Source organism: Rhyacophila brunnea, unplaced genomic scaffold, assembly GCF_057557595.1.
Source record: "Rhyacophila brunnea isolate RB1 unplaced genomic scaffold, BYU_Rbru_1.0 scaffold_16, whole genome shotgun sequence".
Lineage (NCBI taxonomy): Eukaryota > Metazoa > Arthropoda > Insecta > Trichoptera > Rhyacophilidae > Rhyacophila > Rhyacophila brunnea.
The window spans coordinates 17,586,322-17,730,500 of NW_028232816.1; the positions used below are offsets into that span (position 1 = coordinate 17,586,322).

The 144,179-nt window shown below is 31.1% G+C and overlaps 1 protein-coding gene across 1 annotated transcript; it reads right to left on the bottom strand.

Annotated features, from left to right (window-relative positions):
* Positions 1–13,286: 13,286 nt before the first annotated feature.
* On the bottom strand, positions 13,287–102,850 carry LOC147074485 (zwei Ig domain protein zig-8-like). Its single transcript, XM_085943431.1, has 7 exons — positions 102,710–102,850; positions 75,399–75,601; positions 67,148–67,264; positions 50,759–50,852; positions 18,788–18,915; positions 14,611–14,779; positions 13,287–13,479 (listed from the first exon to the last, which is right to left on the bottom strand). Exons 1-7 carry the CDS (start codon positions 102,765–102,767, stop codon positions 13,379–13,381), a joined length of 870 nt encoding a protein of 289 aa, XP_085799557.1. The 5' UTR covers positions 102,768–102,850; the 3' UTR covers positions 13,287–13,378.
* Between the last annotated feature and the right edge of the window lie 41,329 nt (positions 102,851–144,179).

Genomic DNA, 144,179 nt, shown 5'->3' on the forward strand with positions numbered 1-144,179 from the left:
CCACGTAAACCTAAAAATACATGATTAAAACGATTATTATTTTACTAAACATAAATCTATTTATTATATGAATATTCTATTGTTGTTATGTACAACAATTTTCTTATACACAATGGACTTCTTCTTCTTTGTGTTACGTCATCACATGGCTTGCAGTCTATTAAAGTCTTTCCACGTTTTTTTTTATAATCATATATATATTATTTTTAATACTACAACAGACCATGAGGCCTAATGACAGTGGTGTAGTGAAATTAAATGAAATGTAAAAAAAATGAAAGTAGTTTAATTAGTAATATAAGAGAAACAGTTACACACACTTAAGCGTTGAGAAAATCACATAATGTGACCTCATCGACAATCAAACCCGGGTTCCTCGGATGAAAGACAAGCGTTTTATGCATTGGACAACGAAAGTAGCTGTATGTTCGGTACAGGAAATAAATACTTTGCTGGCCTTATCCATTATAATCCATTAGAAGCAATTGGCGCTAATTTAATGTCACTTTTGACCAAGCGATTTTGGAAAGTCGGCGTCAATTTGACACTGGTTGTCTATGGTAAAAATGATTAAGTACTTACATAATTTATTTTTTGATAATTTCAAAACCTTACAAAATTGTGCCTACATATTTTAAAGTATAAATTAAATTGTTTCAATTACAGAAGTCTTAAAAAAATATTTAAATTAAACATAAAATAGCAGTTTTAGTAAACCCTTGTTACATTTATTAGGAAATTTAATCTAACTTACTAACTGGTCATCCATTTTTTCCTCTTTAAACTGTCTTTAATGGGTGAAGAGGTTTACATTCCACATAGACTATATTCACTTCCTTTTCAGACAGTCGTTTTTTGGGATAAAATGGGAAATGAGATAAGAATTTATTAAAAATATTTCATTCATTTGGCATGTGCGTAAATCTCTGATTTATTTCTATTGTTTTGTATCGTCCAATTATAATTTTTGTTTTTATTGTACATTCGGTACAAGATTTAGTATAAGATTTTAATTAATTACAACTCATCTGTCTCGAATTCGCAAGACATTCGAAATTCTCGGAAGGTTAAAAAAAGTTCTTTAAGTCTCTTATTAACAGAGATTTCGCAATATATTATGCAATACTTACTGATTATAAGGAAAAAGAAATATGTTTTTGAAAGTCAATAAAAAAAATAATTTATCTTTTTAATACTACAAATGAATTCGGTGAAATTTACGCGCCAATAGTTGATAGTGAAATTGAAAATTTTTCTCATTAATAAACATTATTTATAATTAAGGTTATGTATTATATTAGCCAGTGAACGGAACAAAAAAATAATGAATACCAACACATTTTTATTCAAATTATAGAAATACATATATTAAAAATAAAATTTCAATTATTTATGCTTCCAATGTGAATAACGCAAGATTCTTGAAATATGTTATGTAATGCGCGAACAATCAATATTTAGTAAAAAAAATGATGTTGCATCGGCAGGAAAAACTTCCGTCCCATGCCAAATTATTGCGTTACATTTTCGCGCGCAACTTCGTCACACGTCAAAAATACATTCTGATCTGTTTTTCCCAAACGCTTCAAAACTTCAAAAATGATGTAAATTTATATATATATATTGAAATTATTTATCATTAATCAGCTGGCAGTATTATTCGATATTCATTATATTCAAATTGCTGTTTGTAATTAGGCAGGAGGATAAAACAGTATAAATATTTCGTTAAATTAATTATTACTTTTTCTTATTCTTCTTTCACCCAATCACATTGAGGCATAGGGCAAGCACAAGTTCACGCCACTTCTCTCGATCCATTGCCAACGCGCGTATATCACTATTGTAGCGCCGCTGCAAGGTGAAGGAGGGCCGGTCTTGGCTATGGAATCCATGACACTGTGCCACAAGGGTACGAAGTGTCACACTCTTCGGCGGTATCCGGAACACATGTCCCAGCCACGTATAGCGTCTCTTCACGATTACCTCAATCACGGAGGGCTGCTGTATCCGCTCACGAACTCAAGTGTTTGTAACTCGGTCGTAACAATGTACCCTTTTGATTTGGCGGAGACATCGATTTGCAAAGCTCAAAAGCCGAAACCTTTGAAGCTTAGTAAGATACCACGTCTCACATCCATTAATTACTTACCTACTTGAACTTTATTTCAGTTCGATCTCATTCTTCCTATTAAAGCCGATATCTAATTTATTCGCCATTTCCAATGATATTATTTGAATATTATTAATATTGAATGTCTAAGTCAAATTCTTGTTAATACCTTTCAAATATAGCTGTCATTAAATCAGTGGAAATAGTCCCTACTTAGATACGAAGAGTTCAGGTTTACGGGTGAGAGTAATGTTATTTTTAAACTGAAATATAATAAATTTTACTGCTTACTTTCAATTTAACTAATCAATATACTTTTTTTTTATTCAACGAATAATTCACAAGATTTAAATTAATAATTAATAAAATTCTAATTATTGAACATACATAATTTCGAAAACACTTCTGAGAAAATTATATTATAACCAATAGAAAAAATCTTCTTGAAAAAAGTAAGAATCGAAGCTGCATCTCTCGGGTATTGCGTCCATGCACATAGACCACTATGCTAAAAGTGTTATAATTAATTATTGCGTCAAATTTTAACTAATGGCTTTTAATACTCTCTGAAGCGTTTTCCAAATTAAGCTACTATAGGCGATCGGCTTTTGTATTTTAAATCGAAGTGGGTTTTTAATTTGTCAGAATTAAGTATGCCACCTTTAGCAGAGTGGTCTATGTGAATGGGAGCGATACCCGAGAGATGATTTCCAATACACGCCCATTTTATTTCGTTTTTTTATTACCAGATTTATTTTTCAATTAAAAAAGAAACTTCACCTTAACCAGTAAGTGATGAATTATTTAACAATATCCTTTGGAGGTCAATTTATTGTGGGCGGCGGTCAATTTCAAATTTTAAAAGTCGGCTGTATTCAGACCGCGAGACACCCACAGAATACAAATCCAAATAAAATGATAATTTAAAAAAAATATTTTCCCAAATTTATGGCGCGCTGTAAGTAGGATGGATAAAAAACTTCTGTCTGTTTATTGCCTTTGAGTAAAATAATATATCGAAAAGTCGAGATACGTCAAAGTTGGGAGCTTGAAGTGCCGAGAAGGTGTTGTGATTTTGCTCACGTACTTTTGAGCACGTGATTCATTTTATCATCCTGAAACTCGCGTTTTAAAGAAAAATAACAACAAAAGTAAACCATCAACTAGCAAGAAGGTAAATAAGCCAATGTATTAGGTAAACAAAGTCATATTACAGTAAATTGCCTCGCTGAAATATTTCCCAGTGACAATATTATTTTTGCTTGCTCTTGCTGTTTTACTATTTTCTTTTGTTACAATATTCGTTCTCGGATAGAAAATGATATATAGCTTCCTCGTTAACACATTAGAATACATTTTAAGATTAATAGTTGTAGACTGTATAGCAATCATACCACTCAGTATTAAATGAGTGACACACTTTAATATGTATATTTTGTTGTCAAAACAAAACAATAGAGCAATAATAATTGTCAGCATTTTCTCAATCATAACTAGATCACTAGGGTCTGTTATGATTGGTTAATTGCGATAATATCTCTTGTACTGCATTTGTACTTTATAATATTGATAATAAGGGGGAGGCTTTTGTAGTCGCATACATAAGGTACTGACATTTCATCTGGGGTATTCGGGCTCATTTCCCGGTGAGGTCACTTTATAGTAGATTTTATGTAATCAAAATTGATATTTTGTTATCGTTGGGGTCCTGAAAGTTAGTCGGTTCATCGGCCTCTACGTCACTAAATTGACCATTGCTATCTTCGTGTAAGTAAATAAACTAATTAAACTTAATTCTGGAACACGATCTTGCGATTAGTTGTTAGACATATTTAGAAAATGTTATTTTGTTAATGGTAAAAGAATACTAAAAATAAAATTTTCTGATATTGTGAATGTTATTGTAACTGTCTGTTTTTTAAAAGATGTGCATTTGCTAGTTAATGGTATAACTACAGCGTTTCTTAACCTTTTTGATCTGCGACCCAATTTGGGGTTATCATTTTGGTTCACGACCCAAGATTAAGTAAATAAAATAGCACGTACTGACAAAAAAATATTTTATTTTAATAATACCTACTAAATAATAATTTATTAATATATCATTAATACATTATATTAATATAATATAATTTATTAATATAGGTAAATAATACTTTGACACCCACGGTAGCCGCGCAGCTTAAGCGTTGGACTATAACGACGTGGGTCCCAGGTTCGAATCCCGGGGCTTGTAAGTACACAAATTGTTTTTCAATTTGTGTGTGTCAGGGTATGGACCTAATAGATTGAGAAAGTGGCTGACATCCATTTCTCGTAAACAACAAAATCTGTTAATACAAACCTCTACTCTGTAGAGGCCCATAAATGATTCTATTAGTTTCGGACATGGTCGAAAAAAAAAATGTTTTGGTAAACAAGATTTTTATCCTACTAATATTGTGAACTTGGCTTTATATAAGCTTTGAGAGCTCATCAAAGTTTGGTGTTATATTAGACAGGCTGCATCTTAGGCGTAAAACCCACTTAACGCAGCAAGTGTGGCTCTCGCGCAAAATTTCACAAGTGGCGCGTAAATCAACGAAAATACAACGTAATCAAATACGCCAGCGCCCACTGGATTTGACGACGCATTATACGCGCCCGCCGCATGAATCATCGTTTTTTTGCGAATCACCGCTTCTTGGCGATACGAATGAAAGAAAATACAATGGAGTCCATTCATTGAACACAGCGAGCAAAATCACGCTCTGGACGGCGTCGTCGATCGTCGGGCGAGAAGTCATTACTTAATAACAGAGATCTCATTGTTTAATTTTATTGCATGTCCTATATTTCGCTGGTTGAATAATGTCGTCGTAAATATTAATTACAAGCCCCGAAATAATATAATATTTTTATTGCTTTGTTATGAGAGACGCTGTAATAATAATTATTTTGTGCTACTTGGGCCGCTTATTACATAGGTGAAGGGTAATGAGCGGCAAGAGACGTGTGATTATGGTTATGAATAAACGCTTCATACGCCGACTTCGCCCGCTCGACGCGTTCTATGGGCACTATCGCTTAGGTCTTCTTGTGGCTGCAGTCTATTTCGAAATTTGGATTTCATACACTAAAAGCAGAAAATCCTGATTCGCATTTATGTATGCTGTTGTAAAGGGCAAAAGAGATTATTAGTTTTGATCACTGCGATCGTGTGAAATGTCAACGTTAAACAGTGTTGCTAGAATAGTGTTATGTTGAGAATATTTAGCAACCCACTTAATATACCAATTGATTTAATTTTGGGTCGCGACCCATATGTTAAGAAATGCTTCCGTTACACATCAAAATGAGTAAACATAATGCCAGTTCTTTTTATTTGTTCTAAGAGGGATTGATTAGTTTTAAGTTAATTAAGTTCGATGTTCAGAGTGATATTCTGGATTTGACTTAGACCAATATAAACAAAATATGTATAGAAATATCTACTAACTGTAGAGATATCAAAACTACGTATACGTTTGTGTTAATATGTAGTTTATAACAATTGGAGAAAGTATTTTTTTCCTGAAATTTATAAAAGTCGTGTAGAAATGTAAAAAGCGTAGTTGTAGCTGACTTTACAACTAATACCCAGATATTATATACAATAATAACTTAATATTAAATATTAAGCCGTACAAATATTAGATGTCAAGCGGATTTCGTTTGGTTTATCGCCACCATTTAGAAACCATTCCGCCCACCCTCGGGTATTGCAAAGTGGATAAGCCCTCACTTCTAGGAGGTCCGCCACGGGACCCTAAAATAGATCTAGGGTTTCAGCTCCGGACGGGTTTCAGTGCCAAACGGGCTTCAGCTCTAAAATGGAAGCCATTACGTTCGCTTGCGGCGTTGGAAATCGCTCCGTCCTAATTAGCGATTATCTACAAAACTCTGGCGACGGTGAGAGCAAACTATCATCGATTTTCCCAAACTTTTCCCCTTCCTGGGCCGTTATCGTGTAACAAAATGTTTATTTTACTTTCAACGTGTGAAAGATTTATATTATATTGTCGCCTATGAATAAACGTAACACAAGCGTGGCGTTTTATATATAAAGTTCTTTACGGCGAGAACTGAGATCGGTCAACATAATATTATATTTCAGATGTCAACTAATTACAAATTATAAAAACTGCCTATTAATCATGTATTAATATTGTTGTGACAACCAATTAAACCAGATTAAGGCCATTTTTTTGCATTTAGAAAATTTTGCAGCATCATACTGTTAACACGAAGATATCTTAGCTTACATTGTTGATCAGTTTGATATTAGGTTTTGATATTAGCCACACTGCTTAATTTAGCTTTCATGTGCTCCTCTTTTGGACACTTTTAATTTTTTTATGTAAATTCAGTCAAACACACTTGAGTAAATGGTGACACCAGTCTTGGGCAACTGCTCCTGAGATATTCTTAGTCATCAAAAAAATATTGATGCTTCCCAGAAAAACCTTGAATCTTGTGATATGCCCGATTAAGACCGAATATGGTGCGGGATGAGTTGTGGTTTGGTGTGGCCATTAACCACAATGTTGTGACAATAAAATAAAAATTAATCAACATAATACAATAATTATTACATACAATTATAATATTATAGAAAATATTTTTATTTATAATATAACTAATACCTACTTCATAATATACGAGTATGTAAATAATTTTAACCAAAAACAGGTAAATATTAAGTCAAAAGTTAATTATGGTTTTTACATCGTTAACAAGACAAAGTATATTTTAACATGAGAGGACAAAATATCATAATGACATAATCGTTTTTTATACAATGTCTATAGGTAAGTAGTTTTTTTTTAAATTTATTTATCATTATTATTAATAACCATGTCCGGCCTTTTTCGTACAAGGTGGCTGTTAGTAATTTTTGAACATCACAAACCCCCAGGTTTTGAGAAAATCACATAAATATATTGTGTTCTTACCGGGAATCGAACCCAGAGCTCCCAGGCGGAAGGCCAGCGCCTTACACGCTGCTCCACGAGAGCTGCTAATTTCTATGGATTACCTAGACTAATCTCACAAAGAAATCCAAAATTATTAATTTTCAACCTTCAGAGAGCACTCCATTCCTTAAATGATAATACACTAAATTAAAAATATAATGTCTGGCAATGCTGTATGAATAGAATTATATTACATGTCACAGAAATATTGTTCTGTAAAAACTTTAATACGACATTGTACGCCGTTCACAATGGCTGCACCATATGCTCAGTATGATAGGTACTAACAAGTTTCATATTGTATTCGATGCGCTTGCAGCATGACGTTTAATAACGAGATATTTGCTTCACTGCTCGTCTGCGTTACGAAATAATTATCCATATTGGCTAGAGACATGAATACGATAATAACTTATTTCTAAGACAGAATATTATATTATAGTGTCACTGCAACCAAGCCTTTAGCAGAAAGAATATATATTAAATTTTTCTTTTGTTTTCTTTGGTTTATTCAAGCCTTCCAAACAATGGTTGTACTCGTATTTGCGATACATGATATCTCTTATTCAGCTCATATTTGAATCCATGAATGGCAGTTGCGGAACACAATGTTAATCGCGAGTTTTCCACGATCTCTATTAGGCGCGAGATCATTAGATTCGTATGAATTTTACCGTCAAAAAGTATACAATAATCGTATCAATTACACTGAAAATAATAATGTTTATAAGAACTTAGATTCCATACAATTAAGTTGTGATTATATTATGCTGCAAGTCGTGTACTATCACGTGACGTCACAGTAAGCAGCCACTACGTGAACAAGTATGAACTTGATGTCGTTTTTCTTGGTGTAAAAAATGTTATCAGACTGATGCTCCCATCCCGTAGATTTATCCTTGTCAAATTTGGGATCACAGAGATTATCAATATAATTTTTTATCGTAAATATTTCACTATAATAATGTCGATATAAATTTTACTGATGGTTTTATAAATGCGTTTAAAAATTATTAAATATAAAAAATATAAGAAATATGACTATATTCTAAAACATAAGAGCGAGAGGTTTAAAAGAATACTATTTTATGTAATAAAAATACTTTATGCAGTCATCAAATGTTTAAAATAAATATAAAGGATAATAAGGCTTCAAAATTATATAAATAGATTATCTACAACGTTTAAGAAATGTCCAGGATCATGCTTTGAAAATAAAACAAAAGCTCTATTTTGACCTAGACCTGAGCATGTCCCCCCTTGCAAATTCATTGATTTTAATACAATAACAGTAAGTATTCTTTTAATTATACAATAATTAATTATTTCTTTTGCGTTTTGTTGTGTTGTGTTTGTGACCAGGGTGATGACTACTCGCTAATCTCAGACTAAGAGTGGGCAGGAGGATACCTGGCAACATGACAAGCTAGCATCGGATGTGAAGAACTCTCTTCTAATTGTAGATCCGCTGTACGAGCTTCCTGGCTTTAGGCACCCACGAAAATGTGTCCGGTGTGGGTATTCTAGGTGTGGTTATATGATGCATACTTGGGGTTTGAATAAGTCTCTACTTCACGAGTGTATAGAGCAGCGTTTCCCAACATTTTTTGGCTCGCGTACCACTTGGTAGTACATCACGCTTAATTGTACCACTTCGTAAAAATGATTGTATTTCGAGAAATTTGTTATTCTATTTGCATTATAAATTTTATAGGGTGACTATATTTCCCAAATCTCAATTTATTTAGGTTTTATTTTTTCTGATAAAAATGATACATTTGAACTTTACATATCACAATGTTTTTTTTTAATAAAAGGCGCCGAAACTCATTTCTTGTCGAAATTCAAAACCAGGGCATTTAAAGAAGTTTTTTTTACCAACTAATTTTTATAAAAAAAAATTACATAGAATTAAATTAAATTATTTGTATAAAAAAATGAAATGCGCCGCAGGCAATTTTTTCCCAAAAATTACCGATATAAATAGAAAATATATGTATATAAAATTAATTATACACGGTAAATGTAAAAATTCAGCGCCATCATAACAGTGACGGCGACATCTCAAGTTACTTATAGCTAACGCGCTAAATTTAAAAGTGCACTCCAAAAATACGATATTAATTGTTGGATTTTCGATCATCGACAACTGTACTGTATATTATTAATTAGCATTATGAATTATAGAAAAAATACAATAGTTTAAATGTTATTTTTATGACTGATTTTTTTAAACTTTTTATGTCCGCCATTACTGATTAGTTTTCACGTACCACCAACTATCCACTCGCGTACCACCGCTGGTACGCGTACCACAGGTTGGGAACCGCTGGTGTAGAGGATGCAGACCACGAATCATATTGTAGAGTTACGTAACATGTACGCCTGACTAATTTTGTGATTTTGTTTTGTGCTGACTTTTTCTTTTGAATACAATATTTTACTTCATTCTTTTTTTACTATCATCATATTATAATTTATTATATGAGTGCATCAACTCAGTCCATTAGTTTGTAGGGCTCGATAGAAGGCACGCATTTTTGTTGATGGAAGTAGGCTGAACTTTTTAGTGGAGTATATATATAGTTTTTAATCACGTCGGGGTCACCATTGTAGGTATAGTGATAGGAAAATGACCAGTAAAGAAAGTGTGAAGGCACTTTTGATATTAGATTTATTTGAGTTGATTAAAATATATCTCCTTATTTCAGCTGTCACATTTCAATATTGGGGCATAGGGCTAGCACAAGTTCGCGCCACTTCCATCGGTCTATCGCCGACTCTTCCACTTCTCGCACCTCTCGCCATGCCAGACCTGCAACTCATAGATTACTTTTGTAGTACCGCTGCAGGGTGAAGGAGGCTCGGCCACGGCAAGGAAACCGTTGAGGCTGTGCCATAAGGGTATGAAGCGTAATCCGGAACACATGTCTCATCCACGTAAAGTGTCTCTTCGTGATTACCTCAATCACTGAAGACTGCTGTGTCCACTCACGAACTCGAGTGTTCGTATCGCGGTTGTAACAATGTACCCCTAAGACTCGGCGGAGACATCGATTCTCTAAGCTCAAAAGCCGAGACTTTTGAAGTTTGGTAAGATGCTACGTCTCACAGCCATACGTGAGCACAAGTAGCACGCACGTGTTGAACAAATGGCAGTTGGTCATCACAAAATACAACCGTGACCTCCATGCGACTCCTAGTTGACTGATATTATAATAATACATACCTAATGTTAACTCGGACCAGTGTGCGTGAGCATGTAATAAGCAATAGCCCTGCAATTGAGCGGAATGCTATATATATTATATTGTATTATAATATAATATATAGGTATATCCCCTGATAAATGAAGATATTTTAAAGCTGATTCCATTTTTCTCCTCAAGTGCATTCTATTAACATATTATGCAGAACCAATCTAGTAGTTCAATTGACTTCCAAGTCTTTATTTTGAACGTGTTTTATCTCCGATGACTATTTTTAAAAGTATTTATAGAAATATTTTTTATAGAAATAAAAGAAAAAAATATGTACTCGAAAGGATGAGTGTGCATAATATATTCTTATAACGCTATCTGATACATCTTACAAGACTGATGTTCACTTAAATTTAAAGTGGTTGAAAAAAGAAATTGTGGAAACTTTTAAGCTCAAAGTTTTCGATTATAATACACAAATTTTATGTAAAAGCGATGCTTCTAATGCAGGAAAATTATTCCTTAATGAATTTCCACCATAATGGTTTTCCACGAGGGATTTTCAAAATGAAAGTTTCACCTCATGTGGTTTTTATTTAGTAAAACTATAAATTGTGGCATCATGAAATACAAGCTTCGGTATCCAGTTTAAAACTGTTTTGTTCACAGAGAAAAAACGTATACAAATCAAAAGATTTTGTCTAAAGAAAATACTTGAAATCGTCATATTATTATAAATATTCAAGTGTACAGAGGGTGTATATAATAATGTGTCAGTCTGGTCCATAAATTTTATCTAACCTAGACGATACAGGGTCGCTTATTTGAAATTACTCTGACTTAGCATCCTCAAACATCCCTTGGTGAAATCCAGCTATGTCAATTTCGGCTACCTACGTCATTTCTATCCTTCAGGGGATGCGATTGAAACTTGTATTTATGGTAGTATGTAATACCAGTATTCATTGTACTTGGCCAATACAGTGTAGTCAATGCATTTGCATTTGCCATAATAATGATCGTTTAGTTCCCATAAAATAAATGTATAGAAACCATTATTTTACATCGACTTTCAAATGCCATTTTTAAAAACCGCACCAAAGATTAATTTCATGACTTTCATCTTATTTACAGAATCTATAAAATCCTAAATAATACGTTAACATTACAAGAGAGTTTTAAACAGTTGTATACATAGTAAACTAATAATAAGTTTGCGGTATCTATGGGTAAACATAGTGTTTATGTGGTATAATTAAAATATTACTTTGTCTTCAGAAAATAAACAAACAATATTATGCTCATTTCAAAAATTCGAAGAAGGGATACGTAAGAATGTTGCATTTTACATTTATTATGAAAATATTTGTTCAAAGAAAAAATGGTAGAAATGATCGATGCAATTCAAAATAATTACAAGATATAGACAAGATAACTTTTTATATACAACGTTTTAGTAATACAACGAAGTAAATAAAAAAAACAAACAAATATAGAATACTGAAACGTCATTTTGACATTTCATTTTGATTTCCATAGCAATGCACGTATATATTAATAATTTAGTTGCTAGGACCACCACCAATAATAGTCTTTTACTTTATACGGATTTTTCTGAAATAACTTTCCATACAAAACAGAATTAACTGAAAATGAATTCAATTCAGCTTAAAAATGGCTAAAAGTATTAAAAGAATGCATTGGCATCGTGTTCTGATATATTCTAAAAGTTTAAAATGGCTAGTTAGTCGGAAAGTTAGTTAAAAATCAATTGCAAGCTTTGTACTGGATAAACAACCATCAGATAACAAGAATCGAGCTAAGAAAAACGTTGTAAAATACAGAAAGCCATTTAAATTGCATGAAAAAACATATTCACAAATTAAAAAAATGGTAAATTTTATTTCGAATGTGGGTTCGACTATTCGAAAATTTAGTTTTTTTAGATTAAATTGGAAAACTAAACATTGCTAATTAATAAATATTTTATAATAATCACTTACATCAGTAACTTTTAATCATTCTGAATGCGGCCAGTTTGTATTGATTAATACAATTAACATGTGAAAGTCAGTCGCCATTTACCAATGTTTTGAAGTCGGGTTCAGTGTATTACTTTATGACGGTCAGGCAATAAAACACAAGAATCAGATTGAAATCGCGCGTCCTCCAATATTACCAATATCGAATGCGCTTATAGTTTACATTATTGCATATTGCGATACAGTAGTAACCATTTAAAATAACAATAAAATCTTTAACACGTGTTTAAGTTTTTCCCAGATATTTTCACAGTCGAGATTTAAACATTGTTACAGCTTGAGCCAAAGGCAATCTCATCCTATTATTTTTGCGTTCCTCGTATTGATATTTGTAGACACTTTTTGCTAGCATCATTTGGTATTTATAACATGCAGAAAAAAACGTTAAATTTAATACTAAAATTACAATTTTTGACGTTTAAAAATTAGATTGTTAATTAAGTTAGTTGTCATTATTGACGAAATTGGAAGAATATCTCAGAGACAAAATATATCACCATGGATAGCACGTGAGCTGGTAGTTCAATTGGTTGAATTCTCGACAGAATATTGCGATTGATTTGGGTTCTATTCGTTTCGAAGTTTTTTTAAGGAATTTTGGAAAAGGCACGTTTGCAAGTATATATTATAATAATATATATTATATTCCTAATGATTTGCTACATTATATTGATTAACTGATGTATTATATTAAGTAGATGTTTTATTTGAGGAATATTATTTAAAATATGAAATATTACAAAATAAATTAAAAACAAAATGACAATTAATAATTAATATTCTTTAATGCAAAACAAATATTGATAAAATATGTACAACTTTTAATAATATCAACTCTCAATAAAATTGCTTATACGAAATAATCCAGATATTAAATCATTACACTTTTAACATATTTTCGTATTTTTTTCTATTTAATGTCTTTAAATTTTCACTGATTTTATCATATATTATATAATTATCATAGTTTCTATATATGATTATTTAAAATTAATTGAATATCATTTAGAACTAATCGTTAAAAAATCACTAGCAGTTCAGTGCTGATAAAATGAGAGTCAAAAGAACAAATAAATAAGGACATTTTATCCTTAATTGTACTCCCAGTTGTATGGCCGCGGGCTGTTCACCTGAAAAAATAAACTTGTAAAAATAAATTATTCGGCTATTTACATAAAAATCACACAACAAAGTAGTAAATTCAATGTTTGTATAAGACTTAACTTTTTGGCATTAGGTTAAAAATATTAACTGAATAAATAAAATTGTAACTGAAAAAAAAAAAATTACAAAAATTTTCCCTTTGAAGTAAAATTTTAATTTATTAATTATCTAAAAATTAAGCTGGTGGATATTAAAAAAACCTTTTGAATTAAACTCTCGTGTCCTTCGTAAAAATATGTGAACTATGACAAATTCATTTCAAAATCATTTGAAGGATTTGTTTTATGAATTTCAGAATCGAAAAATAATTATAGGTAGGTATATAATATTGACGAAGAATAAATAAAAACATATAAAAAAGTATATAGCAAGCGATGGCAGCGTGTGGTAATTACGAGTATTTAAAAAAATCATTGAACCATTTTACCGAAAGAGGCTTGAAACCACACGAAGCCATTACAAACAAACCCAAAGCACTACAATGTATGGTTGTAGCATCAGTCTCGTGCGGCTCCGTTTCGGGATGGAATGAGCACTTAAAACCACTTCTTTCAGACACGTTTATAGCGTCATAGAAGGCGGCCGTGCATACATACCCACGGCTGTACATACATGACGGGTGGTGGTGGGAAAACAAAGTAGTCCAACAAGTCCAAAACCGTCTAAAGAAGATTTTCGACTGTTTTAGATACGTCATGTCTCTTTTTTTACATGTATAGAATTTATATTTTAAATAGATAAGTAGTTTAACTATTAAAAATTAGTTTTAATAATATAACCTTGTTTGCAAATGTCTATAAATAGTAATCATTTTCTAAAAAGATTAGATTAGTGATTTAATAAAATACTGTGGTACAGATAATAATAATATTTTTTCTTCTAAAACATTTTAATTACACGGTAAACAATCTAAAAAAAGTAAAATATCTACTTCTGAAACCGTGGGTAGTACCTACAATGAGAGATTTTTTTATAATAATGTCTGTTTCCGAGGTTTTTTTATATATTATGTAGGTATGTTTTAAAAAAATAAAAATACTTCCTTGAACCTTAATAAAAAATATATATTTAAAAATATAAATAGGTATAAAAGTTACCATTTAGCACGTGCACGATTACAGTGCGCGGGTTCGCGTTGGACGGACTGCACGTGTACTTTCCAGAGTCCGGTCCCTTTGCCCTCTGGATGAGCAGGTAGGACGTCGTGATATCCCCCTTCTCTGTGATGACGCTAACTCCGCCACGTGGGGAGTCGTAGTTTATCTCCTGTGGGATGTGGAAAGCGACGGCGGTGAGTGAATTTGCTGTGATATATTAATACGCCGGTGTGTTTTCCTCGTCATTGTGACAGAATGTATAAATTCAAAATACACAATGAGGTTACTGTTGCAAAAACAGTTATCTCCATATAATGTAATTGTGAGATTTTAACAAAAAAAAAATATTTCCAGGATTACCATTAATAGTATATTATTTGCAAATATAAGTATCTATTATTAATTTTAAAAACACTATTATCGATGGTTTAGTGCACAGATATGTATGTCCAGCTTAGTATGTTTTGATAAAATCGAAGTTTAAAATTTGTGATGCATGAGAAATGGACATATTATTATTGTGTATTTGAATGATACAGTATCTTCTAAAATATCCTATTTGGGCGTACATTATTTTTAGAGCATAAAGATATGATGCAGATGAACATTTTGTGTAGTTAACATTAACTCAATTTCGAGGAAACTGGACTTACAATATCTGTGCACTAAACCATCGATTTTTTTTAATTGAAACTTTTTTATGAACGGTAGTTACTCTAAAATTCTCTGAATTGTGAATTTCGCTGATTTGTGATGAAAACTGTCATGATTTATTTGATAAACAAAATTAAATGTAGAGGCAGTGGGCAAGTTGAAACTTTAGACATTTTAGTTAGCCATCGCGCAAGATGCCGATTGCGCTATTTTTGTCATTGAATTAATGATAATTTTTGTCTATAATGTTAAGTTATCGATATAGAAGAAAACGATAATTGTAGACGCATACCAATAAATTGTCGATTTAGTTTAGTCAAAACTAAAAGTTTCACTTCTATATTCATGAATTTGAGTTGATACCTAAATAATCATTAAAAGTTGTTATCACAGATAATTAACAAACTTTTACAAACATCTAATTTTGATAACAAATGTATTTGATAATTACAAATAGGTAGCTAAGTTGATTAAAATCTGTATAATGTGTTAATAATACGATTGACATCATATTGAACAATAATTAATATGTAAATTTTCCATTCAATTCAAGATGTGTCGACGGTTATAATATATATTATTTTACTTACGTACATAATATAAATTATATTTTCATCGATAATTATGATGATTTTATTTGTGAGATGTTTCTATATTACATAGGTATGTAGAATATTTAGACTCTAAAACATTCACAAGGTAAAGCTCTTGAGATAAATAGAGTAAAGCGCCGGGTTGTTTGTACGCTGAGGGAAAACAACAATAGAATAAATACTTAGTACGCGCTACGTTGGTATATATGTCACAGTGATTGTATTTTGTAGCTGTCTTCATTTTATAAAATAACAACGTGCTAATACAAATACTTTTAAAAATATTTATATGCAAAACATTCCATTTGACTTTTTTTATCCTTGTTTATCATTTATGTATGTGTATGTACGAGGATATAATATTTAAAAGAAGATATTGTATTTTGTATACTGACGTTATTTCAAAGAAGTTTACTTTAATGTTACTAACTGTGAATTATTGATAAACAAAAAATACCATTTAATCAAAGAAAACGTAGGTATAATACCAACACAATAATATATCGTGAGGACGTGTTAGACACTGTAGTATTGTACAGTGGCAAATGGTGTTAGTAGGCTATGGAGATCCGATCAAAATAGTGAATACTAAATATTATCAGCCATATTTATCTGGAACACAAATTGTCAATTAATGATGTTGGTTAATTTTAATATTCAATTAAATGTAGCCTAAACCAAACTTTAATAGAATAAAAAATCTATCGATAAATAATATATAAAATTATGACATGAAATTAATTATATAAGTGGCAAAAGTATTTTATTTATAGATCACTAGACCGTGGTTTTTAAATTCATATTTTGCCTGGTTTTGCAACAAACAAAGTTCGACTAAAATATAACAGACGCCTCCGCGATTGTAGAGGTTTGTTTGATAAACATTTTCTGAACTGATCACGTTGCGAATGAGAAAAAAATAATACGAAGCAAGCGGTATACCATTAAATAAAAAGTGTCAATAATATTTTCTGGAATGCAAAATATTATGAATATAATATTATTAAAATTGCCAGAAAATAAAGAAAAACAGAAATATAATGTTTAATTTATGAAACAAGGGTTTCAATGACCAAAACTTTGGTAATTTGTTATATCTGACTCAGTATAGAGATATATTATTATTGCATTTTCGTTGTCAACCCTCGACATATTAAAATAGCCTGATATACAAATTAATTAAAAAACTGAAGTGATAGTTAATTTAAATGTGTCTGATTTAAATTAACTCAAGCTTTGAATATTACTAACAGTAAGATTTTGAGCATCAGCTGAACTTTTATTGTTTGAAATTATTATTTCCGATGATTTAGTTAAGAGCGTACTTCAATGAAACGGCAAATAATTTTCAACAGTAGGTATGACAAAATTTCTCACTAGTCGCCAATCGGAGACCGACAGTCGAGGAGTCTACGCACATGGATTTGTTTTGTCATGGCGTCGGATGAAAATATTCTTAAATCGTGTAAAGATGACTAAAAAACTTTACGTAAGTACTTAAAAAAGAAAACAAGTCAATGAATATACTATAATTATTAGTAATATAACAATAAACATAGCATTAAATGGACGCATGTTGAATTTTTATGACAAATTATATTCCGTTTGGCACGCGTCATTTTCACAATCCGCGTATCGCCTAGTCACGATCTTTTTAGACCATGCCTCAACTGAAGTATAGCCTAAATGTTTTGGTTTAGAAAATATAATATAAGGTTAAAATCAGTGCTTAAAATATCAATAAACTATAATATATTATAATGCTTGTTAAAACAACACATATAAAAAAATCAGATTGCTAGTTTATGCGTTTATTTTGTGGATATAGCGTTGAAGTTGAGATAATATTGCATCTGTTTAGCATACTCTTAACATTACTTTGAGCAAGCTAAAACATGTATGACTTTTTTATAGGTGGTTCATGGTTGATAGCGACATTAAAAAACGAATTTGTATCAAATCGCTTAGACGTTTACATACACTAAGTTGCGAAAAGCCAAGCTGTTAAGTGCTTGCAGACGAATAAACACTTTATTCCCCTTTTTATGCGGGCATTAACATTTGAAGTTTGCGTAATGAGGCGTGAATGTGATACGACACTACAATAATGACGGGGCCCGCAGTATGTGAACACGGAACACATTGTGTTAAGGGAATTCTAAGCTTCCCTTGTAATAAGTGAACACTGACAATGTCTCTCGACATACGCTCTTCCTAGGAAAATTCCGAAGGAAATCATAAGCGAGAAAATTACACTTCTAGGTAAAGGGAAAATACAATTTGACGCTTATACATAAAAAGAAATTACTTTCTATGCATCACAGTCACAATAATAAGCCCAAATTCAATTTGTAAGTATAACGAGAGTAGGTATCTACTTATTAGTGTTTTCAGTATCGGGATTTCGGGATTAGTATCATCGATTCCAATCCCAGAATTGTGGGATTAGTATTCTCGATTCCAATCCCGGGATTGCAGGATTGGAGAAAATATAATGTAAGTATATAGGTATTGAACGACATCAATTCAAACTCATCTTTTTAAATATGTAGGTAGATTTTTAGGGTTTTAAGAAATATTCAAAAGTATTTTTTTTACTAGCATCATTTTGGTATACAGCGGTGTAAAATTGGCGCTGATAATTATTGTTAATAGGTTAATATTAAAAACAACATACAAGAATTTTCATAGGTTATCATTATTGTATAATATTAGCATTAAGATACAATAGTGTCTAATCGCCATATGAATCTATGAGTTGCAGGTATAATTCGGTTGGGCTTTTGTTTTGTATAAAATATGTATTAATTAAAAAAACTAGATGCGAATTTATGTCAGTTGCAGAAATGGAATCCATAAAATCTAGTTCTGCTCTTAAACTCTATTGGTTCTAGAACGTGATAAAAACTATGTCATAGTCAACTGTTTACCTGGTTATCGTGAGTCCAGAAAATATGTGGGGGCGGTTCAGGAGAGTGGCGCACAATGCATGTCAGATTGAGAGTGCTCCCCGTATTGATGTACAAATCGGGTCCGCCTACTATAGTTGTGATTGGTTCTGAAAAAAAGTAGAAACATAAATTATTTTATTGATTTTCATGCAGTGTAATACATATTTGGGAGCTAGGTACACGCTTTCAGTTTTAAGTATAGAACATAGCTTATCTCACTGTAAATATAAATAACTAACTTATCGTAGAATTAATAACAATTTTTCTTTTAAAATCATTGTATTATTTATAATTCTGCTACGTAAACGCTAATTAAATTATTAATTGATTGCTAAATTAAATATAGGTACCTACTTACCATTAAATGGTGGGAAAAATTTATTTTAATTTGTTGTATGATGCAAATATCTCAAATATAAATTATAAAGAAAAAGTTCACGCGACATAGGAAAGAAAGAAAGATGTTAACTTGCCCGTTCTGAGGGGTCAACCATGTTACACAGGTAAATAGATATTTTATATTGTAGTTATTAGCTATTATTATACTCTATAACCACTACCTATTTTAAAATTATAAATATATTTTTTTAAACTATACATTTCCTAAAATCTGTATTATCATTTTAAACTGCTGTCATACCGTAAAATTAGTATGGTAACCCAATGTGACTACAGGTGAAACGGAATTTATTATTACAGCAAGAGAGAGGTTGTCATCATTTTCGTTCAGATTTTGTTAGGATTGAATACCCATTATAATATTAGATCGACTGTTTATTGTGATTTAATCTGTATCTATATCATGTTTGTATACTTAAAAATCACACATTCAACGCTATTGTGGTTGTCAGTATTATCAGCAACACCATCTTCTTCGATCGATTACAAATCCTTCGTATGTCCTTGTTTTCTCCGAGAACTTTCTCCATTTCTATATATCTTAGATCAATGTTCTCCAAATGTATGCCAATGTCGCTTTTGCATTCTTGTTGACACCGTCTAACCGTCAAACTTTAGGCCTGCCTAACAGTTAACTAGCGATTGCTTACGCCTACTATTCGAGATTCCCCATTGTTGTTAGACCTTGTCTTTTTGTACATGTTCTGCCTATTAATTGTTTTATCAAATTTAATACACGATATCAAATTATACTCTTCTTGAAGGAGGTTGTAGGGCTCTGGTGTGTATCATATATGTCACCGATCATCAAGACACTACCAGTACAGATCTCAGTTTTATATTTAAATTGTCTTTTCTAATACCCTGCCATCATATTATCAGTAAATTAATAATGGTCGTAATTATTATCATAAAGCTGAAAAAAATGGTAATTAAATATCATATATTTTTTAACTTGAGTTATGCTGTATGATTACTTTATTGCCAGTTAAAAAATATTTCCGCTTGGATAATGTTTTTAGAGGATTTCATGGAAGTCTTGAAATTAGTGAATATTTTTATTATGCAAATTGAGTATCAACAAATAAAACCAAAAATTTCTCGAGATGGAAAATCATTGTAGGTATTTCCATACAAATGCGAGAAGCCAAGTTATGATTGAATCGACCAATTTTGTCGACAAGGCTTATATTTTTTTTTTGATTTCATATAATACATTTCATGCACTTCAACTAAAGAAATTAAATTGGTTTGAGACAAAAAAAAATTTGTAATTGCCAATGATCTCCCTGTGCTATTTTTTTTTCTTTATGTTTGTGTAACTCTGTTGGATTTTAGGATGTACAGGTAATCAACCCACAGAACATTAGTTCACTAGTAGGGCTGCCACCTTATGGTCCGTGGACATGCCCTACTTATCTGTAGGGGTTTCCATCCCGTAGCCAGAATGGAGCGGTTTTTCTCAGCAGACACGGCAGCCCTCGGTATGTGTTACAGATAATTCAAGACACATAATATATATATATATATATATATATATAGTAAAACATATAAAGATGCCTATAAAATATCTTTGAGTGAGTAACATTATTTATCTAACTTAAATAGTGCTAGTCAGTTGTGATTTGTGTACCGTAACATACATAATTTAAGCCATAATATCTACATATTATCTGTTTTCAAAGATAAATACATGTTAAATCGTTCATAGGCCTAGTTCTACAAAAGTATTTACACAGAACTTAAGCATTCTACAAACATCTTAAAATATACGTTGAATTCTTGTTAGAGCGTAAGAGTAAGTGAATATTTTCGTCACGGCGCGATCGAATAGGTGATCAGCGGTTTTGTTTGAAATTCCCGAGTGCTTTCAGGTTTGCGAGCGACACAAAAGAAACCAAATGACTCCACAATTCGAAGAAAACTTCCGTTTGCCTTGCGGAAGAAAACGCGTGTACTGTTTTCACCAAGAGACGTGAGTTTTGACTTTTGAAATGTTGTCTGCTTTTCTACAATATTAATAGACATCCGATTATTTTTTGAATTGGTAATCTTGTTTAAATTACATAATAATATCCTACTAGTAAAGCGGTCCCTAGAGTCCAGCGGGTCATAGTCTACTGGTCTTTCCTTCCATTCCAATTCCTGCCATTCTTGGTAGTATTGATATGTGTGTCCTTGATAACTATTTTAGAAATCGGGAGCATTAGATTTTTATTCTCACAAGATGCAGAACTAACCTGCCATTGATAATGCCAATTGGGAGGGCAATAACTCTGTCCAACCAAATCACTTCGGATATTGACATATTCCATCTACGTGAAGATGTGTATAATAGGTGGGCATTGTTTTATAAATTCTAAAAATAGGGTCTGCTTAGCTCATTGTGTACTTCCTTGTTTCTAATTAATATTTTTTGTATTTATACTTACTGATCTATTTATTGTTTATATAATACTGTTTTAAAAATATTTCTTTAATTATTATGTTGTGAACGTTTTAAATTAATAAATTGCGATGTGTAATGATTATGTAAAAATAAATATAACTTGAATTTGAATTCCTGCTGAATGAAATAAATTTAAATACCTATGTGATTTTCTCAAAAACCAGGTGTTTGTGATTGTTTCATTCATATTACAGGTTATACTACTATCATTGAGCCTTGTGGCCTGAAAGAATATAAATATGTATATTTTTAATTGTAAATTAAATAACGTAAATAAACCGGAAAACGAAAATCGAGATGTAAAAAAAAACTATAGAAGCCAGTCCTAATAACAATATCCTAATGGGGCAGAAGTTCGATCATAAGTAACAAATCTGAAATCGATACCCACAATTTGGAATAATACAGATATTTATTTACAAATTGAGTAAAGGCTAAATTAGTAAAACACGTTGGTCGGAATTCAACGAAAGCGGATTTGATTTTCGCTTGAATCAACATATTTTTCTGTTTAGTATATTTTTGCGATTTCAGCTAGATAACTATGCATATTATTCAATGACGAATACTACATTCATAGATATTGTGACATATTCATAAAAAAATGTTTGATTGTAAATGATCAGTAAAGTTGATAATTATTTACAAGAATAATTCTGATAGCAATATTTTGTTTGAGCCGATAAGAAAAAGTTTGGAACATAACGTATCCATGAAAGCTTCTAGAAATTTAAGGAAATCAATATTATCTACAGCAGTAAAATTTTGGAAACCAAAAAGACTGCATATGTCCATGGAGGAATGTTCTTGGATCGACCGGCAAGGGAAAGTTTTGGTGCAACGTCGTCTGATCGGAGGAGAGTTATTAAGAAGTTAAACCATTTTTGTAATACACTGATATAGCATTAAGTTGATTTTAAACGATTCTAAAAACTTCACATATTTGCAAGATGTCGTCAGAATAATATTCACCCGCACTCCAGAAACGGACTCTTTTATATGAGTTAGTTAAAAACAAAAGGTTTCTCTCAATCAATTTTAGGTTAAGATATGCACATTAAAATAATAACATAGTTCTGAAAGACTTTCAGGTAGCTGAATAATAAGTTTTTTTTATATTATATTAAAAAAAATATACTGAACTACTTTGAGCTTTGATTAAATTAAAAATAACCATGTTATTTATTTTAATTGAATATTTCAGAGAGTGACCTTCTTGCTTGCAACCTAGTCATATCTGCTTTACGAATTGGCTAAACATCTTCATTGAACAGCAAGAACGTGTTGAACGGTTGTTGATATATTTTGAATGTTTTTGTTTTAATCTTAAATCTACAGATGTAGTATTTATAAACAAAATTACTTCGAAATAGTTTGCCAGACAATTTCATTTAATTTGTAGAACCAACATAAAGGCACTATTATATTTTTACATCTCAGACAAAAACGTCCTACAACTTGGCCAGTCAGTGCAAAATTTTCAATCTACATATTTTGCTACAAATTATTGTTTAAATATATATTGTTTAGTATGCAGCGATGTCTTGTACATAATTAAAAATTATCATGGCTCATCTTTTAGAGTGAGATCTATTCAAAAAGTGGATGAAAATAAACCAAGGGACATATTCCACGTCAACAGTACGACTACTTGTTAGCCATTGATGACTTTAAAGGTTTCCCATATTGATTCCTTCAGCCGATTGATAACGATTGTGTCGAAACGCTACAGAACTTTCTTTGTCAGTCATTTGTTCCAAAATAGTATGTTTTTGAAGTTTTTTTCTTTAACTTTGTAAGAGGCTTTCACTTCAAACGAATGAAACACATACTTTATCGCATGAAAATATCAAAGAAAAAGTTTAAAGTGTTTTAAAGGAAGTTAAAATTACTTCATAAAAGTATACTTTTGAGGTTTCCATTGTCATTCTATTTGCATTCAATTTATTTAATGGAAATACGTATTTATTTATTAAAAAAAAACAGTATTATGATATAACTGAGATTGGACAATGCTTGACAATATCAAAAAATAAGAAATAATGCAATAATTACATTGTATACAATATGTAGCGAAAATTAATAAATGTAATATACAAAAAAATCACAATAAAACTTTGATATTTAAATACAGAGATAAGTCTTTCAATACCAACATGGATATTCAAATATATAAAAAAAATGATATACCATTAAAATAGGTTAATACCAAAGATGTTGAAAAAACCTTCTTTTATAGAAATATAATCTAAATGTATGAAATTGAAGCAAAGAAAGAACCATTTTTCCACTGATTCATTTAGCTACAAATTACTTTGCGATTACATTTATTTATCAATTTGCAGGGTATATAAAAGGACATTCCGTCACGATGAATAAATAAATAGCAGAAAATCTACACTTAATTATTATTAGTCTAAGTATAAGTCGTTTAGTAGTAGTATAAGTAAGCACAATGAACTTAAAAACTTGCAGACATTTTGAGTTGGGAGGAAAATTGGAATGGCAACTGTACGATGTTGATATTTGTGGAGTTTATCAACTTGATGCTTCATGCGCTTGCTAAGTAATATTATAAATAATTACAAGATAAAAAGAACTTTTAATTTACAACGTTTATAAATTTTCTGTTAAATCATATAAACTTGACTTGACTAGCTTAAACGATCAAAAAAATTGTGTATAGACATGTCATATTGATTTCCATAGAAACGCACGTATATATTAATAACTTAGTTACTAGGACCCCAGACCCCTAGCAACCAATAATGGTGTCGAAATAACTTTTCATACAAAACAGAATTAACTGAAAATGAATTCAATTCTACTTAAAGATGGCTAAAAGTATTAAAAAAATGCATTGGCACCGTGTTCTGATATATTCTAAAAGTTTCAAATATCTAGCTAGTCGGGAAGTTAGTTAAAAATCGATTGCAATATTTGTACCGGACAAAGAGCCACCGGACAAATAAGAATACGAGCTAAAAAAAACATTGTAATAATGTATAAGGCTCTTTCTATTTATAGTTCAAGTTCTTTAGTTAACACCTCTATTATGTATAATATTATATAGAATCTAACGATTGTTCTGGATTGGGTAGTATAAAAATCGTAGAGTTACGAGTGAGTTTATTAACAACTTGCAAATGAGTATTAATTTGATTGTTTTTTTAAAATATTTTTTATACTATAATATGTATCTTTAGAAGGTGTGTTATCCCCTCTAAAATACCTGTACTGAAAAACGTGTTTTTACATTTTATGACATCGTTATTTAAGTGTTTTTAATTTTAGATTAGAGGTAAAATGTGTAATGTTATATTATTTCATTATGAAAATACAATTTTTACAAAAACCTTGTTAATTTTATTTATTGGTCCATAAATTATATACAATATTTAAAACTCTAATTAAAGTATAAATTAATTTTGGCGAATGCATGATAAAAACAAATAACTTAATTCACTATTTCAACGAATTTACGAATAATTCACAAGATTTAAGAATTTAACATTCTTTTTATTGAACTTACATAATTTGAATATAATTATGATGAACAAGTTCAAATAAGTTACAACAAAAAATCATGGAGTGATCCGTGACGTCGATTAGTAATTATTAAGGTAATTTAATAGCTAGCTGATTGCCAATAGTAACGAAATTAAAAAAAAACGCAACAGAGAGTAGTGTAAGAATAATTAGTTAAAATTTATCGCAATTAGATAAGATTCCTATACCATAGTGGTCAGTGCACGTGTTTGCGATTAAAGAGAGACGCTGGTTCAAATCCTGCTGGGTGTCGTATTTTTTCAAAAATATTTTTCTATCGGTTATATATTTCTCATAAATGTTGTCAAACAAATAATATGATTGTTAACGAAGTAAGTATTTGAAAAAAGTCACCCACGTGTGCACCCATTTGTGCTCAAATGAGTAATCAAAAAAGGAAAACCTTGTACTTTAGGAGTTCAAAAATAGTAATGTCATGTGGAATTTGTGACTTACGAGTTACTTGTTTCCTGTTATTACTATTGTCTTGTAAGATGTTCGAATTTCAAAAAGAGTTCTATAAGTTGGCCTAAAATGTAATAAGTCAAGCTCTGAGATTGCTTCTAAGAAAAAAATAGCATGATAAAACAAATCGAATGTTAAATTACAATAGATAAGGCGAATCAATAGTGAAAGGCTGCTATCTAACATAAATTTATTGCCCCACTGATTTGCACAAATCTTTCCTTTCAACGGGTAGAAAATGCCTTAAGGTCGGATAGAGAATGAAAAATGACAACACATACGCACACGTAGTATACACATAGAAAAAACAGAAAGATTTGCATGAAAAAAACCTTAAGAATTAAAAGAAATAATATTGATAAACATAATATAAAATTACTTAGGTAATCGAATAATGACTACGTATCTACCTTAATACAAAACTATAAAATTAGCAAATCAGGAAAGTGTTTCAAAAGATAGTTTTGTTCATTATCATGCTTAAACTATTTTGTACAATTACTTAATAATTATTGTCATATCAAAATAATAATTTGAAAAATTTAGGTCACGTAAAGAAAAACTGACATACTTTACATCCACGCAATATTTAATTCAGCGAAGTTCAGTACGGAAACGATTTTATATCTCGGGTAGGATCTTAATGCAACGCGTTTGGATTCACTAATTGGTGAAGATTTGTTTTTACCTGTTCATTTAATAATTTTAATTGAAATTTCTATATCTAATATCTGTCCCTCAGAGACAGACGGGTGCAACTCCGTTTTTGGGGAAAATGAGTTTTATTTAAGAATCATCATGCTAAAGGCTTTATCTATTAGTGGCAGAGAGATGAAAGTCCTAGTTCAAGATATGCATAGCATAAAGATGCAAATGCCATTTCACCTTAGAAGCAGAAGGATGCAAATCCAATAATCCACTAAGATAAAATTCTCTCAAACCGTCTGCAATATGTACTAGACGAGAACCAGCCAGGAGAACGAGCTTTAGAGGAGGATACAGCACTATGGACTATATTATCCAAGTCATCAGAGAAATCAGAGCGGTAACAGGAATACAAGCTGCCGCTATCCATGGGTTTTATAGACTATGAGAAAGTGTTCGATTCCATAAAGAAATTTTCAACACTCGATGCACTCAGAAATCAAGGAATCCCCGGGCGCTATATAAATATTTTCAATAATATATACAGTAGCGCAACAACATCTCCATAAACCATCGCGCATTTCCTATCAGCAAAGGAGTCCGACAAGGTGATACAATCTCACCTAAACTATTTACAGCTACATTTGAAGACTTATTTAGACAACTTGACTGGAATGACACGGGTCCGCATAAATGGAGAATACGTGAGTCATCTACGCTTTGCCGATAACAATAAATAGTAGTTTGCAAGACTCATCAGAAGGCCTCCAAAGCAGAATGCAGTAACTCGCTGGAGTAAGCAACAAAGTAGGCTTGAAAATAAATGTATCAAAGAATAAAGTCATGTTCAACTGCGGGCCAAAAAGAGATCCTCATCAATGGTATTTAGCTCGAACAGGTGAAAAACTACATCTATCTGGCACAATAAGTGTCTATAGATGGATGTATATTTGATGAAATTGTTCGCAGAGTAAAGCTAGGCTGGAGTGCTTTTGGCCGCCTGAGTAATTTCTTCGAAAATGCCTAAAATGCAAAGTGTTCAACCAGTGTATACTTCCCGTTACCACATGCGTGTGAAACATTGAGCCTAAGTAAAAGAGAGATCCAGAAACTTAGAGTAGCACAACATGGTATGGAAAGGTGCATGCTGGGCATAACGCAAAAGGACAAAAAAGAAATGAGTGGATAAGGGAACAGACAAGGATTAATGATGTGATAGAGTTTGCTAAAAACCTCAAATGGAAATGGGCTGGAACATGGCTCAAAGAAAGGAAAATCGTTGGAAAAATTTAGTCATCCAGTGGTATCCAAAAGGTAAAAAACATCCGCAAGGTAAACCTAGAGGCCGCTGGATCGATGAAATGATAAAGTTCTGCGGAAAAACTTGGCAACGCAACACACAGGAACGAGAAAAGTGGAATCAGCTTGGAGATTAGCGAGGCCTTCATCCAGCAGTGAATAGATTCAGGCTGGTGATGATGATGATGACATAATAAAATTTAAAAAAAAATGTGTTTTGCTTGGTTATATTTATACTTGTTATATTATATTGTTTTATTTTGGCTAGGTAAATAAGATACAAATCCACATTAACAAAATATGTTTAGAGGCAGAACGATGCAAATCCACACTACGTTTTTTATTTTATTTTTTTTAGATACAAAATTGTATTATATTTAATCTTTTCTTACATATTCCAGAAGTACTTTAATTGAATTAGAATAAAAAAAATAATGATAATTCTATGTATATTTTCTTAGAAGTTATGAGTATTCGTTTAAAATAAAAATTGTTTTTTTGGCTCTCCTGAACAATTGGGTATTTGGATTTGCATCCGTCTGCCTCTGAGGTACAGATATTATTATTCAGGTTTTTTTTTCTGATTTCCATAGTAAAGCCGCGAAATTTAGAGATAAAATAATATCAATTTGTCTTGTTATACAACCTAGATTTTTACACTTCCTTTAGTGTCAATTATGCTGAAAATAAGTTGAGTCCAGATTTGTACCTTAATTATTAAAACCATAAGGGCATAATCAGAAGCAAACATATTAGAAAAAAAATACACCGTTTGGGATTTGCATTGACCATTTCCATGATCATCAGTGTACCAATTCGATAGCACCACAAAGGTTGATTTATTTTATATAACTTTATAATATTTCTAGACGTTTTAAATATGTTAAATTTATAATATATTGTTTTAATTTTTATATTTATACTGTGTCTTCTTCCAATGTGTCTTCTTCTTACTTCTCACTGTATTGTTTTGAATTGTTTGTTATTGGCAATTAAGTCTTCTTTATAATTACATATTGTTTATTTATTTATTAATTATTTTATTATGTATTATGGCGCATTGAAAAATATCTGTAATGTCATATTATGTACTCTTTTTTCTAATAAAAAAATAAAATAAATAAATTACGATCTTGAATCTAATGTATTATTGAACCGTTGATTGAAATGTAATTTTGTATACTATTCGTATTGTATTTGTATACATCTAAATTTATAATATGGTTGGGCCAATTATGGTGGCCCTAATACATTATAAATGTCTTACCCACCAAACACCATTATCCTATATTGCAGACAGTAATTCTTAAACCGTATTAGTGTAAACACAATCAACTTGTAAACAGTTAAGACGTCATTACGTGCACTCTTGTTGACCATTAATCACCGCTCAGGGTGACTGAATAAACACTTATCGCGCGACAGTGGTAGTGCCAGTGAGTGAGAACTAGACCACGCAGCCAGCCTCATAATCATTAAAGATCAGTGCCTGGCATCCTCGGTATAACCCCTCCAGCATCCTAAATCCGAATTATCCCCGTCCTATTACAGTCCACTGAAAAGCGCCGCCATATTGTATTATAATTAATATATTATCATCGATTACCATACCGATAAAATAGAAACAACATGAATTCTGTACGTAATACTATAAAGCTATTGAAGTAACAAATTTTGGCAATGTCCTTTTTTAACGGGTCCGTGGGTCACCCTTGTGAAAGGTCATCTTTGTACCCCTCCTCAGTAAAGCCACCGGTTTAAAAAATATGCGTACTCAAATAATTTACCCAAGGCGTAAAAAATCAACCCTTTCTTTCTCCAGAGTCCATTGTTGTGCGTACTTCAAACGTGTAGGCATATATTTAGTGATGTTGATATTGTTATATTTGCAAGGGGGTGAAAGTTACGTGACCCGTGCGAAATATGTTACGTTTAATACCCACAAGTACGGGCATAATATAATAATATGTATGGACGTCCAGCGGTCGAATTGGAAAATCTCCAGCAGAAAACTCCGTATGTTGTTAATTTGTAAGAAACATAAATATTAGGGAAATCTGAATATTCAATAATAAATGCTACATTAATGGAAATTGAATATAAAATGCTTATTTAGTGCAAGTACGTAAAGTAGTAAACTGAGATTTTATTCAACTCTGACATCATCTAGGAATCAAGTCTAGTATCTACCTTGATTAAAAATAAAAAAAATGGTTGTTATAATAAAATTATCATAATATGGTACAAAGTTATTTTTATTAAGACACATTGGCCGAAATTCGATAGATACTGGTTCGAATCTTGCTTGGTATATATTTTTATAATGTGCCTATAATATGTTACTGAGCTTTCCAAATTACATATAATAGAATTAAAATCATATAGGTAAATATGATTATCTCAAAATGATAATAATTTAACGTGTAATCTAATAAAATTAGAATACCTCAAACACATACTTACTTAAAAAAATATTTTGTGTTAAGTGTTGCCACGTATAATATAATAAATGTTGTTAATAATAAAGTCAGAAAATTCTAACATTGAATTAAAATGCATTGTTTTTCGTTAATTTCAGAATCATTAGTATGGCATATATTGCATAATTGGTAAAGCGTATAAGCCAGAAACCAGTAGACACAGATTTCATTTACTCTCGGTACACACAGTTTTCAATTTTTTTTCTAGTAGGTCTGTTTAGAATAATAATATGTTGTTCTGAATTATATAATAAAAATAATATTTTTTTACAATAACATTTTGATTTATTATTATGGAATATTTTCATATAGCCGATACGGTTGGTTCGTTGTAGTACATTGTACGATCCTGTAAATTACACAGTTCCGGTTTTTATCTAATACTAATCCGAGCCCTGTGAAGGCCGGTGTGAAAGTTTTCAGCATGTTTTCGGCATATTGTGAAGAAGGTCAAGCGAGTCTGGACCTTGAGTTTCAAAACATGCTACATCAAACAATTTCAATTACTTTCGCTTCGTCATTCGGCAAAAAGTGTATTATTCTGCGCGATATCCAAAGACCATCAGAAAATAATATCATCCGACTATTTAATGGGTTTTAAAACATATTCAAAGCAGGTCATTTTGTGCATATTATATATGAAAAAATAAAACACTTCTACACAAAACTAACTTGAATAGCTGTATTAATTCATACAAATAAAATATGTATGTACCTCTTTCGATATTCAATAAATATAATATATTATAATTTCTTGGTAAATTCACGATATTTTCATAAACTTGATATTCATCACTTAAAATTTGTTTACGACATGTATGTTGTTCACATGGAGAAGTTATTTGAGTATGTCTATCAAAATGTATCTACATCAGCTTAAAAATGACAGTTGACTGAAACATAATATGAAATTAAACTATAAGTATAGAATGTGTCACATTGAAATATATTCAAATATCCTACGATCGCCGAGTGTTTACACGTAGGGCTTATAATGTCATGGTACCGGGTTCAAATCTCTAGTATGGAAAAATTGAACATGTTGTTTTTTAATGTGTGTTTGGAGCCAAAGTATGGACTTAATGGGTTGAGCAGGTCTGGCTATGATTCATTTTTTGTGAAAAAGTATCTGTTATAGTGGTAAAACTTAACGCTGAAATTGCGCAGACTACGATTTATTCTACTGCGCACTAATTACAAAGGCTATGACCTACTAGTTTAAATTGTCGTAATTATATAGGAGGCTTGTAGCATAACTGGTTAATGCACAGATTGGCGCGACACCAATAATTATACGGGTTCAAAACCGTCGAGTTTCGTATTTTTTTTCAAATATGATTTTTTCTAGTGGGTATAATATCTGGGGTGTTATCATGTTATGTATAATCAGTAATGTAAAACGTACAATAATTTACATATTGTAACCTTACAAAATAGCCTCTGAAAATTAAATAAATAAATAAATAATTATGAAAATAAGTGTCTCGAAATATTGCAAGCTTCTTGTGTTTCACTCGAGTATCCACTTAAAGAAAGTTAAAAAGTGATCCATGTTAGATATTTATTATGAAAGATCATTTAAATGTTAAACTCGTGCATGTTGTATGAAAACGATTTAAAGGAAAAACAGTCCGCATATACGGCAGAAAATTATGTAAATTAACCAATTTATGGTCGCGATAAAGCCCAGATCTGACTCTTATGCAGAAACGAAGTGACCCCATTTAAAAAATCCTTTGTCTTGATATTATTTGCGGTCTGCATTCAATTCTTTTTATTTTATCTGTGCCATCTAATAAATTTATTTCGCCTCTTTTATTGTTCGCCTGCGACAGCCGAGAAAAAAACACGCTTCGTTTTATTCATCTCTGTGTACTTCAGTTATTTTTTCTCTTTATGTATCCGGGGAAGTGTAACTCTTGTGAGATTATAAGAGATACACTGTTTCACGCAGCTTTATCGCTTGCGTAGGCCATTGCGAACCATTATTGTTAATTGTCCTTAACACATTTAGGATTGTATCACATAATATATGTTGTCACTTTTATCAGCGAACGGATTGAATGTGTTAAGTAAGTACAAGTTGACACTAGTGATACTGAGACTCAACGTATCAACACTAATAGCCCATTTACACTTGCGCGGATTTACTGCTGACAGTACATATTGTCGCAACTATAAAACATAAAGGCAACTGTAAACACTTATGCTACAAAAACACATTACGATCACTTCACACGAGCTCACGGTAAGTTCACGCCACTGGCAAAAAGCGTGCAATATTGTTTTACTTGATATTTAAAATGTTATTAGACAGATGCTCCTATCCCGTAGTATATTTTAACTCGAAAATGAGTAACGTCAGTCATCAAAATCTGTTAAAGTGTATCAGAAGCACATTAAGGTCACCTAACGCGAATTCCACTACACCAATAACCTCACGCGTGAAATAAGGTTTTTAATTGTCTAAAATTTACACAATTTTGAGTCACGTATTTTTATGCATTTTTTTTAGTGGTTTGAAAAGGAGCTACAATTTTATTAATGACATGTAATTGACATAATATTTGTTGTAAGTTTTTATTATTGAATGTTCTGGTAGTTGTAGCACATGAGTTCACGTAGCATGAAGGTAATGTGTTTCGAGCATTATTGTCGAGAAAATTGCAACACTGCGTGTATGGATGAAAACGGCTTCTAAATTTTCACGCAACTTTGCGCGATTTAATATTATGTATTAATACGTCAAACTATATGAAATATACCGGGCATTACATAGCACATAGCACATAGCACAAAACAACAGACGCGTCGATTGGTGCGGCAATCAGCATTTGTGTACGTAAACGTTATTGTCGCGAAAATATTATTTACATGCTACTAACTAGCAGTAAATCTATGAACGTATAGGTACAGGCGCTAAATTATTTTGAAGAATTTTTGTATTTAATTCTAAATTATTTAACATTTTCACTTTCACTAGAGGTTTCAATTTAACAGCACATATTTTAAAAATCAGAAATCATCATCATCATCATTCGTTGCTGTACGAAGGCCTTTGACTCTTTTCAGTCCCTAGTCTTTAGCTGATCCAACAGGTTTAAAGGCGTTCATGTAATTGTGTATTACCATTTGTGTATGGTCGCATTTGCGCAGGGGTTGTTCACCAAGCGAAATGTTCAGTTTATTGCCATTCTATCAGCTTACGTAGATCCTCTTGTTTGTCTCTGTATTCATTTATTTCTTTTTAAAATCGGCTTTATATGCAATTCAGTATTTTTGACGATCCGTCAAAAAATCATATTGTAGACACTAACGACGTTTTAATGCAGAAGGGCTCAAAATAAAATGCGCGTTGTTTGTTTGCATGCCACATCGTTTACTTCATCAGTTCTGAGACTATTATCCATTATGACTTACTTACTTTACGGTGTGGCATTGCGCATTCAGTGTGCACACGTTTTTCTGGAAACAGTCAAAATACTTGTTTGTAATTAGGCTATCCATCGATCATATCACATGACTACAATTTATACAGCTGTATTTAATAGAATCTAAATTTCGATTGAAATATAATATAAGAACAACAGTGTAACCATTTCGCACCCCCAGTAAAATACTGTAGTAAGTCAAAAATTGGCATTTTGCAGGAGAGCCATTTGAAGTTTCAAATATTCTTTGTAAATACAGGAAAAGTCTGAATGTAAAAATTATTACTCATTTTTATGGAAAAACATGATCTATTTTCAACTGTATTCATCATTTTTCTCTAAAACATATACAAACGGAGATATTTGAATATTTCTGAGTTACGACTGTATTTTATTAGGATATTTGACAATTTCATGGTAAAATTTGAATCAACTCAATACTTTCTATGTAAATTTCCCTACCATCACTCTAATAATTTCAACTAATTTGTTGGGAACTGTAAAGGAAGGTTTTCAAAATATTAAGTTATGGTACAATCTTTAAAGATTTATTGAAAAAAAAAGAAAAATACAATTATTAGTTCAAAACAACAAAAAAATACTAAATTATTTAATTTAATAGGAAAATAATTTTTTTACATACGATTTTTAATTTTTAAACATCACTTGGAAGAGAAGCAAAAAATCATAATAAAATTCACGATGTTTAGCGGTGCAGAGGAAAGCTAATCCTTCTTTTTAATTGTCGTTATTTTTGGCCACTCTTGATATGCTTTGGATATATTGAGACCATCCATTGGTAACGGTTTGCCTATTTGCTGTTGTCGAACATTCAATTTCCTACATTCTTCATGATAACTGGTTGTAAAAAAAATAATGTATGGATAGTCTCTGTCTACTTTTATAACTTTAATCTTCTGCCACAAAACTTTTTCTCCATTTTCATCCGTGTTGTAATTTTTACCGATTTCATCTGCTAGTTTTTTCATGTTGAGAAAATTATTTGTCGTCATGGATTTAACTATGTATGGTTGTCCTGTTTTCTTACTTGTTTGTACAATGGTAATCATTTGGCTGGGCACAAATATTGGTCCACTTTTTAGAGCCCTGGTCTTCTGCTGCTCAATTGTAGAATGGACGATATCGCCTTCATTTTGTTTATGCCCGGTGACCAAAAACTTATGAGAGATCGTTGTATTTTTTTGTGAATTCCCGGTGGCATATAAATACATTGCAGCAATGTATTTATTTTTATTCTGCCCGGCACAATTGTCACTGTAAAAAATAAAATGCTCATTGTTGTGATATTTTTTACATGCATTGTAATCGAGTACACAGCTACCAATTTTATTGGATCCTCATGCAGCTTGACTCTCGTCCCACATGTATCAGTTTGCAATATTTTCAGTGATATAATAGACTGTACGATTGTACATTGCCAAACTTTCGTTTATAATAGAAAGTTGACACATTTCCGCAAGGAAGCGGTAAAACAGCCTGCAAATCATATACAGCTACATTAATGACGCTATTTTGGCCATTAGTTCGGGACTCTGCTACGTCTTTGATCTTTTCATCCTTTGCCTCTTTTTTCCAGGTTGATGTGTCTCATATTTTTCTTGAAGTTGTTTTTTTTCATCTGGTGGTGAAGAATTATTGTATAGGTCGCATTCAACGCACAAATCTTTTTTAGGCTTAAAGAAGCCAATATTAAATTCGTCATTAAATATAGATGCGTATAATAGTGTTCTTTTCCAAATGGCATATTGCTGTCAGCTTGTTGTTTTTTGTATAACCGATACATTTCAGCAATTGTTAATTTACCATCTAAATACAATTTGGACGTCTGTGCACGCAAATAATGTTACTCGATCACTGGGAAAGACTTAATGTGAGCTCTTATATCATTTTTTTAAACATCACTAATTTTTTGTGATTTTTGTGATCTCTTTGTTCTGGAATTGGCGTTCCGGAAAGAAGATCTCTTGTTTTCCATGCAGTGGAGCAGTACCTTTCACTCACCCCAAATGTGTTGATAAAGTATTTTTTGCATACTTCTTGTATTTTACTTCCATTTAATTGTTGATAACAAAAATTGTTGCCTCTGCTGCTTCCAGTTTTTTTTTGTTTGAATACTTTGGAACAATAATATCCATGCAATTAGTGAGAAAATTACGCTGTATCTCAAGATTTTCCTGTAGTAACAGAGTTACAACAGTATTTTTTTGAAAAGTATTGTTTTAGTTTTTTAGAAAGCTTCTTGTAAAATACTGTCGTAACTTAGTTACAACACTATTTTATTATCTATTCAACAGTTTTCGGAAAGTAATGTACTGTATTAAGTGCTTTCTCTCCGACACTATTTGAGTTTGAGATACGATAGTATTTTATTAAAATAGCAAAAAAAATACGAATCCAACCACATCCATAACTCGAAAACGCCCATTTCAGACTTACGACAGTATTTTACTGGGGGTGCGATTTAAATTATTAGGACGATATTTCAGTGAAACGGCAAATAATTTTCAACTATAGGTGCGACGAAATTTTGGACTGGCTGGCAATCGGAGAGCAAAAGTCGAGCTGTGAACACGTCAATCTATTTTGTGATGGCGACAGGGGAATTAATTCTTAAATCGTGTAAAGATGACTAAAAAACGTTACCCATTTACTTGAAAAAGAAAAAAATTCAATGAATATACTATTATTATTAGTAATAGAACAATAAACATAACATTAAATGGATGTATGTTGAATTTTTATGACAAATTATGTTTTGTTCTGCACGCGTCATTTGTACAATCTTCGCGTCGCGTAGTTACGATCGTTTTAGACCGTGCCCCAGCTAAAGTATAGCCTTAATAATAGTGCCTTGAAAATAATGCAAGCTCTAGATTGTTAACAGGTAAGTCTTGTAATTCTTCTACATAATATTGTCACATTTCACAACACAAATCCATTCCTATCTTCTGTACTAACTAAATCTTTATATTTTGTTACTACTAATTTATGATCTAACCTCACTCGGGTACTTTATTTTCTGTGGCGAGACATTCTCGTCTGACTACAAAAATAAACGATGGTATTATTATTGATATAATATAAAATAATCTTATTAATACGTGGGAATAGTAAAAGTAAACGAAACAGTCATTTTTTTATTTGTTAGTAATTGTTTATGTTTTGAAAATATGTGCGAAGCAGATAATTTTCCAACAGAAGTATTTTCATTTTTGTTAAATGTTTCTCTCACTCTGACGTCACAAAAAAGCTTTTTCAGAAGTCCTCAAACAGTGCCACAGAAAATTTTGTAGTAATACAGTAAGTAATAAGAAAAGCAAAGATGATTATGATAATTGTTATATGTGTAGAAGAAATGACAAGGAAAAGGCATAATAATATTATTATGCTACAAAAGCTTTTTTTTGTATTCTTTCAGCCACGGATTATAATATGACCTACATATTATTATAATTATTATTGTGTACATCTTTTTTAGAAAAAAAAATGCGAGAAATCCTATGTTCATAACATCAGAAAATGCTTATGTGTGTGCCATTATTATTAGGATTGACATTCAAGACAAACTCTCTTTGGTATACCTGTATTAAAAGTTTTTGGAGGATAACAATCTAGGTATTTCATTACGATGAAAGTTGAAGTGGACGAAAAAGAGATGAACGGACCAAATTCAAAGTACTTTTAAGTTTTCCACTAACAAAGGATCTGCACGTCAATTCATGGCAATATGGAAAGAGCCGAGGCATAAACCTTGAAGGCTGATACCTCACGGCCAAATCATCCGGGTTACAATGTGTACTTACGAGGTTTTGATGAAAAAGAGAATTTTATTTGTGTGCCCAAAATTAAATTACTTAATTTATTTAAATAAAACATAATAATGTAGTATATTATATTCCACATAGTTTAATAATAATCAGAACGGGGTTTGTCCACTTAAATAGGAAATTTTCAACTGAATGGGATATTTTAAACTCATCAGTTGAAAATATCTCATTGAAGTAGATGAAACCGGTACACATTGTTATTAAACTACGTGAAATAAGTATTGACTACAATATACAGTGCATTATTTGTTTATTAGAATATCCTTACAAAAAAAACAGTAAAGTTAACTCCTTTAAAGAATTAGTTCTGTTATTAAAACATGATTTTTCATTTATAAACGATTATTAATTCTTAATTGCTTTGTTTTCATGCATCTTTTAAATAAAGTTGCTCCAAAATTTACTACTCATTATAACTGAAAGACTGTTGTTTTGATTGTTTAATAATATACTTTTTTATGTTTTTTAGTATATTTTATTTTTCATTCTCTTATGTGTACTAGACATTTATTGTGTTGTTCTCTTTAAATCATTTTTAATAGCTCTCTCCAATGTACTTTTCATAACTGTATTTATTGTTGGGTTTAATTGTGCTTTCTTTGTCCGCCTGTTATTGAGACCATTACGTCATATTTTTTATATTATATCTAATTCTTCTGCGATTATTCCTATTGGTTGGTTATATATATACCGATACCATATTTAAATAGGAAATAACTCAAATATTTTTGTTTTAATATAATGGCGTTTGAATTTTTTGCAGAAATCCTCGTTTTAGTTTTAGAGCCTTGATTTTGAGAAAAATGGAATTCAGTAATACACAATGACATTTCACAATTTATTAAGAATTAATCAAAAATTTGAATATATAATTGAATTGATGATTAACCACAGAAAGGGTTTTTTAATTTTATGACACATTGAAGAAATATTGAGTCTTTTTTGCTGAGTTGTAATGAAGATAAATTTCTACATCTAATAGCATTATTAACTCAAAACCTTGAAATTTTGAGTTCTTTCTTTTGGAGTATCGATATATAAAATCATATCAACCTTAAATCTAAAGCAATAAGAAATTGGTTTAATTCACATAACTAACTATTACTACGAAAGATACCTATAAACGTATATAATAATATACCTAATATTATATTACGTAGATACAATAATATTCGTGAAGGAATATTATATGATTAAAATATATAGCTATGTAATATAAAATATAATACATACATTTTCCATCTTTTATACTATCCTTTGACATTTAACTTAACATACAATCAGTTAAAAAGTTGAAGTAAATACATTAAATAGATAAGTAGTTGTACAACACGTGCCAGTAGAAGTATGTATATTGTCTCAATATATATTATATTTTAAGCGCTATTTGTATCTAATTTAGTGCCACGTGTCTTCTACATATTTATTTTATGCCGAATTCTCCGAGTATATAATACGCCAATACGGGTAAAAAAGAATAGATGTCATATAAAAATTATATTATAACGTATGATTACATCGGAAAGGTCAAGATGCCATTTTTGGTTATGTATATATGACAAGTGAGTACTTAGTTAGGTGCCAGTGAGATAGTTTTATTTATGTAGTCGTATATATTTGTGTAACAGTAGGATAGTATATAGGTCGAGAAAAATTTAGACTAAGGGACCTTTATATGTCATTTATCAGGAATTTATAGCGGCCATATAAAGAGATGCTAGTGTCAGTAAAAGACGCTTTTCTCAAGAAAGCGATAAAATAAATCTGAAGTACGGGAGCTTATAGCAGTTTGAATAAAAAATGTTCACAATGTCTGTGTTGAAATTTTCATTACTGTCAAAAGCATTGTGCGTGACATTTCAAAGAAATAAAAGCATTGAAAAGTTAAGTCATAAAAAATGATTTTCTACGTGGAAAGATTTACCGCACAAGTGGCTATTTTTACACCTTCATTCACTGAGTATCCAATTGAGAAAATACTCCGATATTTAATTCAATAAACGTTATTACAGGAGTGAGGGTTGTTTATTGTGCATAATTGGCGGAATGTTCTTTTAATGAAATTATGTAAGCGGGTAATATTCAATTCTAAAAACTTAACATAATTTTAAAAACCTCAATCTACTTATTTCCGAATCCGAATTCAAAACTTTCACCGTGCGGATGAATATTCTTATATTATATCCGTTGAGTTAATGATTTCTCTGTGGTCTCAACGGTTACATGTAAGTTGTACGTATGCAGTTCATCATGGGACACTTATTCGTGCGCCGCAGTACGTGAAACATGAGTTCGTATAATATTTTATCAAATGACAAGTTCTTCGTTGAATATTTCACCGTGGAATACATTTGTACGTATCTTACAAAATGCGGCGATAGTTTGCAAATATTACTGTTCCAATTAGATTAACCCTAACCTAACCTAACCTAGTAAAGACATCTTATAAAATTCGCAACATTGTAGCATACGTGCAAATATACTCCACGGTGAAATGTTCAACGAAGAACTCGACATTTGATTAAATGTTACACGAACTTTACTCATGTTTCACGTACTGCGGCGCACAAATAAGTGTCCTGCGGTGAATTGTTTACGTACAAATTTCCGGATACGGGTCTTAACAACGACGGAATCCAAGACATTTTAAATTTAACTAATGGTAAGTCAACCAGCTTTGTAATTTATTGAGGTAATGATATTACTGACATGATTGTAAAAATAGATGGCGGCTGGCGTTAATTGAATGTATTAATGACCTCTTTGCAGTTGCTAATAATGAATAATTATCATTTGTTGATCGGTAGTTTAAATATTAAGAGTAGGTACTCACACGATAGTGAAACATATGAGGTTGATTCGCACTTGAGCAAGTTTTTTTTATTAATTAAAAATCTAAAATTCATAAATCGTATGCATGCGCAGTATTAATTGAATGCACACAATCTTTTATTTATTTACGAATGAGTATTACAAATTGTAAAAATTGAAAGTTCATAAACGTATTAATTACAAAACCAAAATCACATTTGAAAGGATCATATTGGCCTTTACGAAGTCGAAGTTGTATTGATAGAATTTGTTTTTAAGAAATGGATGTTAGCCTCTTATGTAATAGGTACCTTAATATATAAATTTTACTAGAACCATGTTTTGAACCTGGGACTTATAATTATCATCATAGGTGGACCAAAAATTCAGGGCGTTCCCCTTATCCTAGGCCAGTGTCCTCAAATTATCCGTGCCTGCTGCTGTAGCATATTTATTGACACCTTCCAACCACAATAGTCTGGGCCTGCAAATCGACCTCTGACTATCCGGTCTGGTATCCACGATTCCCCTCGGTGGCAGAGCACTGAACATTCTTGCTACACTAACTATCCATAGAATCCTGCAAAGTTTAATGAAGGCAATAATATATTGTAAAAGTCCAGGTTATGCTGAATACGAAAATTTTCTCCCTGTAGTGTGGACCCATATATTATACCTAGCATCTTCTTCTTGAATATATCAAGCACACGCTCATAGGCCTTGGTGAAAGTCCAATTCTTTGACCTATATGTTAGTTGAATCAGCGTTTTCTATTAATTAATGTACAGCGTTCACCAAACCTGGGACCCACGTGGGCGTGATTTAAAAATATAATGATTTATTGATTGATTATTTGAATAAAAGTTATCAATTATTGGACATATAGTTTTAATTTGAATATAAATATAATATTATTATTGTTATTTTAATTAAACCTATTCCACTTTGATATGATCTTTCTACCCGTGCGCCGACCAAAATCGAGAAAACTTTTTTAGAATAAAGAAAAAAAACTCGTTCAAAGCAAAGATGGGCCTAGAAAAGTATGGCATCTTGAATGGTTGGCATCTAAGGTAAGGGATTCTATCGATTATTATGGATAAGATTGATCTAATGAAATATATCTCCTACAAACTCTCCCGCAAATATATGTTTAAACTACATAGGACGTTGCGGATAATATTATGCATACGCGGTGAATCAATCTCTATCCTCAATATGAGTGCAGAGAAATACCAACCGCTGACTATATTACGTTGAGATTATGTATGTTTTACTTGGGGGTCTCTCTGCCATTCACCAAGCTGGTAAAAATGCAATGACAAGGATTGGTAAGGTGCCTTTCTAGTGTCATTATATTTGATATGCTATTTTATGTTAACCCACGATGGTTAAACGATTACACGTTATGCTTATAATGTCATAAGTCCCAGATTCAAAACCTTATTCTAGTAAATTCCCAATATGTCATTTTTTACTCTGTATTTGAACATAATAGGTTGGATAAGTTACTAAAACCCATTTCTAGTATAAAAAAAACACTCAATATAGCATTAATCCCTGTGCTTGAGTTTTATTTTAATATAATAATTATATGCTATCGTTTTCATTATCGAGTGGCATTAAAGGTATCGACTTTTGAACTTCGAGTAACGATGTCTTCACCAAATCACAGGTTGAATCCGTGAGCTGATATGCCAGTCCACAGTGCTTCACGTGGCTTTGGAATACCTTCAAGGATTTCATCGCTCCAGCCAACCCTCACTAATCCTGAAAACTTTGTGCCTACTCTATGCACCGATACTTGGAAGTAACAACTAAACGAGTAAAGAGTGAATGATTATTATGATATTATATAATAATAAATATAACATATAAAAGCTATTGTACTTACCTATCATCTCCTATATATTATTATCCTACAGCTGTGCCCGTTTTTGCGAGCGATTGTGTGACTTATTCGTCATGTCCAATAGGTTTAAATGAAAAATTCAGTAGAGAAACGTTCTTTATTCAAGTATAAAAGTATGGAATTTGATAAATTTCGTTGCGTTTTAGGGGTTTTTAGGGTTATTTTGACTGTTTTACAATAGATTTTCGATCGGCACGTGACTTTTTTTACAACACATATTAATTAGGGAATTTATTTTTTCGATGTGTTTGCAACACTGAAAATATTATATTTCAAAATGGCGGCTACTCCGTCAATCGTAATGACAATATGATAAATAATGCCTTTGTATTAGAAACAAAAGATGTTTATTTAGGTTTTGGTGACTTTTAGAAACGGATACTACTCTCAATCAAGTGATTTGGCGAATTGTTTATGTTTTAGTGAATTTTTAATCCGGATATTATTCTCAATCAAGCGATTTGGTGCGATCTTAATTAACATAATATTACCCTTTCAGTAGAGGTTAAATAAAACTACCTAATACATGTGTACCTATATTATATTAAAACACTATACTTATCCTAATAATACATTCAATCGTTTGAAGTTGTTATTATAATATTAGATTCATATTACCGGCGAAGTATACCATGTCACATCAATCTGACAGCTGCTGTATGTTTATGATGTGTCACCGTCACCATTCTAATTTAAGTTGTGAAGCAAATACCTATTGTGTATCTACTGTTGATGAAGTTATACGCCAGGTAAGTGCATATGCTCCTGGTTTAAAACATCATTCTGGTTTTCTGGTCATTATGACATTATTTTAATGCAACACTTGACGTATATTATTTACGGTCACATTCATAACTGATATTATATTTTTAGACCGTGAAAAACAATATATGTATTTGTCAGGTCCACGACATTATAAGCCGACATGTTAGCCACTCAGTCATTGTGGGTTTCAAAAACCTGAATCAATCCAAACCTTCATCAAACTGTTCAAGCAAAGTAATTCCATTCCTTTCGTTCACAAATTATGTTATCAAATTTGTGATAATATTTACCTAGGTACCTATTCAATTCATTATTATTATCACCATCATCCTCGATCAATCTACTGTTAGATGAAGTTCTCTCCAACCTAATTCTATTTATCTGGTAATATAGTAATTACGGTGAGTACGTAGATATGTATATATTAATGTATAACGATGGTATTTGAATTTAAATTGTAATGGATTTAATATATAACATATTTTGTGATAGGTACGTTGTCTTGACTTTCAAATTATTAAGTTATTTAAAATAATAATATTATGCACTATTCTGCTCACGTTTTTCAATTATGGTTGATAGTACCGATCAGTGTTACATTTTTCAAACTGTTTGAAATTGGACCCACTGAAGTAAATTTATTTATTATAAGTATTGAGGTCAATTATTCTCTTTCCCCAATTATGAAATGTGGTGATAAAACTAACTATTTTCACTCTCCAGGTTAGGTTTGGTTTGGTCTAAAAAGAAAGTTGTAAAATCTCATGTCCACCTCTGCGGCACATTTACTACAGATTTTTTTATGTTTACGATAAATGGATGTTAGCCACTCGGTTAACCTATTATGTCCATACTGGTACAGTTCGGTTATGAGGAATACAGCGAAAAACACATTTTGAAAATAGCTGAGATACTGGATTATTTGTTAGGTTAACCTAACCAAACCTAACATATCGGCTATTTTCAAAATGTGTTTTCCGCTGAATACCTCATAACAGAACTGTACCGCAGAATCTTATTAATTGCATTTTTCGACATTTATCCGACTGTCATTTATTTTATCAGCTTCACAATAATTCACAATAACAAACATAGACTAAAATATTTTTATTCGAACTTTTATATTCAAAGACAACGTAAACATAATTATTTTTAGGGAGGTAAATTATTAAAAATGACATTTACTATAGGTAATTATTACACAACGTATATAATATTATTTCATTTTATATTGTAAATATTTTATTACATAATATAAGTAAAATGCATGCGTGCGTATAAGCAAATAAAATAGTGAATTATGATAATTTCATACCCTAATCACACTATGAGTCGTCTACGTCGTATTATCCATTATTTCCATTCGCGTGGTTATATAGAAGAATTAATATGTATCACTATGCTTATTCGCATTCCACTACTGGATGAAGGTTTTATCAATAATCCTATTGGTCATATGAACTGCTATATCTATTAAAATTGGTGATATTAAAATTTACCTACCCATTTATATCGTCATTATTATCATGAACCAGGATCAATCCACTGCTCGATGAAGGCCTCTCAAAACTAATTCCATTCCTGTTTCATATATACATTGCTGCATTTATCAAATATTTCAATATAATATATTCATTTCATCGTTATCATCATTAGACCAGGTCAATCCACTGCTGGATGAAGGCTTCTCTAAGCCGATTCTACTCTTTTTGGTCCTATGAATAATCGCTATATAATATACATAATCTACCTATTTATAATGCCATTATCATAATCAGTTTATATCAATACACTGCTGGACGAATTCTTTTCCAACCTAATAATTACTTCCTCTCAGATCTATATGTTTCTTCTTTTATCAACATTTGTTTCGATATGAACGTCCCGCAGCGTGAAACATATTATCGCTAAAATTTTAATTCAAATTTTAATTTTTTTAAATATTATTCTATGGCTGCAAGCATTTTTTTAGACAATGAAACAAAACAACTTAATAGTTTAAATTTATTTTTTATATGGCTAACCTTCTTCTATTACATTATATTCAATCGCAATCAAATTGTCAGGTATTATGCTAGGTCTAGCAGCCTGGGATGGTATCAGATGACATCCTGAAGGCCAAAATCCATAATAGACTGTACATATGACGCTAAATTTATATCGACAGTAACGACTTGCAAATTGTAAAAGTAACAAATCAGCGACATGCCAAACGGCGCCGTCTCTGCATACTTCACAATTTTATTAAAATCCAATATCATTTCATTAGGACGCCAAGCTGTCTGCAAGACCTAGCGAGACAGACTGGCGAGAGCCAGCTGGCTCAGCTAGTAATATATAAACAGTCAAAACTCGAAATAAGTAGGTATAAAGTTATATTAATGTGCAAATAAGTAATTCACTTTGATGGGTTCATATTACTTTCATAACAATAAAAGCAATATCTATTCAGGAAATATGATTATATTCGTACAGCAATATAATGGAAATTGTTTTTCTATTTTCCTCAGTAAGGGTAAAATGTAGGAAACTTTGCGAACCATACTTTTTAAGTATTAAAAGTTTTCTTTTTAGCATTTTCTTGTAAATATGAAGAAAGATCTGGCACGTGGCAAGATATTTACTAATACAAATCACGCAAGAGGTTTCAATAAGAAATCCTATTAAATTTTATTCATAATAGAAAATATATTATTATTAATAAATAATCTTGTAAGGTTTACTTTGGAAATTAGTTTGGAATGAATAATACCAAGTCGGTAAATAAACAGATTCAGAAACGTATTTTTGACGAAATTCGGTTTTCTTAATTTATATTTTGATTATGACGAAATCCCAGAAAATTTATTTGTATAAAACACCTCAAAGTGATTTTTTAAACTAAATAAATACATTTTATGTAAATATTATGTTACAAAATAAATAATATCTAATAATATCACATATTATGATTGATTTTACTAATTAAAATTCTAGCACAATATAACCAAAATCCTGATTAATGGCAAAGAGTTCGACTAATTATTTGAGTTACCACCAGTCATGTAGATGCAGCCACAATTTGTCCATGGCCACTTTCCAACTTTCCATGATGCTGTCAACGTGTTTGAATGAAAAAAGATTAAGTGCCACACTCCTTGTCCAGAAACGAAGCTATGTACATCGGTGTCTAAAGAAAGAGCTTAGAAAATAAAAAAAATTGTCATTTTTATTTTAGTACGTTCTTTATGTAATAACAAATTGACGCGAAATATAGATCCTTAGTAAAAAAATGATCAAAAACTTTGAAAGTGCTTGCTGGCATTGGGATAAAAATGCATTAATGGGATAAGACCACAAACAAGGGATTGGAATTAAGAAATATTTATCAAACACCTTTAACTAAAATGATCAGAGTACAGTAGATATAACAACAACTCAAAAGAACAGAACTACATTGACGAAATAGGACGTATCGCTGGTTTGGAGGTAAAACTCATTATGTGCACTTTTGGCCAAAATGAGTTTTTTCATTATATCCACTAATTTTTACGATATCTATTGCTGGAAAAGGTCACTGTGACGATAGCTATCCTATTAACGGAAAAAAACTGGGGAAGAAATCATTATCAGTACCTATTTAAGATTTATGTTCAGGAAAAAGTCATTCCCGCACATAATGATTTTTTCCTGAACTGTAAACATGTATATAAGTAAGTTAGTGAGTGTATTATCTGTGGTTTGCATTGTTTATAACTATCATCTTGTGCCAACTGTATGTTACTGGTTGATTTTTTGTATAATATGAGAATAAATGATACTTATACTAAATAATCAGAATGATGGTGTTAATAAGTTTAATGTAAAATACTGCCTGAACGTTAAAAATGTTATGCATTTCAAATGGACCAATTAAAACAGCTTTGGCTGGATTAAGCCAAAACTGGATCATTCAGAAACAATGACCGAAGAGGGGGAAAAAGTCCAGCCAATAAAGCTAGTGAGGCAAACATGAAACTGGTTATCGATCACATTAAGAGTTTCCCTTCGTAGACTTAACAGCCGCATACGAGACAGTTAACCATAGAATTCTGCTGAGTAAACTTTACATTTACAACCTCCTGAATGATTTAAAAATAACAGGAGTGATTGAAAATTGAAAAGCTCCTGGCCAACCGAAGATTCTTTGTAACACTGGACGGAAAACGCAGCCGTTGGAGACAACAACGAAACGGCCTTTCACAAGGTTCCGTCGTCTTGGCACCCACACTGTTCAACGTTTATACTAATAATCAGCCAATCGGAGTCAACACAAAACATTTCCTCTATGCAGATGATCTAGCCGTGTTATATCAAAGCATTAGCTTCGAAGTGATTGAGAAACAGCTTAAAGATACATTAAGCGAGTTAAAGACATACTACGACCTCAATCAACTTAAGCCAAATCTAGGTAAATCACGGGTAGGAGCGTTCCATCTCCAAAACATGGACATGGAAGGAAATTGCTTGATGTCGTTTGGGATGGTGTGCATTTAGAACCCACAAACAGCCAACAAATACCTGGGAATCACCTTAGATCGGACGCTGTCCTATAAGCAACACTGCATTAATACTAAAATGAAGACACCAGCAAAGAACAGTATCTTGAGAAGGCTATGCAGTAATACGTAGGGAGCTCAACTACATACACTCAGGGTCTCAGCCCTTGCACTATGCACCTCGGTGGCCGAGTATGCCTGTCCGGTGTGGCACATGTCTGCGCACACGAGACATGTGGACTGCGCTCAACGAAACCTGCCGGATAGTGACGGGGTGCTTGAAATCCACGCCTGTCATTAAAGTTCACGTGCTTTCAGGAATAGCCTCCCTCTAATCCGACTCCAAACTGCAGTCCTAGTTGAAAAGACAGCCCAAGAGAGAGTCCGCGACACGTCATGCATGGGTATCAAATGTGCAAAACAAGGCTAAAATCCAGAAAAGGCTTTATGGCGACAACTATACGTCTGACCGTCTCATCCGAATAAGATAGACTATCCGCATGGGCGGCTAACCTAGCCTCTGAAGGTTTCGAAGATTGGGTAAAGCCAGCAAAGTACCTCCCACATGGAGCCAGTCTGGGGCACTGCACATGGAAAGCCCTAAACAGACTGAAAACCATGGTAGGGCGCACCCGAGATAACATGGTGAAGTAGGGGTTCTCTGAGGACCAAACCTGAGAGTGTAGTGAAATGCAAAGCATGGAGCACCTATTTTCATGCAAGGCTTGTCTAGTAAGCTTCAACGTCGACTTGATCTTACAAGCTGAGGAAAATGGTGTTACCTTCGCTAACTTCTGGAGTGACACATTGTAGGTATTGAAGACCCAATACAACGAAGAAATTTAAAATTAATAAGCAATAGGAACATAGATGAAAATGTAGAGCTATTAATGTGGCTCCAAATTAAATGTCTACATAATGAGAAAAAATTACCTGGAATTATTCAATATCGGTATAACCATACAGGACCTTACAGAAAAATTTATGCAGCGGGAAAAGGGAGACGGAGTAATGTTATTTCACAATTAGTAGGTGCATATCAATCCATATTACCAATATCTAATTTGAAAAAAAAAAGATCTTATGAAGTTTTGTAAAAATGGTGACATTCTGGAAGAGCTAAGATATTGGTATGAAAATTTACCATCTATATTGATCGCGACACATTAGACACATTACTCGTACCAGAGCCAGACGGTTTGAAAGACATTGTTGAGGAATAAAGAATATTTTTTATTGCTGTTTATCTTACCTCAATTTATTATAATTATTGGTTTGTCCTTATTATCATCACCAGTGTATTATTATTGTGAAATAATTATTATTAATCTCAGTGTATGTTTAATTGTTTTCCATTTGAATTCTTACTAATTCCTATTTTGGTTAAAATAAATAATTTTTATTCTTTAGTACTTAGTAGTAGTCTTAAGTACCTACTAAAAAAGAATCCAAAACAATAATAAACATTGCGAAACCCTTGCCAAAGTATTGACATACTATCACTTTACTAACAAACATGTGTGTGGAAAAACTCATTATATACAAAAACTCATTTTTTTAAATGTTCCTAATTTTTTTATAGAATCTGATTACCTTCAATGTATTCTCTGATTTTTTATACATTTTATACAAAAAGAAGAAAAAATATTAATTTGAAATTGGATTTTTAATTGCAAAAAATATGTTCAAACCTCATTATCTCAGAACATCAAAATGTAACATAATGAGTTTTACCTTTAAACCAGCGGTATGTGTCAACTCAACAGAGCCTAGATAGTAGATACACAGTATCTGCATCAAAACCCTAAATATTGTAATTGATTGATTTAAACTGTATAGCATACTCAAATAATTATTGTAAATACTTATAAACTATTAAATTGTACAATTATGATTTTTGACTCTTCATTATATAACTTCTACAACAGCTCTACGTGCAAGTAAGCATCTAGGATTCATCATGCGACAATAAATCATACATGTACTCATCGTCTCGTTAGTGCGTAGTATTTTTGAATATGGGTCTATTTTCTCGAGTCCTTATGCAGTTCCCTACAATCTTATTTTAGAGCGCGTCCAGAAGAAATTTCTTGAATGTTTTTATTTTAAGACATACATAACTATTTTCCTTTCGATAATTTGTCAAAAGATTATTTTACGACTGCCTTTCTACAAGGCATGCTCGTTTTTTACTCTCTTGACTCTCGTAATATTTCACTTTTGTTCTTGAGACATTTTAGCCTGCTATCACGAGGGTTGGTTTCCAATCCTGGCGTCCTAAAAATATTGAATTTATATGCATCTGTCAATTACCCACATGGTCACAATAACCATTACATATCCTGGTAACCATTTCTTCATGTCAAGCTTATCAGGCACTATTAGCAAGGGGTAAAAAACTAGTCAATGCGCTCCCCAAAGACAAACATTTTCAGTGATGCGTTGTGTATTTTGTTTTTGAAATTTTATTTTGTCGTATAACATTGTTCATGCTTCTTTCTCTTCTCTCTTGTGATTGGATTATTATTTGCTATACAAATATATTTTTATTAACCTTTGTTTGATTATAACAAACTTTTTAAAATTAAAATCTCATGTTATTTCTCATGAATAATATACCATATTTAAAAATGCAGCAGTTTTATTGAACATTTGGATCAACGTATTAGAATAAAATATTCAAAAAAAAAATACATCGCAGCGCAGGTGGTAAACGTCAAACTCTCCATTTATTACATTTTTGTTATTATTTCTATGTATGTATATGAGGTTGATACAAAATATAGTTGATATCCAATTTATAAAACATATTATAGTATAATTACGTCACACTATAAATATGTAAGAATATAGAAAATCTAATTTGAAACATGTATACAAAATGATAATATAATTCTGTAGCGTTAGACTATTATTTACGTGGTATACCTAACATGATTTAGTACAGAATACTGACATTTATATACTAGACGGACTATACTAGATTACTAGACGGTATCTTACAATTTTAAAAGTTTACATTGTATTTTATTAGAATTATTCCTTTTTCTGGTGAATTGAATATCAAAGATAATTAATTACGTAAAAGTTTTCAAAAAATGGAAAAATGAGGACGATATAAAAAAACTGTGATACCTATCACAATAATTAATAAAAATAACATTATGTATACGACGAATTAACTGCATATTGAAATAATATAACATGATGATTTTGTGTTGACCACAATTTGATATGAGGAAAAATATATATTTTATTGATGAATTATAAAACTTGATAATGCAAAAAAATCAAAGTAAGAAGAATGATAAAAGAACCCTGTTTTACATATTATAAAATTTAAAAATATACGAAATCCAATACACGAATTTACGACTTACCAACAACTAGAAGCGACATCGAAAATCCAATAGGTGGCGTAGTGCTGATTTGACATTCGTATGTGCCAGAGTCTCTGTGTTGTGGAAACCGGATCTACGAAAAATCAACATAATAATATTATATTACAAAATGTTTTTTGTTTGTTGTTTTCCATACAATATGTTGAAATAGGTAACGAGATTGAGTTAACACTCTATTATTTTAAATACTAAAATAAATTATTTGCTAATAACGGTTAAGATTGCGCAAATTGTAATAGAAGTCGTATTTTATTGGTTTTCACAATCCTAAGTGGATCTTGGATAACAATTAAGCATTTTCACCCTATGTTTAGTTTTTTTAATAATATTATGTGGTGAGCTTATATGTTTATCAGATCTAGCGTTTGGCATATTTGACAAAAGTGGATGTGAAGCCGACATCAAAAAGAGAATAGCAAAAAATGCTTGTCACAACTTAATCAATTAAGAAGATAAAAAGACATTACCATTCTGAGTAAATACTTTTATTAAGAAATACATAATATCTTTGAAATATACCTATAAGAAAACTTTTTTTGTAATAATTGGTTATTACCTATACGTTAGTCAACCGCATAAGAAATAACAAAATAATAAGTAGGTAACTCGTAGCGAGATTCAGGTGGCGCCCCTGGGGGCGAAATTGAAATAAAAGTGACATTTGCTTCGTTTTCGTATTTTATAAAGAAACACAGTAAATATAGTTTTCAGTCTCAATTGTCAGACACAAAATCCCGACGGAAAAGAATTATAATATTTCAATATATGCGACTTGTAGCTAAGAAGAATCAATATTTTTTATTAATGTAAAACACTCTCGTATTGGTGGTTAAAAATATTTGTACAATAATAATTTACAGTTTGAAATATTGACGGCGAGTTTTAGGCTACATTATTAATGTAAACATATAGTTAATAATAATTACTGAAGACAAAAACCATGATAAAATTAACTTATAAACATAGTGAAACTATTACAGATTCTCATTTTATTACTATTATAATTAAGAAAAAAATCATAGATTGGGAGCACTATTCTTATATCGATTTTTATTTTTAAAAGTCTGATGTGTATGAATACAGTATGTAATAAAATTTAAAATGTAAAAACGCTAACAAATATCAGTTCCCTAAGATATTTTGCTGATTGCTTGGATATAACAATGTCAAAAGGCAAAATTTGGATCATAATAACATGAGAAACAATAATATAAATAATTGTGTAAGTATATTGGTAAATTGTATTTTAAAATAAATATCGCAAGCTACAACCTCTGTATTCTTCCTTCCTAACATTAAAGGATTAGATTACGTTCATAAATAGTATGGCATTTATGAAAAAAGAAACATTTTGTTTGCGCCTAATTTTAGTTTTATAAAAAATCACTTTTTATTATAATCTCGTTGACACTTGATCAGAAATAAACGGACTATTTTGTTTTACGAATATTCTATAATTTTATTTTTTCACGTAACATGTATTTGTGATACTTTTGCGTATTAATGTTGTAAGTATCGGCTCGTTGATTTATTTCCTTGGTTACGGAATCTCTACCGTGCTATCGATTCTGATATTACACTGACTCAAACCTTTTGAATAAGGTATTTTAGGGCATTGCTAAGGGAGTTTTCGATGGGGGACATCATGCGTTAAACAGATATTCATACTTATGCAGATTATTGCGATGGTGACAATATTTCATATTAACACGCATCAGCTGTATGAAGTAATGGGTTTGCGGATATTAAAACGATAATAATTAAAAATAAAGTTCATAATATATGTAATCCGCTGACATAATAATTTTAAAAGTAAGAACTAAGAAGTTACAATACAACATAATACTCGTAGTTGCCGGAGCTACGTCCAACACAAGAATGACATAAATTTAGTCAGTTTTAGTTATCTATCTGCTTCTGATAAGAATTTGCGATAAAAATGTAACTAAATAATCTCAATCGCTTCCTTCTGACCAGAGTTGATAGTGTAATGTAAACAAAATAATTTCGACTGCTTCCTACCGGCGAGAATCAAAAGTTAATTGATAAAGTATATAAGTCACTTAAGATTGTTATTATGTACATATTTTCAGTAGGTACATAACAAATGCGACGATATGAAATTTCAACGGAAATTATTATTAAAAATGTGTAGATTAAAATGGAAATCTTGAGTGAAACTTATAATGTGCGTGTCGGAAAACGTAGTGTACTTGCAAATCTATTCTTTTAAATAGAAAAGGCAAGATGGAGCGCTTCCATGGATGCTTACCACATTGACATATTTACCAGATCTGTACAGATATTGGGATAATGTACAGATGCTATCAAAATCTTCTCAATTGACAATTGGCTCGGTAAACTGACAACTGTACTCACATCTTTCAAATACACATTCGACATATTCAAATAAGTATGTGAAACTAATATTCGGTACTTTTCCTAGTAGTGAAACTCTAAAAAAACTATGAATAATTATAGTGATCGAATGAAACTGTTTTCTTTCTTGGTTATTTCGAAACGTTCTATTTATTATAACTGGATCTCGAAAAAATATCAAATATGCCTATCACAGTTTTTTTCAATTTCGGCATATACCGGATATCCTATAGAGACTAGAGATTTTGGGTAACCTCAAGGAAAGGGAAAGCAGAGGAAGAGCCTTGGCGTACTGAAGCTACCAACTGAATGGGTTTACTGGGGACAATCTTCACTCCGCCCTGAGAGAAAAAGAGAACCGAGAGGACCTGTGAGTTTTTTCCACTCAAAAGATGACTGATTTTCGGGGTGGTTATGATCCTCAGCCACAAAAAAGAGATAATTAGATAACTGTAATTTTAAGACTTTGCCTAGCCTATCGTTTTTTATTTTTTATTCTTTTAGACTTAGACAATCATTTTTTTTCTTATAATATTAAAAAATAATAACTCTTTCAATTGTACATATGCAATTTTTCATAATTACTGTATTTACCGTTAGATTTAATTATGTTTTCTATTATATACGTTAGTTACTGGGATCATAACTTATTTATTTATTATTATTATATTTATAATGATCAATACTGTAAATATCTGTGTTTGGTTCTGTTGGTTGACTTTGATAGTAATATTAAAAAAAGTTAAATAACTATATGCCCGTATTCATAACGCCAAGGGAAACCATACTTAGATTATGGATCAGTGCGTATAGGTTTCAGATAGTTAATCTATCTTGGTTTCCTAGAGAAGTGACACACTGTTTCTTTGACCTACATAATTTTACTGAACAACACCCTTGAATAATTAATAAACCAATCAGGGATGTCAAGTTTTAGAGGAGAATGTGTAGGTAATGCTGCACTTTACAGCCAGTATGCAATGCAGTTAATTTAACTAAGATCGAGGACTGCACAGACTGGAAAATATTATGGACCGTATGAACGATAATGGTCTATCATAGAGAATAATGTCGAGCACTTTAATTAGGTGCAAGAGAAGAGACAAATAGAAAGTTCGATGATTGCAGTATTGGTTTACCGATTTGAAAATCTCCCATTTAAAATAAAGATGAATAGATTAAGTTACTGGATGAAGCTCCAGATATCACGCTGGTTATTTAGAAAATTATTTACCTATAAAAATAAAAAAATGCGTTAGTCTTAGGCAGAGATTCCCAACCGGGGTTCCGCGGGAATTCGGAAAAGCTCATCCAAAACGTAATTACAATATCATTTTTGCTAATAAAATAGAAGTAAGCATGTGCAATACATTTAAAAAATGAAGTAGGTATTTGAATTTGATTTGAAAAGTTGATTTTGTTTAGATTAAGATATCGCAGTTATTATATTGTACTACAGCGAATTATACTTGGGAAGAAAAATTTTCTGAGAGTTATATAGATGAACAAATATTTAGGAATTCAGTTGTAGTAAACACTGTTATAATATATTATATCTGTAATACAAATAACTATTAATATTTATTTTTTTGAATTATTAATAACCATGTCCTTACTTTTTCGTACAGGGTGGTTGTTAGTCATTTTGAACAATCACAAACACCCAGGCTTTGAGAAAAACATATAAATATAGTGTCCTCACCGGGATCGAACCCAGAGCTCTCGGGCGGAAGGCCAGCGCCTTACGCACTGCACCACGAGAGCCACCTATCTACTAATATTATTGCTTAATAATTCTACTGGTAGTGATCGAAAGATAGTGCGTTGCTGAGGAAAATACATTTTAAGAGGGTGATAGATTAAAGAAGGAATACAAATAATACAACGTTAATCGTAGACTACGTTAACACGTCGTGTGAGTATTATAAGAAGAGTTAAACATAATTTCAAAGATTTTATATGTATATAACGGTTGCGTGCATTTATTCTAGGAACACAGAAATTGTAGTAAGTAATGAAATGAGATAGCAATAATTGAGACCATCATAGTTAGGATCATCATTTTCGGTCTGCTTATGATTGACTCTATTCTATATATCTGCCTACTGCTTAGCACGGCCTTATTTGTAAATCATTACCCTTGAAATTGACCAGCTGAGTAGGCGTTCAGCAAAATTAAAAAAACAAACTCTCTCGAGGGTTCAACAAAATAAAAAAGGTTGAGAATCACCGGTCTAAAGGTTGACAAAACTTAAGTATACAAAATTAGCTAATTAACCAAGCACAAAAACAGTACATAATAAATAATATGCAGAATAGTCCTTCTACGTTAGGAGTTAAAATTATTTGTATAAATTAGAATGTTTTTATTCAGTATTCATACAATTATACACTTTAAAAAATATGAGTGTCGCGATTTTTAGCAATAATATATCCTAGAATCCTGTTATATTATTTTAGTTGTATATTGTATTGTAGCAAGTATAGCAAAATAATATTATTACAATAAATAAATAATAATACAAAATATAAGATTTATTATTATAATAATATAAATTGTTTACGTTATTATAGCGATAATTAATAAAAAGATAAAGCTATATTAGGCAAGATAAATGATAAACCTTGACCTAATAGCGTTCTTTTTATAAAAATGGTCGGCTATTTTTGGAGCGAAGCCAAGAAAGCCAGTTTGTTCCCTTATGTGTCCATCTCCATTATTAAATTTCGGTGAAATTTATGTTACATTCTTTTATTTACGAATTGTGTCTATAACCTAGTTCTACAACAAAATGACAAGTAATAAAGTAATTGAATTAGAAAAAATTGAAAGTGATACACGCAAGATAATAATATATATTATAAGTATACATTATAAAATTGTTATGTAAAAAAAGCTTCTATTAAAAATATTAACTAAGTAGGTAAGAAGCAAAAACCTTCTTTCTATTTAGCAACGTTTTTCTTAGCTCGTATTCTTATTTATCCGGTGGATCTTTTTTTTAATTTTGATTTTTAACTAACTTCCCGACTAGCTAGATATTTGAAACTTTTAGAATGTATTAGAACACGATCCCAATGAATTTTAAATACTTTTATCCATCTTTAAGTAGAATTGAATTCTATTTCAGTTAATTCTGTTTTGTATGAAAAGTTAGTTCGATACCATTATTAATTGCTAGGGGTCTGGGGTCTAGCAACTAAATTATTAATATATTATACGTGCGTTACTATGAAAATCAATATGACATGTCAAAATGAAATTTCAGTGTTTTTTCTATCAAGCACAATATTTTTTTGATTTTTTGATTTAAGCTAGTCAAGTCAATTTTATATGATTCAACAGAAAATTTAAAAACTTTGTATATAACAAGTTCTTTTTATTTAATATGCAGAACAGTCACTTTTTGATTTTTTTTTAAATTATGCCAAAATAACTTTATTATGTTTAATTGAAACAATCGATCGAATGAATCAGTAGTTCAGTACAATCTATGTACCTAAAAATCCTCCAAAACTGTGTCATTATTTTAATTAGCATATCTCAATGTTTAAGTATTAGAGAGAAGCCCTTTGACCTACCTACTAAAGTTTTAAATACGTTATTTTGAAAAGCCTCACAAAACATACGTATTAGAAAAAATCAAGACAAAAAACAGACCAAATGGGAGTCAAACTCTCGCCTTTATGAAATCGATTCTTCTATGATTGATGCGAATTATTTATTTTAACTATGTTTTAACTGAGTTACTTCAAATTCTGCCAATCAGAAGGCGATCGGCTTGTATGATCAATTATTAACCTATTTGAGAAAATCGGCGCCAATTTGACATTAATAAATTGACCAAGTCATTTTGAACAATTTTTTTACATATTTTGTAAAACCCTAAATATAAATTATACTGTTATACACATTTAAAAAGACAATTATAAATTAAAATATTTCAATACCAAACAATTTGAAAAACTATATTGAAACGGTTGTCAAATTTACTATGTACAAAATTAAATTTGGCTATTGGTCCATATTTTCCTTTTTTAAATCTATCCTCAATGAGTTCAGGTAAACGATATTGGGTACCAAGTTAATCGTAACTGGCGTCTGGCACCAGTTAGCCGGCTCGCACATCGCAACTCGCCTTGTGTGCCTGACGGCCATAAATCAAAGACTTCTGAGACTGCCGGCGAATGTTGTATGCTACAGCCTCGCACATCTGCCTAGCGGCAAACGTCAAACGTGAAAAAGGAGAAGTCTCTCGTCTGCCATTTTTATTGTGTTGATTGTATGAACAAACGTCAAACACTCACCGCGATGAGCGAGCAATGACAGTGTAGACAGAGACAGAAACAGAAATGGCCGATGGCCGCAGGCTGTGCGCTTGCGCGGAGGCGACATTCCCGAGATCGACATGCACGCTTTGGCCAATGCAACTAGACGAATGTCGCTGGGTCGCAGAGTTGCAGTTGCATCGGCCAATCTGCGAAGGTCCATTTGATAACGTTTGTTTCTTGGTTTACGATGACGTCACATCGACGAATTCGTCGTAAGACGCATGCGGCGAGTTCTGATGTGCGAGCCCTCTTAGGCTTGTTAATGATGTTCTTAAACTTGTGAATAATGAAAATATTATTTTATATTCACACAAAATTTAAGAAAGATTCTAAATTTTATTATAGTTTGTTTTTTACAAAACTGTATTCTTTTATTCTTTCTTCTTCTTATTGTGCCATCCCCTAGCGGAGGTCGGCCACCATCAAGGCGATCTTATCTTTGTCGTCTGCTACCCGGAACAGTTTGGTGGAGCTGCACTCGTACCAATCACGGAGGTTCTTAAGCCACGAAATGCGGCGCCGTCCTCTGCTACGCTTCCCATTGATCTTTCCTTCAATGACGCGTTTGGGAATGCTGTATTTTTGTCCCATCATAATGTGGCCGAGGTATTGTAGTTTCCTGGTTTTGATACTACGTAGAACTTCTCGGTCCTTCCCCATTCGATTGATAACTTCAACATTTGTCACCCGGTCAGTCCAAGGAATTTTGAGGATGCGTCTATACAGCCACATCTTGAAAGCTTCAAGTCTCCGTGACATCTCTTGGTTTAGCGTCCATACTTCCATACCATAGAAAAGAATTGAGAGCACATAACAACAGACCTAGGTTAAGATCTCGATTGCTAAGGAGGCATCTTATTTTGAGAAAGGCGCTCCTTGCGATCTCAATTCTAGTTTTTATTTACTGAGACTGGTCCCATTTCTCATTTACCGATGTACCTAAATATTTATAATGGGTCACACGTTCGATCGGTTCGCTGTTAATGACAATATTTGTGTTGATGTCTGGTGTCGCTGTTTTTGATACTAGTAATAGTTTTGTTTTCTTGAGGTTCATTTTTAAACCATAAAAATTACTGACCTCATTAACCTTTTATACCAGTTGATGTAAACTCTTTAAACTATCAGTAATCAGCACAGTATCATCGGCATATCGTATATTGTTAATATGTTTGCCATTAACCATATTACCCACCGATTCACCTTGTAAGGCTTCCTTGAAAATAGCTTCCGAGTACATGTTAAATAGAAAAGGTGACAATATACACCCCTGTCTTACACCGCGACGAATTTTTACCTCTCCACTGATTTCGTTTTCAATCTTAATATTCGGTGTTTGATTCCAATATAAGTTAGCTATCAGTTGAATGTCTCTTGCATCGATGCCTTTCTCCTGTAAGAGTTCGAGAAGTTTAGGATGCCTAACAGTATCGAATGCTTTCTCGTAATCGATGAAACACATAAACATCAACATTAACATCTAGGCATCTTTGCACTAGAACATTCAAGCTGAAAAGTGCTTTGCGAGTGCTCAAACCACTTCTGAAGCCAAATTGTGTGCCATCTTCTTGTTTTTCTAAAAATCCTATTATGGATGATTTTTAATAAAACTTTTAACATGTGGCTCATCAAACTTATTGTTCTAAATTCGCTGCACTCCTTTGCATTCGCCTTTTTAGGTAGAGTGATGAATGTCAATTTCGACCAATCATCGGGAATTATGCCCATTTCGTAAATTTTATTAAACAAATCAACGAGAATTTCTAATTGACCTTCTTCTAATAATTTTATCATTTCGTTGTAAATATGATCAGGGCCGACAGCTTTACCATTTTTAGAATTTCGTATTGCGTTTATTATTTCTGCCCTATTTATGCATGGGGCTTGTTCACATTCATTAAAAGTATAGCCAATAGGTCCCCTATCATCATCAAACAGATTTTCAATATATGTCTTCCAACGAGTCAGCTTATTTTCTATATCTAATATAATACGCCCACCTTCGTCTTTCAAGATAGTTGATGAGGTTCTTTTTGTAATTCCCAATGTTTCCTTTATCTTCTTGTGCATATGAAAGGAATCGTATTTTAGTTGGAGATTTTCAATTTCTTTGCATTGGTCGGACATCCATTCTTCTTTAGCTGTACGAATTTTACTTTTTATGGTATTATAAATTCTCCTATATTGAGTTTCATTTTTATTTTTCCATTTTCTTCTTTCGTCCATTAAAGACAGAATCTCATCTGTCATCCATTTTTGCTTCTTAGCTGTTCTTTTATATTCTAATTTATTGTTAGATATGGAGGAGAACACATCTTTTATCCTGTCCCACTTGTCTGTTGTGTCAGAGGATGTAATGACTGAAGTTTTTATTTGTTCTATTTCTGTGTTCAGTGCACTTTTTACTTGTTGTTTGACCTTGGGATCCTTCAGTTGATTAATGTCAACACGTTGGGTTGCGTGTGGTTCCCTCAGTAATCTTTTTAATCTAATTTTTACTGTAGCTACAACAGGATTGTGGTCAGATGAGATGTCAGTACCTGGATAAGTTTTAGTAGATGTTACGCTATTTCTGTAACGATTGCGAATTAATATATAGTATATTTGATTTCTTACAATGTTATTGCCATCATTTTGTGGGAATTTCCATGTATACAATCGCCTTGCTGGAAGTTTGAATAATGTGTTACAAACAACCATACTCTCTTCCTGGTAAAATTGGAGTAATCTTTCTCCTCGATCATTTCTTTGTCCTAGACCAAATTCTCCTACTAACTCTCCATTTTTACCTTTACCAATATTTGCGTTGAAATCTCCTATAATCAGGGAAACTTCATTATCTTTCGTTGATTTTAGAATTTCATTTATCTGTTGATAGAATTCTTTCATAACATCGTCATTTTTATTCTTAAATTTTTATTCTTAAATAATTAGAAATCTTTTATTCATAAATTTTGCGTGTATGTAGTTTAGCAGGTAGGTGTTAAATAATAATAAGAAAAAATTGAATGTTTATAATGATGATTTCTTTCCTCGAAGCTTCGAACTTGGATTTAATGGAAAATCCATTAGAATTTGATAATAATATATTGAAATATATGAATGCGTTACATATTCAGAAGCAAAAAAATATACGGTGAGAACACACAAATCTATTACGATAATAAGCAACTATAAAAGTTTCAAGCGTTATATTATTATGATTTAAATAAATAACTTATGTTGTATATAATATATATTTTTTTTACATTATGCACCTATACTCTTGTATTATAGTAGGAAGAGACACTCAATCCTAGTAAGTCAATAGAGGACTAGTAATCTGCCATGTTGAAGGCTTCCAGTTCTAAGGAACAAAATCATTTCATTATTTTTCAATAGTCAATGATTCTAGGTAAGCTTATTTTCTCCGCCTTTTCTTATATTTAATTCGGTCTACGAAGTCGTAACCTGGACGTTAATGAAACAAAACTTAAGAATACTAAAGGTTTTCGAGACGTGGGTGTATCGGCGTACTATTACGTAACAGTTTCTAGCAAAGAAAATGAAGAACAGGTTGTTTTATATATTTCATATGTAGGTATAACTTGCGATAAAGTCAACTGAATCAAGAACTTAGTACAAAAACTTTATAATTATTGATAATCGACTTACTCAATATGAATGAATTAACAGATATCTTGAGAAGATGGTAGTCCTGTCAGGTAACTACCATAGATGGATTTTACAGGTAATCACTTGTTCAAGAAAGATGACACACGCACTTATTAGCTAATACAAAAGATAATTGAGATATAACTATAAAAATAAAATTGATTTCCTTAATAGCCAATCTTATCGGTTACTTTTGATGATGATACATGAAAGAGCGGATGCTGTGTGTTTTGTTATTGATAACTATCAATAATTGACACCTGTAACAGTTTGATGAAAAAAATAACCCATCAACTTAGCAATCAGAAGATTTTGTGATGAACCACATGTCAAGATATTGTATAAGTATGATTTACTCTTATTTATAATGAAGATAAAGATGTGGAGAAACAAAAGCGTTAGCAGAAGTACGCAACTTCCGTAAATGAATCAACGGTGTTGGAGATCTGATACGCTAGCTATGGTTAGAGAATTTACCGCAACTTGATTTCGTCCTCGATCACAAATCTTTGATAAACAACGGTATCGCAAAATGAATATCATTCTTTATAAAAATATCATACACTGAATTGACTGAAAAACTTTTCATATAGCGCATGTTTGTACACGTGCTCGAATTAACTGGCAACAATAGCGTGAAAATTAAACTAAATCAAAAGTCCTGACTGTCTCGCCAATTTCATTCGTTAATCATAAGTCTTTGTCTAAATGGCGCATTTTGACTCGCGCGCATTCCAGGTGACCTCATTGAGCCGCCCACAAGCACTCGCGCCATGACGACTGTCGCGCGCGATCGAAGTAAATTTAACGTCATTGAACAGTGTCTAAATTCACTAGCGGTGAATCGCGGCGAGACACGTGCCACGTGGACAAGCCCTAAACGAATGCGTTTGTTGTTGTGCGGTGCTATTTGACAGGTTCGGACTGATTGTGAAAATCGGTAACCGCAAAAATATTCTGCGTGATGCAGTTCGTATTTTTTTCATCAGGTTCGCCATTATATTTATACTGGGCATGCACAGATATCGTTCAAGTTGTAACTATCGTGTTAAAATTCAGATGTCGATTAACTTTTTTGATCCATTCATGCAATCTTGGAACTTGGGTTTATAATACGTACTGCTAGCAGTGAATCTATGCACGTGCAAACGGGTTATTAAGTTTAATCATCATAGTGATTGAGTGAAAATGTTTTGTTTAATTGCATCTGGTGAAATATATTTCTCCAAAGCCAAGTACGCAATAATTGATATTATTTTTTGTACTGACCTGCTGTATACTTGCTTACCAATTGTCCTTTATGTCGATTGATAGTACAATAACTTATTAATTTGTTTTGTATCATAATATTTGTTAATTGTTCTTGATAATAGATAATATATATTATATAAATGTATGCGTACATTATTACTGTGACTTCTATTGTGTTTCTAAGCAGTTCTTTAAATAAAAGTAAAAGAAACTATTCTAGATTTGGTACGATGTCCAATGTATCCGACGTACCCCACAAAGCACTCCCCAATGCGCAGTTTACCTTAAAAGAGGCGCATTTTCCTGTATTATTCAGACTTTTCTTTGGACTTCCGCACATTTTGCACCCGAGAGTGTTCGTTAAAACAAAACACAGATAAGCACGTGCCAGTGACGACACGTAACAATCTTTTTTTATTTCTCTTAATAAAGCGCTCGTTATACAGTTTGACCTTATGCGAACGAAATAGCGCCATTACAATTTCCATACAATTTACTGGCAATTTGTTTCTCATTTAAACGTAGAATACGTTTATTGCCAAAAAAACTACTCGACAGTATAATTATGGTGACCATCTAATTTACTAACGAAATACTTTTGAAGTTATACTTCTTTTGGCGCGTTTGGAAAATCAGATCAGAGTGTATTTTTGGCGTGTGACATGTAACACATAATTAATTTTTTCACACGAAAAAAAATGTACTCAATTGGATTCGAACCACCGATTGTTCGGTTATCAGCCACACTATGATACTGCAATCGGTACGATTATACAGTATAATATTATAGCTTAAAATGGTTCAGTTGCCTAGGCAGCGAATTTATTATTGTCGGCCATTTGCAATTCCTTACGCAATCAAACGATTAAACGTCAGATTGAAAGTTGATACTTTAAAAATAAAAACGAGAAACCATTATATAATTTAGTAATACAAGTTAAAGTGTATATAAATAAACCAACGGCGTCCCAATAAGCGGTCCTTTTTCTTGAGTGTGTAATTAAACAAGATAATTAAGAACTAGTCATAGTATCTAGTTTATCACAAGTTTTGTTTTTGTTTTGTCACATGTCAAGTATAACTTCTAACACACTTCTTCACACCGATTTTTTTTCATTCGAACTTTGATATCATTGTCATAATAAACAAAATATGTGTGTGGGTTCTATGCATTCTGCTCCATAGCTGAGTAAGGTGAGAAAAATAAAATGTATACTAGACAGGACGTGAACCAATATGTGAAAAAGATGGCTTACTTGTTTAAATATTTATGTATTTTACAAAATGCTCAATGTCAACAATAATACTAATAGAAAAAATAATTTGAATAATGTCTCATTTTATCGTGAAAATAGAAAAAAACGAATTCTACAATATGATGTTTTCATAAAATGTATACAACATAATTTTTAGCTATGAAGCCCAATTGAAGTTTTGTAGTAATAGTAAAATAATCACAGAAACACCAAAACTTTATAATAATATGATATACTATTACTTCACCGAGAAACTAACTTGGAATCCCCGCCATTTTAAGTAGGTGCTTTACGTGCGAGTATTTTTATACATATGTTTACTAAAAAATATCACTAGACATAAAGGAACCAGACAGGTTTTAGGTTGAAATCTTCAAATTCCGGCTAAAAAATAAATATTATTGTCTTTTATAGCAGACACTATTGACCGAACGGTCGCTTTTTGAAAATGTTCATATGATACTTCCAGCCAAAAATTGCACTAAACAATACCTAACTTTCGCAGCACGTAACTGCCTCTCTTTTTGGTTTTCCTCACTCAAAATACTCTTTTATTGCTATGTTTATTGCTTGTACCCATTGAAGTAAAAATGAACCTTATCACTGTGGACGATTTTCTTGAAAAATCACCATTGGTTGCCTGCCCTTCAAATATCTAATCGGCAAATCTAGAACGCTGCCTGTGATCCTTTGGCTTTAGTTTTTGCATGAGCCAGATCTTAAATGGGTGAAAGTGAAGGTTTCTATAACAAAAATCACCATAATGAGCCGTATGCGAGTGGCAGTGGCAAAATCTTCTTCATTTTGGCTCTTCGGCCACTATTTCGCAGACAGCAGCAATTTTTGAGTGAACGGGCTAGACAACCACACGCAGGTGTCGGTCAATCCAAAAAACTATCAGGCATTTCAAAAAAATTAATCAGTTTGCGAATACAGCCTTCAGTAAGCGATAATTTCAACCAAATTCTGACTTTAAGTATCCCAAGTTGAAGATTTGTGATTTTCATAGTATGATTGTATGATTTGTCTGCATTGTGCCGTGGAGAAAAGATCTATTGTGTTAAATGGTAGACTTTCAACTGACGATTTTTCAAAAACTACGCGGACAATATTTGACAAGTAACAAATGACAAAACTGTGAAATTCGTACCGCTAGTTGGATAACCCTGTATTACCAAGCTATGTTGCACAATGTAACATAGTTCTATTTCTGTGGAATTTTATGGTTTAAAATGTGAATGCAATAAAATTCTGCTATGTACCATATTGATTTAATTTATTATTTTATCAAATAAAAATTCCTCGAATACGAAATGATATTTGATATTGTATTTATATGGGATTTTTTATAAATACAATATGATTTGGATCGAAAGGGTTGTAAAGTTTTGGTCATTCAAATTCCAAGGTAGTCACGATCCTCAGCCACGAGCGAACGACCAAGTAGAAGAAGAAGATAGATTATATAAAATACTGATATGTGATACTAAATCATATTTTATTGTAATGTTTAGATTGATTGGTTAAGACAGTGACAATTTTCAATTTGATTTTGAGTTTCTAGCGTTGTTTTTAAAGTTATAAGTAATTTTCATGCATTCTTTAAAATATTAAAAAGAAATACGGAAGTTAAATGTTTTTCAGAAATTTGTTTTACAATTAATTTTAGTTACAGAACATTTTATAATATGTTATGTAAAGTTAAACCAAAGCGTTAATTGATTAGCGTATTTGTATTAGGTGGTATGCAGGCAATGAATTGTCATTATTGCTAATGTCTAAGATACGGGTTAGTCAAATATGAAAGTCACTGAAATTTTTTTGCATAAAAACACCGTATCCGCAACGTAGTGAAAAATATCAATCTCAATAATATACAACTTTGAATATATCGTAATGGTAATGGAAATTAATAATCTGGAACGAATCGTATATGATAGTTGTGCGATCTAAATATTTAAATCTTGTCAAAATTATGACTTTTTATGTAAATCAGAAAATCTCACAGAATTTCATTTGGAAAACGCTGTAAGTACTAGAAGATCGTGTAATAAATCTTTTATAAAAAGCCTCTTTATCCCTGTCAAGGCGTAATGCCGTCATTCTTACTAAATACATAATAATTATTATTATTCAAAAAATCTATTAATTATTGTTTATTATAGTGTTGCCAATATATATATATATATAGTCATTGAAAATACTGCCTTAATATTAATTGGGTATATAATATATTAAGGAACTGATAGAACTATAAAAAAAAGATTTATTTATTAAAATAACATAACTAATTAAATTAATTCAATACTGACAAAGATTAGCTTTGCCCATCCATTCGTTTCCATAATCAATTGTTTATTAATATATATTATTTATTAATATATACAATATTTAAATTGTTGATATTTTTGTTAAGAAATATTATTGAGTTGATGTATAAGATGAAAAATTTAAGATGTTAAAACAAGAGAGTTCACATATTTTGTACTACTGAGAATTTTGAAAATGTATTTTCTACTGTCAACTTATGATATATTTATATTACAACGTTTTTATTAGGTCGTATTCTTATTTGTCCGGTAGTTGTATGTCCGGTACAAATCTTGCAATCGATTTTTAAGTAACTTCCCGACTAGCTAGACATTTGAAACTTTTAGAATATATCAAAACACGATGTCAATGCATTTTTTAAATACTTTTAGCTATTTTTAAGTAGAATTGAATTCATTTTCAGTTAATTTTGTTTTGTATGAAAAGTTATTTTGGAAGAAATCCGTAATCCAATCCACTAATATTGGTTGCTAGGGTCCTAACAACTAAATTATTAATATATACGTGCGTTACTATGGAAATAAATATGAGTGTCAAAATGACATTTCAGTATTATTTCTATCAAATACAATTTTTTTGATCGTTTAAGCTAGTCAAGTCAAGTTTATATGATTCAACAGAAAATTTAAAAACGTTGTAATAAAAAGTTATTTTTATCTTGTAATTATTCAGTTTTATGAACAGGAGAGATCTAAGAATTGCCATCTAACAAAAATGCGTATGAAGTGGACAAACAAAATCTATTAACGTATTTATAAAATATTTCTTAACGGATATTTATATGATATTATTCCACTTTCATGTAAAAATAAAAGCAAGCTTTAAAATTTCCACTATTTATAATTAATAATATTTTTTTATTAGAAAATATCAAATCTCATACTGTACCATATTTTCTCACTGAGACAGTTATTCCGGGCAACTATTAATATGTTATGTTACGTATGCTTTAACAATTAAATGGTGTCTTTATAATTTTTAACCATATAGACAATATTATTTAGGCTAAAGTATACGAACGGGGTAGGTATATCGTAATGGAACACAATATTATGTGGTAGGTTATATAGGAAACGAAAGTATTATGCAATGGTAATTACCATAATATTTCAGTGGGTTAAAACCATTAATTTTATGACAGAAGTTTGTACATTAGATATCTTACCTTTAGCATCCAGTCTTCAGTTTGCGGATTGTGAACACTCTGAAATCTCTGATCAGAGGTATACGTTGATCTGCCCACTGTGAGTAAGTGGATATCCCTGTGGCGGATCCACGATACCTGGAAATATTACATTATATAATTATTACGAATATTAGAATTGTTTTAAAATAATATAAATGACCCACAAAACATTTGTTGCACATATACTGCAAATTAAAGCCATCAAATCGACATTATATGACGCTCTTATTATTTTATAAATGAAAACAATTATTCATGATAGCATATAACACGCCACATTAATTCATTAACGAGAGTCGAACCGTGGGTTTTTATTAATAAAATTTCCAACGCATTATCATTTGCCTATGCTACTGTCCAGCAGTGGCGAAGGGTAGAAGTAGGCTGTGGAGATCCGAAATAAATAGTGCACACTAAACTATGTTAGTCATACTGTTTTCATTGAATAAATAATACAAATTGTAGATGGTTTGGATAGTATCGAAAATTCAACTAAGCCCTGCGTAAAGCAAACCATAATACATATTATATTAAAAAAATATTCTTCTATTTATAAAATATCTAAAATATGTCAATAAATTATAATATAGTATACTTTAAGATATTTTTAGGTTGAAGGATATAGTTTTATCTATTATAGTTTAATCGAATTTAAAAAAATCTGCAATTTTATTTGTATGCTTAGTTCAATGAAAATGAATACCTTTGCATGACTGACAAAACATTCACTATTTTTGTAGGATTTTCACATTTCTACCAATAATATTATCGTTTGATCTAGAATCTGCAATTTGTATTATTAGTTCAATGAAAACGAATAATTATTATGACTGCAAAAGTTTATTGTGCGCTATTTATATCGAATCTTCACAGCTTACATCCACCCTACGCTACTGCACTCCAGCACTTTGGATTGTAAGAAAAAAAATCGATCGGACGAGTATTATAAAGGTTATAATATTATATTTTTATGGACAATATACGAGGTTTTAACTGTTTTTTTTTAACATATTTGATGTAGCTTTTATTACATAAATAACTATAATATCTGGGACCTTGTGCTACATTGTGCCAATGCCAAATATTATTTCAATAAATGTTTATGTTTCTCATCAATAATATATAATAAAGAAAAAAGTATATATTGACGAATTTACGTCAGATAATTACCACGTTTTTATTGGCTCGTATTGTAGTAGTTTATTAGTTTGTCCGGTACAGATTTTTTCTTGTGTGTCCAGTATAAATTTTTTCTTGTTTGTCCAAGATTTGTATTTGATGATTGAATTTTTTTAACTAACTTCCCGACTAGCTAGACATTTGAAACTTTTAGAATATAGCAGAACACGACGACAATGCATTTTTTTAATACTTTTAGCCATTTTTAAGCAGAATTGAATCAATTTTTAGTTAATTCTGTTTTGTTTGGAAAGTTATTATTGTTGGTTGCTAAGCCTAGCAACTAAACTATTAATATATACGTGCGATTTCCATAGTAAATCAATATGAAATGTCAAAATGATATTTCAGTATTCTCTATTAATTTATTCAGTATTTTTATCAAGTACAATGTTTTCATTAATACATAGAATTGTCAAGTTTATAATATGATTCAACAGAAAATATAAAAATGTGGTATAAATAAAGTTCTTTTTATCTTATAATTATTTTTAATAATTTTGTTTTTGACACGTAAGTCTGATACCTAAATCAAAATGGTCAAAATATGACATATATTATGTATTATATTATACTTCCTGAATTTGGCTGTAGATTATGTTTTTCTGAGTAATAAATTGAATATTCGCCCTTCAGAATCATATTAGATTGCTTTCATTAAAGCTATATCTGCGATAAGGAAAGATGAGTTTAAATTTTGTTATCGCCGGATAAAAATAATCACCGAAGAAAACGAATCATATATTTGTGATTGTGCAACATTGAAGTTAGTGGCCACACCATACTACACCCACTCCACACCGCACCCGTTCTCCATCGGGTGACACGGGCGTTATATTTTTATGACTGGGAATGTCTCAGGAGTAGTTAGCCAAACTGAGATTGCAATGCACTCAAATAATATTTAACTAAATTGACATGACTTTAAAATAAGAATACAGACAAGAGAGAATACGCTGAGGAGAAATAAAAAAAAATGTAAGTATGTAAAAGTAACAAAAGAAAATACAAAACCACTGAGAAATCTAACAAAGTGGGTAACAAGACACAGCTCATAGAGTTTGCCGGCAAAGCCACCATGTCTAGTCAAGAATCGACTGGTGTAATGGTCTGGAGTCAAAGCGGTTATCTCCATTCGACATTTGATATTTGAAAACAACATAATATATTATATTATATGTGCCTGCTTTTGGTGGTGGTATCTCATTTTTACTGCCAGGTCTTTTAAAACGCCGCGGAATTGCCTGGAAATGATTATAACATACCTTTGAAAAATATTGTAGTGGACGATAGTAAAACTACCTACTGACTGATATGATTTTTTATTGTTATTTATGTATAAACTAATTCAATTATTAATTATTGTTAATCACTATGAATTTAATATACTATTTTTGAATTTAAATGACTGTTTTTTTATTACCTTAGCCACTATCGCTTGCTTTTTTGTTCATGTGAAATACGAAAAGAAAAGTAAGCTAATATACCTTATAGAAAAATCTATCAATAATAGATAGAACTAACGATCTCAGACGATAATTATAAAATACTCGTCACTCAAACTTATCACATTAAATTGTCTCAATTGTGTCGCGACATTTCAAAATCAGCCAAGTCCATAATGGATGACTATGAGAAAAACAGTTTTCTATTTTCTCAATTACACAGTAACGAGGGTGAAAGTTTGTATTATTTCGATTATAGGATATTTTAAATTAATAAGTTTCACATTTCGATAATGCATAAATATTAGAACGCAGTAGTTCTTTAGCAATTTACAAAAAAGTCAAAAATACCTAAAGGTGGACTTGGCTGATTTTGAAATCTAGCGACACAATTGTCTATAATGATTAGTCGATATTAAATCTTTCAATCAAGCAGTTCATAAATAATATCTCAATCATTCAATCTTTCCTCACATTCAATTTTTTTTTCCGAGAATGATGTAAAACTGTTTAATACTAAATTAATATTATCTAAATATATACATCCTCAAAATGTAATACATTGTACAAATGCATACATTAAAATAATTATAAAAACAGTTCTGCGTTTATTAATCAAATATGTATCCATCCAAAACTAAACTTACTAGTTAGACAACATACCAAATTAAAATTTTAAACGTCTACAAAATAAATGGTAATCCTGATGGCAAGTGATGAATAACTACAATTTTCACGATAAAAAAATTATATATTAATTTATATTATTAATATTATTATTCGATTTATAAGTGTAAATTAATTATAAACCCGCATTCTACCCCATATTATTGCCAATGAATAGATTTCGATAAGAAGATTTATCGAGATTCAAAATGAAACTCAACTAGAAGTCTACAAAGTTGGTACTTACTTACAATGTAGTCTACAAGCTGTGCAAGTTTCGTCAATATTTATCTTATAGTTTTTGTAATATAATCGAACAAATGGACAGACAGATCGACACTCCAATTCTATTGATAGTATAGAATATAGAGTGTCAAAACAAAAGGCTATTATTAGATCTAATAATTTTACGTAACTATCAAAATGACAAAACATAGTTATATTATTATACACATCTCCATTGTATAACATCAAACTTACTTACACTCAAGTTTATATTATTATCACTAAGACTTACATCAAACAAGATTACTCAAAGTGAAATAGGGCTTAACGTCAGTAATATTATAACTTTGTAACTATTTCATAACGGTGCGGTTATAGATTTGTTACAAAATCCATTTGCCTCTCGCCCTAAGCCCGTCTAACGTCTACCGACCAAATCCCAGTATTACTCATGTTAATTACCATCATTCTGTGTGTTAGACTCAATCAAAACGGTGCTTTGTAGCGTTATAAATGACATTTCGGTACGCTGTGATTAATATCGTGATATTATTAATTTTTGTAGACATAAATAATCGATACTATCGTTATTTATAACTGAACTATTGATCAAACATACACAATTAATTATCACAACTATTTCAAATTTAGATATACAAGTAATAGTAATATTGGAGTATCTGTCATAAGGTATTAATTGAATGTTCAGTTGGAACTCAAAAACTAATGGATCAATATTTATGAAATTTGTACAAATTATAAACTATTCTACGTAAATTATTAGTACCAAGTACTTTAGTAGACTTCTATGTTGATTATCATTATCGAAATTACTGCAATTGCAACAATTTTATGTGAGATGCGACTAAAAACTACATGGACTCAGTGATAATCATTCGTAATCACTACTCGCATTAATACCGCCACGGCATTATTTTTACATTAGTGGAAGGTAAGATTTTATAGGGATTGCAATACCGGTATATTAAAACCGGTATACCAGAATTTTACGATACCGAATTACCGGTTTTAAAAATCAGACAATACCGATATATTCGCTATCGAAAGTGGAAACAAAATGTATTAATGTATATTAAAAGTTTAACAGGAATCTAGTTGTTGTCTGATTGCGCGATGTCTCTTTTACTTCCGTTGCCCTTCGATTTTCTTGGTGACTAGCAATGATACGTGCAGATTTGCGGAATAAACTTGCATTAAAGGTAGATAGGTACCTTCTTCTTTCTGTAATTTTAAATGTATTCAAATATTTTTGTCAGTCGGTCACGAGTTTTAGAAGTTGTCCGGTGTATTTTTAAGTAGATATCCCTGTTAAATACTGTTTGTTTTCATAATCATTAAGAAAGTGCCAATAGTTCAACTACTAGGTATTTGTAAATATCAGAATCTCTACGATATCTTACCTTTACCTATTTTTAAAATTTACATATAAAATATCTATGTACCTATATAGATATTTTTGCGATACAATATTAATATTTTAAAGAGATTTTGATATCTATATTAAATTTATTGGTAGATACTTTTGTTTTATCAATTATATTTCATGAATTCCAGTATTAATACCTAGGTACTAGGAAAATACCGAATATTGGTATTTTAATTCAATATTGCAATCCCTACATACGCGAGTATATTAGAGAATTATATTTTTTGAAGTGAATTAGAAAAAAATGTCACAAATACTATTTAAATTAGCTGAAAGTATTATAGATTGGTTTAAAATTCCAAGGACTGCACAAACAAAATGTCAAAAACGACCCACACGACAAACTTGTTTTAAAAGAGGCAAGCGAACAAAACAGTTTCTCTTGATCAACGTAGGCCGAATTAGTAATAAGCAATAGTAGTCGGCTAGTTACCACGTGAAGGCATTAGTGGGGAGGCGAATACTAATGATTGGTATTAAGCCTGTGTAAACATGATCTAACCTCATATTGACCTAGAAATCGAACTATCAAAGAATCAGTCAATAGATTCATGGATTATATTAGCTTACAATTTGGGCGATTGCTTGTGGTATGTAATATAATGAAATAAAAGTATTTATTTGTATTTATTAATGATAAAAGCTATGTCAAAATAGTATAGAACCATTATTAATAGAGAAAAAAATATTTTAAGAAAACTCGAGGACTGTTTTTACAATGAAATTTCCCACAATAGAATTCTGAATCAAACAAAATTGGGGAAATATTTACAAAAATAAAATTCATTTATAAAAAGGTATGAGTAAGTAAACAAGTTTCAATGAAATGAAAATCAATACGTTAACATTGAACATGATGAAAAAAAAATAAAGAAATTCGTGAACTTTGACTAAAACGAAATAATTATATTATTAAACTTTTTATTATGTAATATGCTGAGAAAAGTAAAATGTTTTCATCGTCGGTTTGAATAGTGGTACTTACGTACTCTAAATTATTCTTTTTTTTCTTCTAATCTTTTTGAATCGACAAATAAATCATTATTATGAAATTTAAAGTATAAGAAAACCGTAAATTAGAAGTGTAGATATTATAAATAATCAAAACACATTTAAAACTTTTTACTCAAAAATTAAACTTACGATAGAAAAAAACTAAACCTCTCTTCTTGACACTACTTCCATTTCTCATTGGCCCATGTCCCTAAATATTTCATGTATTTAGATAATTTTCTGGTGTATTATATTATGTTGGAAATACATACAAGTTACTATATTTAATATCCCGCACGTGTTTGTACATTTTGCTAATGTAGTTGTATCTATCGGACTTTTTTGAAAAATACAAAATATACACTTCTGAGTCGTTATTGTGTTATCTGACGCATTACAAATTTATGCAGAAACCACTATGTGGAATAAGAGTAATACAATTATTTCTTTTGAAAGGAAAGCAATATTGTTTAATAGTTCGTTATGGTAATAGTCGAATTTCCTACTTTTAAAATCTCTTATTCAGCTATAAAAATAACATTATACTTCTTAACTTTTGAGGGCTGTCATTTTTTAATCACTACTTTACTTTTTTTACAATACCTATACAACTTTTCTTTACTCATCTTGAAAAAATATACAAGTGTAATAGATCGTTATCTGCAACAGTTTGATTGAACACCATTTTATTATTACCCTACCAATATTGACATTATTAAGTTCTGTACACTGAGAGTACTAACAATCGACTGATTATTTATTATATTAATACTATCGACTGAAGGTACTTGATGGAATTTAAATTTAAATTTTAATGGATTCAAAAGCTCTGTACTATTCCATTTAAGTCGTTTTTTGCGACCCGGGTTTTTATTATATTAGGCGAGTTTATATGTATAGATTTTTTTTTTAAATAATTTTATAAAAAAGTAGGTACCATGTAAGAGTATTATTATTAATATCTCATTAGTTTACTCCATTAATCATTTTTCTTAGATTTGACGATTTACACTTCTTGAGTATAGTATTTTTATTGTTTATTATGATTATGATCCATTATTAGGTTTTGACGATTTATAATAATACGCTATCTAGTGTATTGTTACTAATAAGATAGGGTTTTTACTAATTAGGTTTTTTACTAACATTTCATCTATTCATAATTTGTTTATTGTATTTTTTGTGACCTTTGACTTGATGGGTATGTATTGGAGTTTTGATCTACTTTATTGTATTGATTTATTATATAAGCTAGAGTTAAGAATGTTCGTTGTCAGTGTGTGTTTACCTTTGGTGAGTGTACACGGCGCCTGAAGATGCTGAAAGGCGAAACCCGGGTCGCAAAAAATGACTTAAATGGAATAGTACAGAGCTTGAATCCATTAGATTATTTATTCTATAAGTGTGACTATTTGTTTCACAGTCGGTTACCACCATATTCCGCCGTTTTGAGATAATTGCAAAGAATCGTCAACCACATTTAGGACATAAATTTAACATTTTATTTTTGCAAACTCATAAGTGATTAATTCAAAAAAGTTTGTAGTGAAATTTATTAGAAAAAATATTAGATTTAACATTAAATCATGTTTGAATTTGGTCTAAAAATTTTATCTCTGGTTAAATATTATTATTATGTTACTACCGAGTTAGATTTGACATTTTATTCAAGTTCAAGTTTATTTATTTTAAATACTTAATACAATAAATATGAAAAATTAGAAAATTTAAAACATTCACGACATGGGAATTAAAAAATGAGTGTTAAAACAATATTTAAATAAAAATATTGGTAATTGGCATAGATGGACATTGGGTGAACGAAGTAGCAGACCCTATCGTACAACTTATAGAACAGCGTCCACCTAAACTCACCTTCCGTAAATCAATATCCATTAGCGATATGATTGAATAAAGTTATTGCCCTCTTAAATTAGCATTACTAATGTCAGGTTAGTTCTGCATCTTGGAAGAACAATCAACGGATGCTTCCGAATTATTAATATACATACGTTGGAAAAGTAATAATTTACAAAATCAGAACAAGAAAAAATAAAATAAAATTGAGGTCACCGACTGTGAATCAACTAGTGAACTAGCATCAGTTCTATTAGTAAGAACACAGCAAGTGAAAATGTGTGAAAGAATGACGTATTTTTAAATCACGTGTATGCAGTACCAATTGAACGATTATAAAAAGAGTTATAATAAATTTATAGCCTTATAATAGCAATGTGGGGTTTAATATTAAACAGTATTTTAAAAATATTCTTACCGTTCGATTTCCTAAATTCCTTATCCTGCAATTGAGATATGCCGTTTTGCCTATGAGGGCTGTCACGTTTTTCGAAACAGATGTCTCGAAATAGGGCCCGTGGTTTGTCTGAATAATGTTTTCCTCCAGTTCATCACTGGTATCACTTGAATGCTCATGGTACATCGGGGGTTCACCGGTGTAAATATGATTTCCGGAGGAATCTGGAAACGGAAACAGATAAAATTGTATTATATTAATAATCTGGGAAACCATTACCATAAACATCGGGAAAATTTGAAAAGTACTTGGCATTGGTTATTATATTAAATATGTATATGATTAAGTACCTAGTATATAGTATGATGATAAGATCGTGCTGATAGTTGATAGTTTCAAGAGTCTACATCAAATGGTAGGTATCAGGAGAAAAATGAACCAAAAGAGAACAAAACCATAAGAAGTATCCAAAATAGCGACACTAAACACCAACATAAGTTTTGATATTAACAGCAAACCGATTAAACGTGACGTAGGTAACCAATTATCAGAATTTCTCACTCGGTCCAAGATTTGGTAATTGTGTACGCAGAGGTGGCCATGAGTTTTTATATTTTTTTTTTACGAAAACAGTTTATTCCATGTGGACAATTGTAATAATTACCTTTTTCTGTCGGTGCATCGGCTTTTCGATCCAATAATCGTTAATTGAAAATTTGAAATTTTCGTACATTTTAATGCACCATTATCACAAACTAAGATTATATGAGTTCATATTGGGTTGGGGTAGGTCATATTAGGTTAGGTTTGGTTTGGTTTAAATAGAAAGTTGTAAAATCTCATGGCCACCTCTGCAGCATATTCACCCAAGATTTTCAATAATAAGTATGTTAATGAGTCTGTTATATTGTATTTAAATTAATTATATTTTATCAATTTCAATCAAAAAAAAATAACCTAACAATATGGCCCTGTAATCAAAACAATACGATATAAACATGATATTATGTATCTAGGTGTTCTAAATTATGAATGAAGAAAACATAACGAACGTTTCATTCTTAAATATTATTATTCACACAATTACTGCTAACCTTGTAATTACCTTTTAATTACCACATTTAAATAACACGTTAATTATAATATCTAATGGCCATGGACTCCAAATGCGCCAGTCGCCGTGTTAGCACAAAATGAGTTTTAAACAGAATAATTGCAAGATAAAAACAACTTTTTATATACAACGTTTTTAAATTTTCTGTTGAATCATATAAACTTGACTAGCTTAAACGGTCAAAAAAATTTGTACTTGATAGAAATAATACTGAAATGTCATATTGATATCCATAGTAACGCACGTATATATTAATAATTTAGTTGCTAGGACCGCAGACCCCTAGCAACCAATAAGTGTGTCGAACTAACTTTTCATACAAAACAGAATCAACTGAAAATGAATTCAATTCTACTTAAAGATGGCTAAAAGTAATAAAAAAATGCATTGGCATCGTGTTCTGATATATTCTAAAAGTTTTAAATGTCTAGCTAGTCGGGAAGTTAGTTAAAAATCGATTGCAAGATTTGTACTGGACAAAGAACCACCGGACAAATAAGAATACGAGCTAAGAAACACGTTGTAAAATAGTACATGGTAAGATTTGTATTTATAGATTTTTAAAAACTCGTGGTAATCTCATCAACTTCATTCATATAATACATTCCTACTTAAAAACGTTAAAAATACTATTACAGAAGAAAACAGAGAAACAGATAGATAATACACATGTATAGACCGTTATAATAATATCTTTGACAAATTTAATACAAGGATGTATCCAACACTCACTGCGCCCTTATTTAGGAAATGTTTTAAATACATACAAATATTACCAGGTAGCAATACCACCTGTCAATATTCTTAAACGTAATTTCCTTATCTTCCCCTTTCTCATATGTCCACTCATATGACTTGTCTTCATGTGTTTGTTCTGGTGTTTCAAACTCAATTATGTATCTATAAGCTGCTGCATCATCCTGACAGAGTCTTTGTAGAGTTTCCTGACAATGCCGAGCTTGCTATCGTTGAACTCGTTAATTTGAAAAACGGTTACGTTTAGTCAATGGTTCTTCTTCACCCACAATGATTATATATTTTGATTGTGTATTTATAATTAGACATTTAATCTCTTGGATAACACAATAGTTTAACGATATGCTATTACCGCACTATAAGCATCTGTGCATCTGTCAAACTATTATGATTATCATTTGTTTTTTCATAAGCCGATTAAAACAAACGATTCTTTTGATTTTTTAAATTTGGAATTTGCGCTTATAATGGTACAGATCTACAAATTTATCTGTAGAATGGAATGGGGGAGCCACTGTCAAAACCTACCTAATAAAGACTCGTAAAGCGTCAATTACATTGAGCTTATTTACGAGCTGTTTGTTGGCGAATTTAAAAGCGGGCGATTCAGCTACTGCGATTTGATGATTACACACAAAACTTTCCAATCGCTGAGAAACCACAAGCCAGCGACTATTTTGACAGAATGTAGTTCGTTTTTTTACCGGGAGGTTGCTACTGCGCTCTACTGCGCAGACGCAGTAGGCCCACACGCCGGCGTGTAGCGTGTAAAGTTGACCGGCTTTCAACTTTTCTCGGTAGAGTGTTCACAATCTGCTTGTTAGCTTGTTAGATGATTACACTAGGCGACATTACAGGCATATTCTAAATTCGCCAACAAACAGCTCGTAAAGAAGCTCAATGTAATTGACGCTTAACTGGACAAAATCTGACATTCGAATAAAAATTTTAAAATGGCGTCCTATGGTAGTTCTTAGTTCCATTGTTGGCCATTTTATAGATAAGTTTGTAGGTCTGTATATGTATGTTTAATAGGGTTTCTCCCAATCTTGCTCTTTCTTATACATTTTCAAATATTTTCATTCATGCGCTATAGATAATTTAAAACAAATAATATAATTATATACGGTACATAATGGTTATGTCTATTAATAAACCTATATGTTTGTCAAAAATCATCAGAACCAATTGTGTGGCATCTAGTTTAATAATTCAGTGAACTATAAACAGCTAATAATGTGCTAGTACCATAGTATGAACACAAATTAGGATTCAGTATAGGTTCACATACTAGAACAATCCGCATAATTTTGTTAGCTGATGAGTTGAGTTACGAAGTATGAGGCTTTGCTCGCCTACTTGTGTTACTTTGGAAGGCGAAACTCCTGCCGTTTCAAAATTTTGCAAACTGTTTTAAGATGTGTGCCACCATTTAAGGCCGGGTTTAATGTCTCAGTAGTATACTCAGAACTTTCGTTGATTTAAATTTCATTCTTTAGACGAAGTAGGTGTCAGTATGACAAAGTTTCAACTCCACACCTTTATACCTGAGTAATTAACATATTTATGTAAGTATTAGCTAATATTGTGCCACCTATCGTAGTGTTTTTGAGGCGTATATTTACAAATCCACGCCCATTAACGCCTACGATATCCAAGCAGGTAACGAATAATAGTGGATCTTGTTAAAAGATTCACATGTTTTTCAATGTGTGTTTGAACCCAAAGTAGGGACCATTTCTCGTAAAAATAAAACAAAAAATCTGTTAATACAACCTCCAATCTGAGGCCCAATATGATTTTCTTTGGATCGGACATGGTTTAAAAATATGAAGCGCCTAGTTTTAAAACCTCCTAAAACGGTTTTTAAAATTTTTTTGAGTTATATATGCATTTAGATAGATATTTTTGTTACCTGTATGATGGCCAAAAATTGAACTTTAATAAACATCAAAAACCGTCAATACGTATGATCAAAACTTAGGATAAATTTCAAAACCTGCTAAAATGGTTGGGTGTGCTTTTCAAATACCCATAAAAAGGAAAGCCAAAATACTCCTTAGAATGTAACGAATTTAAAAATAAAACATAAAGTTTACAGATTTAATAGATATGATTTTCTCTCATTTTTCTCAAAACTACCTAAAATGGTTTTTCTCATTTTTCTCAGAACCTAAAATCGTTTTAGGGGCTTTTGAAACTAGGCGCTTCATATATACAAAAAAACAATAAGGCCTTGTTGTTGAAAAAATTAAAACCATTATTTACTATATCGTCAGCGTTCTTGAACATTCTGGGTCATATTTATTAAATAAAACTATATATAGTTATTACATCATTTGGGAGATATAAAGTCAAAATAAACGTTTGTCACACTAAATTATTTATACAACATAACACATTCAAAAATTATAATAAATAATTATGCATCATGGAATTCTGCTAGCAAACTATAGTTCGGTAAATAAAATATAGAATCTGATTATACAATGAATACGTAATATTATTTCATATTGTGTTATTGAGCATTTTTAGGTATGATCCACATCCATAGCATATTACAGTGGTCGGCAAATCGCGGCTCGCGAACCACATGCGGCTGTTTGGCCCTGATTCGGCTCTGCCACAAATGCCCTCTGCCCTATTTGACATGGCTACAAGGAAGAAGCAAAAAAAACGGATGACAAAAATTGTGAATTTAAAGTTGAATGGACCGAGACTTTTGCGTTTATTCAAAACTTAAATGGCCTACCGACCTGTATTATTTGTCGGTAAAAATTGGCTTATTCAAATTTAGAGAGACACTTTACGACTCAACACGCGTCATTTTGCACTAAATATCCTGTCGATGATGCAAGGAAGATATCAGTTGAGGAATTTTAGAAGAGTCAAGAAAAATCAAGTTCTGTATTTAATTACTGAATAAAATCTTCTAATAATGTTAATGTTAATGTAGCAAGTTTTGTGGTTAGTAAAGAGATTTCTACAGAGGAAATTCAGAGTAAATTGAGAAGTTATCTTATTAATGAGAACCTGAAATCGTGCTTAAAATTAAAAACAACAACACACAAACCTGACTTACTTAAACTTTCCAAGGAGATGTAAGACCATATTATTATTTATATTGAGTATTTGTCAGTCATTGTCATGAGTTAATTTTATGGATACCTTACGTACAATTTAATTTTTATCAATACATAAGATCATTATTACGTATGCTATCAAGTTGTATTCAGTGTACCTACCTATAGTTTAATTAAGACTTGCAACTTTAACTAAAGTTTATTAAGTTAATAAACAGTGTACTCACCTACATATATTATTTAAGTTTAAGAAATTTGGCTCTTTTGACTAATGAGTTTGCCGACAACTGGCATATGATATAGACCGCACGTCATTGAGTTCCATATAATTATCCTAAAAAATAACATTATGCATAATTTCACCACACAATATTTATTTAATAATATGATAAAACCCGTCAAAAGAACACCAAAAACATATTTTAAATGGTTAGTGATTGGTTAGATAAAATAAAATTAATAAATTCTGATACTTTATGACTAATAAATTATTCTAATTTGAAAATGTAATGTGGTGAAAAAGGAATTGTACGTTAAACCAACTATTTATTCGTGCAACAAATGAATGTCGTCTACCACAGATTATCGATATTGAAAATATATATTATGTACCACAATTTATTTATTTGAATTTGGATTTTTTCCCTCGAGGAATAACATCATAATATTAAAATAATTGTTTTCTCAATTACTACTCTATTTATTTATAATATGGCTTTGAGGTATACCTAGGATCTGATCAAAGGATAAAAATTTGATAAACTTATTTTTGTGGATTAATATTTTTGTTGAAGTTTAAGGGTACATTAGTGCGACCACGTTGCGAACGATTAAGTCTGTGAGCAGACGCGTCAGAGCTTGGTTGTAGATATATTATGTAGTCACAAGCAGGCATTTCTCTTGGTAAGTACATGTGCTCCGGATTCAACAAGATACTACGAGAGCGATTTGGATATTACAAGGCAGACATGGCAAGAGGCGTTTGACCTTATGCGTGTTATATGGTTTTTGGTAGAAGCATGACATGGAAGTAAGTACCTAGTACTGAAGTGATGGTGTGTATTAGGAGCAGGTGCATGTTTGTTTATATTGTATATTCTTTAAATATAAATTGACAGAATTGTTATGAATTAAATATATTTGAAAACATAATATATTCACACTCTGTTAAAGACATGGTATGTCCCGATTACACAGGTTGTCAACCTGTTTACAAGTCATGGCCACCTTTTACAATAATTTTCGTAATACGTTTTTAATGTGGCGTAGAAAACATTAAGCGTAGTCATAAAATAAAGTTTTATATCGGGTTGCTCAACTTGGACTGACTGTTTTTAAAAATTTGTAAGTTTGGCATTATGGCTACATAACTAGCGCAAGAACTGGTCAAAATTATTGAATTTTCTTATGTTTCCCAAAGATCTATTGTTAAAACGCAAAGAAAATACCGTCAGCATTTTAATGCTGAAACAGCAGGTTATTATGTTAACAAACTGCCGAACTTGAGGCTATAAAGAATCTGAGAGCATTGCATCAGGGTCAATTATACCCTCCTATATGTACTGTTTGGTGTTGAATTATAGCCGATAGAGTCAACGATGAACATCCACACACCATCTCTGGGGCGGAGAGATTTTTTACATCGAGCATTTTGAATAACCCTGACATATTGTTTCAATAAGATGGAGGAACAGTTCACACAGCGAGGACAATAACGGAGATTCTTCGAGAACTCTTCGGTGACAGAATTATTTAAAAAAAATCAGATTTCGCTTGGCCTTCCTATTCCCCAGATTTGGCGGTGCCTGATTTATTTTTGTAGGACTAATTAAAAGAACGGGTTTACATAATCAAGCCAAAAAGAATTCAGGAAATAAGGCAAAATATTCGTGCAAAAATAATAACTTTGGAGCCCGAAACGTGCCGTAATGCAAAATGCTTCAAAAAGAGTCATTACTTGTCATCAAGAAAATGGAAGCCATTTACATTTATTTACCACACATATATCAAAAAATTAACGAATTGCACTTTCATGTCAAATAAAATAATTTTAATAAAAATGATTAAAATCACAATAGTTAGGTTTATCTATTTTACACCAGTCAGTCTAAGTTGGCCCAGTCTGTATTTAACGAGTTAATTCCCAGTCATCACATATTATTTCAAGTTACTATTTTTTCATGTACTGCATTCACATTAGAATCATTATAGGTATATATTTATAGTTTTTTTTCTTTACTAGGTACTATACTATTTTTAAGAGAGCTATATTCTACATTTAAAACAGCAAACATTATAATATTTGGTTTCATTTTACGAGTTTTTGTTTGTGGATATAATGTTCGTTGCATTTTTATTAATTTTACACTGAAACAAATTAATCCCACTTTCCTCCCAATGGATTGCAACTTATGGTTTGAGAATTCGTATTGTAGTTGGGCCTTATTTGTGTGAAAGGTTTTTTTTAAATCCCACTCAGTCTATATTATTTGATTAAAGATTTTTAAAACTGAATTATTATTATTTACTTATACGTTGTTTTTTTAATGTGTTATACTGATCATAGATTTATTACATTAACTGAATGTTTTGTAAGAAATTTCTATAAAGAAAAGAGTCGGTAAACCAGTACCCATACAAGATTACAGATGCGAAAAAAAATAAACTTTCCTTTCCACATTATTGAGCTTTTAAATACTTCATGAAACTCATTTAATATTCTAATGGATTTAAGTTTTGTACTATTACATTAATATCATATTATAATATGTTTAATGTTACGTTATCTAAGAAACCAGTCAATGCAATATTTATAATATGATAATATTCAGTTATTAAGATACTTTTTCTATGTAAACGGTTCACAAATTTATTAATGTGTTTCAATCTTATGAATGAATAAAAAGTTTTCTAATTAAGAAAGCTATCTGGCGCCTTATGTACATTTGAAAAAGGTATGAAAACCAAATATTTAAGTTTATACTATGGCTCTTTTCAAATAAAGGTCAAAGTATACTTTGCCGAAGAGAAATGAGAAAATTCAACGACCGGCGGGCGATATTCATTAGCAAAGTAAGATTATGCCTAATTGTCTGTAATTTCTAATAATAGTTTTGCGTCGAAACTTTCTGGCAACAAACAAGCTTTGAAAGTAGCGGCCGAGTATTATAATATACCGAATTCAAATGATAGCCGGGGCCGTGAGATCTCACTGTGAAGTTTCACAATTATCGAGACCAAATAATCACCATTGTCGTGAGAAAATGGTCCGGCTTAACAAATTGAAGGGCGTTTGACAGAATACACAGTACTTCTTGGGGACTTGAGATTTACTTTCTGTACTAGGTGCTTCAAAGAAATTTGGACAAATACATCACATTATTTGAGATGAAGAAATTTCATTCATTCGTAAACTGTTTAAATTTCTTTATCCATGATGATAAAATTGTTCTTCAAAATTTAAACATTTGACAAATTATACTCATTAAAAATAATTTTAATATATTATTTTGTACACTACAGATAAAATAAAATTGATGGGCGGGGGGAACAATCACATAAGTCACATTTTATGATTATTACCATTCACTTTATCGGGTTACTATATTTTTGTTTAATTTACAAAATACTTCTACACTGTCAAGATGATTAAATCTATACACGTAAGGGCAAGGATACTTGACTATAGATAGGGGTATTTTTAAAGCTTAATTTATAGCTTTGAGTAGACAAAAAAATATCTATGTCAGCCCTCTGTAATCGATTTTCTATATAACGTTGGTTCGATAAAATAATATATAGCGTTATTTAATGACCTCTCTTACTATATATTATATACTGTTCAAGTTTCAATATATTATATAATGATTTTAAAAAAAATATACGATAGTTTCAGTATTACAAAATCTTTATTATTTTTATAACTATCATGGGATGCCAATCTATGATTCTATTATAATGTTATTACTTCCGGTTCTGTTTTTCCAAAGCGTTTTCCCTCATTTCCTTACGCTCGTTAGCCGGTTGAAGCAATTATTTTTCTTTTCATGCTTGCCTTGCGCTTCGTCTTAACGACAAAAAATCCTTTCCACGCCGTGTGCCATCTCCCCTGATGGCTTCAATTAATATTATTTTCGTTCTGCAAAATGGAAAACGAATATTTAAAACGGGATTTTTGAGCGCTGCCATTATAATTATTTCTTTTGATTAAAATCATTACTACTGAACGTTCATGTTGCAACTGAAAAAGATTTCCTTTAAAAAATTAAGGCATATTATTCAAAGGATTATCTTTTATTATCAATCGCAAATCACTTAATTATCAACCCATTGTTTTAATAAAATGTCATCAATTTATTTTCGATTTTCCAAAAACAATAGAATCAACGTAGAACTTCTCAAAAAGAAATCTTAATAATCACCACACTATACATATGTGAAAAAATAGATAGTTTTCTAATTTAATCATTATAAGTTATTAAGGGGTTGAATTATATCGGGGCCTCCACTTCAGGGGTTGAATAGAAGCAGGAAATGTGGGTTGATTGAAGACAGCGGTAACGTAGATAGATGTATAGTTTTATTATTTTGATGAAGAGTTACAATTGCAGGAGTAAAGATAACAGTACACAGTAATTACGATGAGTTAATGCTCAGACCGAGCCGCGATCTGGAGCAACAACTACCGAACTATTATTAAGACGGTAAGCAAGTGTCAAGTGATGATTGACGAGTGAGTAGTCACAGTGGTCGATAGAGACTACTTCCATCATAATTGTCCTTTATTTACATATGAATATTCAATATATTTTAAAAGTCATTATCTATCTAGATTGTAATTTAATAAATCATAATAGTCATTGTTGATCTAAGTTATGATTGAGAAATCTGCTGACAACTGCCCATCTCAACTTTGATAACAAAACATAAACACCGACGTGTGTCACACCTGCAATGCTGACATGGCATGGTTGCGATAGGTGGGTATGTTAATTAATTATTAAATGCAAAAATTATATATTTATATAAAACTTACAAACTCGGCTGAATGGCGGAACAAATAAAATGTGAATATTAATGATCCTTATGTGAAATGGTAATGTTATGACTATTTAATTAATCAAATCATTTATCTATTTAATACTGAATATACGCAAGATTTAAGAATGATTTAAGAAAGAATGAATGAACTGTTACTATGTTAGTATGTCTTTACAATGTTAAATTTGCTTCATTATACAAATGTGGCAAGGAGGAGGATCGAAAGTAGTGTTATAAAGTGGTTGGAAACCCATTACTTAGAACATTGATAAACAAATTTGTATATGTTTATTAAAGATATATATACATAATTATAATAAAAATATTGACAAATGCTCAGCGTTCATCCGTTGAAGATAAAACCAAGTAAAATGATGAATTTAAAAAAATCGAGTACATTACAAGCAAAAACGCCTGCTTGCTCAAGCTTTTTGTTAGTCATACCAACATACGTATACAAATCATAACTATAATACCTCTACGACTATAATAATAGTGACACGGTAATATAATCCACAACAAAGCAAATAAGGAAATAAAATTACCTTAAAGTGATTTACATTATAATTAAAAAAGTTTATCGAAAAATGTTAAAAATGACTTTGTTCTTATTTTTAGTTTAACACGTTATTTATACGAACAAACGTAGCTTAATTATTGAGAGAATCATAATCAAATGAAGGTGACTGAATTTGAAACCATAGCCTCAATAATTGAAATATTAATGATTTTACAAATTGTAAGGTCCATTACCCACCAAAACATTTTGAAACGTCATTATAATAAATAACTACATATTAAATTTATTTACGCGAAGAGTCAGTAATTACATAAAAAAAAGATTTTCCTTCACTTTTCCATTTGAAATAAATCAATCAGTTGAAAATATCATAATCGGCAAAACCGAGAGATCTATTTTTATAAAATGAAAAAAATACTGCAACATACCGTCTATTTAATTTATAATATAATTATGGTATTATTTTTGTTAATTTTCTATGAAAATTAAAATATTTTTTAGAAATCTCATATATTTGAGACATATTAATACTAATACAATAAGTATCGTCGTATGATGTATATATTATGGAATAGCTCTACGCTGCGTAGCAATAGGTCTTCACCATATATTTTAGAAATACGTTTTTGTTAATAATATAAAAATAAATATTATCAGAGCATCAAAAAAAGATCAAAATTAATTTATAAGTCATATTTGTAAATTTAATGAAATGAATGTTACCATCCGAAAACAAATGCTTATAAATGGCAATCAGCTCGAATACGAAAAAAAATATGATAGTAACATATTATAAAGCATTCACTTATTATATTCATGAAAGAGGCAGTCAAGTTACGTAATGTATTATAGTAATATTTCTGACGTGGTCATTATATATAATTTAATTAATAATGTTAACATATTATTAACTTAGATGTTATTTCATTTAAGATAATTGAATACAATTCTATATACGAATAGTCGATAAAAGATAACTTTGACCATATTATTATTAATGTTATTCTACCCCGCCGAGTTACATAATGAAAAATCTTTTCAAATACTTATATGATATATTCAGGCAAGCAAGATACGTATTCAGTCAGACATTCCTATTGGATATCAAAGAAAACTATTTTTCCATTCATTTCTTCGTATTTTCAATCCAAATATATAATATCGTATCGCATATCAAGTATTTTATGTGATATTAGGTACTCGTATAGGTACGTTTTTTTTTTTTTTTTTTTTTTTTTTTTATTAGAATTATTAATAACCATATCCTTGCTTTTTCGTACAAGGTGGTTGTTAGTAATTTTGAACAATCACAAACACCCAGGCTTTGAGAAAAACACATAAATGTTTTTGTCATGACCGGGAATCGAACCCAGGAACTCTCGGGTGGAAGGCGAGCGCCTTACCCACTGCACCACGAAAGCCGCCGTATAGGTACGTTTATCGCACCAAGAAAAAAATACTGAACGATACTTAGGAGATGTTCGTTGAAAATTATTCTAAAATCAATATGAATAAATCAGGGGGAGTTTATTCTACTTTATCTAATGTGCGTCTATTGAGTATTATGGACATAGAGATAAATTAATTAAAATGTATTATTTTTACTCAACATACTTTGTAATCATTTCATTAAATGTGTTATCTTCGTTTATAGCGATCGCGGTGAGTGCGAATTCGCTACATCGAAAATTTTAAGATTTTTTTGTCCCGCACTAATTTTGACATATGCCACGTGTCAATAATCAGCATGATGAGTGGAATCACGTGCAAACTGTCAGATTATTTGACAGTTATCGGCAAATTTTACATAATAAGTACAGTCAGGACAAGCAGAGAATGCAGATTGTTTTTTATAATAATGAACAAAATGAATGATTTTTTTCGATTTATTGCAAACTTAAATTACTTTTATTTCACAGCTGTTCCTCTTATTTATTTTATTTAGTTTATTAATAAAGTGTATTCATATTTAAAAATGATTTATGTTTAAAGTTCTTCATTACTTATTGCGATCGTGTACAAAACGTATTCCCTGCGACCAACGTTTCCTAAATTACCTGTATAATATGTATATTATGAATCATACATAAATTTGAAAATACTTCTGAGAAAATATAATATTATAACCAACAGAAAAAATCTTTATATGAAAAAAGTAAGACATCCAGCAGAAGTCAAACCTGTATATCTCGGGTTTCGTGCCCATGCACATGAAGATGAGTATAGGTGACATTATTTTATAACATTAAAAAAATAGGGTCCACTTAGCTCATTCACTGTACTTCCTTATCTAGTTTATATTTTTTGTATTTCCACTTTTCTACTATTTAATACTGATCTATTTCTTGTTTCTATATAATATAATACTATTTTATTATTCTTTCTTTTCTTTTAAATGTCATGTTGCCAATAGTAACTCAATTAAGAAAGCGATTAAAGAGTATTAAGAGCCATTAGTTAAAATATGTCGCAATTAAATATGACGGCCATAGCATATTGGTCTATGTGCATGGACGCAAAACCCGAGAGATGCAGGTTCGATTCCTGCTAGGTGTCTTACTTTTTCCATTTTTTTTTCTATTGGTTATAATATATTTTATAGTGTTATATAGTGTTTTCAAAATTATGTATGTTCAATAATTAGAATGAGACATTCTTAAATCTTGTGAATTATTTGTTGAATAAAAAAAATAGTTAAGTATATTATAAATATTGATTCAATAAGTAATAATTCAACTAGGTTAAACATCTTTTAATTTTCTGATGTTTATAAGTTTAATGTTTAAAAACTTTTAGGTATATGAAAAAAAAATAATCGCAGTACCAACCCATAAACTAAAATTTAAACGGACAAGTAATTTTTTTTTTTTGATAATACTTAATATTATCATTAAAATCTTTTTCACTGTTTATAATAATATTAAGGTACAAAAATTATATTTAATGTGCGCCATTTTTTTTTAGATTAAATTTTATATTGTAATCTGTTTCACCTACACAGATAGGAGGATATAAGAGTATTAACATACTGTTTAATTCACCCGTATCGTGGGAAGATATATGTAATAACATAAAGACATTCAAATATACACAGTCATAGTCACAAACACAAAATCACCTTTTCAAAAACAAAAACAGCAGAAGGTCCTCAATCCATGTCCTCCCGGGAATTCATACAGGATGCCAGTTTGAATAATATGCTCTGCGGATTGGTTTTATATGCACTTACATGGATCAGATAGATTTAATCCTTACAAATTGTATGTGCACATTGAATATACTCGTATCAACAGTGTTTTTGTTTTAGGCATACGATGTATTTATGGATAATTTGGGGTCTTGGAAGCTTTAACGTTTATATCTTTTATTAGAGTCGCTGTGTCCCATCTGAGTATCCGATTTACTGTCGAACAGAACAGTTGTTGTTATGCAGCACTTAACGTGACCGATATAGTATTATTGTACGACGCGGCGGTGTTTACCTAAAACTACCATTTTTTTTTTAAAAATTATTTTCGTATTTTCGTACGTAATCTTTCGTATAACGCTCGCTTCTAAATTTTAATTATCTAATGATATTTAAGCTGTGAACAAAGTATAATTGAAAATAATCATGTTACTCATATTTCCTCGGTTTTAGTATGGTTAAAAATAATATCATTCTAGTTTGTACGATAAATGCTTGGTTGGGCCAATTATACACGGTCTCCTCCCAATATTTCCCTCCTACCTATAATCCAAATTATTATCGCAAGCTTAGGCACACCTCAATTACAGGTCATTAGTCGACCGTGATTGATAAACGATTAGTTATTCGTAGATCATGACCGGGTCCACTTAATACAGTGTGACCGTTGTCCAAGCAATAATCCTGAATACCTGGCAAGTCGTGATACCGGCTCCTGTGATTATTTAACAACCGTAAACGTATACAAGGTGACTCATATAACAAATATCCTTTCGAGTGTCATCATTAACCCAAAAGCATAGTGTACCGTGCAAGTGATAAACAGAACAATTTTCATACAAGTGCGTGAGTGCATGATCCAGGATCTGCTTAAGCCATAAAGCCAAACAACACCAAGGTTAGTGCCTAGATTAACTCTCGTTTAAACCACCTCATACCAGATTCGGAATCCATCACACAAATTACAGTCCACTAAAAAGCGTCGGCAATGGGTGTTAGTCATTCATTCAGTCTATTAGGTTTACGCTTGAGGCAAGATTCGAATCCTCACCCTTTTCTCCAGAGACATGCACTCAGCAATAATTACTCTATGGTAGAGATTTTTATCGATATGATAATTTTATTATTATAATATACAATAATATTCTGTAGATAACAATTCGAATTATTGTTGGTTAGTAGAGCAAATAATGTTATGGTAATGGTAATGTTTATTCGTAATTATTTTGCGTAAGTAATCTAAAATAGAGCAACCCACACTGAATTGTGTACAACTCAAAGTAAATGAATAGCTAATAGAAACTTTAATAATGTGACCTACATAATACTATTATTAAATTAACTCGTGCACCATAACTTCACAAATAAATAACACTGCGAAACCCGACTTTCATATTGAATTATCAGGAATGCGTAAAATAATATAAGGAGATATTTTTACTAATAATATTGTTTGAGTATCAGTGTCCCATCATTTAGATAAACTACTTGACTAAATTTCATGAAATTTGCACAAATTATAGACAACATTGTTCACACAAACTTAGTAGACTGTTTGTAGCTTTTCCTCTCGATTTTAAATATCTCAAAAAAAACTTCTTGAAAGTAACGCACTTGCAACACAATAAGATTAGACGAGGGTAGAAAAGCATGAATATAGAATAACTAATACCATGAATTATTAGTATAATATTCTTCTAACGGTTATGATAGCCGAGTGGTAATGTATCAGCTTATATTGTCATTGGTCCCGGGTTCGAATTCCAGTGGTTTATTCTATACTTATCGACAGTGATAAAGTGATAAATATTATCAAACTTAGGGTAGGTTTGTATAAAAGTATTAGCACTGTAACAATTACAATAAGTTGTTTGTAATTGTTGCATTAAATGCTATATTTTAACAGCAGCAAGATAGGTGCGGTCGATAAGTATAGAATAGACCCACGGGTCTGGTAAAAAAATACATTTTTTTCACTGTATATTTTGGACCCAGAGTATGGACTGAGTGCCTTTAGCAAGTGGCAAATAATATCCATTTCTCGTGAAAATAAAAATTGGTCTTTAACCTCCACCATATGGAGGGTCATAATAAAATGATATTCTAAGGATCAGACACAGTTAAAAATTTTTTTTTTTTTTTTTATTATTTTTTATCAGTAGAATAGGACATGAGATCTAATGGCAGTACATTAATGAAACGGTAGTGTAATTAGTAATAGAAATGAAACACACAGTGATAACCCAGGCTTTTAGAAAATAACATGGGTGTACTGTAACCTCAGTGGGATCGAACACGGAAACCCCGGATGAAAGTTCATCTAATTGTACACACATTTTAATGTTCATTGTTAAAGCTTTTATAATAAATAGAATTGCTAAAATCACTGTTAGTATTTTTACGATGCAGTTATTTCATCTCATAAATGAATGCAATATAAACGTTTTATTATTTACCCTTGGGAGTCATTGCTAACCGCAATACCTGTTTAGTGCTTTCAAATTGAATTCTACGAACAACATGTGAGTTTGGTAGTAAAGCATCACGATTCTTTTTATTCATAATAACATATAAATTTTATGAACACATTCAACAACAAGTGTGAGAAAATAAGTTAACTTATGCGATGGAATATTTCACCAGATAATCAATATAAATTATTCAACTCTTATCGATAACACAATTTTATTTTGAAAACTAATTTAATAATAAAAGTATATTATAAACTTAGGGTTATCACTATTTAAAAAAAATCCCTTACACATAAAATTGGAAACTCTTAATCATTGTGTACTCCTGAACTAAAGCGTATTCTGAAATTTGTACGTAAGCAGTTCACCGCAGGATACTTATTCGTGCGCCGCAATACATAAAACATGAGTTCGTGTAACATTTAATCAAATGACGAGTTCTTCGTTGAACATTTCACCGTGGAGTATATTTGTACATATGCTACAACATGTGGAGATGTCTTTACTAGGTAAGGTTAGGTTAGGTTAGGTAAGGGTTAATCTAATTGGAACAGAACTATTTGCAAACTAACGCCGCATTTTGTAAGATACGTACAAATGTATTCCACGGTAAAATGTTCAACGAAGAGCTCGTCATTTGATAAAATGTTATACGAACTCATGTTTCACGTAGTGCGGCGCACGAATAAGTGTCCCAGGATGAACTGCATACGTACAACTTACATGTAACCGAACTAAAGAGCCTCGTTAAAAAATTGGCCAAGAAATTTAGCATAACACGGCTAAGAAAAGCACGTTCTGGATACAACGCGTTATGATATATAATTAAAAAATAACATTGGCTAAGAATAAGACTAACAATATACTCTGTATTAGTGTTACGCATAATTTAAAAGCACTTCAGATATACTTCAACTATATTTTTTTAATACGACGTTAAACAGAAATTGAGCCCGCGTACACCTGATTTGCGGGAATATGCTTAACATTGAGTCGCTGGCGTTCTACATATTATTATAATTATGATGAAATTAGAAAATATATATATATATATTAGAAATGATTAGTAAATTACGTTAATTTTGGCAATCGGTTTTTATGGTTTGATAGAGCAAGTCTGTTAAGAGCGTACATAAGTGAAACAGCAAATAATTTTCAACTGTATGTGGAATGAAATTTCGGCCGCGTTGCCATTCGGAGAGCGATAGTCGACCTGTTTGCACGTCAATTTGTTTTGTGATGGCGTCGGAGGAGTATATTCTTAAATCGTGTAAAGATGACTAAAAAACGTTCTAAAAAAGAAAACATGTCAATGAATATACTATTATTATTACGAATATAATAATAAACATAACATAAAAAGGACGCATGTTGAATTTTTGAACAAATTATATTTCGTTCGGCTTGCGTCATTTGCACAATCTGCGCATCACCTAGTCACGATCTTTTTAGATCATGCCTCAGCTGATGTATAGCCTTAAAAACTAAAATTTGAAGAAATCCTTACGTCGGCTATGAATCAAAGTAAGTACCTACTTACTATTGATACCTTGATTGAAATCAAAAATGTCGATTACCAAAAATTATCTCTACTAACTAGAAATATTAGTTTATTTATCACGTGCGATTCTTGACTGGTGTCATATTAAAAAAAAGATTTTTTAAACTGGTTTATATTTGGGGTGATTCTGAATAAAATGTATATTTAATAAAAAAATGTGATATTCTCAAAGCTTGTGAATAATTCATTGAATAAAAAAAAGGTTTGTACTATAATAAGGATTTAATACAAATTTTATATAGAAATAGTCAAGATACGAGAAGCTCAAAGAATAGACTATCGATAGACAAATTTAGTCAACTAGTGATACTCAAAAGGAAGACGATATTGTGCATATCAACTGCTTAATCTTCAAACCAACTAACTGCACTTTTAACCAAATACATGTTTTCTATGCTCACCTATAAATAAATGCGTTATCGTTCTTCATATAAAACAGCCAATTGCAGGTGCCAAAATTCTAATATCGTAAATAGAACAACTCCACTCTTTAAATACTTTTTTTATATGTAGAGGGAAGCTAAAATAGTGTATTATTTCATAGTGCAGCTTATTTGTAAAAAAAATCTAATTGTGTTTTTGGAATTGTTAAATTCCGCTCGATAGTTAAATTATTAAGTTTTTTCTCCTTCCTGAATAATTTGCCTAAATGGAGTTAGCCGGTTTGAAGATTAAGCAGTCGATATGGTAAATTTAGAGGCGTCTCAATCGTCAAAATAGTTTCATGGAAATACACGGTGAAGCTCCGCACGTGACTAAGTGGAATACAATCAGCCGGTAGAATTATTTATCTAACAGAGGATTTATTCATGATATTATATTTTCAGATTCTTTCTTTGCATTGTTAAAGTGGTTGATATCAAGACTTTGAATGGCATTCCCGGTAGAAGTACCCAATAGAGTTTATTCAATTTAAAATACACTGATTTAAGATTATAAGAGATCTCTTCTAAATGTAAAGTTATCCAGTGGGTAGTTTCTATAAGCGTGTATGTACTTACATATTGTAATTATTCTATCCAAAGAATATATTGGGATACAAGAGATCTCTGTCAATCTTCAAATAAATCAGGATCACCAGTTATTTATTATACCAAAGTATAGAACTAACTTGTTATTGATAATGTAAATTAGGAGGGTAATGTTATGTGTATTCAATCAAATTACTAAGTATGTCAATATATACTACTCGTATTACGATGATTTTAACCAAATAGTTTTTTACTAAATATATAATTTGGAAACCACAGAAACTTTTTAAAATTAAATATTGGTACAAGGTAGGATCTATCAACATACTCCGAAAAATCTTTGGGCCCACGTTGGAAAATGGGAACTACAGAATAAAAATTAACCACGAGTTGGAACAGCAAACAATCATAAGATACTATAAGTCCCAAAGACTACGATGGGCGGGATATGTGAAGAGAATGCCTGAAGCTAGAACGCCAAGGATCATGATGAAGTAACTACCCCAACGGAAGAGATCCAGAGGCCGTCCAAGAAGGAGATGGGCTGACGCCGTAGAAGTGGACTGGCTTCATATAGGAAGACCCGGTAACTGAAGAAGTATGGCGAGAGACCGGAGTGAGTGGAGGGTGGTTGTGGAGGAGGTCAAATCCCACCCCGGGATACAGCGCTGTAGAAGAAGAAGGATCTATCAACCAGGAGTGGAAACTGTCCTGTTCTGTACCTACCAATTTTTTTCATTAATATTTTTATAACAAGTAGATACATTTCTGACGTACCTATTCTTATTTATAAAATATACTTACTCAATAAAAAACGCTACATTTTTATATTTTGTCTGTTAAATGCATTGGATATAAAATAACCAATTTAATGATTATCATTAAAATGCGATTTGACACCTCTAGATTATTTCCCGTGAAGCTACGTGGAATTCAATAGCTTATTTTTATAAACCAGCAATAATTTGAAGCCATTTAAAGCCTTTTGATATAATAATTCATTCAATTCATTTGATATAATTTGAAGCCTTTGACGCCAGCATTATACGCGTTATCCGTGATATACGGTCAGCAGTAGGTACTCAAAATAGTGCCCCAAAATTGGACGTCAAGAATAGCTGCGATGGCCATATGCTCGATATCATTAAAAAATATCAACGCCACATATCGATATTTTCAATAAAAGAAATTTGTATTAAACATATGTATTTTTCTGATATTTTTAAAAATTTAAAGTTCTAACGGGGTTCCTAATCATATTGAGAAATAATATTATGTTGTATTTGTACTAAACCTTTTTTATTTATTTTATTAGGTTGTTACTTCATATAAAAAAAAAACAACTAAGTATACCATTGTCTACTTGAGCATATAAAAATTAATATATTATAAATATCTATCAATCGATGCAAAATATAATTTTCCTAAATGAGTCGGCAATCATGTTTAATAATAGCTTGAGTGTAACTGAATTCCCATCAAATATTGCCTTATCAAAGTGAGAACGTGAATAGAGTGTGAACTTATTTTGGATACATATACATACACTATATACATATTGTACAAACAGCGGGTTCCTATCAAAATATATGTTTATTAATGATCAAAATATAATTATACAATTAAGAGTTATGTCATGAACATATATCTCAATCTGGTTTATTTGAACAGATTTTACACGTCTTTATGCATACGTCTCAAACACGGCAAAATACACGACCTACCTATTTAGATGATATACAAAATTATATTTCCACTACCATAATATATAATATAAGTTATTTTGTACGGCAATTAGATTGAGAATAACAAAAGAAATATCAAAGCTGCATGTTTTCTGTACGAATCGTTGTGATTGATGCAAACTAGAAAGTTTTTTTTTAAATTTTGGTGACAATAATAATAAAGTAAAAAAATAACGGGGTATTTTGTGAAACTTTTATGTAAATTTCTTTGAAAATGATAGCTATATGAAATCTAAAGTTTATGAAATATTATTTTTTTGGTTCAATAGATTATAAATTTATTAATATAATACATTTGATAATACATATTATAAAATCTCAGATAATACGTAGCTACAAAGTATTATAATAATATATATGTGTCACTAGATTTCAAAATCAGCCAAGTCCACCTTTAGGTATTTTTGACTTTTTTATGAATTGCTGAAGAACTACTGCTTTCTAACATTTCTGCATTATCGAAATGTGGAACTAATTAATTATAAATATTCTATACTCGAAATAATATACACTTTCACCCTTGTGACTGTGTACTTGAAAAAACAAAAAGCTGTTTTTCTCCTATTCATCTATTATGGACATGGCTGATTTTGAAATTTAGCGACACATATGCCGTAGTAATTTTCCCATAACACCAAATATACGAGATGCAGCCTAGGATTCTAACTTGAAATCTATAATACCTTAAAAGATCATTCTGACACTCGACCAATATTCATAATATAATAATAATATTATAATATACTGATGTTTAGTTTAAACTATCAACTTGACGTACTGTTAGGTCTCTCGGGGAAGAAGGCAAAGGAATCAGGTTACTTCTATTAAAAGAGACATGTTTGGAAAATGGAAACTGCCGATTTTGTTTCCAGAGCCCTCTATTATGTTTGGTTTCTTTATTTTGTATTAAATGTGCTGTCTTCCACGAAGGGATTACTTATTTTGAATGATTTTTAGGAATATGCATATTGTACGAAGGAACAACTTTTTGCTGTTTGACTGAAAATTGTTGTAGACCGACGGTTAGAAACGCTGGTTTATACTATATCGGTATAACGTAATTTGTAAGAAAACTCTATTTCGTACCTATGAGGAGTACAAATATAGCATATGCTGTATCGTATTATGATTTTTGAACAACATTCGGCAGTCGTGAATTATTGTCGTATTTTCCGTTGACGTCTGAAAGTCACGTACGTCATGACGCCCTTTTGTTACACATCAGCTGGTTTGACCCGTGTCCGGAAATTTGTACGTATGCAGTTTGCCGTATCACACTTCATCGTGAAATGTTGTATCTGAAATATAATTTATACGACCATGTTATCGTCGTATATTAAAGACCGTCCAACCACTTTGGTTGTAAAACACGGTTCTTGTCGGTTTACTTAAGGACACCAGTGGAAAACAAATTTTGAAAATAGCCAATATACTGGAGTAGTTTTTAGGTTAGGTTATATTAAGTTAGGTTGGGTTAAATTTGAACGTTATTATTTGCAATGCTCCACGAACAACGCGGATTTTTTCATCTCGGTGCAATAGAGATGAACGTATTGTATTATAGTCATTTCTTTGCAATAAGAAAGCTCACAGCAAACTGTGATACGGTGAAACTTAATACGTACAATTTACATGTAACTGGTTTGACCGTAGCGGTGATTTTGCTGTAAAAACTTTTACTTCAAAAATAAATAATATTAAATGGCGTAGAAAAGCTTTCAATTTTGCGTTTTACATCTTAAAATGGTGGGAAATCTACCGCGAACGTAGGCATTTATTTGGATTAGATGCTACATTTCACCAATTAGCAAACTTCGCCGAAAACTTAATTATGAACGGGAGGGTGATTGGAAAAAGGAGAAATCTCTAACACAACTTAATCGAAGTCATAAATATCTGCTTTTGCGCGACACGACGAACGAAAATTAAGGAAACGATGAGATAATTTAAACAGACATCTCATTGAATAATTACGCCAACGAAAACTGTTTAAAAAAACTAAATTGTTTCATCAGAATTTATTTAATTATAATATGTATATGAGAATGATGAGATGTAGGTGTCGTCGTTACTTGGAAGTTTCGAGGAGAGAGTTTTTTTTTCGATACAAGAATAAATAAATACAATGATAAAGATGACAGAGTAATGTTATACTCGCTGGTACAGATGTACTGATAGGATTAATGTTATCAAGGAATTAATCAGGTTGCGATAATGAAGGTTGACTGTGTCGAGTGACCTGACTCGTGATAAATAGTGAGCCAAGTGTCGGACTCGAGATGACTTTTAATACAAATGCATCCCATTCATTACAAGAGACATTATCGCAATTTATTCAACAAATCATAATATACACTATTGACCTAGGTTATGATTGAGAAAATGCTGACGATCGGTTTCGTCACTTTATTTTGATAACAAAATATAAATATTGAAGTGTGTCACGCTTGAAATGCTGAGTGGTATAATCGCTATATATTATTATGTATATGAACAATCCAAACAATACTATATCATTATCATCATCATCAGCCGGAGTCAATCCACCGCTTCATAAAAGCTTTTTAGTTTCTTTTAGTCTTCTTGGTTCCTACTTATTTGTTGCCACCCACACCCAAAGAACTTTATTAGTTTACTACCCGTTGGTTATCACTCGCTGAGCGACATGTCTAGCCCATTATCATTTCATCTTATTAGCAATCTCTATCACATCGCGTAGTCTTGTCTACTTATTTAAAGATTCGATTATTTTGTGATCTTTCCGCGTTAAGCCCAATTGCCACATTGAGTTACTTGCAATTTTTAGACTTCTCTTACATTTAAGAGTCCATATTTCATATGCTTACGTGAGTACTGTTAGTACACATTGGTTGGACACGTTACGCTTAAGGCACAATAAGAGGTCACTTTTATTAGTTACTATTCAAAGGCCCAAATGCACTCCATGCAGATTTGGTTCTGCGAGAAATCTCGTCATACATCCTACCGTCAATCAACATTTATTGTCCAAGATAGACGTAATTGTTGACTCGTTAAATTTGATTGCTATTAATTGATGGGGATAGTTTTTTATTCATAAAAGCAGTTGATCAATTTAATATTTTGTCTTCGACACATTTTTATTGTTACTCCTACTTTGCAGCTTTCATTTTACAAGCTACTCCATCGCTACACATTAGGTAATTTGAAAAAAATGGGTTAAATCCAATATAATACCTTTCCAAATAATTACCATTAGTGGCCCACCAAACATGGGTGGGTCCTAGCTTATTATAAGAACTTTCTCCATATATCTTTATTCTGGGACAGTGTCTTCCAGGTGTTGAGTGTCGTATTCCGACCATCCGGTCTTGTATCCAGAATGGCCCTAGGATCTAGGGGGTTGGAAACTATCCATTTTTGTTACACGGCCTGCCCATTAAAGTTTGCTAAGTTTAACGAATGCAAAGATACATTCTTCTTGGAAGAGGCTGTAGAGCTCCAAGTTACGTCGTATACGCCATTACTCGTATCTTCCTTCTAGTAAAGGCCCGTAATATGGGCATATTATATACTGCGCAGCATCTTTCTCCCAAACACATTGAGCGCACATCCATCACAGTTTGTGAGAGTCGTTATTACATAATATTTCATAATTAATTAACATATTTTTTTTTTGAAAAATATTTATACCGAATGAGACTTAAATCCACATCCTATAAGGACGTGAGTACAATAAAGGATGCTACATTTTCATATGTTTTGGATTATTTATTTGAATAAAAATAAATAATTATTACAAGATAAAAAGAACTTTTTATATACAACGTTTTTAAATTTTCTGTTGAATCATATAAACTTACTTGACTTGCTAGCTTAAACGATCAAAAAAAATTGTACTTTATAGAAATAATACTGAAATGTCATTTTGATTTCCATAGTAACGCGCGTATATATTATTAATTCAGTTTCTAGGACCCCAGACCCCTAGCAACCAATAACAGTGGATTGGATTACATATTTCGTCCGAAATAACTTTTCATACAAAACAGAATTAACTGAAAATGAATTCAATTCTACTTAAAGATGGCTAAAAGTATTTAAAAAAATGCATTGGCATCGTGTTCTGATATATTCTAAAAGTTTCAAATATTTAGCTAGTCTCGGAAAGTGAGTTAAAAATCAATTGCAAGATTTGTACTGGATAAACAACCACCGGACAAATAAGAATACGACCTAATAGAAACGTTATAATAAAATAGTTAGTTACTTGAATCTAAAATTATTTTGCATCCTTTCGATATTTAGTAAAAATAAATTACTTACCGTTTTTGTTTCAAAATGGAGCTTATGAACCACAAAATCCTATTTTTTGAAAAAAAGATTTTTCTAGTCATTATAATACGATATATCTAAGAAATGTTTATGTAAGTATATTTTTATAGTGTATTAAATTTTTTAATTTTTGATAAGGGAGGGGAGATAGAGAACAATATTTCACCCAAGGGTGGCGACAGGCAAAAAAACTATGTCGAAGGATAATGCAATTGCAAGCTGGGGAAACAAAATTAAGACGTTTTAAATCACGATTGTCAATCGTTGGGTACAACAAGGCCAAGAAAAACAATAAATATAAAGCTAATTTAATTGTTTTCAATTGAGTTAAGAAAATTATCCTCAATATAAAGAATCAATCATCTTGAAAGAGTAAGCAAATTTAAAATTAGGCAAAAATACCTGCAAAATCAGAAACAACCTATCGAAGGCTCATTTTTTAATTTTAATATTATATAGGCATGGAAAAGAATCTAATTGGAAACTTGATTGTGCATCCAAATAATGTGGATGGTCTGTATTACCTGGACGATCATGCGCACAAACATCTTTAATGTTGAAGAACTTGGTATCAAAAACATCCCTTATATACTATACTATACTTACACAAGATTCTTTATATAATTTTTTCAGTTAAAGTGATACAATACAAAGGAGATGGAATATCAGTACTAACAACATAACAATATGAACGAAGGATCAAGATAGATAACGACTATTAATAAAATCTTTATTAATCGCTACCCTCGTAATGGGGCAAAAGATGAGAAAAGAATCAAATAAAATAAGCAAAATTTTGTCTAGTTTCATCGTATTATTTATAAAAAAATACGGTGTTTATCCTAGTTTGATTATTTAAACCGTATTCTTTTTTTAATAAATAAATAAGAACCAATTAGTTATAATATAACGAAATATTATATTTTATGATATCAGAATACTATTATGAATAATTAATTCATGTTTATTCTGGATAATTTCAAAAATATATCATAATAACAGTTATATCATAATAATAATTATTATGTAACCATCTAATAATAATTAAATAAACCTACTTTATTAATACACACGGGGAAATAATATAATCTCATATAGGTAATAGGTATAATCCCACTAATCTAGCAAGGATTAACAGTAAAGAAAATAATTATTGAACAAAACAAAAACATAATGCGACAAGTAAGCCACCATTTATAGGTTAATAATTGATTATACAAAGAAATTAAATATTCGAATAAGTTTATTTGTCTCATTTGAACTACGTGAACTACGTTGACAGTTGTAATAGTATAAAATTATTATTTAGTATAGGAGAGATTCTTATTAATAATAAATGTATCTAATAAAATATATATTGTTAACTTTAATTACAATATGTTAAAGGTTTTCTATTATAAAAGCTTAGTCAGTAAAAAAATATATTTATTTTGTAGGCAAAGAAGACGCAAAATATTAATTTAATAAGTAATTTCCCTAGGAGTCTAGGACGATTCGGTAATGAGACAACTAGGGGCCACGCTATCGAATGAAATTCGAAATAATAGACGTTCGTAAATTATAGGTAGGTAGGTACTTTAAAAAAATATAATATTTAATATTAGTGAAAATAAAATTATGCACACATAAATAATGATTTAATTGTGCATAGGTTTTTTATATAAAATCTCAGTCATGATAATTTTCAAACCGTGTTAAATATATTTATTATGTTAGGAGAAAAATTAGTAATTAAAACTACTAAGTAGTAGAGAGAAACTGATTAAAAATTCTCGTCTACTTTCTGTATAACATCGTAACGAACCTCTAATTATATCATTCGACACGTCGGCACCCAATTGTCCTGGTATCCAGTTGTCATATTCCCTTTATGCAAAACACGTATAGTAAGGGCATTGTATAAAGAGATATAATAATTTTATTTCTAATACTAAAGTCGTTATTAAGTTCATCTTATGTTTACCGTGCCATCCCCTAACGGAAATCGGCAAAGATCAGGGCGATCTTTGCTTTATAATCTGCTACTCAGAACAGTTTGATGGAGACGCACTCATAAAAATTACGGAGATTCTTAAACCATACAATGTGGTGCCATTTTCTGATACGTTTAGCGTTGATCTTTACTTAGATAATGGCTGAGAGACTGTAGTTTTAACTGTAGTTTTCAGGTTTTGATAATACGAAAAATGTATCGGTCATATTCTATTCATTTGAGAACGTTAACATTTATTTTGTCAACCGATCAGTCTGAGACACTTAGGAAATATAGCCACATCTCAAAAGCCTTAATTTTCCATGATATATACTGGCTGAGAGTACATACTACTGTACCGTAGAAAAGAATTGAGACAACATCCTTATCAACTGTATAATTTTTTGTGTAATAAATAATGATAGTTTAAAAAAGAAACGTCATGTACAGAATGTTGCAAATAGTTGTGTAGAATTTATAATTGCATTTTTTTTAAATCGATGTGCTTAACTTAGTCAATGGTGTACTTATTTTAGTTCAATCATTGACACCTCAATTATTAGGTAAATTAGCTTAAACAATATTTTGTAATACTTACACGTCCTTATTGATAAAATTAATATTGCTAGAAGAGTCTGCATCCTTGTGATAAACATTGTTATTCCATCATAAGTACACAATTAATACACACATGTTTTTTTAAAAACTTTAAATGTTACACTAAGTTACTATAACCAACTAAAGGACAGTTATGAATAATTACAATAAATAATGTAGTATATTATTTTTAATATAAAAACGTATTTCTAAGTCACCATTTAAAAAAAAATCAATTAATTAATTTATTATTAACGTGTTAAATCTATTACTAATTATTCATATTAAACAGTTAAGTTTATTTCAATACAATAAATTATATTGTTTGCCACTTTCAAATCACTTCACAAACCATAATTACGTACGTTAAAAATGACACTATTGTTAAATAAAAGTGATGACATGTTTTTTTAAAGGTATATATAATTCTTTTAAGTCATCATGTTATCACTTTAATAAATCCACACACCATTTCACACCATTCCTAATAATATTTACATTGCACTGTGTATATTATTTTATTTTATAACATAACGTTACCTTACTTTGAAAAGGTTCTAATTGCACTTGACCATGTTTTGAGCTATGAGCGTTTGAAATTTGGAATGGTCATATTTTCTATATAAAAATACATGTAAATAGATCTCCGGCATACTGCTAATTTCCATAGTTGACAATAGATGACTCTGAAATGAACGTATATGATAGAATATGGCTAATGGAACCTTTTCCCACCAAAAAGTCATTTTAGGCCAAAATGTCAGTTAGAACCTTTTCAAAGTAAGGTAACGATAACAGCTAGTGTTAATACAAATAACATAATTTAATAGCGGAGAAAAACTATACTACATTATTACAAGGGCGCTTTATAGATTCGACCGCGATTTCAAGGAAACGTAGGGTTATGGGTCGTCCCGACGCATGTTCGGTCGACGACGCCGCAACGCTGACTGTGGGCAGGGCGTGGGACGCGCCCCCTCTCCCCCCGCATTCAGATGTACCTACTTCACCCCCTTATGACGAGCTTTTCAACCCCCCATCTCCCCTAAATGGTTTTCACGCGAAGAAAAGTGTTTGGATAAATGTATCGCTAAATATGTAACGATGGGAATAATGTATTGTGTATTTACTTATTATATATTGATATATGAGCTATACCATAAATATAAAATCTACTGGTTATTAAATATTGTTCACATATTTGTGATTGTTAAGAAGTTATTCGGCTATTTTAGGTGTTAAATAAATGTGGGGATTAGAAACAATAAATGGCAGTTTTCATTTTTGTGAAATGTATTAAAAATGTCTCATTTGTATACCAGTGGCCAAGGGTGAAGGTAGACTATTAAGATCCCACATAAATAGTGCACGCTAATATTTGCCAGTCATACATATTTATTTTCATTGAACTAAGATGACAGTGTGAAGATAGTTCAATTTTTATAATTCAATTAAACCCTGCGTAAACTACGCCATAGTAGATAATCGTCAAATGTATTCGTTTATCTATAAAATATCTGAAATTATGCAATTAAACCATACATCATTTGAGATATTTATAGAAAGAAGAATATTTTTATAGATCATGGTTTGGCTTAAGGCTTAATGAATTTAAAAAAAACTTACCAACACTATCTGTAATATTATGAATTCTTAATTTAACAAAAACCAATAAGTGCTTTGCCGACAAAAAAGTGTGCGCTATTTTTGTCGGATCGCTAATAATTATGGTTTGGTTTAGGCAGAGTTTAATTGGATTTTAAAAACTAACCACCACCTTCTCCAAATTGTATTCTTAGTTCAATGAAAACAAATATGTATGATTGACAAAGTTTATTGAGCACTACTTATGTCGAAACTTAACAGCCTACTTCCACCCCATCCACTGTTAGTTGTATACTAATATTATATCACATTTTGTAGAATAACATGTTTTTAGAAAATAATACGATATTTTTATAGATTAGCCTACATTTTTCAAAATTAGAATCTGTTATTGTGTTTCTATGGCCCTTATGTTATCTTTATGTTAATATTTAAAAAAAAAACATTTGGTTCAAAAAAAAATACATAAAAATCACATAACAAGTCACAGTAGAATTGGAAAGGCATAAATCTACGCAATAGCCTCTGGTTTGGCCTGGTGTATATCTGATACTTCTTAAGTAAAGACACACGATAATATGTTGCATGACTCTACAATATGCTCACCACACTCACAAAGTGGCGACTCTTTCAAGATCCACTTATCCAGTATATAAGCACATCTGAAATGCCTACACCGGATCCCGTTCACATACACGTTTGTCTAGCAAACTCAGGTAAGGTGCATGACAGTTGAATTGCTAGGAATCTACTTGCTTGCTCTCATTCAGAACTATTCCTGAAAATCAGGAATGATTACTCGAGCGAAGATAATTTTTTGATGGTGACGTTATAACAGTATGGAGTGGGAGTTTTGTTTTATTTAAATGTGTCTTATGTTTCTTCATGTTTCGCATTCACTTTGGTGATGACAGCATAGGCAACCGTTGGAACGGTGTTGAGGATAGACTGTCACTAATGATACGTATGGCTGGTTTAAGATGTGTGTCGATGCTGTTGACTTGAGCACTTCGAGACCAGACAGCGACTATTCAGCAACATAACATACCAGAGCAAGTGCTTATTTATTAGGCACTTGGTTTTACTTTTGACTTACGCTATATGTGCCCGGTATAGCACATACTATTCATGTTAATAATAGATTAGATGACATACCTACCTAATAATGTTCATTTATAAATGAATAGTAATGGAGAAAATGTAATACTTTAGCTCATTACACTCTTCTCAACCGTAATTATACCCATATATTATTTTTAAATCATGACCGATCCTAATAAGATCATATGGGCCTCTACATATTGGAGGTTTGTATAAAGAGATTTTTGTTTTTACGAGAAATCGATGTTAGCCACTTGCTCAACCTATTAGGTCTATACTCTGACTCAAACACAAATTGAAAAATAATAATATGTATATTTGCCAGACCCAAGGTTTACACCAGGGACCCACGATGTTATAGGCCGACACCTAAGCCGCTCGGCCATCGTGCGCGTAAAATAATAAATACCTTTATTATTTTTAACACTAAAACATGCCATGAGGCTCATTGACATTAATGCAATCAGTAATATAAGTGAACCAATCACAAACATCCAAGCTTTGAGAAAATGGCAAAAATATATTGTGACCTCACCGGGAATCAAACTCGGAGCCCCACATGAAAGACCAGCGGCTTATGTACGGATTACGACGGCTGCTTGATAGTTGTAGATCTTTGCTACCACGTGTATCCGCAGAAATTTACTAACAGTGAGATCATATATTATTTTTGTACGAACGATTACACCATGTATTTTTATCTAACACATGTTTCAAACCATGAACGAATATAAGAAGTATGGGCCACCATAGAGTAGAGGTTGTATTAAAAGATTTTTATTTTTACGAAAAATAGATGTCAATCACTTGTTTAACTTACTATCCATACTCTTTTTCCAAATACACATCGAAAAACAACATGTGAAGCTTTGCTGGACTCAGGATTTGAACCCGGGACCCACGACATTATAGACTTGATGCGTAACCGCTCAGCCATCGTGGCTGGTATAATACGTAAACCCATTTTTCTACTCCAAAATGAGTTTTATTTTTAATTGAACGGGTTAATATAGTATTTCGGGCATCAATTAATGTCCCTTGACGGAAGGTATTTAGGGCAAAATTACTCACATAATTGAGTTGTCATGAACCGCGTTGAGTTGTTTGAATAGTATCTTTGATATTCCATTTTACATACAGTGTTCAACCAATGTGCGAGCCCTTGAAAAAGCTAACCAAATATGTTGTTCGGAGAGTTGACAACCGCTGGATAAATGAAGTTATACAGTAGTACCCATGGGGTATCAAATGATCAGATGGCTGTCCTCTAAAAATCACTGAATTCACTGAACTCACCAAGTTTGGAGGAGGCCTTTATCCAACTGTTGATCCTGCCAGGTTATTTTATGTCGATAACGCACACGTAGTAATAAATATCATTAATGGAGCCATAAAGGGTAACACTTCATATTCAGTTTTGACTTACCTATACCTTCCCCATATAAAACCTCCCTGGCTACAAAATGGTGCGTATTAATGAGATAATAAGTTATTGGATGCATACCAACGAATGCCGTTTGCCTTACAAAATTACAAACGCCTTATTTAACCATGCTTACTTATCACTATCGGACTCTTATTTCGTTAAAGATAGGGGCGGTTTCTTTGTGTACTTATTGTATCAGTGTTGGTTTATTTTTCCTCAAATTATAATTTGCAATTTTTTTACGTGTTTGATATAAATAAAGATTATCTTATGTACCAAAATGCTTATGAATTATCGAAAAGAAAATGCTGCACCTAAAATGTGAATCAAGTATTCATTAGTTGGTTTTCAACTGGACTCGAGTGAAACCTCAAATGATTTTCATCCGATTTTTTTTGGCAGCAGTGTAATCGTTTTATATTTAAAATATTATCATCCACTAAAAAAATATATTATTCTAAAAATACTATTCAATACTAGTGATTAATTATATTTTTCAAATTGTATGTACCTACTTAGTATGGTTTTTTTGTATAATTTCATGTCATGTCATGACCGTCCTAAAATTATAATTTGTAGGTATATCCAATAGGACATACCTTATTATAACTGTGTCAAATTTACACAGCACATAGTATGTATTTATATTCATGGTAAAAAAGTAAATTAGATGATGTTAAAAACAACCTCTTTAGAGTGTTGCTTTTAACTATCATGGAACCCATTTTAACAAAGTGTTTTATTATTGAGATGACAAAAAATAATTCCCCAGTAAATTAATAATGTTGAAAAATATATTATTATATTATTATAAAAAAAATAAAAGAATGCTTTTGTAATAATTATGGGTTAGATTTGATAAGAAAATGATACGGTGAATATTGAGAATAGATGTAATTTTCAATACTGACGCCTGTCCGTTGCGATATGCTATTACGAAAAAGTAAAAACAAGGTATTATAGAAATGTTGAAAGATAGTTTGTTGAATTGTACCTCCTGTTGAACGTTATTTTTTCTTTTCTATGTAAATATATACATAATTGAATTTATATATATTTCGCGGGACAAAAACACAGACTTTAACATAAAGAAAATACACGAATTACGATTATATTAAATCTAAGAAAACTAGGCAAAGTTCATTATACTATATAAATAATAATTTGAAAAAAAAATAACTAGAATGCCAATTTTCTCTAAATACATATTGAATTATTCGAAAAGTAAATAAAATAGTCGAGAATAAGCAAAGATTTTATTTCATTCATTACCGACAAACGGGCATTATTCAAATGGCCGTGAGCAGCCGACATCGTGCACGAAATATGGATATTAAAATTTTTATTGCTGATATTTGGCATAGTAAAAAAATACTATTCCAATATTCAAAAGTATCCAAACATACATAGTAGCAGGGGCGAAATCAAATATCTCATGTAAATATTTTTCTTTCTTACTTTTACAATAATATAAATTCAGTGTCCTCTCTTTCTCATCTCAGTTATCAGTTGCTACTTTAATAATTCAGAATTATTATGACTATTCTAAAACACGGTATATTTAACGACTGTCACACTCCGTTCCTAACATTTTTCTGCTTACCTCAGGGTGGAGAAAGACTGTCCCCATTAAACTCAGTGCACGTTCTTCATCTTCATCTTCTTCTTCTTCTTCTGCTCTATCTGTGAGACTGAATGTAGTATTATTATAAATATTACCAGATGGCAGTATGTTTTATATTAATATTGTATTCTGTAGTTTCAAACTCAATTATTTATCTGTGAGCTGCTAAATCAGTTTAGCGGAGCCTTTGTAGAGTCTCCTAAATACGCCATCACTAATCTCGTTCATTTGTAAAGCGGAAACTTTGAGCTGATGGTTCTATTTTATCCATAACGTTTCTATTTTCTAATTGATTATGTATGCCGTTAAAGTAGGTTACACCACCCTATTCCTACTATAATCATCCTTAAATCTTTTGGATAACACACTAATTTCTAGATAATCTTATAACTCAGTATATTCATTCAAACTATTGTGAGAGTGTATTTTTTCTCACGACCCAATTAAAATACAAGATCCTACTAATTTTTCAAATTTAGAATGTTGTTTTTATACATATAATAAATTAATACGCCTTTTGCCTTGCTCTCTTTTTAACATATTTTTATATTTTCTCTCATACGTAACCCATAATTCAAGACAATAATTATATGTATAATTATTTTCATTTATTTAATTTTACAATATGAGCTAAATATTTCGTTTAACATGACTTTTAAATAATTACAAGATAAAAAGAACTTTATATATACCACGCTTATAATTTTCTGTTGAAGCATATAAACTTGACAATCCTATGTATTAATAATTTAGAACAAATACATAAGGCAATTGTCAACAAATCATTTTTTTTGCTATTTTGCAGCAAACAAACAATTAATATAGAATACTGAAATGTCATTTTGATTTCCATAGTAACGCACGTATATATTAATAATTTAGTTGCTAGGACCACCTCCTTAGCAACCAATAATAGTGGATTGGATTACGGATTTCTTCCGAAGTAACTTTTCATACAAAACAGAATTAACTGAAAATGAATTCAAATCTACTTAAAGATGGCTAAAAGTATTAAAAGAATGCGTATGTTGATATATTCCAAAAGTTTTAAATGTCTAGCTAGTCGGGAAGTTAGTTAAAAATCGATAACAAGATTTTTACTGGATAAAAACCCACCGGACAAACAAGAATACGAGCTAAGAAAAACGTGGTAATAATAAAATAAGTCTTGTAAACATTTTTTTACACATCATGTTATTGTAGTAAATAGGCATACTTGACTTTGATTTAGCTTACGTTAGCAGTATGTTTTGTCTGTGGGTTTTTAGACGAATGTCACATTGAAGCTTTGGTTGGTATAATACAATATAGTAGTTTTTTTCTGGTAATGTAATAGTTTTCCGTCAATATTGTGTGTCGCCCTGATCCGTCCCTTTGAAATAGTAATGGGATCGCATTTGTCCCAATTTCGCTTGCTTTCGTTTCGAGAATTGTTTTCATCCGCATTATTCGTGCCATAAATAATCGTCTCTTACCATGCAAACGGTTTACGGCCATTTTTATGCTTACTCATTCTTGTTATAGTTTTGCGAAGCGCGGGAAAACTTGGGATAAGAGTATAAGGTGGACCTGTTTTCTAAGTTATATGAAAACTTATGAACGAAAAAACATACGGTCACCACATAAGCAAAACATTTTTCTTTTACTTATGTTTTTAGACGTTACTTAGGGATATACTTATCCCTCTACTACCTAATACTTCTTAATATCCTCATTATTATATCACACTTACACCGCATAATGATTAACAAAGCATTAACCTAACCTTTTCCGTATCCGGAAAATTTGTACGTAAACAGTTCACCGCAGGACACTTATTCGTGCGCCGTAGTACGTGAAACATGAGTTCGTGTAACATTTAATCAAATTACGATTTCTTCGTTGAACATTTCACCGTGGAATACATTTGTAGGTATCTTACAAAATGCGGCAATAGTTTGCAAATAGTACTGTTCCAATTAGATTAATCCTAACCTAACCTAACCTAATAAAGACATCTCCACATGTTGTAGCATACGTACAAATAGACTCCACGGTGAAATATTCAACGAAGAACTCGGCATTTGATTAAATGTTACACGAACTCATGTTTCACGTACTGTGGCGTACGAATAAGTGTCCTGCGGTGAACTGTTTACGTAAAAATTTCCGGATACGGACAATATTACTGTAGGTAAAATGGCAATGCCTATTGTGGCAACATAAAAAAGTCTAATAAGATCTCATCATAATTATTTGTTTTATCTACTAACAACCTACTAGTCATAATATTACCTTGATTTCATCCCTTATGTTTACATCTCTATGATATCAGAGGTGAATAAATGATTTGAAAACAGGTCGAGAGCAAAGCCCCGGTAAAATTGTATAAATAAAAAATAATGCATATCGAGCTTTCAGCTTTAATTAATTATAGCTGTAATATATATATATATATTTGAATACAATATAATATACGATAGAATGAGTAGTCAATATAATTAGTTACCTAATATATAACTGTAGAAAAAATATGAAAATATTTTTTTACATTTGGTTGTTTTCTAATAATAAGATTGATGGCAATGTAATCGAATCATAACATGTTTTAGTAATTGAAATTTTCCTTTGAAGTACGCTTATGAATTTCATGCAGACATTAGGTAAGCCTACCTACTTCGTTTGAATTATAAATTATTTGAGCAGAAAAAAAACATATTTTCTTGCCTATATATAATTTCAAATGCTTGTCAAATGGAAAGAATGGGCATTATATTTCGCAAACAGAAGGATTTTATTTATAGATGTCAAATAAAAAAATAAAATAAAAGCACTTTAAAAATAATTATGACTTCAACTTATATTACAATTTATTTGAACATACGTGTAGCGGCCAATGACTTCGGGCCTTGTCGATAGTTTAAGAATTAGCAAGTCATTTAAACTATCGCATAATAGTCGCATCTACAGTCAGCACATTCTACACGCGTGTTATTCTTTGATGGGATCGAAACGTTTGAAGTGCAATAATGCGGAATCCAGCAGATTTTTCAATTGCAAACTTCATCACTGATGACTCGCAATATGCATGCATATAATTAGCGGATCATAGACAGTTGATGAGTTAGTCAGTCTAAATACATATATTAATACCTATCAATCTTAATCTCAGTCCGATCAGTAAGCTTCGTGTCTCTCGCTCTGTAACGCATTCTGTTCCACCGAGACTCGGACCTCGGAACAGTATCATAAGTACTGTTACATAACGCTCTTGTACCGACTTTTTATGTTGTAAATAAAACTCGCTCCTCCATCCATCAGAGCAACCACCAAATCTCGAATTCTCATCTCTTCTCCTGACGACTCTCTATCTACACCTCCTGGTCATCCCTAATCATGGCGGTCTCGTCCCTCAACCACGAGACCCGCCAAATACATAATTTATGAAATGAAAAATATTGGTGCTGGGTGGAACTTGAACCCGCATCCATCGGATTCCAATCAATATGTTTTACCAATTCACAAAAGTTGGTCAACAATGTTAAGGAAATTTAATACGTAATAATTACTAAAAGTTGCATAGTTACTAGTTATTTTTGCCCTAATGATGCAGGGGGTTAAATCAGTATTGCACATTGGCCATAATCCGATGGATGCGGGTTAAGCGCGACCCAAATTGAGGTGCATGTCACATCATGGGCTGCCGCAACGGGAAAAAAATTGTGTTATGTCGTTATTATTGGTGTTTAAAATATTATCAGACTGATGCTCCCATCCCGTAGCACATTTTGGACTTTTAAACGAACATTGTCAGTTGGAAAAATCTTCCGTAATCACTAAAACAACAATGAGGGCACTTCACGCTGAACTGCACTTTATCGGCATCTGCATGACGTTTTGAACGTTTTTATCATATTCCACATGCCTGCACTTTTCGAATGTCATGTCGAAATCACGATTTTTTGTTTTTAGCGGTTGGCACTATGTATTTTCTATGAGAATATTGTCTATTATCTATGGTCTGCAAGTTGGGTTCTATTAAAAATATTATCTATGGATGTCATGTCAAACGTAATTATAACGTACGTAATTGAAATTAGCATGAATAATTAATAATAATTCAAATTACTAATACATTATAGTAGGCACTCTTCATCAGTGTCATTCTTCAGTGAATTTACGAGATGTTGCACGTCCAAAATATTCTGCAAAATGACGAAACCATAGAAATTATCACCATGAGTTCACGTGATAGTCCGCGACATGCACCCACGAGTATATTTTTTTCAAGATTTTTAAGCGGTTTATATATAATTATTATTTACAAATATATAATATAAAATTAAATATTAGGTATGTATGTAAAGCGATAAAAATATTTGCACAAAAATTAATTTAAATAAATTAAAAACATAAAGCATCGCCGAATATGATGTCTACTGTGTGCTAATGAGTCGTATAGCATTTGCAACCAGCGTCTTATTTGTCTGCAGCGAGGAAACTTGGAAGTGAAGAATGATTATGACGTGATTGAACACGCAGAATGAAAAAATACGTGCATACCCTAGGGCAGGGGTCGGCAAACTCTTGAACCAAAAGAGCCAAATATGTGTGGCACAACGGTTAAAAAAAGAATTCGAGAGTCATACGTATATTTTTATAAATATGATTTATTTAAATGAAATAATTACATTTTATAATTGTTTATTTATTACGTGAAGAAGATTTCCCGAATAAAACTAACGTAAATACTTAATATTATAAGTTTTTATTGTTGATATTATAAATATAATTTTTACAGAATATGAATTACATACAATTTTTACGCATTCCTTAAAACTAATGTGAACAATGACCTTCCTTGCATTTCTTTGGAGAGTGTGTATGTTTGGTATATAACTTGTAATTTTTAATTTCAGGCGGGACTCCAAAAAATTCTCTTCGGTTTTGGCTTCTCTAAATGATATTTATATTGTTCATGTTTGAAAATGATTGTTCACATAGATATTATTATGAAGACTCGAATATGAGTTCGGAAAGCTATTCCATAATATGTATTAAAAATTGTAGTATCTACTTTATGTAGATCTTTTAGAGAGCCCCACTTGTGTTGTGAAATTAAATTGCATTTTTCTCTCTCCAAATCTTCAATTTTGGTGGCAAGATCTACAAATTTTGAGCTCCATAACTATTTTCTTGTTAAATCCACCAATAAAATTGTATTTCAAAAGTGCTCGTGTCAATATTAAATGGAGAAAAATTTGATTGGTCGACTTTTGGAATGTGCGGATTTAAAACAACAACAATCATACGTTTTTGCATCAACCATCACGGAGGAAAAATTAGGCTCGCGATAATGTCATTATATAATATAATAAATGTACAAATAAATGACAAAAAATAAAAAATGTGAATTTTTCAAAAGTTTTTGTAAAAATTGGTAATTTGGCAAAGAGCCGCCCGCCAATACCCAAAGAGCCACGGTTTGCTGACCCCTTCCCTAGGGTATTAATTATAAGATTACCCAAAAACGGATATTTTTGAGGACGCTGCATAATACCAATATGTTCCACATGTAGAGTGGGTATGGATAGAGAAGAAAATGTACCCTAAAATTTTGTTTAAACGGCATTTGAATGTCTGTAATCCATTTATTGTGGTATTCCGTTTACGGTTTGTACAATAAAAAAAATCATAATACGTTTCACGTTTTATTTGATTTGTGTTTACGTGTGAACGTATGTGTATTTATTTTATTACGGAGGGAGAGAAAAGTCTTCTCTTGGCATGATTGATAGGATATGTTCGATTCTTTGTTTATGGCATTGGTTATACGACCCTCATGTGCTGCATAACGCGGATAAAGTTAACGGTTGGGAGTAAACCAGAATCAGTGTCACGGGAAAGATTGTGATATTATTACACGCGATAAATTCGAAATAGTTTTAAATAGTTTCTTAATTTCAAATACGAACTGTATTCTCAATTCAAATTTAATCGTATTATGCAGACATATACATTTTAACCAACTATTTTTCTGTATTTAACGAATAATTTACAAGATTTAAGAATGTAACAATCTTTTAATTGAACATACATAATTTGAAAACACTTCTGAGAACAAATAATGTAATATTTACGTCGGTCCCTATTAAAAAAGTCGGATCTGAAATTTTGTCATTTTCGGATTATTACGTAAAAGTTATTTAAACACTTTAAACATTTATACCACAATCACAGTTTTTTTTTTGTTTAAAAAATTTCGAGATATTCAAGTTAAAAATGACGTATCTACCGAGAGTGTCCGAATAACAATGTCGGTTATTACCAACCGACATTGTTGGCTGGGCGTGGGTGAGCAAGATGCGTCGGATCTGACAGTTGCTGCTATGTTCACCGGACAGACGGATGTTCTTATAAACGTTTAGAAAAGTTTCTATAACCCGTATTGTTATTCATTATGGCATGCAATAGGTCACAAAGGATATTTGATGAAACATCTTTGATTGTTCGTACTGAAAAATAGCATTTTGCAGATCCGACTTTTTTAATAGGGACCGACTATATTATATATAATATATTATACCAATATATATTTTTTTTTGAATTTCGAACATGTGTTTCTCGGGATCTGCGCCCTCTCACATTGACTACAATGCTATAGGCGTCCTATAATAGCATTGCAACAAATTTTAACTAATGGTTATTACAATTCTCTCTGAAGCGCTTTCTAAATTGTGTTACTTTTGGAAATCGGCTTTTGTATTTTAAATCAAAATAAGTATTAATTACTATAATTATAACTATGCGGTGGCACGGATTACTGTTTTTGATTTTTGTTGTAACTTAATTGAAAATTTAACGAGTACTGGTCCAATTTTTTAAACACACAGGTAAATAGTAATGCGTGAATCATGATTCAAATAACAAGAAATGGAATTCTACAAAGTAAATGCCAACTCAATTAATGATTCAAATAATTATAATATGTGACTGATATATTGTCCGTAAAATTATAAGCATTTTATACCTTCTATAAGATACGTATAAGTATAAGTACTTATTCCACTTTTAATCAATATATTAGGACCGGTTTCGTCCGCCTCAGAGGGACTTTTTTTAAAACAATATTTATCAAACAAAATACAAGGCGACAGAAATAATATAACAATAAGTACATAAATTATCCGTCCAATAATACCTTCCCAAAACAAATTAATTTCAAATTAATGAGGTTGGAAATAAATATTTCATTCTATATAAGGGGCATTAAACAAATTATTTTAAAATATTATTGTTATTGTAAGTGTTGAGTGTTTCATATTTTGTGTGTTGTTAATATTTTACTTTAATTAAAACAACAATACAATGCAGAGTCCACCATGAATTGACAGTTAACAAAATAGAGGAAATGCCTGTATGTATTATTCTCATTACAACGTATTCATAATTTAACGTTAAACTAAAAAAGTAATAATGGGAGATTTGAAAACAATAACTTACTTACGTAACGTTAATAATTGATACATAATAAAATGTAGAATTAGATTTGTAATTGGAGCGTTAAAGCATTAGTGTTTCAATTGTAACATTATATTAACTCAAATGTAAATTGTGGTACTTGATTAAGGTCACCATTTGACCGAAATACTTAAAAATATATAATAATATGATGAATACCAACTGATAAACATGTTATACAAAAATGGAGTATGGTCTTTTAAATGTTTTTTTCTATCGTTAATCGAATCAAAAAAATTTAATATCGTAAACCGGAAATTATTTATTAGGTACCTCTTTTCATTCTGTACTTATTTTAAATAATAATGATATAGAAACTTCGACGTTTTCATTTCAATAAAAATAACACACAAAATAAAAACCGTATAACATACAATATTAATATATTAATTATAAATAGCAAATACTTCGATCACTTAGCTATATTTTATATCATTTACATATAAAATATAACTCACATATTGAAGTGTTTATTATTTCTAGTATATAAAGTATTAACAATAAAAAATATAATAATATAATAAAAGTATGTATGCTTATATTTTGTTTTGCCCTTTTAATAAATATTTTTATACGGTGTGAATAATATTGCTTATTTTCTAAACTCATAAAATCCAGGTTTGGAATCAAACACAACCGAAATATTACGATTAAAAAAATTATCACATCTCATTATCAGGAGCAAATCGTTTTTCCAACTTTTAATTATTCTGTAAAATTGTGTAGCTTTACTATACAATACATCTTTAACCATTATGTGCCAAATGAAACCGTATGATTTTTTGTATTACAATATGTATTAATGTAATTTTTAGACCACTTTTGGAATGTTAAGCTCGGTACCACTCTCTACCGATAGACTGCTCCGATCGCCCTTCCAATATTGTCTGCGCCGATTGGCCTCGATTGCTAAATGTCATTTGGATCGTTCACTAGAGTCGTGGGTAAAATAGAATATATTTTTACTTTTCGTGCATAACTTAACCAACAGTCGGTGACAATTGACTCAATCTGTTTGAATGAATGTTCTCAGTAACCATCGACCCAACTGTCACCAATCGTCTTTTGGGTAGTGAGCGAAAAATTTCGACGATTGGGGCTGTGCCAGTGAAATTTGGGACATAAAATAAGCAACTACATACAATATTATAATAATATACCTACAAACGAGTAGGTTTACACAATATGAACCGTATTAGATACCATATCAAGCAGAAAGCAGAGAGCACAGAAAAATGCTTTAAAAGCATAATGACTTACGAGCTTCAATATAATGAAAAGCGAGCCGAGAAGAAATTTAGTCAGAAAATACTCATTTGAGAAATTATCGAAAGGAAAATAGTTTCCGATAGAAGTAAAATAACTATGGTTAGGCTAGTTAGTAGGTGGAAATGGTTACATAGTAGTAATTGATAAAAAAAATAGCTCACATTTGCAATAAATGTAGGTATAAAGGATCCACAAAAATATTGAAATGCTTACAATTCCCTTTTTGCAATAACCAATGATAAAAATGATTTATAGGTACCTAATATGGACTGTTTTTTTATCTTCACTTTGTAATAATTATTTAATCCATTAAGTAGAGGTTGATTTTTTATTTAGCTCATTAGGTTTGGTAATAGATCAGAAAACACATAACTAACCATATTGCAAGGTTGGTTCTGAACACTTTGTCGTTTTTAACATTTACAATTTAATATAGATACAATTTAGCTTTTCTTACTTCATTTCTTTTATTGAAAATTTTTACGTACTGATTGTCTGATATATATTGTATGAGCAATTTTATTTTTTTTAAATTGAAAAAGGTACCTGCAAGAAAGAGATTTTATTCCAAGAATCTTAAAAATATATCTCACAATTCTGCTTTATTTAATTGTATGACAGCTTTACTTTTTTTCGAATAAAGTTACCTACACCACTGTTGTGAGAAACATTATACATTAGAGATGTCCTTGAAAAGAACTTTATGTGGCACTCTTCTGGCAACACGTGATTCGGAATAAGAGTTTCATTGGAAAAGACACCACTGGAGAAAATAATACTTACCGCATTTCTTTTTCTTTAGTGGCAATATAATATATTTATGGCAGGATATTATTTTTAACCGGGCACCTTGGCCCACTGATAGAGTTATTGGATACAATCTTACATATTGTGGTGGTTCAACTTTAGCATGGTATTCTTTCCTTTGACTTGAGCTGATCGGCTATTGGAAATTGGTTTCCACGAGGTCTGATTATTTGATATTTAAAAAGTTTGTGGCGATATATGACAAAAGATAATTTTGGATATTATAATAAATCCAATAAATTCTACACACTCGTGTTATTCATAATCAGGATTACGGATATTCTTTATGGACTACTCCCAAAACAAGTTTGAAGTGTGCTTTTCATTCATTGCGGCGTGATTAAGAAGAATTGTTTTTCGTGGCACCCATATCTGTGCGGATCTTGGCAAAAAGCGTAGGGTGACACAGAAAAATGGCACAATCTTGTGCAAGGATAATGCTCGAACGCTTGGTGTAAATAAGTAGTTGTATTATATATGTTGATATATTGCCGTCTAATATAACAATATAATAAAATATTATAATTAATAATATAAGAATAAAGAAGTACGTGTTTACATCTAGCGCTCGCTGTGCAGCGCTGCTAGATACCGATGATTGTCTGTAAGAGTGAGACAGATTCTTCTTCCCACTCTTACACCGCACCTATGTGTGCGGCGTGATACTAGTTAGTTCTCTTCGGTCATTTGTAACGCGCGCATGTAAAATGTAATCTTTCTGTACAATAATATTCATGCAGTTGAATATAAATAAACTTAACTGTATATTAAAACTACGTTGCTTATTTACGATCCTCAAAACAATCCACTATTCCCAACAATCTCCTATATATTATTATCCTAAGAGATTTTGGAAAACGTACCAACTTTTTTATTGAAATACCATTTTGTTGACTATTAAAGAAATTCACTTCAATTTTTGGAGTCCCGAATCTACTTCAATTTGAATCCGGCACAATATGATAAAAGTCGACACAATCACAGATAATATTGTTTTTAAATCGCGTTTTATATCTGTCACCATACATTTTCGCATCTTGCTGTCCGTGTACCTCAAATTGATTATAATGTCGTTTAATACTTTCTAAATAATCGATATTTCATAAATCTAAATTAATATTCCACAAAACTATTCAAATCTGTAAGCGGCACATTGGCGTACTATTCGTTTTGATAAGAAATAATTACATATTTCCTCACTTATTACTACGAAAATATAATCAAAAACCACTTCACTGCCACTTATCTGTCAAACTGAAATAGATGATTGATTTTCAATTGTTTTCTTTTGTGATATAAAGAAGTTCATTTGACGTGTCAGAATTCAAATTTAGAATTTGCAGGAATAATCGAAAAATGTGACATTTTCTATTAGCATATTAAATAATCAATTTTAATCAAGATTATTGTAAGATGAGTTTTCTATTAATTAATAATCATAGAGAATTTTATTGATTATATGGTAGGATGATATGCAATTATTCCATAGATAACATAATTGTTTTCCAAATTTGATTTTTTTTTAAATACTTCTTTGTGGCTGTTCACGGATTTTTTTATTATTGAATAATTACCTCGGCTACTAATTTTCATAGATTACAATATAGTCATATTAAGTTGCCATTGCAAACAATAAAAGAAATTAATACGAATTGTTATAGTGATATTGTATAATATCTACCTATTTTTATCATCCTATTCATCATCAATCTGGAGTTATCCACTGCTGGATGAAGGCCTCCTCAGTCTTATTATACTCCTTACTTACACATGAATTATTATATTTATTAAAATCGGTGATATTATATTATATCTATATTGCCATTATCATCCTGAGTCTGAATCAATCCACTGTTGGATGAAGGCCTCTCTAAGTTGTTTGTATTTTTGTTGGTCATACGAATTGCTATATTTATCAAAATTGCTGATATTATATTTACCCATTCATAATATCTTCATTATCATCATCAACCAAGACCAATCCACTGCTGGATGAAGGTTATCCCAACCTAATTCTACTCTTCTTAGTCATATAAACTGCTATATTTTTTAAATTTGTGATTTTTTATACCTACCCATTTATATCGTCATACGCGTCATCAACCTGTATCAATCCACTACTGGATGAAGGCCTCTTTAAGCTGATTCCACATTTTTAGGTTTTATAAATTCCTATTCTTATCAGAATTGGTCTATTCCTTTCAGATATAATGTGTATTGCTTTATTATTTATCAACATTTGTCTCGATATGAATGTCCCGCACCGGGAAATTATAATGTTTAAGGTTAATTTTGAATTCAAAATTAAATTTTTTAAATATTATTCTACGGCTGCAAGCATTTATTTTTTATAGACAATAAAACAAAACAATGTTTAAATTTGTTTTTTATGCTGCTAACCTTTTTCTATTATGTAAATAGGACCCGAAAGAGATTAATATTTGGATATATTCGATCACTTTTTATGATAATCACATAACATTGCTGTATATTCGAATGAATGAGATGTATAATTATTTATCATATTTAAATGCACATACCTACACATATATTGTATTAAAATTAAAATGTCATTGGTAGCAATCGGCGATTTCCAGCTGTTTTGCTAGGCCTAGCAGCCTGAAAATGTGTCAGACGATATTGTGAAGGCCAGACTCCAGAATAGACTACGCATATGACTCCAAATTTGTATTGGCAGTGACGACATGCAAATCGTAAAACTGACAAATCAGCAAAATGTCAAACTGTCTGACGTGAATGAAAATCCATCCCGAAGGGAAAACTATGGCGCCGTCTATACATACTTTACAATTATATTAAAATTCAACACCATGTCATTATGACGAAAAGCTGTCTGCGAGACCTAGCGAGACAGACTGGCGAGAGCCAGCTGGCTCAGCTAGTATAATTATAAATATTCATCACTATCAGTATCAGTCAAGATTATTCACTACAAGATGAAAGCCTCTACGTCATTCTTCCAATTTTCTTGGTCGTTATTTACTACTTTGTAGCTACATCCGCCGGAGTTTATAAATTCGTCGTCTACTCAACTGGATTTTAGCGCACCTCTGTGGTCATTAAATTGAATGTCTTTTGGGTACTACTGTGTGAACGCATTTATCCAAGGGTTGTACTCACCAACATGCCCATGCTTTGTGAACTCCTGTCTGCTTTATTATTCACTGGTTTTTTAGTCTTTTCGCTTTATACCCAACACGCACCTTTCCATGCCATGTTGTGCTTCTCTCTCACAATAAGGGACCATGTTTCATATTATGCATAATATGTGAGTACTGGTAGTATACTTATATATAAAAAAAAATCGGTGTGTGTACTTATGTGGGCGCGTTAGAAGTTAGACTTTTTTGGCGTAACAAATCAAAAATAACACTTGTGATAACCTAAATTCTTCGACTAGCTCTTAATTATTTTGTTAAATTACATACAAGATTTTCTTAAACTTATTGAAGGGCCGTTGGTTTAGTTTTATGCACTTTAACTTATATTACTAAATTATATAATTATTTCTCGTTCTTTTTATTTTCAAAGTAACAACTGTCACTCTGACGTTTAATCGTTTATTTACCTAAGGAATTGCAAATGGCTGAAAATAATAAATTCTTTGCTTATCTTGGATTTGTATACAGCTGATTGATTCGCAGCTAACTTTAAACTGTCGCACACTTTCGTAACTCTCAATTTCACTTTGTACCAAACGCCCCAAAAGAAGTATAACTTCAATGAAGCAATATTATTCCACAACACATAGCGCTGAAGGTGGATTTTGTTATCGTAGAAATTATGGAATTTCTTTTCAATAAATACATAAATAAATATGAAATATGTCGTTGAACACAATTGATTGCACTCACCGGAAGCGGAAAAAACTTTCAAGTAAAGCGCGCGCTTTTTTCAACTTGCTGTTAACTTCACAAAGGCCACACATCCCCATACCCGGGCGGCGGGGTACCGGGGGTGGTGCGAGTTGGGCCAACTTTATAGAAATTAATTATGCCACGGGATTTCCTGTCAAACGCAGCGCACCGTTGATTGATGACGTAGATTGCTACACAGTCGATGATGGTGGACTTAGAGCCTTAAAAATATTGTTCTCTTTCCGCGCGTATGGGCATGGAATTTTGTGTGCTCATTCGGCTTAAGTAATGAATGGACGAAAAAAAACAAAAAGGTTCAGCTGATTAAGCCAGATTTAACAAAAGAGATTTAGAGTGCTTTCACTTAGGAAAAGCTTCCACGAGTAAAAGGCAATTGGATAATAAGCTTCCAATAGCAATATCGAATAATTTTGTTATACTAGTACAAATTAATGTATTTTTTTAACGTGCTAAATTTTGAATAAATCTTAAATAGAATGAGATTGTAATAAAAAATTAATTTCACTTTCAGAGTTCTCTTAACAAATATAATTTTTCGTCACATGTCACATGCTAGCTAAGAGTACCGTCGCGAAATAATTAGTTTAAACCAAGGCAATGACATTACTAACTTAATATTTCTGGTAAAGGTTGTCAGCATTGATAAAAACTTACGCAATCGTCTTAATAGTAAATCGATTTCTTGAAAGAAAGTACAATATTATATTAATTCAATTAAAAGCCAGTTGAAATTTATTAAACAATTTTGTAAATATTGATATATTTATAATTATAATTGCGCAATATTAATGCGGTTCAGTGCAATATTGTAATGTAAAAACACACCATCGATAAAATATATCTTTGCAATAATCATGAACCTAGATACTTGTATTATAATGCTTTCTACTGTCTGGTTTAAGACACATGTGTAATTTTCTGTGCATTTCATTCAACTGTGAGGTATTTAGATGTCTGTAGTCCGGTTATTTTTACAACTCATTTGAATGGTCCAGTCAGCGGTGTCAAATTTTACCCCTTTATATTTTTGATGTATCAGTTAGACTCGAACCCGAGATCTACACATTTTAGAATGGGAATTTTATCTACTACCCCTATCCGTTAAAGGGAATACCGGCAATATTTTTTATAACAAAATAAGCTTATACTAATATTGTCATAGCATATTATACTTCTTTGTTTTATAATCAAAAAATATATATTATGCATCGTCATTGAACTATTTACTTATAAATAATGACACGGAAGAGGTAATAATATCGATCAGCCATATAAAGAATATCCATTAGTGAGTATTTATATGTAGGTAATTATCTATATATTATATTATATACAATTCAGGTGAATTTTCTTTTACTCAATATTTAGGTTAAAGTTACAAAATATAATAGGTATTACGATAAAAAACGATAAAAAAACACATGGCGAAGGTATAATTTCATACAAATATTGTAAATTCTGCAAATTTGATAAATAGTTAACACTGAAATACTAGAATAACTACTTTGAACAATAACAAAATAAGATGTTATGTAGTATAATTTATTTAATTAAATACATGATATTTTTTTTAATAATATAAATACTTATATGTAATTATATTATAAATGTATTCTTTTTAATACTATAACAAGCCATGCGGTCCAATAACAGTAATAACAATAGTGCAGTAGTAAAAGCGAATCGATCGCATAAACACCCGGGCTTTGAGAACATTACATAAATTAATAATATATTGTGACCTCGTTGAGAATCAAACCTGAAGTCCGTAGCTGAGAGGCACTGAATCACAAGAGCTGTCACCTCTTGATGACCATGACGGCATTATATAACATGTGACGTAGCAAAGTGATCACTTAGTATTCACAATTATCAGTAACTGTATTTTTTTCATTGACTCTAAAATCCTGTGTGGACGTAGGCAGAAGAGGTTTAATAACATATTATGTCTATAAAATAAATGAACGTTAGTCACTTGCACAGCCTTATTTATATATTGTATCTAAACATACATTAAAAAACCACATCTGAATTTGCTAAACCAACTCACTACCACTAGTTATATTGCAGGCATTGTTTAATGTATTAACGTTTTATTTATTTAACGTTATATCAATATCACCTTGGTTTTGGTTACTCTATTGTTTTACTTAATTCCTTATTGTATTGATTGTTATAAAAATAATAAACGTTGTAATTTGTAATATTAATCGTAAGAGAGCTTTTACCCAACCACAAAAATATGATAGTGTATAACGAAAGTTTCGTCTGAAGTTAATTCAATATCGTTCATGAAATGTAACACGATATTATATAATCGTAAAGTAAATCCTAAACAGCATAAAAACATTCTTAAATAACTCGAGAGTTTTATAAATACTTTATTTCCGGTGGTAATGAATAATAATTCATAACAATTTTATTTATAGCCTGTTTGATTGTGGCCAAATATATTTTATATGTTAGGCTAAAATTAGAACGTACGCAAATTTAAAATGAATTGCCTTTATTTATTGTGGAAAACAAATTATATTTTGGAAGTAGATATTATTGATTTTATTATAAGGTATATAAATAAATATTTCATTTTTATTTAAATTAATATGTGAAATAATATTTGATTTATATGTGTCAATATCCATTAGTTCCTGTTTCCGGTTAATATACTTGAAGACTGCCTGCCATATTATATTATCTTGGTCGTTTATAGGATTTGAAGTAAATCAAGGTTCTGTCGATATCACTTTAATATTATTATAGGATATTTGACTGTAGTAATATAGTAAAATGACTGTACTTGGTTGAAAATAATTAGGTACTGCCTATTCGACGCTTGTATTATAACAGTGCTGCTTTACGATAGCAAGTCAAGGTAGTTTACGAACTTTCAGAGACACCGTATACTGAGCTTTGAGGATAGCTGTTGTTTGAGACAGATACTGGAAAAAAAAACGACAATATTAGAATACCAATCAAGCAGCCTCTCATCACGGAGAAAGTAAAGAAGCGACGTTGGACTGGGCATGGCCACGTGCTTGCTTGCTGGATGCTGGGAAAGAACTTCAACCTGGCTTGCCTATTCGTCAACTAGATTTTTGCGTATAAATAGTGTATTCGGCAAAGCTGCAGGATGCTGGCATGACCTGGAATGACGTAAGAGTGACAGGAATTATTAGAGTCTTAGTGTTGTGGGGTATTTTCCGACTAACTTTCTTCAAGGCATGCTCGCCTTTCATTCTCTTGAAGCTCGTAGATCCCTTCTGCTCTTAAAGCATATTTCCCTGCTCTCGCGTGGTATCGTTTTCAATCCTATTCTAGAAAATTTGATTTTTTACGCACCCGTCAATTACATGCGTGGTCGCAGCGCAGCCATAACCTATTTTGGATAAAAGCTGTTTCCTCGTGTCAGGCTCACCAGGCACCAATAGCGAGGGCTGTGCGGCTGGTCAGTGCACTCCCTAGAGATAAAGATATTTTTGGCAATCCCATATATTATATTCTGTTTTTTAAATTCTATTTTATTGTTAAATTTGTATTTTTTCGAATTATTGTTATTTTTTTATTTTATTTCTTTGTATAAAATTATTTTTGCTTTGTTTTTTTTTCTCTACCTTGTTTTTTCTCTAACTGATTACGTGTAATTTTTATTCTTAATGTCATGCTGTGAACGTCCTGAATTAATAATTTGTTATGAACACAACGTGTATTTTTCAAATAAATAAAAATAAATAAACATTTGAAAGAGCGACCTTCACTAAAATCGTGGGTAAAAGTTTGATCTCTTTAATTAAAAAAAAAACAATAACTGAAAACGAATACCAAATTCAAGACAAAAATCTGTATTTATATTATATACTATGAAAGTACGTCGTTTTTATTTTTAAGCGGAAGTTACCCGTTATTTAATTAAGACATCGGTTAACCATTATTTCGTACACGTATTGAATTATTTATCATTAACAGCTTATGCTTCGCTTAGAGCTTTTTAATCAGTATTGTGGGCGTATTGTAATACGCGTCCAAGTACGAATACCAAAAAGGGTGTACTCGTACCTACAATGTTTACAAAGAAATTACTAAACTTTCTTTCGCAATATTGAAATAAAGAATAAATAAAGCTTTCTCAGGCTAAGGAAAAAGCTGAACCATGTCAAGGTTATATTGATGAGATATTTTTCGTTCGGTCAGTATTGACCCTTGCCTGGTAAGTTCGAAAAGATTTTTACAAGACGTTCAATGGACTGAAACTATAACTGCGACTCACAACGAGGCAGAAAGGTATTTTCATCGATCAGCATTTGGCCGTAGCGGTAATTTGAACGAATTAAAAAAATACGTGGTATTTATTTAAAGATAATTTATGTAGTATATTCCATTCAATTTATATTTGACAATTTGATATTAATTCGTATTATTTATTTTTATTATAGGTAGCAGTAGCCAAGGGTGGACGTAAGCTGTTAAAATCCGTCATAAATAGTGCATATTAAACTTTTTCAGTCATACGTATTTGTTTTTATTGAACTAATACAACAATTAACAGATGGTGTTGTTAGTTTTTAAAAAACAATTAAACCCTACCCAAACTAAACCATAATGATTTTGGTATATTTTGGGTGCACACCTTTTCATTTAAACTTACTTGTATTCGTTGGATTAATAATACATATTACACATATTGTTGGTTAATTTTTTTAAATTCATTAAGCCCTGGCTAAGTCAAGTTATGTATGATTTAATTGCATAATTTTAGATATTTTATAGATAAAAGATTCCATAATTACTAACCGACGTCGCGGAATAATTAATGCCTACCTTAATTTAATAATACTAAGACCGATAGCCAACATTATAACGCAATTCGATAAGCGTTTCATGTAACAACTACTAGTTAAAATTATCGTAATTAACTAATATGCCCGTAGATTAATTGTAAACACATACTGGCGCGAATCCAGCAGATACAGGCCAAGTCCCGTCAGGTGTCGATTTTTTTTTCTACAAAATGATTTTTTCTAGTGTGTATATGCATGAGATGTTTTCAAATTATGTATATTAAATAATGTTTTAGCAAAATAATAAAAAACAACAATGAACGACAATTTTCTAAACAAAAATAATTCTACAAAAAAACAAATTTTACAATAAAGTAGAATTCAAAAAACAATTATTAGGTACATAGTGAATCACAAAAAAATCCGACATCCTTAGAGAGTGCAATGACCAACCAGCCTTCGCTATCGGTGCCTGATAAGCCTGACACGAGGAACCAGTTTTCACACAAAAGAGATCACGGCTGCGACCATGTATGTAATTAACTGGTGCATATAAATTAAAATTTTCCAGAATATCAGGAATTTTATTCAACGAATAGTTAGGTACAAAAAATAGTAGTCGAATGAAAAAAATAGTTTATTAAATGATTGTCAAGTGCAGGTACGTCATGACAAAAAATATGAATAATCCTGACACCGGTTAGTAATTACGGTAAAAAAATTTAAAACTTTAATTTAAATTATTACAAGATAAAAAGAACTTTTTATATATAACGTTTTTAAATTTTCTGTTGAATCATATAAACTTGACAATTCTATGTATTAATAATTTAGGACAAATAAGGCAATTGTCAACAAATCATTTTGTTTTGCTATTTTGCAACAAACAAACAAATATATAATACTGAAATGTCATTTCGATTTCCATAGTAACGCACGTATATATTAAAAATTTAGTTCCTAGGACCACCTCCTTAGCAACCAATAATAGTGGATTGGATTGCGGATTTTTTCCGAAATAACTTTTCATACAGAATAGAATTAACTGAAAATGAATTCAATTATACTTAAAGATGGTTAAAAGTATTAAAAGAATGCATTGGCATCGTGTTCTGATATATTCTAAAAGTTGCAAATGTCTAGCTTGTCGGAAAGTTTAGTTGGATAAACAACCACCGGACAAACAAGAATACGAGTTAAGAATAACGTGGTAAAATACACGAAGCTATTGCCAAGTTAGTACTTAAAGCAATTTAAAAAGCGTTTCAGAGAGTATATATAGTAAAAATATTTAGATAAATTTGTTACTATTAGATACCTACCTATAGCACAGTGGCCAGTGCACATGGGCGCAAATTTATATCAAATTCCTCTAAATGTCATATTTTTAAAAAAGATTTTTTTAGTATATTTCTGCGATGTGTTTTCAAAATAATTACGTACCTATTGTATTTTATTTTTATTTTAGTTAGTAAGAATAGACAGTTAACACAATTAAATAAAAAAATATATATTATATTATCTAAAAGACGTGTTCTTTGTCATAATATTAAGATACGTGGAGCTTAATGGGATTACCAATAGGCCATGCTAATAGCTTTCAAACGCACCGATAACGTGTGATAAAACTCATTTAAACCTACCCCCTTGGCCGCTGTACAAACCCTCACGAACGAATACTACGTTCCATACTTTGTACTAAATCCCACCTCGTACGTATTTTGTCTGTATTTGTACCGAGTCGGCATATTCGTTTTATTGAAAGCTGCGTCGAATAGAAAAGCAGAGGAGGACCATGTTTTCTATTATTTCAATTGAAGCATTGAACCCATTGTACTAGGCACCTTTCTCGGAATCTTCCGTACCTAGGAGAAAATTAAATCCCGGTTTTAGGTGTACCATATTATGAAATAACCGGTTAGAAGATTCCAAAACTATTTTTTTTGTTAGTATAGATTGTATTATTTTTATTTACCTAAATAATATTATTTGAATATATTTCAGCAGTGTTACGATTATCATAGTTTAAAAATAATATGTTTAGAATATATAACATTATCCTAAAAAAAGTCAGTAAGAGTTATTCTGTAACGTAGTTACCAATCTTGTTAGGTGTTAAAATATGTATTGAAATCAACAACAAAAAAATACTTACTTTGACCATGTCCGATCCTAATAAGATCATAAGAGCTTCTACAGAGTGGAGGTTTATATTGACAGATTTTTGTTTTTACGTGAAACGGATGTCAACCACTTGCTCAACCTATTAGGTACATTCATACTCTGACTCATACACAAATTGAAAAACAATATGTGTACTTTCCAGACCCAGGATTCAAACCTAGGATCCATGACGTTATAGGCTTACGTTTAAGCCGCGCGGCCATCGTGGGGTATAAAAAAATATCGTCCCAAAAAGTCGTTAGGAAGAGTAATCCCGTAATGAAAATACCACTACTTTTAACAAAATATATGTTTCAAATGGTTGGTTGCAAATTGTAAATTGCACTAGTGCACACAAGGCATGGAATTGTAAAGCGCGTAAACGCGCTTGTGGCATACATTCGGTTTTAACTCTGAGTTTTGAGTCTCTTGATTGAATAATTTGTCGTAAAGGGGGTCCCGACAAAACCGCCCGAACGAAAACTGCCTGGTCATTGCCGCCTAAACAATTTCGAAATGAGACATTTATATTTAGATAATATTAAATTTTTGGTGCTTCTTCTTTCGACCATGTCCGATCCTAATAGGATCATATGGGCCTCCACATAGTAGAGGTTAGTACACATATTATTGTTGTGTTGTGTGTGTGTATCAGGGTAAGGACCTAATAGGTTGAGCAAGTGGCTGACATCCATTTCTCGTAAAAAACAAAATCTGTCAAATTTTAAATACACAAATAAAAAAACATACGAATAAAGATATATAAAAATAATCACATAAAATATATAGTAGATATTCCATTAGGGAACTCAAGTATAAGCTATGCAGCTACATCGGATTAAACACGTATTATCGGCAATTTTTTAGTACCTAAGTATTAAAAGCCAATGATTTTAAGTTATTACTCTACTAACAGCTACAACGGATTAAATCTCAAATCACACTGATTATTATGAGTAGGTAACACCAAAAAAAACACTTGTTTTATATATTTTGGTGGGCGGTTTTGTCTAGGCGAATTTGTCCGGGCAGTATTGATAAGCAGTCGTACGGGCGGATTTGGTCTGGCGGCAATGTCCGGGCGGTTTTTCCAGGTACCGTCGTAAAGACACATTATTAGATATTTTAAAAAATCTGTTGTTGACTGGTGTAATAAAACCGAAATGGATAACTCACTAAAATATAACCGGTATTCTACAAATATACCGACAAATAGCAAGTTACCGGTATTGTCATATTGTTCTCGTAGAGTTATCTGTAGTAGACGTCCAGGTATTGTTTGCAAAGATCATACGAAATGCAAAGGAAAAGTTTCTTTAACATTTTAAATACATTTATCACATCCGGGAGCCGGAATCGGGCATACATTTTCGATATTAAATTTCGTTCACTATGGAAGCCGTCTGAATAGAAATGGCGAGGTTTCAAAATAATTATAAGTCCGACAAAGAAGTTGAGTTCTGTGTTTCCGTTTATTTTGAGACTGATTTATTAGAGGAAATGGTGGTTAATAGGATTATTAATGCTTACCGCCTGAATTAATAATAATTTAATAGAAAATAAATATTGAACATTATGAAAACAAAGTTTGTAAAGTTAAATGATATATCTAAGTATTTTATGATTTAATTTACATTTTGCGATGTTCTTTCTAAATCGGACCATGTAGGCGTCTATAGTAGCTATACAAAGAAAATTGACCATAGCTTACAAATAAAACTTGTTATTTATTATTTTATCAACACATTGAGTGGATGCTGTTGAAATAAAAAACGATCTATGTGAGTACATAATATAATATACAGTTAAAAAAATCAAGATTCAAAAATAAGCATTTCCTTTAACGACAATAATTGAATAAGGGCTGCAGAGGACTGGGGTGACTTATTGAAAGTAATAAAAAGGCTAAGGTAGATAACTGATAGAAGGCGGTTTAGTGATAGTGCGGAATTCAATGTCGCGGATAATATACAAACCGCATTCACGTCATATATTATTTGTCTTTAATTATCTTGGAAAGTAACTAGACAGCGTATACTTTTTTCGACAGATTTTTTTGGACAGTGGTTTTATATTGTTATAATTTTCCATTGTCCGTACGTTATATTGTGGAAGTGTAGTTTTCGATAGATATTTGCTATTTCAGCTGTTCCAATTCCTCGATTTCATTTAATGAGGATTTCAACAACCAAAAGTAGGTAAGTACCAAAAAATAATATTTTATGAAATTAATTATAATAACTTAATAATTTATATTTATTATCATCGTAATAGGTGAAGGACTCCCGTTGCTCCATCAACTCTTCTCGGTCCCTAGTTCTTTACTGCCTAGCGGGTTTTAGGGCATATATTTGGGTGCTTAGTGCCCCTTGGGTACTAATATAATTATGACGGCATTTATTCAGTGGTTGTCCACTCGCCGAGCGAAATATCCAACTCACTTCCATTTAATCTACTTAGCGGCCTTTATCACATTGATTCCTCTTGTCTGCTTCTTTATCTATTGGTTTTTTGTGATTTTACCGGGATATGCCCAACATGCATATGTATGCCATAAATTGACAAACGATAAATGAAGTAGGAAGTAAGATCATGGTAACGCGCGTATTTGAACATGTACCGTTTAAAAAAAAAATCGGTTAGGTACATGCTCAAATACGCGTTTTCAATAATTTTTAAATAAAAAGAATACTATTTTATGTAATAAAAATACATTATGCAGTCGTCAAATATTTAAAATAAATATAAAGTATGATCAGTCTTTAAAATTATATAAATATATTATCTACAACGTTTAAGGAATGTCCAGGGTTATGCTGTGAAAATTCCATAAAAGCTCCATTTTGACCTACGCTGAGCATGTGGGCCCTTAAATAATCAATTTAAATATAATGCGTCCTGTAAAGAAGTATTACAATTGTACAAATTTAATCTTTTTGACACAAAACCCAGAACCGAATAATCCATCATTGATAAAAACACCACCCATTTGCCTTCAGGGTCCATGACTCGATACTGTAAAAATATTGAGAACAATAATATTTGTATGATTACATGATACGTTAAAGAGTTAGGCAGCATGTATAATTTAACTATCTAATATCTTACAGTGACTATAATTCGCCTCTGTTCTGGCAGAACACACTAACTGGAGAATACTAGTTTTGAGTAATTTGACTTTGAAGTTATTAAAATGTTTGAAATAATGGTTTATCATGAGAGTTTATTAAATAATCGTTAAAAGGATGACTTTAAAGTAAAGACTGTTTATTTATTAAGAAGGTTTCCAGACGGTGAAGTTTGAAATACGGAACATTTTGGTACTAACTCAATATGTCATTTTTTCGAATTAGTGTTTTCTGCCAGAACACTGACTTGTTTGAGTGTGAGAGTGTTTTAATTACTTTATAATATTAGTATTATCTTCATCTAAACGTTTTATATAATTTATATTAGCCATTGAATCAATTACTATTGGTTTTTAAATTGTTATTTTGATCGCAGTGTAAAAAAAAAATGAGCTTTCATATTCATATATTGTATTGAGTTATTTATATCTCTATAAATCGTTTAAATCGTTCATTTGAACCCTTCGTATTTATTCAACGAGCGAAAGCTTCAATCAGTACACGGTCATTAGGATTAGGCGCTGTTTCTGTATGAAAAATCTTGCAAATCAAATTAATTGCTCTCCATATGGTATGTTACACAATTCATTAATTGCGTTCGTGGAATATATTGATACTGCATTATAGTGCGATATATATTGTACACGTAGTTAGTTGGAACAGGTGGTGCACACTCATTAATTAACACAACGGTTAACGCATAAATAACGCTTTAACGTGTATGCACCTTTATGTAGGGTAACTGAAAGCACAATCATGTACGATGGAATATTTTAAAAATATTATTTAATTATTAAAAAAATCGTATATATTTTTATATGTAACGCATGCAATAAAACATATAAAAATGTATAAGAGAGAGAGAGAAAGCGATACAAGAAGAAGACATTAAACATGACTGTATATTCTAAATTTAAAAATTGCGAGGAATCGTTTATTTTATTCTGGACGTGAAAGAAAACAAATAAAACTCTCATAATATGTAATTTGATAGATGCTACAGTGTGGTAATATCATATTGAGTGATTAGAGTTTATTGTGTGTGCAAGAAATTTAAGAGTAATTATAGAGAAAGGGTGCTGTAATCTATAACCTTGAACAACATACACAATAAATCAAAATAATTACAAAATAAAAAGATTTTTTTATATACCATGTTTTTAAATTTTCTGTTGAATCATATAAACTTGACAATTCTATGTATTAATAATTTAGGACAAATAAGGCAATTGTCAACAAATCATTTTGTTTTGCTATTTTGCAACAAACAAACAATTAATATAGAATACTGAGATATCATTTTGATTTCCATAGTAACGCACGTATATATTAATAATTTAGTTGCTAGGACCACCCTCTTAGCAACCATTAATAGAGATTGGATTACGGATTTCTTCCGAAATAACTTTTCATACAAAACAGAAATAACTTAAAATTAATTCAATTCTACTTAAAGATGGCTAAAAGTATTAAAAGAATGAATAATTGGCATCGCGTTCTGATATATTCTAAAAGTTTCCAATGTATAGCTGGTCGGGAAGTTAGTTAAAAATCGATTGCAAGATTTGTACAGGATAAACAACCACCGGACAAACAAGAATACGAGCTAAGAAAAACGTGGTAAAATAGAGCTAAATTATGTATGAGGAAGAACTATCCGATAAGCGTTGCCGTTTGAAAAATGAACGAGTTAACGATGGCGTGCTACTATTTTGCCCGACTGACGCAGAAGCTCACAGACAAATAATTTAGTCTAAAATACCTGAACAAAGACAGCAAAACAGAACATACACAATGTGTGAAAGACAGGGAGAAGACCTATGAGAATGTTGATAGGTGGTACTGCCACCCAGTAATATTTGCTACTGGTATAATAGTAATTACTCAATAGAAAATAAAATAATATTCGACAAAATACTGAAAACGTCAAAGTTTAAACAGCTTTGGCGAACCTCGTAGTCCAATGGGTGGTGTACTGGTTTCTGTCACCGGTTCCTGGTATGATTCTCAGTAAGGTCACCATTCATTTATCTATTTTTTATTATTTTTGGATGTTCTTCTCGTTATTTCAATAATGTTATAAGTATAGTGGATTTATTGTATTGTTAATTTAAAAAAAATCAATTGACTACATAATAAAAGTATTAATAATCATAAACCTAAATTATTTAAGATATTCATAACGCTCCGCGGTGGCCGAGTAGTAACGTATTTGCTTAGGAAGTCGAGGTCAAGTGTTTAGTTGAAATTTCGGGTCTGAAAAAATTCGCATATTATTTTTCAATATGTATTTGAATCTAGAGCATGGACCTAATATTATATGAATGAGTATGTCACCAACGGTTTGCGATTGATACGTATCAAAAAAAGTGTTAACATTAAAATCACTTATAATTTTAGAAGAAATAAACCTATCGAATCAAAAATGTTACCTACCTATATTAGATAAAAGGGGACTCTGACGGTAAAAACCTAAGTTAAGGTCATTCGAACCATAAAAGTTGACGAGACGGCTGCCGAAAAACATGACTCGATAACTGTGTTCCGGCAGCCATTTTATGCTCTTAGCTCCGAGTCATAATTTTGCAATTTTTTTAATCTATCGTTAATTTGGTCCAGCTCTGTATTCTATGACTTTGTTATTTTCAGTATTTTTTATTTATTAAACTAAACTTAATTATTAAATAATACAACATAATATTATGTAATTTTAATAATATACCCACTAATAACCATTCTGATTAAAGTTTCAAATTCCGTCGGGTGTCGTATTTTTTTTCTAAAAAGATTTTTTTATAGTGGGTGCACGAGATGTTTTCCAATTATGTATGTTCAATATATAGAATGTTACGTTCTAAAATCATAAATAGTGGTACTGTTCGGTTATCAGGAATACAGCGGAAAACACATTTTGAAAATACCCGATGTAATGGATTATTTTTGTTAGTTTGGGTTAGTTTAGGTTAGGTTAAGTTAGGTTAGGTTTGGTTAGGTAAACCTAACAAATAATCCAGTATAGCGGGTATTTTCCAAATGTGTTTTGTATAATACAACATTGTTATAATGAAAATATACTGCAGTTAAAATAATATTAATATGTTTAAGTGTATATGAGTGATAAAGTTAAACGTTTAGTTACCCTAGTACTGTGAAATTTCCCTGTGAATATATGAAATACTCAGAGAACCAAGAACGTGAGCTTACCTACAGTACTTACTTAACATATTAAAATGACATTAAAACACGTTGCATGTTGAACGCAAATTAATGATATTCGGTAAACGATAGTATGTACGTTTAGTGCTGAATATCGCCGCATATGTAAACTGTGAGGTAGTAATTATTTAATATAATTTGGACCTAATTAAAACAAATTATAGTATGAATATCCACACGATATGTTACTGAATAAGCAAGTTATGTTGACGTGGATGTAATAATATTTAGTTATGACTTTTATTTATATTATTTATTTAAGAATATAAAACATTATGGACATCAAATAAAAATTCAAGACGTTTAAACGACATGGGATTTACATTATAATAAATATTACCCCCAAGAGAGAAGAAAAAAATACCTATATACAAAAGTACATACAATTTTATACAGAAAAATAAAACTTTGAACAGAAATGGCCAACACATTATTCATTATTGCTATTAATTTTTACATGCAAAAATAGCTACAAAATTTAATATTCTAGCATCTATGAAGTAAGCAAATAAATAATCTATGAATATTCGAAATTACGTTTTAATCAGAAATTTATTTATTTATGAAAACAAAACATTGTCAACATAACAAATCTTAATTTAAAACATTCATAACATTTGATTTAAAATATAACAAATATTACTCTCATAAGAGAGAAGAAGAAAATATAATAAGTATATAAAAAAATTACAATTTTATACAGAAAAATAAAATTTTGAAAACAAAATACATAGTACGTCATTGAAAATATCTGTCTTTCGGGAGTGCATTGACTAGTCTTGCACCCCTCGCTAATAGTGCCTGATAGGCTTGACACGAAGAAACGGTTTCTACCCAGAATAGAGCATGGCTGAGACCACGTAGGTAATTGGCAGGTGCATGTGAATTCAAATTCTCTAGGACACCAGGATTGGAAGCAATCCCTCGCGATAACAGGCAAAAATGTCACAAGTGCAGAAATACTTTATCATTGTAAAATACTCCATACTGAATGACTATATCAAAATTACAGGTGGCGATGAGTCGATGGCAAATGATTATCACTTTAAAATTTTGTAATTCTTGTATTTTGAAATGTGTAGAAAATTGATTTTGTGCTCGTCATTTATCGTTTTTTACTTGACGGTATAATTAAGTTGCGCATATCTATCTGGCCTTAATGGAATTGAATTATTATAAGTATAATATTTGAGGAACTTAAAATGTAATAAAAATGGTAGTGGTGACGTTGTTAGAAAATATACCGATTTAATGGAAAAATAAAGCCTCTAATTATCAGTTTTGTAGCATAACCGGAAAAAACTGTATATTTGAAAAGAGAGAATTGTATGAAAATCAGAAAATAATAATTATGTCCATTATGAGTAAAATATACAAATTGTATATTATAATTTATTAAACAGTACAACATAATTAAATGGAAATGTACAAGTTTGAAAAAAGGTCGATAATATTGAATATTTAGCTATCAGTAATATATAGAAGATTACATAAAAGTCTACTACAAAATATTAACGTTTGATTGTTAATGTTGTGTGTATGCTTTCGGTTACCCATCGTTTACCTACTTCCAATAGACAATATTTCTCACTAAAATGTACTTATGTGAATAGTTAATAGATGACAATTTTCATATAGGTATTATAGTAGTCAGTTTTTTATAACTGTTTTATAATTTTGCTCAATATTGTATAGTAACACATGCCAGTCATTTAGTAGGTTTTCTCATATAATATATTGTAATATAGTACAGTAAATATTTTACAAGATAATATTTATTATCTTCATAAATATTTTATTATAAGTCTTACATTGTCGTTATGTACATACGCTTTCATATTAACGAGGCTATTGGTTTAAAAATCTTTAGCGGTCAATGATGTGGAGGAGATAGAAGGTCGTTGTTGCTTGGTTGTTTGAAGCTTATTGATTGTTACAAGAATACGCTGAATACAATAATACGGATGATAACGTGAGATTATAATCGCGGGGAATGGTATACTGGTGAGATCGATGTGATCAGTCGATTGATTATAATAATGAACTGAGAAAATTGATTCGAGTGGAATGACGTTGACTATGATGAGTGAAGGACTCAATGAGTTGAGTGAGGAATCTTGCATTGTACTTCCAATTTATACAAAATGCAGTACATATATTTCAAGAGATATTGTCGCAATTACTAATCATAACAGACCCTACCGATTTAGTTAATTATGATTGAGGAAATGCTGACGATATTATCGCACTATTGTTTTGTTTTGACAATAATACAGACACATTTAAGTATGTCACTCATTTAACGTTGAGTGGTATAATTACTTTCAATCGTTACTTTCATAAATAATTATTTCGAGAGGATCACGAAAAGTCGCCAAGCACACTTAGAACAACAATTATTATTACAATTTAAATTTTCTAAAAAAATACTAATTGTTAAATAATAAAGGAAAAAACAAAGGTATTAACAGCCTAACATTTAAAAAATATTTGAAAACCACTTAAAATGACAATTTTTTTTAATAGTGACCAACTTTGCAAACAATTTCCAGTTTAATATTTTTTAACATTGGTTTATTAAAACAGGGTTTAATATTTTTTAATGAATACAACAATTGATGGAAAAGTACTCTGAGAAATAGAAGTAATAAAAATATTAAAACAAAAAATGGAAGATTATAATTCAGAGAAAGTATGGATCATTCATTATATTATCAATTACTGTGCTATTGCAAAGATTGTTGATTTAAATTGGTTTTTATTAAAAATACGTTGAATAAAATCATTCATTTTATCAGTGGGATATATTTGCAGAATTATTAAAAAAATAGGTCAAACGTAAGTCAGAAGAAAATTCATTGGATCATTAAGTTTATGACAAAAAAGGTTAAAATATGAATTTTAAAAAAAGTTGACTTTTTTGAGGTGATGGCAATGCAATTTGGAAAAAGTACTTGGTCCGTGTAAAAGTTGATTTGAATTGTAAATGAGGATTTGAATTCATAATTTTCTGCATTAAAAAGTTGAAAGTTTTGTGTAAAAATGTTTTATTAATTTTTATAAGGATTACTTCATTTTTTCTTAGAAGCTTTACTATTCTCATGACGTTTTTTTTTAGAAAGTTTTGCATTTATTCAACTTCTTAAGCGCAAGACATCTCACATCAATCAGACACTCCACGATAAATTTGCAAATGAGTACCTAAATATATTGTTAGAAAAAACCGCATAAAATAATTACTTTACTATAAATAATACTAATAACAATTTCTCGAATTTATAAGGAAAAAAATCTCAAGAAACGATACTCAACTTCCTAATTACTTCTCAATCACAAGTTCTAGTTTTAGAACCAGAAGGTTGCGTGTTCAAATCACATCAGGATCACCACTTTCGGAGTCTACTTTGGCAGTGGATAGGTGCTACAGATGAAAGACAGAAGTAGTTGTTCGTGATGATGACAGGTAGAGAATTTATTTGATGTTAATTAACTACAAGAGTACAATCGATACAATAGAATAAATACAATGGCTATGCGATGAGATGTATTTTCACCGGGAAGTTATGTTAGAGTGGTATTCCCAATCAATTATGATCTGCTATTTATTGACGTACTCACAATCAAAATATGTAGCTATTTTATATCGAGTTTGCGATAATTGGATATTGGCTGACAATACGGGAAATGGATATTAAGGAAATCATAATTGCGGTCAGCCATTTAATCTCGCAGATCTATATGCTGATATGGCTTGAGTCATTGATTCCCATACACTTGACCATTTTTCGATAACTTGTACCTGTTAGAATCATCATAATAATGATTTTACAAATTAATTCGTTAATATTATGATACTGATGTAAAATTTTTATTTTCCAAAATACGAAACACCCCAATAGTAAACGCGAGAAGCTCTGGGTTCTATTATTCTTATTTGTAATTCCTTATTATTGCTCGCAAAACGCAGAGAATTTTATGAGCCACGGCTATAAAAATACATATACCATTGTTACTACTTGGTAATCGTCGAAAATTTTATGCGAATTTTACAGTCAGAGGGGCTAGTATAATGCGGGAACTTCGTCAGTTGAACAGAAAAAATGTATATGTAACACAATGATGTGTGAGAAATTAGTGTCGAGAGATATAAGTCTACGTGCCCCATATTTTTTATTCGTCTGTCATAGATAGATTATTGAATCTATTAGTTTCAAAATCGTTTACCTCCATATTAAACCAATTTTAAGATAATTATTGCAAAAACCGTCAGGTATATCATTTATGACTGACAGCAAATAAAATATTTTCTTTTTGAAAAAAATATTAATAATTAGAAAAATTTAACGAAATAAAATATCTTAAAATTATTAAAAATAATTTTTAATGTTAGTGAAAAATCAATCAATTTCCGGTTTAAGACTTTTTTACTATGCTGGATGTGATGTTTTGTAAATAGAAAAATACGTATAGAATCGGAATGAAGAACAATATTATTTAAAAAGATAAAAATAGAGGTAATCGACTTTCAAACTATTAGCCTCAATTATTTTTAGACAAGATCAGGACTGGATTCACAAAGAAGCTAAAAATTGGCGTTGTCTCATAGAATTTAAAAAATAAAGTAAGAATATCCATGAAAAATCCTTGAATAAATGGGAGGTCCAGAAGCTTGATTGAAATGTGTGGACACGTTTAATAAAATAGAACATTATTAAAATTAGTCTTTTAAATACATGTTATATTTTTTTACAATATTCAAAAAAGTGTACATTACAATACTTTTCAATTCATGTATTTAGATTATAGATTATAATTATGCATTTTCTTTTTAAATTAGCAAAATCATTCGTGATTAGAAACACTTCCACTAAACAAGACATATTATATATACTTAATATATTTTCAGCACGTTTTCTGAATATTTTTTTTTGTGAATGAAAGTTATGGCCCAATATATATTATTAGCCCATAGCCCCTCCAAAAGAAAATCCAACCCTTTACAGAATACACCTTCCTTAAGAATATTTCAAAACTAACGTGGACATGTGATTAAATCAACTTACTCAGCCAAATTTCTAGATATTTATTTTGACTTCAAGCTTTCTTTTGATAAACATGTCAATTACATTGCCCAGAAAGTCAATAGAGCCACCAACATTATAAAGTTCCTCAGAGGTACTTGGTGGGGTTCACACCCTTCCACTCTAATAACCTTCTATAAAAGCTACATCAGATCCATAATGGACTATGGAAGCTATATTTACTTCCCAAAAAATAAAGAAGCAAAGCTACAGTTAGAACGACTACAGAACCAAGCTATCAGATTGTACCCCTACTAACATACTACTTGCCAAAGATAAGATAACATTACTAGAAGAAAGATCTAAATTTCTATGTAAAAACTTCTTGGTAAAATGTATGTCAAATCGTACTTCTAATACGAGATACAATGTCAACAGATTTCTACAAACAACTATAACGTGAGATCGTACTCCGAAAAGATTTCAAATTTTAAAAGAAAGTATTCAAGCTGTAAATTGTATTGATCATGTGATTTTAAAAAGAGACTTCTACAATTTTTTAAATTATACCTATAAAGATATTATATATAACGTTTTAACTAATACAAAAATAGAAATGGAGCTATCGCACTCTGACTCTCCAGACTTATTATTCTAGTCCAAATTTAGCAATCAAAATGTAGTCCAAATTTTTACGGATGGAAGCAAAATCCCCGATTCACCTTCAGTAGGTGTAGTAGTGTTCTTTCCCCAATCCAACACGTCGGTTACCAAAAGTGTCCACAGATTCACTTCCATCTATACAGCAGAGTGCTTAGCCTTATGCGAAGCCACTAAAATTGCACCTAATTACAAAAATAAAAATATCAACATTTTCACTGACTCCTTAAGTCTGATTCACTCGCTCGAAAATCCAACTTTCAGCATCAAAACTAATGACTATATTCTTAATACTAGAACCAACATTTCCAAATTTAGCAATAGTAACGAACACGGTACAAATATACAGATATACTGGATTCCAGCACATAAAGGAATTAATGGCAATGAAATTGCTGATCAATTGGCAAAAAAATCTGTAAAATACCCATCAGAAAATATAAGAATTCCATACACAGATTTTAAAGCCCAGTTTAAACAAACAATGAACGAAAATAACGGTAAATATTTAGAAAATCTTGGAAAAGAAAAGGGAACACACTACTATCAAAACTTTTATAGTAGATCTCCTAAAACTTGGTTTAGTAAACATTGTAAAATAAAGCGAGATGTAATAGTGACAATAGCTAGAAGCAGGACAGGGCATTACAGTCTCAACGAATGATTGTACAAAATTAAAGTGGTAGATAGCCCTCAGTGTCAGTGTGGACATCCCACTCAAGATCTTAACCACATTGTCTGGCAATGTGATGCCTATGACCAGGAGAGAGAAGTGTTATTGAATAAGTTGGGGAAATGCAGGTTATACCCTCCTTTTACGATTAATTCGTTCCTGGCAAAATCAAATATTTCAGTTATGAAAATTGTACATGAATTTCTCCAAAAATGTAACGTAAATGTCTAGTGTATAGCGGAACACAAATGTAATTCTGTATTATTAATAATGTAACTATTTATGCCTGTAGTTAAAATAATGTATGTATACTTTTGTATACCATTGTAAAGCAGAATAGCCTTCCATTCAGAGAAGAGCTCAATTGCTTCCAAATAAAGAAAAAAAGTGGACATGTTTGCAGAATAGAAAACGTATTATGACAACATCTGTAAATATTACCATTATTGCAATAAAGGTAGGATTACTTCACACCTCGTGTATTTTCACAATAAACACCTGGCGGTACATTAAAGTTATCGATGTGTTGGCAGAACATAATACATACACATAATAATTAATAATATATAGAAAATAACAAATATTTGAAAATTCTTTCTTCGATCTTTAATGAGGCCGATAGGCTATTTTGACCTAGTTTCCATGTGGACCAATAAATTGATAAGTACTTAGTTTTTGGCATCATACGGTGAGGACATAAGTATTTTTTCATCTAAGCTTCACCGAAATAGCATTAGGAATATTTAAATTTAAAATACTGAATGATTCTTATTATTAAACATAGATTCTTTTAAATAAACTCAAAAAAATAATCTTTTCGAAAAAACTTATTTTGCGCCTGTCGGCAGAATCGAACTTGAGAAGGCTAATCTAGCAACCACGTCGCCGTGGTACCACAAAAATATAATCACAATAAAAATCATTAATAATTAATATTATACGTATTCTATATTCTAGAAAACAAACTGTTATAATGTTTATATTTTAAATAAATGAAAAACGAGAGTTGTAGCAACATTTTACAAACGCCAAAAAGATAATTATATTAATAACGAAACAAAATTGAAATTTATTTTCTTATAATTTCAACGGCGGCCATTAAACAAAATGATAACATTAACTTGATATCTTATTATTTTTAACGACGCCTACAATAATTTACGCCATGTTTGTTATTTGACGAGATGGTCGCGTAAAATGTTTTTTATTGTCGAGAAAATTTAACAAATGAAATGTTTTATTTCATTCAATTTGGTTAATATAAACTTATTGTTGATTTGCATAAGAGACTTGAGCACGAAATCCGATACAATAAAGACAGTCATAGTCGTTTAAAGTCAATGAATAAATAATTGTTTGTTGAAGTTTATAAAATAGTTTGTAAAGAAGTGGTACAATCTTGTGCTTCCTCTGTGCTCTGATGCAGGATAATTATAGGGTAAGTAAGCCATCATTTTAAAAATGTTATTTGAATAATGATTGGTTGTGATTTTTGCAGTGGACTGTAATTTGAAGATGCTGTTGGATTATAGATCTATGGGAGGGGTTTTAAATATGATGCCAGATACTGACCTTTTATGTTGAGAGGGCTGGCACGTGCTGGAGCTGATTCAGTGTTCACGCAGCCATCCACAGCTAAACGGACGGTTCGGAATGTCACTCTCACGGTTTCACTTAGATTTTTGGGATGAATGATGATGACACGTTCAGGATGGATGATAGACGCGACGTTCGGTCTAACCATATCAGATCAGAAGGTCGAACAGATGCGTTTTAGATGAGTCACTTTGTGGTTAACGACAGTTTAGCTTTAACAAGCCTAGGGACGTCCGCTGTCTTAAAGTAACTGAATGTAACAGTGATTTCGGTTAACTTATGACCCGTAATTGCTAGTTGCTTGGTATTATATCTGGGGATTTGATGTAGGTGGGAAAAGCGATCATAATTGGCCCAACCAAGGATATTCATTTGTAAATAATTAAAATAAGTTATTATTCACATACGAGACTATGTATTCATTAACATATTAAAGATATTGAGCCCTACTTTCATATATTGCTTTGCGATTATAATCACAGATTATTAACTTATTAAAAAAAACGATTACAGGTTTTGCAGAATGAACGATATTGATAATAAACGACATTGGACACAAATGCGGCTGTAACAATGATACAGTCTAGTAGAATAATTATTGCAAACTATAAAAACCTGCGCAGCTATTCTATAAACAAAGCGGCTATAGGCGGCTATAGACGGTACTTTATCAAATCAGTATTACTTTTACAATCGCCGCATCTCATTTCTCAATATCTAATTGTCATACTCTATCTCGCTTTAACCAGTCATCTCAGTCCGCGTTAAAAAATAGAACATCTGATAATCCATATTGCCGGATAAATAACTGTCGGAATAAAACATGTCATATTTATCACCTTTTTATAGATTTTCGAGTTAAGTGCTATGATAGAATACTGGTTATCATCAAACTCTTGGTAGAGAAAGCACTTAAAAAAGCGGAAGAAATTTTATTATGTCCCTACGATCCATAATAATATTGTTCATAAAACATCTACTGTATAGATAAATTAATATCCTTACATA

Excerpts from the sequence above, each read along its gene's own strand:
- LOC147074485 (XM_085943431.1), bottom strand. The coding sequence starts at position 102,767 with ATGTTTATCACAAGGATGCAGACTCTTCTAGCAATATTAATTTTATCA. Across the intron at positions 50,853-67,147 it reads CTGAAGACTGGATGCTAAAG|ATCCGGTTTCCACAACACAG; the intron begins GTAAGATATCTA and ends GATTTTTCGTAG. Across the intron at positions 13,480-14,610 it reads AATCGTGCACGTGCTAAATG|GTGAACAGCCCGCGGCCATA; the intron begins GTAACTTTTATA and ends TTATTTTTTCAG.